Source organism: Perna viridis, chromosome 2 (genome assembly GCF_037379345.1).
Source record: "Perna viridis isolate PV_CMFRI_1.1 ecotype Kerala chromosome 2, ASM3737934v1, whole genome shotgun sequence".
Lineage (NCBI taxonomy): Eukaryota > Metazoa > Mollusca > Bivalvia > Mytilida > Mytilidae > Perna > Perna viridis.
Genome location: NC_142446.1, coordinates 56,504,986 through 56,610,335, shown reverse-complemented (window position 1 = coordinate 56,610,335; position 105,350 = coordinate 56,504,986). Strand labels below are relative to the sequence as shown.

At 33.7% G+C, this 105,350-nt stretch overlaps 4 protein-coding genes and 1 long non-coding RNA gene across 20 annotated transcripts; 3 read left to right on the top strand and 2 right to left on the bottom strand.

Annotated features, from left to right (window-relative positions):
- Positions 1–2,542: 2,542 nt before the first annotated feature.
- On the top strand, positions 2,543–19,801 carry LOC148626168 (uncharacterized). Of its 5 annotated transcripts, none has more exons than XM_088569924.1 (3): positions 2,543–2,631; positions 4,980–5,034; positions 13,687–19,801. In XM_088569924.1, exon 3 carries the CDS (start codon positions 13,698–13,700, stop codon positions 18,522–18,524), a length of 4,827 nt encoding a protein of 1,608 aa, XP_088426050.1. In that variant the 5' UTR covers positions 2,543–2,631; positions 4,980–5,034; positions 13,687–13,697; the 3' UTR covers positions 18,525–19,801. The 5 variants fall into 5 exon arrangements, with proteins under 5 accessions (XP_088426050.1, XP_088426049.1, XP_088426048.1 ...); XM_088569923.1 differs by lacking the exon at positions 4,980–5,034 and adding an exon at positions 6,970–7,024 and having other exon boundaries at positions 2,547–2,631; XM_088569922.1 differs by lacking the exons at positions 2,543–2,631; positions 4,980–5,034 and adding exons at positions 3,627–3,935; positions 6,970–7,024.
- A 1,052-nt stretch (positions 19,802–20,853) lies between these two features.
- LOC148626167 (protein ZNRD2-like) lies at positions 20,854–36,838 on the bottom strand. 2 transcript variants are annotated; one of them, XM_088569926.1, is made up of 7 exons: positions 36,735–36,827; positions 32,951–33,003; positions 30,446–30,591; positions 29,424–29,508; positions 28,501–28,634; positions 25,915–25,984; positions 20,854–21,260 (listed from the first exon to the last, which is right to left on the bottom strand). In XM_088569926.1, the coding sequence occupies exons 3-7, from the start codon at positions 30,554–30,556 to the stop codon at positions 20,989–20,991; spliced, it is 672 nt and encodes a 223-aa protein (XP_088426052.1). In that variant the 5' UTR covers positions 30,557–30,591; positions 32,951–33,003; positions 36,735–36,827; the 3' UTR covers positions 20,854–20,988. The 2 variants fall into 2 exon arrangements, with proteins under 2 accessions (XP_088426052.1, XP_088426051.1); XM_088569925.1 differs by lacking the exon at positions 32,951–33,003 and having other exon boundaries at positions 36,735–36,838.
- Positions 36,839–45,026: 8,188 nt separating this feature from the next.
- On the bottom strand, positions 45,027–51,341 carry LOC148626166 (uncharacterized). Of its 5 annotated transcripts, none has more exons than XR_015919992.1 (4): positions 51,155–51,341; positions 50,546–50,671; positions 47,553–47,650; positions 45,027–45,213 (listed from the first exon to the last, which is right to left on the bottom strand). It is a non-coding gene; the product is annotated as an uncharacterized LOC148626166 (long non-coding RNA). The 5 variants fall into 5 exon arrangements; XR_015919994.1 differs by lacking the exon at positions 51,155–51,341 and adding an exon at positions 50,893–50,998; XR_015919993.1 differs by lacking the exons at positions 50,546–50,671; positions 51,155–51,341 and adding exons at positions 49,228–49,382; positions 49,976–49,990.
- LOC148626165 (monocarboxylate transporter 3-like) lies at positions 50,113–67,566 on the top strand. 6 transcript variants are annotated; one of them, XM_088569915.1, is made up of 8 exons: positions 50,113–50,362; positions 55,311–55,374; positions 60,289–60,309; positions 61,296–61,605; positions 62,258–62,401; positions 63,870–64,733; positions 65,176–65,301; positions 67,430–67,566. In XM_088569915.1, exons 4-8 carry the CDS (start codon positions 61,347–61,349, stop codon positions 67,552–67,554), a joined length of 1,518 nt encoding a protein of 505 aa, XP_088426041.1. In that variant the 5' UTR covers positions 50,113–50,362; positions 55,311–55,374; positions 60,289–60,309; positions 61,296–61,346; the 3' UTR covers positions 67,555–67,566. The 6 variants fall into 6 exon arrangements, with proteins under 6 accessions (XP_088426041.1, XP_088426039.1, XP_088426042.1 ...); XM_088569913.1 differs by lacking the exon at positions 50,113–50,362 and adding an exon at positions 50,596–50,731; XM_088569916.1 differs by lacking the exon at positions 50,113–50,362 and adding an exon at positions 50,596–50,731 and having other exon boundaries at positions 60,248–60,309.
- Positions 67,567–68,130: 564 nt separating this feature from the next.
- LOC148626164 (monocarboxylate transporter 14-like) lies at positions 68,131–80,237 on the top strand. 2 transcript variants are annotated; one of them, XM_088569917.1, is made up of 7 exons: positions 68,131–68,237; positions 72,336–72,369; positions 72,875–73,201; positions 75,101–75,244; positions 75,736–76,596; positions 77,060–77,185; positions 78,712–80,237. In XM_088569917.1, the coding sequence occupies exons 3-7, from the start codon at positions 72,952–72,954 to the stop codon at positions 78,834–78,836; spliced, it is 1,506 nt and encodes a 501-aa protein (XP_088426043.1). In that variant the 5' UTR covers positions 68,131–68,237; positions 72,336–72,369; positions 72,875–72,951; the 3' UTR covers positions 78,837–80,237. The 2 variants fall into 2 exon arrangements, with proteins under 2 accessions (XP_088426043.1, XP_088426044.1); XM_088569918.1 differs by lacking the exons at positions 68,131–68,237; positions 72,336–72,369 and adding an exon at positions 72,529–72,626.
- Positions 80,238–105,350: the final 25,113 nt, after the last annotated feature.

The window sequence follows — 105,350 nt, the reverse complement described above, 5'->3', positions numbered from 1 at the left end:
GCTAACACATATATACTTATATCTTTAAAATATTCAATAAATCCGGACCATAATAATTTTACACATAAGCTATCATTTGTCCGAAAAAAAAATAGCCTATTTTATCTCGTCACGGATCTATGTTACAATTTTAAGATTTTCAATTTCAGTATGTTTATATTGTACTAGGTCCCTTTTTTTGTGGGCAAAAACCTCTGTATCTTTTGGTCTTTTTCACACGGAGGCTTTAATGCCAGTAGTTCCTTCAATATGTTTATATTCAACTAAGTATCATTTTCTACGTTGTTGTGATAACAAGTTTGTATGTTGTTATTATAACCAATTATCACTGTTTTATTACGAATAAGTCAAGTTGCTATAACAACTATTAAGGCACGGATTTTGGAAAAAGGGGGTTCAGGAAAGAAGGAGTTTTTTCAATTATTTTCTAATTTTCATTAAAATTTTACACAAAATTCACATTTTCAAACAGAAGCGGAGGTTCCAACTCCTGAAAATTACAGAAAAAGACAATAAAACGACACACTAACACTAGCGGGCTTCCGTAGAAACTTCACCTTTCGAACTTAATGGTGGTAACCGGAAAGACTATTATCTAGATCTGACCCATTTCTTTGTAGGGGTCATTACGAATGCTTAATCCTCTCGCCAAAGATAACGCTGTCCCTTCCTGATGTAAAGATAAGGAGGTGGCACGACTTCAGGCAGATGGAGCTTACAAATAAAGATAAAATCTCTAAATATAGCCCTTCTATTCGGTCTAAAATATTGACACTTAAGCAACCATTTGTTTTTCGGCATACTCCTCCTATCTTATCTCATGGTATTTGTTACATAAAGGCTTAAGGATGTACTAAGTACCATTTTATTTTCTTGTAAAAAATTCTCTATCTTATCATATGGCCTTTCTTACAATGAAATGCGATTATATAAAGTACTATTTTGTTTTCTGGCAAAATACCTCCCTATCTTATGACATGGCATTCCTTGCACAGAGGCTTAAGAAGTTAATACTGTATCATGTCCCATTACCTTCCTAGCAAAGCATCCCTTTCACGTGGACTTTCTTACCTAGATATGTAAGTATTTTAAGACCAGGTTATATAAAAACATAGCTTTCGCTGTTTAGATTCACCAACACATTGAAGGCCACAGATGGGACAGTGGAGCAAATATATTATATTGGCACTCTTGTAGTGCACGTTACAAAATATTTTGTAGCGTTTCCCCGTGACTGTGCTGGTGAATGATGACGAGTGGTGCATTTGGTTGCAACATTTGCACCTTTTGTCACCACAGGAGCGACTCTCGCCTGCAGTCAAGTTGGGCTTAGATATTTCAGCCCTCACAAGCAGACTACGCAAACTGTCTGGCTGTCTGAAAGCATTCGGGAAAGACTTTGGATAATGTTGAGTTTCTCTCGACAGAGGCCCAGTACTCATGAATGGTATTGTGGCTGTTTTTAAGGCAGGGGTGGTACGTTAAAACAAAAGGGGATCTTTTACATTTTTTCTTTGCCCTGTACTGTAACAGACTACTTCTTGGGATATTGTGAATTTTTGGAACCCTTCTTTGATGGTCTTGTATCTATATCCCCTTCTTCTTAAATTGTTCTTCAGTTGACCTAGACGTTTTCTAAGGATTCGTCATTTGAACCAATGCGCCTTAGCCTAAGAGCTTGACTAAATGGTATACTCTTAGTCAGGTGAGATGGATGACAGCTCTTAGGCATAATATATTGATGTTTGTCAGTTGGTTTGGAGTATAGGTCCGTGGAGAGCTCTCCCCCCGATAAGGTGCTGGAGGTATCGAGGAATGAGGTGATTAGTAGTAGTGAACTTAATTGAAAGATGTTGATTGTTGGCACGTGCGATAAAATTGTTTAGTTCTTCTTTGTCACGTGTCCACTTCATATCCATATCTGCAGTCTTGTTATTAATTAAAATTACATTCTTCATATGGTATGAAAGTGTGAATGTAGTGACTATTTAAAGTTTAAATAGAAATTTTGAATTTATCTGAAGTGAAAAATTAATTTATCAAAGGTTAAAAAAATACCGAACTCATACATGTATCCATAAGCATGAAAGGTAGATATAAAAGAGTATCAGCGAGCAAAATCAAGGATCAATCGGAAAATGAAATAAGCCGCAATGTTCCTAATTTGATGCATGCATTTCAAAGCAAAATGGTGGGTTAACCCCTTCCCCCAACTTCCATGGTGGCTGTAATAGTTCTGGTGTTAAAATTTCCGACTTGGAAGATCATAAATGCATCGTGAGAACAACTTAAACAGTGTATTATCAAAATGTGACGTGTGTCTATTCTGATCGTGCCAATTCATGGTCGGTCGTTATCAATCCCTGTTACTGAATGGCTTATAGAAAATTATCAGAAAAAATGGGCATTATAATATCTAGTATCGTTCGATGACTAATAACACGGACCCCGTTCGATAACTAATAACACGAACCCAAACTGGCCAATGGATGTTTATCAAGGGTCAAAAGACAAAATATAGTACCAATATACCTCATGAGACGACAGCGATAAGTCGCCCCATAAAAGTTCATTAGTGATACTTGGCATGTTACAGAAAATTGGTGGACACATAATGGCGAACCAGTGTTGGTAAGATAGAACAAGAATAAGACGATCGTAGTAATGTTCTTTTAAGAATACGTACATATCTGTGTAGTATTATCTTATATTCATTTTTGGGGTATTATATACACACAATGCTGTTATTGAACTGTTGACGTGGAACACATGCGGAAATCAAAGCAACATTTCGTATAAGGGAGACGAAAACTTGAGCCACTATAACCATGAAAGAACACACTGCGTTTAGCGGAGACAAAAAAAAATGAGAGCCACCATGCCAACTAAGAAATACTAGTACCGTTTAAGAAACAATCACTAAAGCATAAATTCTTACTTCGGTCGGTCGGATTACCAGCCAACTGACATTACATTTCAGTTCATTCAGCTTGATTAAATCACGTTTCTGCTGAAGACACAAGATTTGACCACAAGATTGCCATTTCCCTAAAATGTTTACTGGAAGTTTGGTTGTCTTTAGCTCAAAGTATAGCCGTTTTTAACAATAGTTAAGACAGAAAAATGAAAAATAAGTAATTTTCTATTTCTAAAACCATTCCAGGTCAAGTTTAAGAATGACCATTTATCGTTCATCGGGTCATCGGACAAGTTGACCAATTTTGTTCAGAGACTTTCAGTACAAGTCTTTGTAAGAATCAAGCAAAATGTCAAAAAAAAAATAATAATAAATAAACATGCATGCCGAAAAACCCACCGAATCTGACAATATAACTTCACTCATAGAAGCATGCACAATTTGAAATGCTTACAGTGACTACTTGATCGCTGCATTACTGGATTTGTTTGGAATATTTCATTAAAATTATACAAAATGCAGGTTATCGAATGAGTTATCTGTCCCCGAAATGTTCATTTGTTGTGCATTTCAATGAGATTATAACTGATATGGATAATATTGCCTGTAACAAGTGGTGCGTTATTTAATATCATGTTTCACTCATTGTATGATTCTTACAGAGACTGACACTTGACTATTAGTATTACCCCACTGGAAGTAATATCAGTAGAGCTATCTAAAGTACGAACTAAACGAATAGTTCATAACGCGTTAAATGATTTTTTAACCATTCGGCTTTGTATGACACATTTACTTTTTAATGAACTCAAACATTATATTCATTCTACTGGTTAGAAAGGACATGGTCAACTTTCCCGGTAAAGTACTCACGAGTTATTGCTAAATTGGACATTTAGGGGACGACAATTGGATTCTGAGGGGGTCAGAATATTTATATTTGAAATTTTGCGGGCCAGAATATTTAATTTCAACCACATTGGGACGAGATTCCACTGTATGATGTATCTGGACTGAGGTAAGAAAATTTAATGTAATTCATTTATTCACTTTCTAGGAGGCGTAGGCCAAAATTTATTTTCAAATTTTTCAACTATTTTCAAAATTTACCAGGCGCCTACCTGAGAATCATACGGTCGTCCCGTTAAATACGAATCGGTTGTATATTTGGGAAACACCGGTATACTAATAAGTGTTATGGCATGAGATTTAGAACAATACGAACTGTCCTGTGACAAAATTCGACTTATTTATCATTGAAACTGAGAAATGACATTATCAAACCAAACACACACACACGCAATAAATAAAAACTTGCCAGGTTCAGGCTCGAACTAAAACTATTATACTATCAATGAATAAATGAATAACTGTGTAGCCAGTTTGTTACGAACACTATACGAGCGTTTGTTCTTAATATGGTATTTAAGGTGTTATGTTGATGTGTTTTATTTTTTTAAATAACAAAAAAAGTTACATTTTAATGTGTTTTATTTCTTTTTTCAATAAAAGTTACATTTCCACCTAAAACACACTACCACTGAAAACTGGTAGCATGGACCAGGTGCATCGGTAGGGTAAGCCTCCTCCGCTTTTCTAGAAACAACCGTCGAGTTGCTCATAAAAATAAAGCCCAGAGTAAACGAAAGAGGAAAGGGAAACTATGACATGTTGAACAAGTCAGTTTTCATGGTGTAGATGGATACACCATAACGATCTACGAGTTCATGATGACGACCATAAAACTTCTGCAGCGATGATTTCAATCTTGTAGCAATATAACCCTGTTCCAGAAGGCTAATTGTAAGAAGTCTAGCGCAATACAGAAAGACTGAGTAGTTACGGCAAGCTCTGGCATAAAGTATGAGTTGTGATATGAAAACCCTATACACAGGCGCTGAAGGGATGTTGCCTCAGATGAAAGGAAAGTTGACAATACGGAATGAAAAGTCATCATGTTTATCGTATAGTTTGGACAATAGTTTTCCTTACATGATAAAAAGAACAAGTAAGGTAAAAATTTTTATGATGAAATATTATTTCTTCTCTTTTTCCATTTCAGAAGGACCAGCATTAGTAATAATTGTTTATAGATTCACGTAGCATTAGTGTTGCATGTAAGTATTGATCACATTGACATAATTTTACTCTGTATGATTGACAATTGCATTTTTTCGCTAAAAATGCAAACTTTTAAGTCCACTTCTGGTGATACTGTGATATTCGCTTTTTTGGCTAATTTGACTCAAATGGCCATGTGAGCTATTGTCATTGCGTGGCATCCGTCGTCGTAGTCTTCTGTTAACACTTCTTAAACATCAACAGCACTGAAGCTACTTGACTGTTTGAATATAAGTTGGCATGAATATTCCTTAGGGTTATTAGGGTATTCTGCACAAATTGGATTTTAATTCCCGAATAAATATGGCCGTCATGTCTATTGACATCTAAGATAGGAGTAAAGCAATTGGTTTATCTAAAAACTGAGAGATTGAAAAAAAAAAAAAAAAAAACTTACCATCCTTCTTCGTCTTTAAGGAGGTAGACCTAGGGTAAAGGACATAAATCTTGAAATCAGTGATATGTTTGCGTCATATTCAATTTCAGTCAAGCCTATCAAGCTTTCATTTGAAATAGAATGAAATAAATCAAAGTTACTTTGATGCTTAGATGAGATAGATGTAAAATGTTTTACACAAACGTTTAAATGATTTGTAAGAGTTATGTCCCGTACCTTAGGTCTTCCTCCTTAAGAGCTCCACAAAAGTCACCACAAAGTCAAATTTTCAGGAGGAATCATTGTTATGGTTGTTCTTGAAAGGCGAAAAATGAACTATTTTGCAGTCTTGAAAACCATAACATTTAACTTATGATAATGGCGACAAAAATCTACAAAACAATCTTTATAATGTGCAATGAGACTTCACATGTTTCAATTATGAAACAAATTACAGTGTTTTAAAAACAATTCAGTTTAACCTGACAAAGTGGTTTAATGTAGATGTTGCATATCAAAGACAATAAAAGGTGTCCTTATGTTAAACATTTTTAAATCTTGTATAGGTTAAGCACGAACTTCTTCGCCACGCAACACCGCCAACATAAAATACCGGTAGTTGAAATGCGGAATATCTCACGCATACCCCCTATTTGAAGTTAACGTGTGTAGGGAGAGACCTCGTTAGATCTCTTGTCACTGAAAAGCGGAAAATATCGTGCTTTTGAAGTTTTTATTAAGTATCTAGAAGAAAAAAAAACGTTTGCTTAATAATTGATCCATATGATAGGCTTACAGACATGTCCATTGTGTCGAAGTTAGGGGACGATTCCTTGTTGGATGAAGAAAACGGCGCAATTTGCATTTTTAGCCAATATCATGGAAAGCATAATATATAAAACTAAAAAGAGCTTTAAAAAATCATCTTGATGATAAAGCCGACAAAAGTTGCTGGGCTTCAAGGCCCGTAAAAATATTTCTGCAGTTTTCTTTTTTCAATAAAAGTTACATTTCCACCTAAAACACACTACCACTGAAAACTGGTAGCATGGACCAGGTGCATCGGTAGGGTAAGCCTCCTCCGCTTTTCTAGAAACAACCGTCGAGTTGCTCATAAAAATAAAGCCCAGAGTAAACGAAAGAGGAAAGGGAAACTATGACATGTTGAACAAGTCAGTTTTCATGGTGTAGATGGATACACCATAACGATCTACGAGTTCATGATGACGACCATAAAACTTCTGTAGCGATGATTTCAATCTTGTAGCAATATAACCCTGTTCCAGAAGGCTAATTGTAAGAAGTCTAGCGCAATACAGAAAGACTGAGTAGTTACGGCAAGCTCTGGCATAAAGTATGAGTTGTGATATGAAAACCCTATACACAGGCGCTGAAGGGATGTTGCCTCAGATGAAAGGAAAGTTGACAATACGGAATGAAAAGTCATCATGTTTATCGTATAGTTTGGACAATAGTTTTCCTTACATGATAAAAAGAACAAGTAAGGTAAAAATTTTTATGATGAAATATTATTTCTTCTCTTTTTCCATTTCAGAAGGACCAGCATTAGTAATAATTGTTTATAGATTCACGTAGCATTAGTGTTGCATGTAAGTATTGATCACATTGACATAATTTTACTCTGTATGATTGACAATTGCATTTTTTCGCTAAAAATGCAAACTTTTAAGTCCACTTCTGGTGATACTGTGATATTCGCTTTTTTGGCTAATTTGACTCAAATGGCCATGTGAGCTATTGTCATTGCGTGGCATCCGTCGTCGTAGTCTTCTGTTAACACTTCTTAAACATCAACAGCACTGAAGCTACTTGACTGTTTGAATATAAGTTGTCATGAATGTTCCTTAGGGTTATTTGGGTATTCTGCACAAATTGGATTTTAATTCCCGAAAAAATATGGCCGTCATGTCTATTTACATCTAAGATAGGAGTAAAGCAATTGGTATATCTAAAAACTGAGAGATTGAAAAAAAAAAAAAAAACTTACCATCCTTCTTCGTCTTTAAGGAGGTAGACCTAGGGTAAAGGACATAAATCTTGAAATCAGTGATATGTTTGCGTCATATTCAATTTCAGTCAAGCCTATCAAGCTTTCATTTGAAATAGAATGAAATAAATCAAAGTTACTTTGATGCTTAGATGAGATAGATGTAAAATGTTTTACACAAACGTTTAAATGATTTGTAAGAGTTATGTCCCGTACCTTAGGTCTTCCTCCTTAAGAGCTCCACAAAAGTCACCATAAAGTCAAATTTTCAGGAGGAATCATTGTTATGGTTGTTCTTGAAAGGCGAAAAATGAACTATTTTGCAGTCTTGAAAACCATAACATTTAACTTATGATAATGGCGACAAAAATCTACAAAACAATCTTTATAATGTGCAATGAGACTTCACATGTTTCAATTATGAAACAAATTACAGTGTTTTAAAAACAATTCAGTTTAACCTGACAAAGTGGTTTAATGTAGATGTTGCATATCAAAGACAATAAAAGGTGTCCTTATGTTAAACATTTTTAAATCTTGTATAGGTTAAGCACGAACTTCTTCGCCACGCAACACCGCCAACATAAAATACCGGTAGTTGAAATGCGGAATATCTCACGCATACCCCCTATTTGAAGTTAACGTGTGTAGGGAGAGACCTCGTTAGATCTCTTGTCACTGAAAAGCGGAAAATATCGTGCTTTTGAAGTTTTTATTAAGTATCTAGAAGAAAAAAAAACGTTTGCTTAATAATTGATCCATATGATAGGCTTACAGACATGTCCATTGTGTCGAAGTTAGGGGACGATTCCTTGTTGGATGAAGAAAACGGCGCAATTTGCATTTTTAGCCAATATCATGGAAAGCATAATATATAAAACTAAAAAGAGCTTTAAAAAATCATCTTGATGATAAAGCCGACAAAAGTTGCTGGGCTTCAAGGCCCGTAAAAATATTTCTGCAGTTTTCTTTTTTCAATAAAAGTTACATTTCCACCTAAAACACACTACCACTGAAAACTGGTAGCATGGACCAGGTGCATCGGTAGGGTAAGCCTCCTCCGCTTTTCTAGAAACAACCGTCGAGTTGCTCATAAAAATAAAGCCCAGAGTAAACGAAAGAGGAAAGGGAAACTATGACATGTTGAACAAGTCAGTTTTCATGGTGTAGATGGATACACCATAACGATCTACGAGTTCATGATGACGACCATAAAACTTCTGCAGCGATGATTTCAATCTTGTAGCAATATAACCCTGTTCCAGAAGGCTAATTGTAAGAAGTCTAGCGCAATACAGAAAGACTGAGTAGTTACGGCAAGCTCTGGCATAAAGTATGAGTTGTGATATGAAAACCCTATACACAGGCGCTGAAGGGATGTTGCCTCAGATGAAAGGAAAGTTGACAATACGGAATGAAAAGTCATCATGTTTATCGTATAGTTTGGACAATAGTTTTCCTTACATGATAAAAAGAACAAGTAAGGTAAAAATTTTTATGATGAAATATTATTTCTTCTCTTTTTCCATTTCAGAAGGACCAGCATTAGTAATAATTGTTTATAGATTCACGTAGCATTAGTGTTGCATGTAAGTATTGATCACATTGACATAATTTTACTCTGTATGATTGACAATTGCATTTTTTCGCTAAAAATGCAAACTTTTAAGTCCACTTCTGGTGATACTGTGATATTCGCTTTTTTGGCTAATTTGACTCAAATGGCCATGTGAGCTATTGTCATTGCGTGGCATCCGTCGTCGTAGTCTTCTGTTAACACTTCTTAAACATCAACAGCACTGAAGCTACTTGACTGTTTGAATATAAGTTGTCATGAATGTTCCTTAGGGTTATTTGGGTATTCTGCACAAATTGGATTTTAATTCCCGAAAAAATATGGCCGTCATGTCTATTTACATCTAAGATAGGAGTAAAGCAATTGGTATATCTAAAAACTGAGAGATTGAAAAAAAAAAAAAACTTACCATCCTTCTTCGTCTTTAAGGAGGTAGACCTAGGGTAAAGGACATAAATCTTGAAATCAGTGATATGTTTGCGTCATATTCAATTTCAGTCAAGCCTATCAAGCTTTCATTTGAAATAGAATGAAATAAATCAAAGTTACTTTGATGCTTAGATGAGATAGATGTAAAATGTTTTACACAAACGTTTAAATGATTTGTAAGAGTTATGTCCCGTACCTTAGGTCTTCCTCCTTAAGAGCTCCACAAAAGTCACCATAAAGTCAAATTTTCAGGAGGAATCATTGTTATGGTTGTTCTTGAAAGGCGAAAAATGAACTATTTTGCAGTCTTGAAAACCATAACATTTAACTTATGATAATGGCGACAAAAATCTACAAAACAATCTTTATAATGTGCAATGAGACTTCACATGTTTCAATTATGAAACAAATTACAGTGTTTTAAAAACAATTCAGTTTAACCTGACAAAGTGGTTTAATGTAGATGTTGCATATCAAAGACAATAAAAGGTGTCCTTATGTTAAACATTTTTAAATCTTGTATAGGTTAAGCACGAACTTCTTCGCCACGCAACACCGCCAACATAAAATACCGGTAGTTGAAATGCGGAATATCTCACGCATACCCCCTATTTGAAGTTAACGTGTGTAGGGAGAGACCTCGTTAGATCTCTTGTCACTGAAAAGCGGAAAATATCGTGCTTTTGAAGTTTTTATTAAGTATCTAGAAGAAAAAAAAACGTTTGCTTAATAATTGATCCATATGATAGGCTTACAGACATGTCCATTGTGTCGAAGTTAGGGGACGATTCCTTGTTGGATGAAGAAAACGGCGCAATTTGCATTTTTAGCCAATATCATGGAAAGCATAATATATAAAACTAAAAAGAGCTTTAAAAAATCATCTTGATGATAAAGCCGACAAAAGTTGCTGGGCTTCAAGGCCCGTAAAAATATTTCTGCAGTTTTCTTTTTTCAATAAAAGTTACATTTCCACCTAAAACACACTACCACTGAAAACTGGTAGCATGGACCAGGTGCATCGGTAGGGTAAGCCTCCTCCGCTTTTCTAGAAACAACCGTCGAGTTGCTCATAAAAATAAAGCCCAGAGTAAACGAAAGAGGAAAGGGAAACTATGACATGTTGAACAAGTCAGTTTTCATGGTGTAGATGGATACACCATAACGATCTACGAGTTCATGATGACGACCATAAAACTTCTGCAGCGATGATTTCAATCTTGTAGCAATATAACCCTGTTCCAGAAGGCTAATTGTAAGAAGTCTAGCGCAATACAGAAAGACTGAGTAGTTACGGCAAGCTCTGGCATAAAGTATGAGTTGTGATATGAAAACCCTATACACAGGCGCTGAAGGGATGTTGCCTCAGATGAAAGGAAAGTTGACAATACGGAATGAAAAGTCATCATGTTTATCGTATAGTTTGGACAATAGTTTTCCTTACATGATAAAAAGAACAAGTAAGGTAAAAATTTTTATGATGAAATATTATTTCTTCTCTTTTTCCATTTCAGAAGGACCAGCATTAGTAATAATTGTTTATAGATTCACGTAGCATTAGTGTTGCATGTAAGTATTGATCACATTGACATAATTTTACTCTGTATGATTGACAATTGCATTTTTTCGCTAAAAATGCAAACTTTTAAGTCCACTTCTGGTGATACTGTGATATTCGCTTTTTTGGCTAATTTGACTCAAATGGCCATGTGAGCTATTGTCATTGCGTGGCATCCGTCGTCGTAGTCTTCTGTTAACACTTCTTAAACATCAACAGCACTGAAGCTACTTGACTGTTTGAATATAAGTTGTCATGAATGTTCCTTAGGGTTATTTGGGTATTCTGCACAAATTGGATTTTAATTCCCGAAAAAATATGGCCGTCGTGTCTATTTACATCTAAGATAGGAGTAAAGCAATTGGTATATCTAAAAACTGAGAGATTGAAAAAAAAAAAAAAAAAACTTACCATCCTTCTTCGTCTTTAAGGAGGTAGACCTAGGGTAAAGGACATAAATCTTGAAATCAGTGATATGTTTGCGTCATATTCAATTTCAGTCAAGCCTATCAAGCTTTCATTTGAAATAGAATGAAATAAATCAAAGTTACTTTGATGCTTAGATGAGATAGATGTAAAATGTTTTACACAAACGTTTAAATGATTTGTAAGAATTATGTCCCGTACCTTAGGTCTTCCTCCTTAAGAGCTCCACAAAAGTCACCATAAAGTCAAATTTTCAGGAGGAATCATTGTTATGGTTGTTCTTGAAAGGCGAAAAATGAACTATTTTGCAGTCTTGAAAACCATAACATTTAACTTATGATAATGGCGACAAAAATCTACAAAACAATCTTTATAATGTGCAATGAGACTTCACATGTTTCAATTATGAAACAAATTACAGTGTTTTAAAAACAATTCAGTTTAACCTGACAAAGTGGTTTAATGTAGATGTTGCATATCAAAGACAATAAAAGGTGTCCTTATGTTAAACATTTTTAAATCTTGTATAGGTTAAGCACGAACTTCTTCGCCACGCAACACCGCCAACATAAAATACCGGTAGTTGAAATGCGGAATATCTCACGCATACCCCCTATTTGAAGTTAACGTGTGTAGGGAGAGACCTCGTTAGATCTCTTGTCACTGAAAAGCGGAAAATATCGTGCTTTTGAAGTTTTTATTAAGTATCTAGAAGAAAAAAAAACGTTTGCTTAATAATTGATCCATATGATAGGCTTACAGACATGTCCATTGTGTCGAAGTTAGGGGACGATTCCTTGTTGGATGAAGAAAACGGCGCAATTTGCATTTTTAGCCAATATCATGGAAAGCATAATATATAAAACTAAAAAGAGCTTTAAAAAATCATCTTGATGATAAAGCCGACAAAAGTTACTGGGCTTCAAGGCCCGTAAAAATATTTCTGCAGTTTTTTAACCAGTATCTTGAAATATCTTACTTAGGAAGAATCTTGATACTAATGACACCTTTCAGAAGATCCGTGGAAAGAAAATATTTCTATTAAGAGTTACCGCCCTTTAAATGCTAAAAGTAACTATTTTTGCAGATTTGGTTGATATTCTAACAACTATAGCAGATATAGGGAAACGTTTCAATCACTGGAACATTTTTGTTCATTCCTGACTTAAAAATAATGCTTAAAATTGCGCATCATGTGAGCCATTCAGGTCCTCAAGAGCCTCTGGTTATTTTTACCCCCGGTTGCAAAGTGGGGGTATATAGTGATATGGGATTCCGTCCGTTCGTCCGTCCTTTCATTATACAGGGGGGGGGGCACCTGCTATCCGTTACTCCTACACCACTGAATGGAATTTAATGAAACGTTCACAGAATCTTTATTACACGTTCCCATTGTGCACCTCCTATTTTAGAATTTGGGGGTTTCACATAGCAAAACATAGAATATGTCATTGTTATGTGGGCAATCTCTTATCCGCACCTCTCTTATACCACTGAACGGAATTGAATGAAACTTTCAAAGAATATTTTACATGTTCCCGTTGTGCACCTCTTTTTTTTTATAATTTTGATCCGAATTAATTTGGGGATTTAACATAGCAAAACATGGACTTCGTCAGTTGGTTGTAAGGATATGGACATGGAGACCTATCTCATATCCGTTACCTCTCTTACACCTCTGAATGGAATTGGATGAAACTTTTCACACAATCTTTATGACATATTCCCGTTGTGCTCTCCTTTTTAAGATTCTGATCCGAATAAATTTTGAGGTTTCACATATCAAAACATGGACTATGTCATTTGTGAATATCGAGACATAGGGTACCTATATCTTATCTGTTACTTCTCTGATACCACCGAATGGTATTGAATAAAACTTTCACATAATCGTTATTATATGTTCTCGTTGTAAACATTCTATTTAAAGTTTTGATCCAAATTAAAATGGAGGTTAATAAGTGCATGTTATCAAATGGGGAAGTGGAGGTACCAAGTTAGTGAGCATTGCTTACAATTGTTCTAGTTGGTCAATAATAATAAGATATATCACAAATGTATGTGTAAATGAATGAATTTAGCAAGGTATCATTTCTGACTTTTTTTATATTTGAACTTGAAAAATCTTAGAATTTGTAGTATACTATCTCGCATGAAGAAAACAAAATTATTGGCTATAAAAGTAGTAATATTGAAATATTGAAAGATAAAATCAGAAAGCATTTTATATGGTTGAAACATACATTTTACTACTTTAGGCATATGACTTTTTCAGACGCTTCCAAAATGCCGCCTTCAAGTGGAAAAGGAGACACTAACCCAATTACTTGCGTTGCGATTGGAGAGGGAAATCTGCTTCTTAGCTGCCTTAAATATCTAGCCGAGGAAAATTACGATATGATCACAGTTTTTACTAATACCCAAGCCGTCGGGAAGTACTGTGAAGAAAACAGTATTTCTCACTGGGAGAGAGGTGCAGACTTAAGTGACGTGCTTAAAAACACAGAGTTCGATTACTTTTTTAGCATTTCAAATCCACGCATAATTAAAGAAGAAATCTTGCAATTCCCGAGAGTAATGGCAATCAACTACCACGATTCCCCATTGCCAGCATATGCAGGCGTTCATTCAACCAGTTGGGCAATCATAAACGACGAAAAGAAACATGGTGTAAGTTGGCACATTATTGAACCTGGAATTGATACTGGAGACATCTTACAATTTGCCGAAGTATCAATATCGGAGAACGACTCAGCACTGACACTTAATCTTAAATGTCAAGAGGCCGCCAAACAAGCATTTAAAATTTTAATATCAAAAATTCGTAATGGTTCGGTCACACGGAGAGTTCAACCACAAATAGGGCGTTCATACTTCGGTTTACATGCAATACCACCAAATGGAGGGGTTCTGTCCTTCGAACTTCAAGCAGGTAGTATATACAACTTAGCGAGAGCACTCGAATTCGGAAACCATGACAACGCACTCGGAAGCCCAAAACTAGTTTCATCATCTGGAGAGTTTTTCCTTGTGACAAACGTTGAACCAGCAAGAAGTGACCTGTATGAAAGAAAAACCCCTGGTTCAATATTAGATATTGTAGATGACACTTTAGTAGTTAGTACCGGAAGTACACCTCTTCTTGTGTCCTTTGCAAATCTCGATGGTACACATCCGGTACAGAATACTTACAAAAATCACGGACTGTACACGGGTGGAAAACTCTCCTATGCCGAATTTAACACAGATAGTTTAACTAACGTTAGGAAAAAAGAACAATTTTGGAGAAACAAAATGGCGTCTTATGAGCCCACAATATTCTTCCGACAACGCATGAATGTCGTAGCTGGAATCATCGACGTTTCAACAGATGTAAACGTCAGCACAACAGTATTTTCATTGCCACTAATCCCTCTTCCGAAAGAATTTAATGGTATGAGAGATTTCTTATCGGCAGCATTCCTTGCGTTTATGGCGCGAATTTGTTGTGTGAAGACCATTTGCGTAGGTATATTAGCAGATACTAGTGCGATACCAAACGAAGCACTACCCTTGTACTCTGATATTTGTCCAGGATTGTTCAAAATCAACATCCGAGATGAACTTTCTTCAGTTCTAAACTTATGTTATGAATCATTGAAGAAGTATTATTCATCCCACTCCTTCCTGATCGATATGTTCTATCGGTATCCAGAACTCAGAGGCAGAAAACAAGTACCACATCACAATATCGTCCTGGGAAGTTTAAAAGATAGAGCATCAGAAAACGAATTTGGAAAAATGGTTCTTCAAGATTGCAACATTCTCCTCCTGTTTGAAAACTGTGGAAAAGAAATGCATTTGCTTTATAATGAAATACCATCTCAAGATTTTGAACACATAAAAGATGTTCTTAAACATTTTCCAACATTTCTGAAATCTATGGCAGATATTGGTTATTCCGCAAAACTTTCGTCAGTGTCAATGGTTCCACCGGAAGAACTGCAAAAACTTTATCCAGTTTCAACCAATAGCGATTTTCAGCATGATCCACTATTTACAGTATTTGAAAATCAGTGCAAGGCTACACCTAAAAACAAAGCAATCACCTCTAGTAAATGTGACATGACCTACGAAGAATGCTACGCTGCCATCAAGAGTCTTGCTCAGTCACTGAATCAGGTCAAGCAATGTAATCAGTCCGACAATAAAGTTGTTGCCCTACATTTACCCAATTCTTTGGCCTACGTGATTTCTGCACTAGCATCAATACACTCTAACAAAGCATTTTTACCACTACCATTAGACTATCCACCAGAAAGATTAGGATTCACAATGATCGATGCCGAGGTAACCATTCTTTTAACGACTGTAGAAAGATATGATATGTCAGATTTTTCAAAAATTAAAAACACTAAAACGATAATCGGTTTGGTTGGAGACGAAGAGTTGGTAATGGTTACATTCGAACTAGAAACCAGTAACCAATCACCTCGAGATACAAAAAGACGTGTTTCTATGGCGCCATTGGATGATGACATTGGTTACATCATGTATACATCAGGGTCAACAGGTAGACCAAAAGGAGTACAGGTTACAAAATCTGGCATTGTTAATCTCGCTATGGCGCAGATAGCACTTTGGAATTTAAAAGAAAATGATATCATAGCACAGTTTGCTTCCATTGGATTTGATGCAACCATATCTGAAATATTTACAGCTCTTTTGTCTGGGGCAACATTAGCTGTTCTACGTGAAAACGAGAGACTTGGCCAAGAGTTTCTAGTCTCCATGAACAAGCTCCAGGTAAACACAATTACTTTACCCCCTTCAGCACTAAACGTTTACCAACCTTCTGATCTGCCTTACTTAGAGAAAGTAATTACAGCTGGAGAGCCTTGCACGCTTAACACTGCTGTTAAATGGACGTCAACGAATAGGAAAATCATATTCTTTAATGCGTATGGCCCGACAGAAACGACGGTTTGCGCTACAAACTATGAGTTCACAAAACGCTTAGATCACGAAGATGTGAACAGAGATATTCCGATAGGAAAAGCCATACCAGGCGCACATGTATACCTATTTGACGACTTTCATCAACCGGTTCCTCCTGATGTCGTTGGTGAGATATATGTAGGAGGTTTAGGACTGTCTAAAGGTTACATCGGACATGCACGTCATTACAATGCTGAAAAATTCATTACAAATCCTTTAACTGGTGATATGCTTTTATACAAGACAGGGGACCATGCATTTCAGGACCAGGAGGGTACTTTGACATATATAGGACGATTAGATGACATGGTAAAGATACGAGGGCAAAGGGTCGACCTTAGTGAAATTGAACAAGTCCTTATTCAGCATCCTAAAATCAACATAGCTGTAGTAGTTGTACATAGATGCCAGAAGCTTAAAGAACTGAGTATCGCAGCATATGTCTCCCCTTCATTCGTTTTTACGTCCGAACTGAGAGAATATCTCACGAAAGTCCTACCAAAATACATGATACCGACATACATCAAGAAACTCGAGGTAACGGACTATCCTATGACAATCAACGGAAAAATTGACAGAAAACTACTAGAAAAAGATGAGTCGGTACATGAACAGCAGCAATACATAGGGTCTAGTCATCTCAATGAAACTCAGCTGTCGATCGCCAAGATGTGGTGCAGTCTTCTTAAATTTGAAGAATCATTTGCCTACACTCTCCACAGACAAAGCTCATTCACCGAGCTAGGAGGAAATTCGTTACAGTTAGTACTTCTTCAACGGCTCCTCGAAGAAACTTTGCATGTACAACTTTCGTTCACAGACTTGGGCACAGCAGATACGATCGAAGAGTTTGCTGAAGTCATCAAACGCAAAAAAGATGTCTTAAGAAAAATGTCTCAAGGTCCTACAAAGGAAAAACACGACCTTCGAGAATTGATTCTTAAAGATGCACAATCAGGCTCAGATTTGCATTTAAAACACGAAAAACGAAGAACAACACAATTTCATTACTTTTCTTCATGTACTGCTAAATGCAACCTTAAGTATCCAAGAAACATTTTGATATCTGGGGTCACTGGCTTCCTTGGAGCATATTTACTGTCCGAGCTACTGGAGCAAACAAATGCACATGTTTGTTGCATGGTTAGAGAGACAACAGAGGCGCGTGGTCTTGGGCGAATTATAGAAAATATGAGGCGATACAATCTATGGAAATTCAGCTATTCGACAAGAGTTGCCGTGGTCATCTCGGACTTGTCGCAGGACCGATTAGGAATAGCCCCAGACATTTATAATGCATTATGCAATGCGATAGATGTCGTATTTATGAATGCCGCAATGATGAATTTCAATACAAACTACGAAGACCATAGGATTGCAAATGTAGAAAGCACAAAAGAATTTATCAAATTTGCTATGACAGGTGTACAGAAGTACATCTTCCAAACATCATCGTTGAGTGTGTTTTTATTTCCACCGGAGCCAAAGGAAAGCGATCCTCAAAATCGAGTGTGCTTTGAAAACGAGTTTTTTGACGATCCATGTCTTGTTGAGGGTGGATATGGACAAAGTAAATGGGCAAGCGAAAAACTGGTTATGCAAGCTATAGACAATTTACCTGGCGGGGCTATATTTAGACCAGCTAGAGTGTCTGGTTGCTCAAAAACGGGTATTGGACCAAAAAATGACTTGTTTGGATCAATGCTCTTAGGAATGAGAAAGTTTGGAAGCTACCCTGACATGGATTTTCCGTTTGATCTCACACCAGTTGATTTTTGTGCGCGGGCAATGGTCGAAATAGCAATTAGACTTTGCAATGAAACCAATGGTCACCCGAAAGTGTTCCACTTATTCAATCGACAAACCTTTCCGTTCCGAGACATGTTTAAGGACACAAATTTACTCCCACTGCCCTTAAATGACTGGAGAAAGCAATTGAAATCTGCCAGTGAAGAATACAAAGAACTTATACCCTTAACCCCATTCTTCATGTCGGCATTTTGGGATCGTGCAAAGCACTGGCCTATCTTTGACACTTCCAACACAGACAGAATGATATCAAAGGAGACAAAATATCTTATGTTGCACAGTAGAGACTTACTCCTAATATACAAACAGTATTTTGGAATGACTTAATAGAAAAACTTAATAATCAATATAAAACATCTCAAGCTAAAACCCTGATTTTTATAACACCATTCAAAACCTACATAACTCAATGTTCAAACTAAACATTTTAAGCAAACCAAATTCTATATTTAAAGAAAAGTTACGCTAGGTGCAGATTGATACAACCACAGAGGTCAAACACAGAACAGTTAGGGCAAGTCAAACGGGATACAGCTTTACTGTTAATGTGGTTAAACATTTGACACAAGATAAGAATTTGAACAAAATCAAACAAGCCTATTGTTGTCCCCCAATTACTAAAATTACTACGGCCAGGTGAGCTAAAATGGCTCAAGTCACAACCCCAACAATCAAAGTCTCCTGAGGTATAACAACTTGTAATGCAACTTACAAGAAATCCATTCACTCTTACTCAAGCTATTGTCGGAAAAAGATCCATTTTTGCAATTCGAACATATTCATATGGTGGTCAGTCTTATCAAATTTCATTCAATTCCTCCGAGTGGTTTAAGAGGAGTCCTCGCGATCGGCGTAACTAAGAGGAGTTGTGCTTACGAGGTGTTATAACATGTAAAACCCTCAAGTTGGATAAACTCCCTTCGGAGTCCTTGGCGTAACTAAATTACTTCATGCACAGCAACATGTGATGCCAGCCTTCTAAAATTTCACTGAAATCCCTTTGGTGGTATATGTGGAGTTGCGCTGACGAGGTTTAAACATGTGAAACCCTCAAGTTGGATTATTTCCTTTTGGAGTCTTCCAACAGTAACTATATCCTTCATGCATATCTACATATGATGTCCAACTTTCCTATAACATTTCACACAAATCCTTAGAACGCTTGGGAGGAATTGCGCTATCAAGAAATGTGGACAGACGGATGGGTATAATGATAAAGTCGTATACTAGTATTTGCAAAACATTGAGTTTTAGCTGATAAAAAAAAAAACTGCTTGATTACATGGATTTGAAGAACTGTCCTCGTTCTGTTACCGTGGATTTTATGATTTTTGTTGTCGGGGCCTCTCAGAGCTTACTTAAAGATGTTTACACTTGTTGAAGACCTGATGATCTCTAAAAGAATATACCATTTTGTATTCTGGTTATACGCTGGTGCATTTGTTGTGTTTCACCACATTTGCCCTTTTTATTCCTATCATATGCATAAATATATCCAAATAGGGAAACTATATGCAACCCCCTGATTCATGGTAAATATTTCATGAACATTGGTTAAGAATAAGATTCAAAATTAAAATAATAATTACGATGCATCAGTAGTCAGTTCGTAACTCCTGCAGGGAACTTTTTGGGGAAATTATAATTCATCATTAATAACCTTGAATTTCGTATCAATTACATTAAAAGCAATCTAAAGATAAACACACAAGGGTTAAAAAGAGACACAGACTTAACAACACCACTTAAAAGTAAATTTGCTATGACTCAATCTTATTAAGTAGCAATCTTCATAAGCACTAAACAGAAGATGATTCATGCATGACCAAATTAAAAAAAAAAAAAAAAAAAAAAAAAAAACACACAGAGAATTCATTTTTAACTCTAATTCAGAAACAGTTACAGACCAAACAATAAGTTTGCCATTCGATTGTTGCACTTTTGAAATAAACAGTATATTACTTGGAATCAAGCTACAAGTAAATAGGGATCTGAAAACAAGTGACACAGCACTTTTCAAAATTCTTTCCTGTTCTTGATCTGGAGATTTAAATGGGAGGGTGGAGAGGAGGACGAGGATACAGGGGTTAAGGGGGTAGGAATCAATGGTCGAGGGGACGGGGTATGGGGATTGTTGAAGGTGCAGGGAACAGGGAGCAAAAACATTATGGGAAGCGGGGATTATGATTGGTATCAATAACTGGGAAGCCGGGATAATGATTGGAAACAATAATCAGTTATTAAATAAATGGTGTCAGGAAGCTGTAGACCAGAAGAGGAAAGCAGGATGAAGTATCCCTTGTCCACTGCCTCTCAGGAGAGTAGGAGGCAGCAGTCTAGGGGGACGTAAGCAGGGATGAAGTATCCCCCTCTCCATCCCCTAATAAATGTATCGTAGATCAGTAGATTGAATGACCATGCTCCTTGATGAAATGGCTATATAAGTAGGTACTGGACAATAAACTTTCTATCATTTCATAGGAGTTTGAATATAAGTTTGAAAGAAAGTTTAAATTTCTTTGTCAATTGTTTTATTCATTACTGGTACCTGTAGAAGTTCATCAGGTGATTGAAGTTAACAATATTATTTGCTATAAATGTTATTTTTTTCTGACACTTCAAAAGATACTAACATGATAAACATACACAAAAAACATCAATAAACAACTTTTATTCAAAGAAGCTTTCTCACAAATTACTCGTAAATGACGTTGTCTTGCAAGCTACTGACCTAGTTGTGGCAGGGAGAAAGGGAACTCCAACCCCTTATGTTGTAGGAGTAATTCATAATTTATCTTTGATTCAGCGTGATGGTTTGAAGAGAGGTTACAGCCTCAGCAGCAGATTTGATCAAATTACAAAGTTGAATGTTATAGTCTACACTTGGTGTTTGTTGTAACTGCTCTGTTGCCCAAAATATTTTTTGTTTAAGCACATCTAAAGTTTTGTTAAGAGTGTCAAATGACTCAACTTTCGCAGAAGCACTAGTCGATGGGCTGGTATTTTGAAGAATACTGGTGGCGGGACCTACTGATGAAGGTACTGTATCAGCATGATCTGAAACTGAGATATACATGTAATTTAAGATAATAGTTGAATGCATTGTAATTACAGTGTGTGGTATAATCAACTTCAGGGAATAGAGTTGGTTTTCTTTTACTCAAATGTCAATCACCTGATGACCTGATGTAATGCAGGGACAAGGACCAGACATGGAAAACAGACATACACAACAAAGAACATAAAGTGACTAAAATCATACATACAAAGTAACAAAAGCAAATGAGCAATTCGGACTCCACTAAAAATAGGGAGCATTGACCAAGTGCATCGGAAGGGTAAGTGTACTTTGCTTTTCTAGAAACACCAGTAACCTATAGTCAAGTGATTGTCGTATTTTTATGTTCATTGTTATTCAGTTTACATTTTTTTTCTATAAATAAGATTGATTTTTGTCTTTCATGAACAGTTCTACATCATTTATTTTGGGATTTTTACAGCTTGATTTATGGTTATGGGTTTTGTCCATCACTGAAAACCATCTCATTGGCAATCATACCGCCTCTCCTAGTTTTATATTTCTACCATTTCATTGGTATTTTGATATAAGTGTGATAGAAAGTTTAAGTACCACTCTGTGTAAGAATCAGGCAATGGGTGGCACATCATATTTCTTAATTCGGTCTTTTTCGCCTAAAATACATTCAATACGTCTAGAAAACAACAGAACAGCTACTCAAATTTATCCTGAAGCATTGGTGAAGTAGATATTTTTTTAGTGCTTATATAAAGAAAAAATTCAGGAAAATTTTCCCGCCATTTTTCCATAGTGCATTTCAACTAAATTTGACCTATCAATATCTTAAAAAGGCAAACTTTTCAAACACTTTGACAGTAATTTCTTGAGGTTATGAGGTATGAATACTTGGATTATACAATAAAATGTCTGTGTATTTTTTCTTCATGTGCCACACCTTATTCACATTTTGCCTGATTCTTAGACGGAGAAGTACTTAAATTTGTCAATTGTCCAATGAACTACCTAAGGAAGTTGCTGAGGAAGTTCATCAGGTGATTATCATTTAATCAATAGAAGACCAACTCTATTCACTGAAGTTAACTATAATACTCACTGTACAAACAGCTGAACTAGTCAAGAATAATACTATATGAACAACCCTTATTATGATATATATTGAAGTTATAGTATAAAAGACTAGTTTACAGTAAATCAATCAAATTTTCAAATATCAGTTCAATCAGTTTATCTACAGTTGAAATTTTTGTCCATAATTCACCACTTTATGTACAAACTTAAGTGTTTAAATAACAGATTAATTTACAAAGCTGAATATGATAGTTTATCAAGTGGAGAATTATAGGTGGAAAATACAAAATCTGAACATCTGAAATAGCAACTCGATAAGATAAAAAAATATGTCAAGTTCATACCATCTTTGCTACTATTTGTTATCAATACACATGCAGTAAACAACACATTTCAATTTCCCATGGAATGATTAGTTAAATTAAATTCACTTTAGTTCTAACTTTGATTACCCATTCAACTAAAAAATTCTTTAAGCAAGCTCCCCAAAAAAAAATCCCCAGCTTCAAATGGATTTTTAAAAATGTTAAATGTTATACTCCTAGTTGGATTATCTCCCTTTGTAGGCATTGGACGATATTAACAATATATGTATAGTACTTCATGCATATCTTCACATGATGCCTAATTCTCCTAAAATTTCATCAAAATCTCTTCAGTGGTTTAGGAGGAGACTTGACAAGTAAAACAGATACATTGAATTATCTCCCTCTGGAGTCCTATGCAATGTCACCAAAATTCTTTATGGTGCTTAGGAGTAGTTGTGCTCATACAAAATAATTGAACAGAAAAACAGACAGACAGATGTACAGGATGAATCCTACATACTTATGGGAGGGGTATAAAAATTAAGAAATAAATCATAGAAACTATATTTTATCATTGTTTTACCAAGGGCTGGCCATTTAACTGTATGTCACACTGTATTACCCTTAGTGATAGCAACATAAATGGCAAGCTCATGGTAAAACAATGATAAAATGGCATTTCCATGATTTTTTTTTCTACCTTAATATGAGTACTTTCTTCATATTTTTAATAGACACATCATATGCATTGCACGAAATGGTGTCTGTAAAATTGGGTAAAATTTATCTATTAGTCTAAAAAAAAAAAAAAAACAGTCCAACGTCTATGACGTTAGGCATATTTTTATCACTATTTTGTGTGTCTAAAGAGGAAATTTTCCATCTGTAAAATTGGGTAAAATTTATCTATTACCTTGCAAAAAAGATCGTCAAACGTCTATGATGTTGGTCATATGTTTATCACTTTTTTTATCTAGTAGGACCTTAATTAATTTTAATCTTCTTGGCCAAAAAAAGTCTTAATACAAATTTAATTTCCTTTTATTCATTATATAGAAAATTTTGACATGAAAACATAAATAAATAATTATTTTCATCACAGTTATCAGTCTAAAAATGTTATCCCATCTCACACATGACAATTAGTCCTAAAATAGTCTACAAATAACTCTTGATTTCAAAGGAACACATAATATTTTAACAGATCTTGTTGACCTTTCAACCAATGGAAAATTCAGTGTGACTAGAAACTCACTAAACAGCTACCCCTACTCAATTCCCACTCCCCAATTGATAACATGCACCTTTTGATCCTCAAACTGATTTGGATAAAATTCTAAAATAAACAATGGAAATACACAATAAAGATTTTTGTGAAAGTTTCATTAAATTCCATACAGTAGTGTACATTGAGTTTCCGATAAGAGATGGGTACCCCAAGTCAGGAAATCATTAAGTCCATGTTCGCTGATGTGAGACCTCAAAAAACTTCAAATCAAAATCTAAAATACATGTAGTAGGTGAATTTATTAAATACTAAATAAAGATTAAGTGAAAGTTTGAAAGTTTCATTAAATTCCATTTAGTGGTGTGGGAGGAGTAACTGATAAGAAATAGGTACTTTTATATCCCATCTTCAAAATGACAAAGTTGCCATGTGAACCCCCCCCCCCCCCCCCACATTTTTTTGGATCAAAGTCGAAAATGGAAGGTACACAATATGAATATGTAATAAAGATTCTGTGAAAGTTTCACTGAACACCATTCAGTGGAGTAGGAGTAATGAATAAGAGATGGGTCCCCCTATGTGTAATAGACAAAACAAAATTGGAAGGAAGCACAGTCAGAAGGAAGAAAGGACAGACATCCCAATTACTACATAACCTGACTTTGCAAGTGAAGGGTATAAAAGTACTATTTATAAGATTTAAAAAATGCAACTGCCAAATATTTCAATTTAATCATTGATCTGAAGCGCCAGGCAGATAATTTGATCTGAACAATACAGTGAAGGTAATAAGTAATCTTTTAGTTCCATGTCCTTCAATAAAATTCTTTGGTCTATATCTATTTAAATAGAAATCCTATTGAGTGCACTGCAAGAAACATATCTTAAATCTGGGTTCTAAAAAAATCCTAATTGATATGAAGCACTAAAAGAAATCAGAGTTAATATTAATTTTGATATTATACAAATACAGACATAACCAATTATTGCCTTATTACTTTTCTTGTAATTCATATGTAATTTTTACTAGTTAAGTACCAGTCCATATAAAATTCAGACACTGTCCATGGTACAGGTGATTCATGGTATAGAAAAACCCACAGAACAAACAATTTTTTTTTTGGTCTTCAGATGTTTTTTAGGTAACATTGGTCTTATCTGTATACATATCGGCACTTTTGAGAAAATCAAACATTCATGTCACACTCAAATCAAACAAATCAAGAAAGATAAATCTATCGATAAAGATAATTTTATCTCAGAAGCACAACACCCAAATAAAAACCAAGACTGATTATGCGGTGTCTAATTGATTCTGAATAAGAATTAAAAGTGAATTTGATGGGTTTTATTGCATACATGAATCACCTTCTGCCTGGTTTTTATAAAGACTGCTACTTCAAATTATAAAAAACAAATTTGGTAAACAGAATTACAATAGAGGTTCAAATAAGTCGTGTTTTGGGGTATGCCTGCCTCACTTTAAAATAAGTGGTGTTTTCGAGGTACGCAGCCTCACTTTCTAATAAAATAGTTCTGAATTTTGTTTACCTAGGTCCAGGCCTTGTAACCTTTTCCATTGAGACTTTATTGAGGACTTTCTATTCACTTCAATTAGACCACTGATCTGGAACTTAGAAAAGCCAAGGACCTTTCACTTATGAAAGTAAATTTGTATCTGTGGTGTTTTGAGGTATGCAAGCCTCACTTTCTAATAAAATTTCTTAATTTTGTTTACCTAGGTCCAGGCCGCCCTTGGAACCTTTTCCATTGAGATTTTATTGAGGACTTTCTATTCACTTCAACAATACCATTAATCTGAAACTTAGAAATGCCAAGGACCTTTCACTTGCGAAAGTAAATCTGTGGTACTTTGAGGAATGCCAGCCTCAATTTCTGACAAAGGAGTTCTGAATTTTGTTTACATAGTTCCTGGACCTGAAGCCTTTTCAACCCACAAATATGGAGGCTTTTTATCTGCTGATTTGAAACTTGGTAAAGTACAGGACCTTCCACTGTAAGTCTTGAAAGCAAATTTGAACCCTTGATATTGGTGAAGAAATCAATACCTACCTTTTTTAACATCAATTACTTCACAGTAGACACAAAAATCTTTCTTTGATCTGTCTTGTAACAAAATTGTCTGGAAATAAAACACATTTGACAAAGATCAATGAATACACAGTGTTTTTTAGGAATATTAATATTTTATTGACAATATATGTAGCTTGACTTGGAAATTAACAACAGGCTCCAAGTAGCCTGAATTGCTCACCTGCTTAATTTTTTGCTTCTCAAGGGCAATAACTCTAACAAGGAGTGGTCTGACAATTTTGACTCAAAGAAGAATTTGGTAGTACTTATCATAAGGATCACTTCATCAACTGAAAGTTACTTTTTATCTATTATAATTTTGAAGATATTGACTGAAAACTATTAACAACATAATATTTTTCACTTTTTAAGAGCAATAACTCTAACAAGGAGTCATCTGATAACTTTGTCCCAGTGCAGACTTTTGTAGGCCTGATAATGAGGATCATTTCAACAATTGATAGAATTCGGCTAAAAAATCCGCACATCAGTTATATACAGAACACACTAAGGAACATTCATACCAATTTTGGTTCTGATTGGTCTAGTAGTTTCAGAGAAGATCTTTGAAAGAAATAACATTAACAAGAGGCTCCCGGAGCCTGAATTGCTCATAAATTTAACAAGGAGTTGTCCAAAAATTTGGACTCAAGAAGACTTTGGTAGGACTTATCATAAGGATTATTTCAGCCATTGAAAGTTTCCTTTTATCTATCATAGTTTTCAAGATATTGGCTGAAAACTGAAAAAAACTGTCATTTTTCATCTTTCAAGGGCAATAACTCTAACAAGAAGTCCCCTGACAACTTTGATCCTGGAAGACTTTTGAAGGCCTTGTAATACGAATTATTTCAGCAATTGAAAGAGTTTGGCTAATCCAAACAGTTTTGGAGATATATGTGAAAACTACTGTCCCCTATGTTCTATTGTAAGTAACGGCTGCTATGTTTTTCAACAGATCAAAGATCCTGAAATCAATTCTATGCAGAATACCCAAAGAAATATTCAGAGAAGATTTTTGAAAGAAATAACATTAAAAATAGCAACAACAAAAAATGTCAAAAAAGGGCAGGAACTCCAACATGGCTTTACAGATTAAAATGAAAATTTGACCACAGATAGATCTCATCATGCTGAATACTTTAATCCATGTCAGAATTTGGCTAAACCTAACAGTTTTGGATATATATGCAAAAAAACTACTGTCTGAGACTTATGTTCTATTTTTAGTAATGGCAGTCATGTTTTTCGACAGCACAAAAATCCCCACATCAGTTCTATGCAGGATACCCCAAGGAACATTCAGTTTAAGTTGGGTTCCAATTGGTCCAGTAGTGTCAGAGGAAAAGAGTTCTGAAAAATTGTTTACTACAACGATAACGACGCCAAGCGATAGCAATAGCTCACATGACCTTCGGCCAAGCGAGTTCAAAAGTTATACAAATGTTACCCTAGCTCTCATTTCATTTGACAAACCAGGTTTCCTTGGTACTTATCGTGTGATCTAGGATGAAACTAGAAAGCAAGAGAAAATATGTGTTTCTGACGTTATAGCAATAAGTAGGATAAGTCTTGAGGAAACTCTAGCAATTTCTAGCAATGTTAAGGTCACAATAGTTTCATTTTCAGTCGAAATCCATTGTAGAAATATGGAGTTTTGATCTTATTAGAAGAATTGGATGGTGATACCAGTGTTTATGTATTATATTCAACTTTTGTTAAGTGATTGCAGAGCAGTAAATAGTTATATGGTCAATCATATTTGAAAAAAAAAAAAAAACTGAGTTAAAAAGAGGCACCAAAAATCTGGGGTCATCCTTTTCATGTTTATTTACTAGTCTGCATATATGGAAGTGGGAGCAAGTCCTTGTGCCATAAATCAAGACCTTAGAAATTGCTCTTACAAAGCGTCTGGGACCTTCAACTTCATTCATTTACACTTTATTTTGATTCTCCTCAAGTGGACCATTTCTCTGAAACCTGAAAGACTCCAAAAGCTTCAACTATTAAAAGTAAATTTGATCCCTTAATAAAACAGATCGAAGACAATTGTGATAATCTCTTACATTAATGTTAATTTTGTCATGGTTAAATACAGTCCACATATTAATGAAACAGTGAAAAAAATGCTTTCAGTTTGAGCTTATGAAACAAATACATTAAGTGTCAGTCCTTGTAAATATTGGGCAGTAGGTGAAACATGGTATGAAAAAAAAACATCATTTTGATAGTGTAATTTGACTATTTATACCAACAGAATCAAGGAAATAAGACAAGATTTTCTATATCATGCTGGACCATTGAGTTACAATTTCAATGAAATGCACTGAAAAAAAAACATCTCAAGGGAAGACAACTCTGTCAAAAACCTCATTTTATTAAAAAAATTTCAGCACAAAGCCAGTGATGCAGAGATCAAAAAATACTTTTTTTCAAATAGAGAAAGCATCCTTGAGTGATATTACATTGTCAGATTGGTAGGGTTTTGACATGCACGTTTCTGATTTTTCCCATTTTGCCTGATTTTTACGAACACGTACACTTAATAAACAGGTTGATACTTACATCACATTCACCACAAGTTGATCCTAACATTTTGTATCCTTTTAAAAGGTAATCTCCTAATAGTTTACTAATAGTATCCGATCTCTCTCTTCTTTCCTTATCTTGTTGCTGCTGTAAGCTGTGAGCCTGAAAAACTACAATGATGATATTTCTCTTACATACATATCATACTCATTTTTTGAAGTGTTTGTTGTTATTTTTGTTAACAGTCATGCATGTAAAGTATGGAGATTAAAGAACATGAAGTTGCATGCATTGCTTTTCTAGGTTTACACCTTCCTCAAGTACAGGAAGTTGACACTGGACTACAACCAAAATAGCTTACAACAGTGTACGTCAAGATATGAGGCTGACTTCACAGTGTCTGTAGTAACTGGAGATATATGTTTCTGATTTTTCCGATACTTACTAGGTTTAAGCCCCCCCCCAACAACAACAAAGTACAGGAATTTGGCATTGGACTACAACCAAAATAGCATATAACATATGCTTCCATTAAATTAATCCATCAATTAGGAGCCAAGACTTTTGTGACAATAATTTATATAATTATTTCATACAGTGATATATAGTAAAGTCCCATAAAACTGGAAGCTCCTAAAATTGCTTACAACATTTGCCCCATCTATATATAGCCACATGTCAAATTTGAAATCGATCTATCTGCTGACAGCAGAGATAACTGTGAGGAAAAAGGATGGACAAGGTGATTCTAATATACCACCAACTCTTTGAGAGAACAGATTGTCCATTCTTTTATCCAGGAAAGAAAGAAATATAGGACAATAACTCAATAGAATAAAAGTGGTGGATCATAAAATTATGAGAAAAAAAACAGGAGGGGTGCTGACTGGCCTGAAAAAAAAACAGGGTTGTTCCAGTGATTTCCAATTCTTTGAACTTCAATGTATATAATAATATACCTGGATTATCCTTTTCTGCATCTTCATCTAGTTCTCTACATGCAATACAATACTTCTCCCGACCTGGTGTCTCCAGTAATATTGTCTAAAACATTTAAACAAATTTAGTCCTACGAAATGTTTACCATACATGCAAAATGTATATTGCACCATACTGCAATAGCATATACTGTATACATGTAGCTGGTAATTGACATACTAATTTAGTGGTCTGCCTTAAAGCACCAAAATAAATTCTACTAAATATTTACCTTTTGGTAAAATACTAAGTGCACCACAGGTATCATCTGCCAAAATTAGAAACACCAAAATTTTTCGAAAACCTTTTTGCTTCAAAATCAACAAATTTTTAAATCTGCCGAAACAACCTGCCACACGAAAACTAGAATGATTTTACTGAGATATAGATTTCATCTTGTTGTTGACTACTCCAGCAATGCTAGAGGAATGGAATTCCAACCTCTTACCTTGTAGGAGTAGTTATTGACATGGCTTTAGGAATAGGGGTGTGTTACGTACAAATTGTGAATTATCAAACTCATAAAATCTTGTTCATTAAGCATAAGAAGTGACCAAAATTGTTTAATTTTCTCAAATGTTTTCTAATGCCTTGTTGGGGAATCTCCTAAGCCAACAATTTCAGACTGTCCTGGTGAATTCAATTTAAAAAAATCAATCATATTACTCTTCTACTTTATTTCCAAACATATATATCCTGAGGAAATACCAAGAGAGATAACTTTAACCTTTTAGCTTTCAAGCTTTCAGTCTGTCCAATACCCAAAAGTCTTGTGGGCTTATTTTGTATCTATTTCATCAAAGGGCCAATATGGATTTCCATATGGTCTGTTTATACAGATCAGGCTCATGGACTGTTTGGGTTATTTAATAAAAGTGTTACGAACTGGATAATTCTCATTGGCCCTGTATTGGTTCTCAGTCAGCTGTATAGCTAGTTAGTAACACTGTAATACATGTAATAACTAGAACATACATGTAAGACTAAACTTAGAAGTACAAACCTCACAAACGTCACAAACAGCACTTAGCATTTTGTAACCCTTTAGAAGGTATTCTCCCATAATACTGCTTATTTTGTCAGACCTCTCTCTCCTAGCCTGAATTATTTTCATTTCTGCATCAGTTGGAGGCTGCCAGTTATAACCACCTATAAAATTAAAATTTAGACTTTGTCAAAAGAAACAAGACCTTTCTTTTTGCTTTAAGCCTATAAGTGGCACAGAAAGCCCTTATCTATAAATTCATACAATGGTTTTGTACCTACCAGTATTGATTTTTTTTTCTGTCATACCTTTTAAACACATCATATGCTGATGTTTTTTTAAGAAGTAAAGATATAAGCTAATTGATATGTTTCTTGTTCTGATTCACTCTAATTCAGATTGGCTTCATTTTGATTACTTTTATGCAAATTAAGATATTTTGACATATGTTTTATTCAATAAATGTAAAATTCAAATTGCATCATATTGAAACAAGAGGCTACCAGGAGCCTGAATTGCTCACCTGGTTGAATTTTGCCTTTCAAAGGCAATAAATTTAACAAAAAGTTGTCCAACAATTTTGACTCAAGAAGTCTTTGGTAGGATTTATCATAAGGACTATTTCAGCAATTGAAAGTTTCATGTAATCTATCATAGTTTTCAAGATATTGACTGAAAACTGTAAAAAAAAAAGTCATTTTTCCCCTTTCAATGGCAATAACTCTTACAAGGAGCCCTTGGACAACTTTTATCCTTGAAGACTTTTGTAGTCCTAATAATAAGGGTGTACTATACAGTTACATTAAGTGCACTGTTTCTCACACCAAGTTACCCCCATCAAATTTTGTAAAACTTAAAATTAAAAGTTGAAATTTGGTGGATATATTGTTTAAATGTAGATAAGCATTTATACTAGACAGATGTAATATATGTTATGGTAAACAGGTGTAATTTAAATGGAAAATGGTATCCGGAACGTTTCAGTCCCCTGCCGTATTAGGTTCTTTCCTCAGCATCAGCTGGCTGATTTTCAAAATACCTAATTTTGCACAAACTTTTGGGACTAAAATTGTGAGAGAATGAATCGAAAAGGGTCAATTTATTTTTACCTTTTTTTCATCTACACCATGCATGCTTTCCTCTTTTGGTAGTGTCTAAGTGCCTGATAATTCATAAAACATAGTATTTGGCTGTTAGTTTTGGGAAGGCACCCCTGATTTGTACTAAAACTCAGTAACATTTTTTTCAGTATGTTACAATGGCTACTGGATTTTATAAGAATAATAACTAAATTACTTATAAATGACTCGAACCTCCACACACCAAGGATTTAAAAAATATGCACTTTTTTATGACAAAACACTAGAAATTTCAGTGTAGACTGCCTCAAAACAGCTTTATTTCAACAAAATGAGACCAAATTTTCAGAAATGACATAACTGTATTGTACTACCTTATGGCAAGTTTTCAGGAACCCTACATCTGAAAAAATTGGATTTTCACCATAGAAACCACAATTTCTTGTGTAGGTTAAGGTGTACTGAATAAGAAAATGTAGTTTGTGTTAAGAAATTTAATTGTTTAGTGCAAATAAGTCCTTAGCAACCAAACTTTCTGAATTTTCATCATTTCAAATGTGACGTCATAGAAGATATTCTTGTATCCGCTTGTGATATGTGCTATTCTAAACACTTTTAAGTAAAAAATGTTACTTCTTTAGCTTATAATAAATAAAATGGATAACTGAACAAACTCTTTCTGTGCAAATAAGTATTGCAATGCATAAAAGAAAGCCAAAACAAGCCTTTTAGTACCCAGTCTTATGTTTTGGGAAAACTCCATGATTTTCTATACTTTCATCCTCATATGCTATTTTTTGGGGTATGAAAACCAATGATGAGATAAAAACATCAAATAAATACTTTTTCAGTACCCATAGTGTGAAAAAAAATCTGTGTCTTAATGTGTTTTCCCATTTTTGCCATGTATACAGCCTTTTTCATTATATGAATGCATGTAGCAGAACACAAGGCAGAATTATCCCCAATCTGGGGGAGCAGACCAAGTATTAGATTTGCTCTAGAATCAATATCCTATGTTCAATTTTAATAAATCTGGTATTTTTTAATACCATACAAATAGAGCTTTCCAAAAATCACAAGATATATAAAACTTAAAAATTCCCCTTCTCCTTAAAGGTGTACTATACAGTTACATTAAGTGCACTGTTTCGCACACCAAGTTACCCCCATCAAATTTTGTAAAACTTAAAATTAAAAGTTGAAATTTGGTGGATATATTGTTTAAATGTAGATAAGCATTTATACTAGACAGATGTAATATATGTTATGGTAAACAGGTGTAATTTAAATGGAAAATGGTATCCGGAACGTTTCAGTCCCCTGCCGTATTAGGTTCTTTCCTCAGCATCAGCTGGCTGATTTTCAAAATACCTAATTTTGCACAAACTTTTGGGACTAAAATTGTGAGAGAATGAATCGAAAAGGGTCAATTTATTTTTACCTTTTTTTCATCTACACCATGCATGCTTTCATCTTTTGGTAGTGTCTAAGTGCCTGATAATTCATAAAACATAGTATTTGGCTGTTAGTTTTGGGAAGGCACCCCTGATTTGTACTAAAACTCAGTAACATTTTTTTCAGTATGTTACAATGGCTACTGGATTTTATAAGAATAATAACTAAATTACTTATAAATGACTCGAACCTCCACACACCAAGGATTTAAAAAATATGCACTTTTTTATGACAAAACACTAGAAATTTCAGTGTAGACTGCCACAAAACAGCTTTATTTCAACAAAATGAGACCAAATTTTCAGAAATGACATAACTGTATTGTACTACCTTATGGCAAGTTTTCAGGAACCCTACATCTGAAAAAATAGGATTTTCACCATAGAAACCACAATTTCTTGTGTAGGTTAAGGTGTACTGAATAAGAAAATGTAATTTGTGTTAAGAAATTTAATTGTTTAGTGCAAATAAGTCCTTAGCAACCAAACTTTCTGAATTTTCATCATTTCAAATGTGACGTCATAGAAGATATTCTTGTATCCGCTTGTGATATGTGCTATTCTAAACACTTTTAAGTAAAAAATGTTACTTCTTTAGTTTATAATAAATAAAATGGATAACTGAACAAACTCTTTCTGTGCAAATAAGTATTGCAATGCATAAAAGAAAGCCAAAACAAGCCTTCTAGTTAGTACCCAGTCTTATGTTTTGGGAAAACTCCATGATTTTCTATACTTTCATCCTCACATTCTTTTTTTTGGGGTATGAAAACCAATGATGAGATAAAAACATCAAATAAATACTTTTTCAGTGCCCATAGTGTGAAAAAAAAATACGTGTCTTAATGCGTCTTCTCATTTTTGCCATGTATATAGCCTTTTTCATTATATGAATGCATGTAGCAGAACACAAGGCAGAATTATCCCTAATCTGGGGGAGCAGACCAAGTATTAGATTTGCTCTAGAATCAATATCCTATGTTCAATTTTAATAAATCTGGTATTTTTTAATACCATACAAATAGAGCTTTCCAAAAATCACAAGATATATACAACTTAAAAATTCCCCTTCTCCTTAAAGGTGTACTATACAGTTACATTAAGTGCACTGTTTCGCACACCAAGTTACCCCCATCAAATTTTGTAAAACTTAAAATTAAAAGTTGAAATTTGGTGGATATATTGTTTAAATGTAGATAAGCATTTATACTAGACAGATGTAATATATGTTATGGTAAACAGGTGTAATTTAAATGGAAAATGGTATCCGGAACGTTTCAGTCCCCTGCCGTATTAGGTTCTTTCCTCAGCATCAGCTGGCTGATTTTCAAAATACCTAATTTTTGGGACTAAAATTGTGAGAGAATGAATCGAAAAGGGTCAATTTATTTTTACCTTTTTTTCATCTACACCATGCATGCTTTCCTCTTTTGGTAGTGTCTAAGTGCCTGATAATTCATAAAACATAGTATTTGGCTGTTAGTTTTGGGAAGGCACCCCTGATTTGTACTAAAACTCAGTAACATTTTTTTCAGTATGTTACAATGGCTACTGGATTTTATAAGAATAATAACTAAATTACTTATAAATGACTCGAACCTCCACACACCAAGGATTTAAAAAATATGCACTTTTTTATGACAAAACACTAGAAATTTCAGTGTAGACTGCCTCAAAACAGCTTTATTTCAACAAAATGAGACCAAATTTTCAGAAATGACCTAACTGTATTGTACTATCCAAGAATCATTTCATTTCAGCTATTGAAAGAATTTGGCTAAACCTAATGGTTTTGGAAATTTATGCTAAAAACTAATGTCTGACCTCTATGTTCTATTTTTAGTAAAGGCTGTCATGTTTTTTGGCAAATCAAAAATCCCCACATCAGTTCTATGCAAGATACCCAAAGAAACATTCATACCAAGTTTGGTTCCAATTAGTCAAGTAGTTTCAGAGGAGAAAAGTTTTGTATAATTGTTAATGATGATGGATGATGACGACAGACATCAAATGATGGCAATAGCTCACATGGACTTTGGCGAGGTGAGCTAAAAAAAGTACTAACAGTAAATGAATTCACAAATAAGAATACTAATGTAACTTTCCTATACCCCTCATTTGCAGAAGGTATATATAGTGATCATGGTGTCAGTATGTAGTCACCGTCCCCGGGGGTGAGGGTTGGTCCTCTACAATGTCAGTCTGTCAGTCTATAAGTATGTCTGTCCACAACTTGTTCATTATAGTTTTCTCTACAACTACTTATTTTTGATATTTTGAAGTTAGAACTCTAAGTATGAAGATACCTCTTCATATCTCTATAGTCGGCGTCACGTAAATAACATACTGTTAAAATTTGAATAAAAATATTTTCTACGACTTTATTGACACCTACCGTCGTTTAAATTGTCTTAAATGACTTGCTCATTCGTTTAGCCAAACGGCTTCTCCCTAAACATTGAATCGTTAAATTCCGGTCAGATTTTAATTCTAGGTGGCAATATTTACATTGTAAAAAGTCGGCCATGTTTACAGTGATCGGGTTGCTAGGAGATGTTGTTTACGTTTAAATGGTTTGTCCAAAAACCGAAGAACCCAGAATGCAATTCGGCGTTATTTCGGATATCTCGGATTTATTTTACGCGAACAACGTATAATACCGAGAAGTTGATCAAGCAGACGATTGTCACCGGAGTTCGACGGGAACTTACGCACTTCCGTTTGTAAACAAATCGTCCCGTAAAAACCAACATGGCGGATATTAGTATGGGATTTTCCCGTAAGGATTTGTTACGCATGATTTAAGCTAATAAGCGACTTGTTTTTGAGAAGCTGTTTGGCTAAACGAATGAGCAAGTCATTTAAGACAATTTAAACGATGGTTGGTGTCAATAAAGTCGTAGAAAATATTTTTATTCAAATTTTAACAGTATGTTATTTATGTGACGCCGAGTATAGATTCATTAACTCTAAATGTTTGTGTGTCGTTTTAATAATATTGAATAACAGGGGCTTATTAAGGGTGATTTGACAGGTATTACTACTAAAGGGCAGTTACTTTCCATCAGCATTTAAACTACTGTACCATTGTATATAAGTATAACAGAAGAGCATGATTTGACCTATGAAATTAAATGAGCTGTTTAGGGTGCCCCTTAGTCCTATAACATAAGACTTCATAGTTCACACCGTTTTTTATTTGGATCATGGATGTTTGAAACTGTGGCCAATCTTTCTATCATACACATTTGAAGTCTACTGGAATAAGAAATCTTTTGATTTACTGTACTGTGACTGTGTACATATCACTAACCCTAAAGTTGTGCAAATAATGATGCCGTTTTGGGAGGATTCGGTGCTGGAGATTTTTTTTTTGGTGGTGGTCTAATGCTAAAACTTCCTGGCACCAAGTCAGAAAATTAATCCGTTTTGGGATTCAGTGTCTGGAGCAATTTTGTGATTTTGCCTCCGACCAAATCAGAAGATAGCTTCGGACACTGAATCCCAAGAGGGATTAGTCAGAAAATAGCTTGCCAGACAACCTCTAGCACTGCTGGAGTAGTAGTAATCCCTTTAGCGATTAGGCGCTGGAGATATTTTTCGTTCTGACTACCACCGATCAAGCGCCGAATTCCTATAGGGATTAGAATAGTGGTGGTGAAAACAAAAAAAATATCTAACACCGAGGTCTAAGGAGACATTGAACATGTCATGGAACATTACAGTTTGAGCTCGATCATAGTTTTACGTTGTATTTGCACAAATCATTACCTAAGTCAAAGTCTGTCATTTTGATAGAAAAAAAAAGAAAAAGAAACTAAAACACAACGATCATGTACGGCTGGCTTTCTGGTAATTAGCCAAATCAACCTATGCTTAGACTAAGGCAAATTAATAACGACAATTTCGGATCAGACACAGAAATATCCGATACGCGAACACCCGAGCGTTTCGACTCGCTTATTATTTTTAATAGACTTACTGAATATTTATGCGCACCCCACTTTTTCGTTTATTTAGATGCAACCGGTCGCTTCCGTGTGACCGTTATGTTGTCTTTTTCAGTTTTACAAAAATCTAATCATAAAATCTTCAAAAATCATGTTTCCAAATAAGACAATTTTCAAATTATATGTGCAGTTTTTCTGTGCATACAAACTCAGGAAATATTTCCAGAAATACCTTTAAAAACTCCCATTGACTCACAATTCGTATGCACAATAAGAAGTTTACTACAGTTTAAAAGATGAATTAATTTGAAAAATATATTTTTTTCCCATTTTTTAAAAGATTTGTATAAACTATGGAGTTTATAAAGCTACTGTCTAACTCAAACGGACATTGTACCTTAAAGTTCCAGGTAGCACCTTGTCCCAGCCTTTAAATTATATATATTTATTTCAACCATGTTTACGGTAAAAATAATTGTCTTTCACATAGATCAAATCGAAATATTTATTATCATTTATTTTTATTTCATGTAAAAGTATAATAAAGTTCGGATCACAGAGATCGAAAAGGATCAAAATATTTTGTTTCCATCATTAAGTGTCAGTCTATGTAAGAATCAGGCAGTGGGTGAAATACATAGTATGACAAACCTGCTATTTCTAAAGTTCAATTTGACTATTTGCACCTTTGGAATCAAGGAAAAAAGACAAGATTTTTTATGTCATGCTGGTAAAGTGAGATATAATTTCACTGAAATGCACCGATAATGAACATTTCAAGGGCAGATAACTCTGTCAAACCTCATTTTCTAACATTCTATTGATAAAATTCTGAGCAAATCCAGTGATGCAGAGTTCAAACTATTATCATTGCAAATAGAGAAAGCATTATTGAGTGAAATTATATTGTCAGATAGATGAGGTTTTGACATGCACGTTTTCTGTCTTTTCCCCATTTCGCGCGATTCTTACAAAAACTTACACTTGATTTTCAAAATGGTCATGGTCAAAATATTTTATCTCAAAATTCTTCCACTCCCCCTCAAAACTAAATGGCCATCCCTTATAAGTAAAGAAACGGATAGACAGTGTTATCTGCCCTTGAAATGTCCATTATCGGTGCATTTCAGTGAAGTTATATCTCAATTTACCAACATGACATAGAAAATCTTGTCTTTTTTCCTTGATTCCAATAGTGCAAATAGTCAAATTGAACTTTTGAAATAGCAGGTTTGTCATACCATGTATTTCACCCACTGCCTGATTTTTACATAGACTGACACTTAATTATGGAAACAAAATATTTTGATCCTTTTCGATCTCTGTGATCCGAACTTTATTATACTTTTACATGAAATAAAAATAAATGATAATAAATATTTCGATTTGATCAAAAATCTTTATTGCGTGTATTACCATTGTTTATTTTTAGAATTTTATCCAAATCAATTTGAGGATCAAAAGGTGCATGTTATCAAATGGGGAGTCAATTTCAATTGCTAGTCACACTGAATTTTCCATCGGTTGAAAGGTCAACAAGATCTGTTAAAATATGTGTTCCTCTGACATCAAGATTGTCATGTGTGAGATGGGATAACATTTTTAGACTAATAACTGTGATGAAAATAATTATTTATTTATAGTTTTCATGTCAAATTTATTTATATAATGAATAAAAGGAAATTAAATTTGTATTTAGACTTTTTGGCCAAGAATATTAAAATTAATTAAGGTCCTACTAAATAAATTTCAAAATTGTGTTAAGGAGGTAGACCTAGGGTTAGGGACATAACTCTTGAAATCAGTGATATGTTTGTATCATATTCAATTTCATCAAAGCCTTTCAGGTTTTCATTTGAAGCAGGATGAAATCAGTCCAAGTTTCTTTGATGCTTACATAAAATTGATATAAAATGCTGGATACAAACGTTCCAATGATTTGTAGGAGTTATGTCCCTTACCCTTGGCCCTTAGTAGCATAGCAAATTAAAAGTTCTAATATGACAGGCTTCAAAGCTCTTTTGACAACAGCCGTAGAAAAAAGTGATAAACATATGACCAACATCATAGACATTTGACAATCTTTTTTGCAAGGTAATAGATAAATTTTACCCAATTTTACAGATGGAAAATTTCCTCTTTAGACCACAGCTGTACTAAAAAAGTGATAAAAATATGCCTAACGTCGTAGACGTTTGATTGTTTTTTTGTTTGTTTGTTTTATTTTTTTTTTTTGTAGACTAATAGATAAATTTTACCCAATTTTACAGACACCATTTCGTGCAATGCATATGATGTGTCTATTAAAAATATGAAGAAAGTACTCATATTAAAGTAGAAAAAAAATCATGGAAATGCCATTTTATCATCGTTTTACCATAAGCTTGCCATTTATGTTGCTATCACTAAGGGTAATACAGTGTGACATACAGTTAAATGGCCAGCCCTTGGTTAAACAATGATAAAATATAGTTTCTATGATTTATTTCTTAATTTTTATACCCCTCCCATAAGCATGTAGGATTCATCCTGTACATCTGTCTGTCTGTTTTTCTGTTTAATTATTTTGTATGAGCACAACTACTCCTAAACACAACAAAGAATTTTGGTGACATTGCATAGGACTCCAACGGGAGATAATTCAATGTATCAGTTTTACTTGTCAAGTCTCCTCCTAAACCACAGAAGAGATTTTGATGAAATTTTAGAAGAATTAGGCATCATGTGAAGGTATGAACGAAGTACTATATATATGTTGTTAATATCGTCCAATGCCTACAAAGGGAGATAATCCAACTAGGAGTATAACATTTAACATTTTTAAAAATCCATTTGAAGCTGGGGATATTTTTGGGGGAGCTTGCTCAAAGAATGTTTTAGTTGAATGGGTAATCAAAGTTAGAACTAAAGTGAATTTAATTTAACTAATCATTCCATGGGAAATTGAAATGTGTTGTTTACTGCATGTGTATTTACAACAAATAGTAGCAAAGATGGTATGAACTTGACATATTTTTTTATCTTATCTAGTTGCTATTTCAGATGTTCAGATTTTGTATTTTCCATTTATAATTCTCCACTTGGTAAACTATCATATTCAGCTTTATAAATTAATCTGTTATTTAAACACTTAAGTTCGTACATAAAGTGGTGAATTATGGACAAAAAGTTCAACTGTAGATAAACTGATTGAACTGATATTTGAAAATTTGATAGATTTACTGGTAAACTAAAAGTTCAACTGTAGATAAACTGATTGAACTGATATTTGAAAATTTGATAGATTTACTGGTAAACTAGTCTTTTATACTATAACTTCAATATATATCATAATAAGGGTTGTTCATGAAGTATTATTCTTGACTAGTTCAGCTGTTTGCACAGTGAGTATTATAGTTAACTTCGATGAATAGGGTTGGTCTTCTATTGATTAAATTATAATCACCTGATGAACTTCCTCAGCAACTTCCTCGGGTAGTAGTTGAAATGCACTATGGAAAAATGGAGGGAAGATTTTCCTGAATATTTTCCTTATATCAGCACTAAAAGAATATCTATTTCACCAATGCTTCAGGATAAATTTGAATAGCTTTTCAGCTGTTTTCTAGATGTATTGAATGTATTTGAGGCAAAAAAGACCAAATTAAGAAATATGATGTGCCACCCATTGCCTGATTCTTACACAGAATGGTACTTAAACTTTCTATCACACTTATATCAAAATACCAATGAAATGGTAGAAATATAAAACTAGGAGAGGCGGATGATTGCCAATGAGATGGTCTTCAATGATGGACAAAACCCATAACCATAAATCAAGCTGTAAAAATCCCAAAATAAATGATGTAGAACTGTTCATAAAAGACAAAAATCAATCTTATTTATAGAAAAAATGTAAACTGAATAACAATGAACATAAAAATACAACGACAACCACTTGACTACAGGTTACTGGTGTTTCTAGAAAAGCAGAGGACGCTTACCCTACCGATGCACCTGGTCAATGCTTCCAGTTTTTAGTGGAGTCCGAGTTGCTCATTTGCTTTTGTTACTTTGTATGTATGATTTTAGTCACTTTATATTCTTTGTTGTATATATCTGTTTTCCCATGTCTAGTCCTTTGCGTATGTCTGTTTTCCATGTCTGGTCCTAGTCCCTGGATTACATTCTTTTGATTGTATAACCTTGGTTCCCTTGATTACTCTTGGGACAGGCACATTAAATATATTACCCTACCCCTAACTTTGGACAGTGGTGTGGTGGGAAAATACCACAATAAATAAACTATAAAAATCTGACGAATTTGGTTTAAACTCTTTCTTGAGATTGATACAGAATACAAGCTCCAAAACAATAGAACAAAAGACAACAAACTGCACGTACCTCGAAATAGTACTCGCTATTTCAGTAAGCTAGCAGGAAGTTCATATTTTTTAATTGTCTTTTTTAAAACTACCTAAGACAAGTCGTAAGGTGATTGACATTTGAGTAAAGAAAACCAACTCTATTCCCTGAAGTTGATTATACCACACACTGTAATTACAATGCATTCAACTATTATCTTGAATTACATGTATATCTCAGTTTCAGATCACGCTGAGGCAGTATCTTCATCAGTAGGTCCCGCCACCAGTATTCTTCAAAATACCAGCCCAACAACTAGTGCATCTGCGAAAGTTGAGTCATGTAGACTATAACATTCAACATTGTAATTTGATCAAATTTGCTGCTGAGGCTGTAACCTCTCTTCAAACCATCACACTTAATCAAAGATAAATTATGAGTTACTCCTACAACATAAGGGGTTGGAGTTCCCTTTCTCCATGCCACAACTAGGTCAGTAGCGTGCAAGACAACCTCATTTACGAGTAATTTGTGAGACAGCCTCTTTGAATAAAAGTTGTTTATTGATGTTTTTTATTGTTGTTTATAATGTCAGTATCTTTTGAAGTGTCAGAAAAAAAACCATTTACAGCAAATAATATTGTTAACTTCTACAGGTACCAGTAATTAATAAGACAACTGACAAAGAGATTTAAACTTTCTATCAAACTTATATTCAAACTCCTATGAAATGATAGAAAGTTTATTGTCCAGTACCTACTTTTTTAGCCATTTCATCAAGGATCATGGCCTCAATCTACTGATCTACCATACATTTATTAGGGGATGGACAGGGGATATTTCACCCCTGCTTCCCTCCCCTAGACCGATGCCTCCTACCCTCCTGAGAGGCAGTGGACAAGGGGTACTTCATCCTGCTTCCCTCTTCCATACTACAGCCTCCCACCCTCCTGACTACAGCTTCCTGGCCCGATTTATGTAATAACTGATTATTGTTTCTAACCATTATCCCGGCTTCCCATATTAAAAACCAGTAAAAACTGGAACAATGATAACCACCCAACCTCTATTTTTGCCTGATTTTGCACACAATTATATGTACATGTAAGAATATTTCTCATCAAGAGGAAGTTTCTGTACTTCCATATGATCCATATATTTTCATGCATTTACATATTGTAACATATTGCAATTATCAAAGGCACTGTTATCATTTTTTCCTTGATTTTTTGTCAGTGGTAATCCCTTTTAAAGTTTCACTAGATCTAGCGAGAAGAAAGCAAAGGCAAAATGGACTATTTTTGTGCTGGGACACTATTTAGACATGAAACAAAGTTCATGATTCTCTAGTGCAGGCACATGTCAACATCTCTTAATAAAAACTACAAATATGAGTCTGATTTCGTATCACTTATTTGTTGGCAAAAAACATAAGAGTTACTTGTATTTTAATATGATACATACTGGTGAAACAATCATGCAGAAAAAAAATGAAAGAAATGCACATACACTATTGAAGGCAGACAGGTATAAAACACTCTGCTTAAGTGCAATAATGATTCATCATAAAAAGTGGTACTCATGGGGTATGGGTTCACTAGTAACCTTTGTTTTGGAAAGTAGAAAAGATGGATTTATATTCAAAGTGCATTTGTTATAAAGAAAGATATAATATTTCCTGTATTCACTACACCTCTTTATCCTTGACTTTCCATCTTGATTGGAATCTTAAATTGCTAAAATATATGAGGTATAAACAAAGTTTTTTTTTGTTTAAAGATCTTTAAACTGCATAGTAGTTTTGATAACAAGAGTTTGTATCCATGTTTGTATTGAAAAATTCCTCAAAAAAAAAGGTAATTACTTATTGTAAAAAAAGTGTATAGTTTAGACATTTTCAACTGAGGGCCTAATCTAGACAACAATGACAAGGACGAGCTTTAGTAAATTCTGTTTGAAAACTAACAATATTGACATATTTGTTCATTTAATCTATTACAAATCACTGTCAAAGAGAGCACAAACAAGGAGGAGGTTTTTGCTCATTTCTCCCTTTAGATTAGGTCCTTGGTCAACCTAGCTTCCCTTATCCACAGGTTTCATTTCTACTTCATGCATCTCCAACCCGAAATTTCAAAGTGTGGATTTTTTCTTACTTTGAAAATCCATCTAATATTGAAAGTCAGTGATTCACACTGGAGATCATATTTTTGAAGAAATGCTGGTTTAGGTGTAAAGTGTCAAGAAATTTGAGGACATAAACGTAGACAGCCAGAAATACCGAAAACAATAAAAGAAAAGAAGATCCAAAAATACATTAATAAACAAGCAGTATTGATATGCATTTCATTAAAACAGATGGTTCTCTTTAAAATGACTATTTTTGATCGGTTTATTTAGCTTGCAATTTAGTTACATGAATATTTATGAGGTCTTCCTTGACTCAGTGCCTCAGCACTTTGATGTCTTGCAAGACAATAAATATATTGACACTTATTTCATGTATTTAAAGCATTTTATTTGTGGATATCAAGAAAAGTACAATTTAGTAGAAATAAAAATTTTAAAAAATATAACTCAAGGAAGTATAAGTCATACAAAGTTTGTAATATGCAAGTCTCGTTCTAGCTTCATTTTCTTTACCGGAATTTCCGATGTAGAACGTATTGAAAACCGAAGACCATTTTGTATTTAATTGTTTACTTCAGGGTACTCGAAATACTGTATAACAATGCAAAATCTTCCAGTTGATGTTTTTTTCTGACTACATTTATTACGTAGAAATAATTATGTGTCATTATTATCGGGATTTTTTACACAGAAAGATTTTTGCCGTTAACACTGAACTCAAAGATCTCTAAATGACAAATCTCTGTGCTTTTGAATGGTAGACTAGGACACATTCTCGTGAAAACACGGGGTCACATAACGAGACTTACATACCCTATTGCAGTTCAATGTTACATCTAGTTGTGCTTCACCTCAAAGCTATGACATTTGATCTCTGTTAAGATTGTTCTTCTTTTCTAAAAGTTGTTTAAAACATTAACTTATTACAACAATTTAACTTTAATTTCTCGACAAGGCCACATATGCCATGTCGAAATGCTTCAAATGTCATTTGATAGTGTATAATTAGGCTTCTGGAACAGGGTTATGTTGCTGTAAGATTGAAGTCATCTCTACAGAAGTTTTATGGTTGTCATCATGAACTCGTGGACTGTTATGGTGTATCCAATTGCGCCATGAAAACTGATTTGTTCAATGTCATAGTTTCCCCTTCCTCTTTCGTCTAGCCCGGACTTGACTTTTATGAGCAACTCGACGGTGTTTCTAGAAAAGCAGAGGACGCTTACCCTACCGATGAACCTGGTCCATGCTCCCAGTTTTTAGTGGAGTCCGAATTGCTCATTTACTTTTGTTACTTTGTAATATGTTTTATTTTAAGTTACTTCATGTTCTTTGTAGTGTTTGTCTGTTTCCATATATCGTCTTTGTCCCTGGATTACATTCTTTATATTTCTGCTAGAGTCTTGGTTCTCTTGATTTCTCTTTCCTATGAAACGAAATTGATACGAAACAAACGCAACAAATTATAGTAATGCCTCCGTAATTATTTATATCATTTATTTCATCATTTTTTTTAAATTGGACAAATATACTAATAAGACCAAATATCAGGTACGATATCACTATGAATAACATCAGTATCCTTACAAAATAGCAAGTATTACTTTAAGGTTCCGCTCAAGGAAAACAAACTAAAAACTGAAAGTTCAATATTTTATTAGTGTATGCCATAATAACATCATATCATATACCAAAATGTTCCTCTCATTTAGCACAAGCTTTCTAAGTCATTTAAAAACATTTTTCCACTACTGTAATCCTTGAATCTTGCATATAAAGGTGCCAGACTGCCATTAAATACACATCTTTTATAAATCCATATTTACCTATAAAAAGTAAACAAAAATATTATCATACATGTATCTATTGCAAGTTACCCTTTTTAACAGATTCTAATATTAAAACTATACTTAATTGTAACAAGTAAATTACTCAAAATGAATTTAAATGGAAGCCATTTATACTGGGACTACTTTCAAATCTATTTATAGCTACTTTCACTTTCTCTTTAGTGAGAAAAATATGGAAGGCCATTTGGATCTAATTCAATTTGTTACGACTATATAATAGAAATTAAATTAACCAATTAAAGCAACTACTACAATGTTTTAAAAAACATGATAGAGCTTTGCAAGTTTGCTGAAATGATAATGTACATGTACATGTGTATATATGTGAAAAATAAACACATTACTTTGAACAAATTTCTTTTTGCAACCCTTAAAATAAGGACCATCTAGCTGATTTGATTAGCAGACCAAAGACTTTTCAGGGTAAATAAGGAATTAGGATTTTAGGTTAATGTTCTAAGATTTTTCATTCAATATGCCATTTTGGGAGGCAGAATAAAGGGGTCAAGTTCAAAATTTTGAAACAAACTGCTAAATTTTACACAATTGGCCCCTGAGAGATGGTTGAATCAAACAACCTTGGTGAGCATGGTAACATTTACCCCATGAGCACACATTTTCACTCTTTAGAAAAATTCAATTCCAATACCCAAAATAAAATTAACCCTCTTTTAAGCTCAACTGTAGAATCAATTCTATTAAAGTTGTATTGCTGCCAGCTACTTAACAAATTTGAAGATAAACTCAAATAAAATGCTTTACAGGGTGCAGCTTGATATGGCCGCAGAGGTTGAATCCTGAACATTTGGGGCAAGTATGGCACACCATTTAAACTTGACACAGCAAGGAATTTCGATTACGATTAGATAATGACACAGGATAAAAGTTTGACCAGAACCAATTTGGTCATTTTTTTGCTATTATTCCAAAATGGTTCCAATAAAAACCTGTAAAAATCAATCCCAAATTCCTGTGGAAAAATGGCACCTTGTGGTACAATTTCAAAGTGATCCATTTCTTTTCACTAAAGTTATTGTCCAGAAATCCAAAATTTTTTTTTCATGGCCCATTTGTGACCCCTTATTCTTATTTGGCTCAAGTCACAACCACAAAAATCAATCACAGTCTTTTTTTCGTGGTACATGTATGGCAACTTGTAGTAAAACTTATATGAGATCAGTTCACTTTTATTCAAGCTACTATTAAGACATAAGGAAAATGCTTGTTTCAGGCCCCTACAAGATTCAAGTCTAAACCCCAAAAATCAATCCCACTCTTCCTTTGGTGGTACATTGTACATGTATATCACCTTGAAATACAATTTCAAAGAGATTCATTCCCTAATAGTGAAGATATTGTTTGGACATCAAGAAAATGCATGTTTCTGGCCCCTAATTTCTGAAAATTTCAAATCTTTATCCCCAAAATCAACCCAAGTCTGACCATTGTATAGAATATTAAGGAACAATATCATAAGACATTCCTATGCTTGTACTGGAGTTCTGAAGTTGAATTCTATCAAATGCTTTTTTATGCTGTTAGGGCCCTTATTCGAAAACGGTTGGGCTATAACACCAATATCAATACTAACCTCCCTTTTTGAGTTTGTAACAACAGCAGCCCCATACCAATATATGACCGCAAATAAGAAGTAGCCCTCCTGCCTTCACTGATTTCTTTGAAAAATTTTTAATTAATCTTATTCAAGCTTTTTTTGCTACTTGTCATTTACCAAAGAAATCAATCCAAAATATAGAGGCCCCATCCAGGCGACAAGCCTAAATTGTTAATTTTTAAAAACTGAAGTCCCCCTCCCAAAAGTTAACCCCTTAGACTGTTTTTTAGGAAACTCCATCCTATCTAAGATTAATTGATACTTACAAATCATTAAAGTTTTAAAACAATAGGTTAGAAATATGGTGCTATCACAGTGACTTTTGACACAACCTGATTTTCTAAGCTGATTTCTGTAATGATGCAGCTCTGTAGATGAATATGGAGTTCGTACAAAATTAATAATTAACATTAACACCCCAAAGAACTGCAAAAAATACAATTAAGAAAATAAGGAATAATTCAAAATAACTGCATGTACTACATATTGAAAAAAATCCATAAAAAATTAGAAAAAATCAATTTGGCAAGGGACTTACTTCCATCTGTTAAATGTCACCTGATTATCATCCATCAATTACGTGTATATAGTGAGTATTATCTGACACTTCCATATTATTTACTCAAAAAGTAATTTCCATATACATGTACATGTACATGTCAATTTAACTTACACTCTGTAACTATAAGATGTATAATACCTAAAATAAGGTCTAAATCTTAATCTCTCTCCATCTACAGGTCTTGGTAATAATTTTTTTGTATTTGTATGGATCTGTCACTTTTTCCATACAACAACCTAAAAAAAGAAAGTATACATATTTTTTTTCAAATTGACTATGTTCATATACATATACTTGTCAGAAGGGTCTTTTAATCCAGGGACAGCTGGACAAACATTATATTTATCAAATGTTGCAGACCCAGAGATTTTGAAAAGAGAGGGTTACAGTGGTGTTAAAAAGTGGTTTCTACGCTGTTATTTACTAATTTTACAGTACATTAAGCACAAATGCAACAAAGTTTTCCAATGAAAAGGAGTTTCCAACACCAGAACCCTCTCCTGGACGCCCCCACTAGTTCATCTATTTTCTTCTTGTTTGCCATTTTACAGGTTGGGAAGAAGACCTGAAATAAGGGTTAACCTCCCATTTGGGGTACTATCCCTAATGTGGTGGTTTTTTTTTTTATCTATTATATAAATAAAAAATTGGAAAATTATGATTTTCAATTTAAAAATGGGAATATTTACTAGTTCTTTAACGGCTTTAGCAATCCGTCTGTCTGTCCATCCAGAAAAAATTTTAGTTTTCCACATTTTTTTCTAAACACTTGCAGATATTGAGCTGTGTTTTAGTATGCGAGTCAACCTTGAAAAGTTAAAGATCTAATTAACATTTCATTCCACTTGGCTGATTTTTTTCAGAGTTATGACCCTTAAATTTACCGAAATTTAAATTTTCCACACTTTTTTTTTCTAAACACTTGCAGATATTGAGCTGATTTTTGGTAAGTGAGTCTATCTTGATAAGTTAAAGATCGAGTGTACATTTTGTTCTGCTTTGCTGATTTTTCCAAAGTTACCAACTTTCAGTATTACTCATTATACCAAAATTTAAGTTTTACATGCTCTTTTCTAAAGAAAACCTGTTAATATTATCTTAATGTGACAAAATGGCCGTTTCAACTTCTAGTGTATTGTCGCTTACACGAAATTTAGTTATCATTTGTCTGTTTTTAAAATTTGGCTCTTTTATCAGATATTCTTCACTTTCTACTTCTGATTTAAGTTTACTGTATAAAAATAATTTTGAGCTATCATTGATAGGTGAAAGTTTATTTACAATTTTTTCTTTGTATATCAACAAAAATGTAAACTACATATTTTAGAATAAATTTTCAGCTGTCAAAAACATGATTTGACATCTGAAATTCATATAGTTCTGTTCCTAAATGAATAATGCAGTGCAAGCTAGCTATTATTTGTGACAAATTACTGAATCTGAACGAAAACTTTAATATTTCATCTTTATTTGTGTTGTTATTTAGCTGTATCATGGTATGAAATATCTTAATTCACCTAAATTTAAAGAAATTGCAATTTTTTCAAGAAAATTGTTCTTGAAATCCATTTAATATAAGATCATTATGAGAATCGTAGTACAGAACGACATGAATAAAATGGCAAGTTTTTGAAAGGAACCGTCGAGTAATTACAAAAATAAACGCAAAAAACCGCAAACAATCTGAGGTGACTAGGAGTATATTTCAAACTATATAATATGGGCAAAATAATAAATTATACTCGGCATCACATAAATAACATACTGTTAAAATTTGAATAAAAATATTTTCTACGACTTTATTGACACCTACCGTAGTTTAAATTGTCTTAAATGACTTGCTCATTCGTTTAGCCAAACGGCTTCTCCCTAAACATTGAATCGTTAAATTCCGGTCAGATTTTAATTCTCAGTGCCAATATTTACATTGCCAGCACTCCACAGTTTAGTTTAGTTCTGCACTTTTGGCTAGGATGAAAAATGACATAAATGGAAACCGGTGGTTGCTATAGTGATTAAAAATGAAGAATCTATTGTTGATAAAACATTTTCTGAAAAAAAAGGGGACTTTTAAAAGTATTTTGCAATGTTTTATATATTTTCAATGTTAAAGGGGCTTTTTTTCAATGACAATTTGACTTCATTGTGAAAGTGAAAGTAAGTAAATTTTTTACCATGCTAAATTTAACAAGTGGATTACAAAGTGAAATAGCTCAAAATCTAACAGGCGATGCCCATATGAGGAAGGGGTTTTTGAAGGGAAAAGTTTGAACAGTTTCAGGGATTGAAATAAAAATTTCTGATATTTTACGGGAAATTTGATATTTTTAAACCTGATTTTATGAACTTTTTTGCAAATTTTCGCATACTTTTGCATGGTTTCTATGGTAACCCTATATGCTGTGGGTAATTTTTTTCCAGAAAATTTTTACTGCATCCTGAAAGCCTTGGCTTGAGCTATTTCTAGTTATATAGATTTACAGATGCTTGACAATTTTTTAAAGTGATAAATGTTACAAAGCATCAGATTACAAGACCAAAATTAGGCAGTTCTACAATACTGTGGAGTGCTGGCATTGTAAAAAGTCGGCCATGTTTACAGTGATCGAGTTGCTAGGAGATGTTGTTAACGTTTAAATGGTTTGTCAAAAAACGGAAGAACCCAGAATGCATTTCGGCGTTATTTCGGATATCTCGGATTTATTTTACGCGAACAACGTACAATACCGAGAAGTTGATCAAGCAGACGATTGTCACCGGAGTTCGACGGGAACTTACGAACTTCGTTTGTAAACAAATCGTCCCGTAGAAACCAACATGGCGGATATTAGTATGGGATTTTCCCGTAAGGATTTGTTACGCATGATTTAAGCTAATAAGCGACTTGTTTATGGAGAAGCCATTTGGCTAAACGAATGAGCAAGTCATTTAAGATAATTTAAACGACGGTAGGTGTCAATAAAGTCGTAGAAAATATTTTTATTCAAATTTTAACAGTATGTTATTTATGTGACGCCGAGTATAGTAAATGCAAAAAATGAAAATAATATAATCAAGTTCGTTACATTTACTTTAAAAAAATTCATGTCGTTCTGTACTACAACTTTCATACAATTATTTCTCGTTCTTACCTCCGAGATCGAAATATTTCCATATTTATTTTTTCTACGAGAATTTTGCACTGAACGTACTGTTTATCCGCCATCTTGTTTCTATGGATATTTTGAAATGTTCCCTATTACCTCACAATTGAAGAGCTGAAATACAATGATTTCCCGCTATATTACTGGTTCCCTGCCAATTTAATACTATGTGTGGTAAGTCTCGTATTAGGTACCAGTTGTAACATTTTCATTGGGAACTTTAGGTTTTTTCTTTCACTAAAGGTAAAGAGCAGAAATATGACCGGAAATCAGGGAAATTATGTAAACGTATAGAAAGGTCTGAAAAATTCCAAATGATGTTAGAACTGTCGTACCGCTGTGAGATCTATGGCAACACCGCCTGCACTGTCCAGCGCCCTAGATCACTCGGCCAGCTAGGACTAGGCTAGGCTATATAAAAATATAGCTTCGCTGGCCGGGTCATTCCTCCTCGTAGGATTAATCTAGGGCTGTAACATATATACGTTTTTGAGTTAGTTTATACGCTTCCGAAGGGAGCGTTTATGGTTGTATTGTATTATCAACTTGGTTCTGTATACTAATGGCAAGTTAAAAACATCAATATCCAGTTTGTACCTGTATTTTCAGTAGCTGAAAAACAGCATAATGGCAGCTTCATTTGCGTATACTTGTATGTGTGCGACTGAGAACCAAACCGGTCTCGGAAGATATTTGCTAGTTTTGATAATTAAATACAAATCGTATCATAGCTTTTCCCAGATAGGGTTGGCCTTATAGTCTGCAGTATGGCGCCCAGATGTTTAATCAATATTACCCATAATTCTCGGGTCACGAAAATGAACCAAACCGAAATTAAAATAATCGATAAAAGAAAGAATTGAAACGAATCAATTAAATAAAATTAATCAAATCGTTATAGAAACATAATTTAACTGTAATAATGAAACAGAATGAAGCGAAACTAAATGCAATAAAAGAAATGTTTTAAGACAAATTTAAGAACCATAATGTTAACCAGTACTGGACGATTCGACCAAATGACATTTCGGACCATGACAACCAAGAATTCCTTATGAATGCCAGACATTTCGGCCAATAGACATATCAGACCATGACAATTAGCATAATCCTTTAGGACAAATATATATCATTACAAAATTTACCATACTTGAAGGTTATAAGTATATTATATCAAATCAGAGCATGAGGAATGAAGCAAGCAATCTTAATCAACATTTGTTTCTTCACCACTCGACAGATAACCAAAACTGTCCGCACTGTAGGGACCACATTGAAGATAATCATCATTTCTTGTTATCTTGCAATTACTATGCTCAGCACAGGAGGTCAATGCAGTCTGCTTAGACCTTAACATTATATTGCTGACAGACATTCATCAGCATTATAAATGATATATTTTTCATGCACTTTAATTTAATTATTGCTAGATATTAAAATCATTTCAAATCAATTTCATCTTCTTTAATGAAGGGATCGGTGCATGATGTCTAGAAAACATGAAATATGCAGAAAATACCTCTTTTTCAAGATCGAGTTAATAATTTTCAATCGTTGAACTTTATCCATCAATGTTTACAAAAAATGTATATTGATAATATTCTAAAGTAAAAAAAAAATAAAAGAAGAGTTTGATTTGAAGATAATGGAAAAGTTATGCATTGTAATTTAAATTACACAGAGAATTACTATTAAAATTTTTTTTAGAGTAAAATGTTAATTTAAATACATAAGTGCTTGCATATAATCATTATCAATCAATGTACTCGTGTGTGTGTGTGTGTGTGTGTGTGTGTGTGTTTTCAAGTCATGTGAATATCTTCTATCTGCATGTTGTATTTGTTGCCTTGTATGGAGAGGATATATATAGGCCTTGCCAATCCTATTCAATTTATTTATTGAATAAAATATGTTTAAATAATCAAATCAGAGCTGACAAAAATATCAAACTAAGTTGTTTTTTTATTAATGTTTCTTCGGGAGCGTTAAAAGGTTTCACCTTCGTCATATTAATGTAGGGTGTCAAATCTTGTTGAACGTCTTATATTTTTTTGTAATTTAAACTCATCCGCTGACCTTGCAAGAGAGGTGATAGGAAGTTAAGTATGACAGTATCCCCTTCACATCTTTATGATTAAATGTAAGCAAGATTTTTAAAATACGTTCTTAAAATTGATGAATTAATTGTTTTACTAAAATTGTGTTTTGCTGCAATGCAGGCGACTGGAGGGAAAATAGTAGTATTTATTTCCCTGCATTAGGTTGACCAATCGTGTATCCTATTCAGATGAAAGGAAGTAGAACTTTGAAAGGACAGATTGGTGTACTGACAAAGTTTGTAATGATGATTTTTCTCTCTCAGATTCTTAAAGAATTAAAGTTTAAAAAAATTAAGTTTATTTTTTTATCCTTGAAAATGCATTGTTTATGAAATTTTAAAAAGACTGCATATTACAAATGAGTGCGGAACCAAAAAAAAATGCAAAACTTCTGGTACCTTCAAACTTTTCATGGTGGTTGAAAAAAAGATTTTCAACCTCTATTCCCATGGTGATTTTTTAATCTCTGGATGAAAGTATTACAACAAAAAATGATTTTTGAGTCCTAGTTTTAATTAGAAATTACTGGAAAAACTTGAAAAGGTTAGTATTGTCGGTTATAGAGAAATAAATACTACCGTTTTCCCCGGAAATTGTATGTAATGTATAAAAGAAAAACAATGCCGGACGAAATCCGCATGGGGGTTAAGGCTAAAAACCACTAATTCCACTTCCCATAGGCTTCTATGCTAATTTCACAATATTCAATGGCTTCTCTGGACTTTACCTTAACTTTAACCTGCAGATGACTATATATCAGCATGATTTTACATATGTCAGCTCACAATCCTCAGAATGGCATGTGGGGTTAGCAGACTTGCAGTGCAGTACTGGTCACCGGAAGTGAAGGGTCTATAAATAGCATGGGAAATCCCAGTGTTTTCACAAGATAGGGGTATATTTAAAAATCATTATGGAGATTAGGCTTCACATCGCAAGAAGCAAAATGCACCTATAAAATGTACAGAAATGTTTTTCCTTTCAGAAACTGTTTAAATTTTTTAAATAAGATGAGAACTTTTTTCACAGCACTATGAGGAACAGGGGTAATTTCTGCGTAGGACTATTTTTGCATACGTTCCAAATGCTCATTGGTTGAATTGGTGGTCTGTAACCTTAAATCCGCATCAGGCGCGTAGTTGGGGCCAAATTGAAGTGTAGGCAAAATTACGACAGGGGGTCAGGGGGCCGCTTAAGGCCCCCAGCAGGTCCAGGGGGACCAAGCCCCCCCCCCCCGAAGCTCCGCGGAGATAGCGTTTTAGAGCATCATTTATGCCTCTCCTGGATGTATTTTATCTCAAAAAAAAAAAAAAAAAATTGGCAAAATTAAGTGCATTAGTAAGTCATTTTACCGACATGACCGAGCTTAGTTAACACATCATTTGTCGTTTGACATGAATTACAATAAAAGCATGTGCAGTGAGTAACAGTTCAAGCACTTATGGGCCAACTCAATTAAAATCTTGACTTTAATAGTCAGAATCTGAATTGCGAGTTAAATAGTGCTTATTGGTTTTCAAGGGGGGGGGGAGTTCGTCCGAACCTCTCGTACCCCCTGGTTACGGGTATGTAATATGTATAATGACAATGTGAAAAAAGTCTACTGATTTATGAACTTTGCCCAGTCGCAAGTTTATGATGCTTGCTTATACTTCAGTAGTTAGAAAGTTGTTCTCTGATTTACGTTGGAACAAACATAATACTTCCCATGCTGTCATTTTTTAACAACCATCTTGCAGTTTTGTAACAAGGCATACACTTTTAGATATTCTGATGTTTATAGGATGATTTTCATTCTAACCATAAAGCTCAAAACCAACAGTTCAGCAAACTAATAAGCTTTAAAGCAAATCTTTTTCTTGGTTAACAAACCTATATGTTTACAACCTTTAATGCCAATTCTGTGCTCCAGATTAGCAATACTTTATATATCACGAATTATGAAAGAAGTTACTCCAAAATAGATGTTTAAAATAAAAGAAATATCATGGAATGTGATAAAGTTGTCCCTAGTTATAAACTTCTCACTCTTCAACAAATGATATTAGGACTTGTCTGTTTTTTTCTTCGTTTTTAAATTTGTGTAAAATTATTAAAATCAAACGGAACATATTAAAGTTATTATATGCACTACTACAATGACTGTTTGTTTGCTTGTTGTTGATATTCAGATATGACAACCCCTTGTATACAATTGCCTTTTGGATTTAGATCTTCCAAAATGTTTCGTTCTAATGCTACTAATGAGATGTTACACCTTGCGTCACGTGCACAACATAGGGGAATTTGAAATATTAATAAGATTGGTATTTTTTGGGGTATTTAATTAACCTGTTAATAAAGTGATAAATCGTGAAAATGTGAAATATCACATATCAATATAATAATCCAATTTCCCATTATTCCTTTTACGTATATGTTCTTATTATCTGACAGGGCAAAGGTCTCTGATCGGATAATTTAATGAACTGAAGAGTGCTTAGTTCGGTTCAACTTTAGGTTCCGCACAATGAATTCATTGACCTTGAAGTTGAAAATATACCGTTTGGAAAAGCTCTTACTTTATGTTTGTATTGGATCTATTTATCTGTTAAGTAATTTCTATCAGTTCTTAGTTGCTATTGGTTTATGTTTTTTTTTTATTCTCGTATCAGTTGGTAATATTTTCTATAAACGAAAGATTGCAAAGGGACACGGAACATCGCACACAGAATCAGTGTAAGTTTAACATTTATCAATATAATATTATCTTTTAAAATTCGAAAATAAAGTCAATTGTAAGAAAGCATAAAAACAAATCTAGGTTTGATTAGTAATAACACACATTTATAACAAAACTGGCTTGAATGTAGTCCATCATTTCATTAGGAAATGCCTGTACCAAGTCATGGCCATTGCAGTGGTTTCCAACTTGCCAGTTTTTTAGCTTACCTGGTCAAAAGTCAAGTGAGCTTATGCCATCACTTGGCGTCCGCCGTCGTCGTCGTCGTCGTGGACACATTTTAAAAACTCTTCTCTGAAACTACTGGACTGACAGGTTTTAAACTTGGCATGATTGCTCCTTAGGGTGTTCTGCACAAAATGAACGTTGAGATTTTTGATCCATGAAAAAAAACATGGCAGCTGTCCATGAAAAAAACATGGCAGCTGTTACTAAAAATAGAACCTAGGGGTCAGATTGCAGTTTTTTGCAAATAACTCAAAAACCGTTGCCTTCAGCAAATTTCTGGCATAGGGTAAAATTGTTCAGCATCATGAGATGGACCTATGCTTAAATTTTCAAAACGATTGGTCGACCGATGTAGGAGTTAACGGCCCCTGAAACAGTTTTTTTTTGTATTTTCGCATGTGCAACTTTGAAAATCTTCTCAAAATCCATTGCACAGAATTCAATAAAAGTTAGAATATAGGTTCCTTAGGGTATCCGAAACAAATTGATCGTTGGGATTGTTAATTCATGAAAAAAACATGGCCGCCATTACTAAAATAGAACATAGGGGTCAGATGGCAGTTTTTTTGCAAATTACTCAAAAACCGTCGCCTTTACCAAATTTCTGGCATTGGGTAAAATTGTTCAGCATCATGAAAAGGACCTATGCCGAAATTTTCAAAACCATTCATTGACTAATGTAGGAGTTACGACATCTGAAACAAATGGAACTTAGGGGTAATAAGACAGGTTTTTGAAAAAAAATTCAAAAATTGTTGCCTTTAGCAAAATTCTGGTTCAGGTCATGAAAATGCTATGAAAAGCATTTCCTGCATTTGACAATTTAGTTGATTTTAACTTAGCCTGTCTCATTCCTCACGTTTTTCAAATAAGCAAATGGCTAACCAGGTGAGCGATTCAGGCTCTCTTGAGCCTCTAGTTTCATGATATTGTCAGTCTTTTGTTATACCTTTAGCTATTTCTCTTGAACTCCTAATTTTTTTCATTTGAATTTGTCAGTTCGGTAATTTAGTTATTACCCTTCATTTAATTGTAAGTATAACAGTCGGACACGTGTGGTATTTAAGAGCAGACGATGTTATCTTCATCACAATACTTCATGCACAAACTCACGTTTTTTTTAAACGTTACAATAACTAAAAGGTCGCTTTTACGAAGGATACATAAGCCGAGTTCCATTTTGGGTATTAGAAACAGGCATAACTGAATGCCTAATCATAGCCAACTTTTCCTAAAAGCTATATTTGTGAATATCTACCTAAGTATAGGTATATAAGTAAGGCTTTCGATCCACGAAATTGTTTACTAGCAACAGAATAAAAGGGTGTGATGAGATGCGATTAATTTGCTGGATGCAAAGATATGGCTGACTATTTTTTTTTAAATTCTTCTATACTTCTTCTTTCATACAGCCTTCTTTTGTGACTTATCATCTCTACAATAGTAGTAGAATATAACAAAATTTTAAGCTTTCATTTGCACTTTTATTTTGGAATACAGTTTATATGAGGCCTGTTGAAGGATTTCCAATACAAACATATTTGGGATTAAGAAATGCATGAATCATTAAGTATAAGCTTCTGCCTAGTTTTTAGCTGCACTTAATAGGCAAGAAGTACATTTGAAACGATGAAACGAAAGGACACGAGAAAGAGTAACAAACAAAAACAAAACAAAAAACAAGTTGCATTTTCCGACTACTCCTCCATTTTATGGAGGCACTGATAGAACGCGCACTTTGGTAAGTTATGTCAGGTTTTGTCTTTTAAGACAATGAATTCTAAGTTGCAAATCAAAATATTGCAACATTGTAAGGATGGTAAAAACCCACGAAAGAAGGTCATTAGGGTTTTTTTTTCATAGAATCAGGTCTGTTATGGGACACTCAAGTGATAGTTTGACCCACAACTATGCTAGGATAGCATATATTGGCAAATTGGACAAAGAAGGATTGCATTATGCCAAGGCGAATATGGCACCGTCTTTTTCTTTGGCTTCAGTTACAATATCAGTATACGTCTTGAGACTCATCGAGAGTAAAGTTATGTTTTTTATGGGTTTGTTTTATTTAAACCATCAAAGTGAATTTGGGACGTACTGATATACTTTGCAAGAATATGACACCAATCACCTCTGGGAGCAAAATCAGATTTGTAGATCTTAAAGTTGAAATGTAAGATTTTAAAGATGAAATTTAAGTTCCTAAAGTTGAAATTGAAGAATAAAGAGGACTTTCAGTCAGCGAATTCCAAATCATCTTTACCTTAAATTGTGCATTTATACAAGAGACGTTGAACAAGAAAAAAATGTTGAATATTGGTTTCGAAATGAGTTCTTAAATGGTACAGTATTTAACAATGTTAAATCCTAGAGACAAAATAAATTCTTTCTAAATTTCTATGGACAACTGAGTCATGTATACGACGAACAACCTCGCCTACACTTCTGAAGGGATATGCGATTTTTTTTCGTATTAAACATCCACCACACAACTCATAACTTCCATAAGGCTCTGATGCGCTGAGCCATTAGTTGATATTTATAGGTCATATATATTACAAAGTTAATGTTTCAACTGATCATATTGAAATCAGAAACAAGTTTTGTGAGGCTTAAATAAACAAATAATTACTAAAATACAAAGTTTTAATTTCAAATTTCCAAAGTTCATAGATTACAGGTTTTATCATATTTTATCTGACTTCTGTACACAGAATACATTTCAACAAATGGTTTTGTAAAAGGTTTAAATGATAATATAATATTAACACTAAATAGAAATCAGCCATATCCAAGAGTAATCAAGGGAACCGAGGTTATAGAGGTAATCAAAAGAATGTAATCCAGGGACAAAGACCAGACATGGAAAACAGACATACACAACAAAGAACATAAAGTAACTAAAATCATACATACAAAGTAACAAAAGCAAATGAGCAACTCGGACTCCACTAAAACTGGGAGCATGGACCAGTTGCACCGGTAGGGTAAGCGTCCTCTGCTTTTCTAGAAACACCCACCGAGTTGCTCATAAAAAATCAAGTCCGGGGTAGACAAACGAGGAAAGGAAAACTATGACCCGTTGAATAAATCAGTTTTCATGGTGCAGATGGGTACACCATAACGATCCACGAGTTCATAATGACAACCATAAAACTTCTGTAGTGATGACTTCAATCTTGTAGCAACTTAACCCTGTTCCAGAAGCCTATTTGTTAGAGTTCTAGCGCGATACAAAAAGTCTGCGTAGTTTCAGCAAGCTTTGGCATAACGTATTAGTTGTGATATGAACACTACATACGCAGGTGCTGAAGGGATGTTGCCACAGATGAAAGGGAAGTTGACAATTCTGAATAAAAAGTCATCACGTTTGTCGTAAAGTTTGGTCAATAGTTTTCCTTTACCATCGATTTCTAAGTGTAGGTCAAGATATGAGGCTGACTTCAAAGTGCCTGTAGTATCCTTTATCTCAGTTCTTTGGGGTAGATACGATGTATCAAATTCCCGAAATTAGGATTGTTTAAAGATGATGCGTCATCTATATAACGGAAACTGAGATCAAAGGATCAAGCCAAACTATATTCTTTCTTTCGGATCAGATTAGCTATAAAGTCAGCCTCATTAGAGTGGAGGAATAGGTCAGCTAGTAAAGGAGCACAATTTGTTCCCATTGGAATGCCGACCGTTTGATGAAAAACACGTCCACCACACTGGACAAATATGTTGTCGATTAAAAATTCCAGCATTTTGTAAACATCTTCCTCTATATTTGGAGGATGATTTGGAATTATTTCTTACAAAGTATGAGGAATCTCTACCAAGAACTATATATTTTTATCTAGGTCTACCGTCTTTTTTGGAAAAAACAACGATATATAATGTTTTTAAGTCGGGATTTTAACTGAGTATGGGGATAACAGTATACAGTGTTGAAAAATCATAGGTTGTAATGCTATTATATTCAGATAATAGTCTTGAATTGATAATCTCCAAAATATCTTTCGAATTTTCAGGATCCACATTGAATTAATACCACGACGGGAGTAACAGGTGTTGTGGTAGGACTGCAGACCCTCTTTGACAGTTGTGAGTATAGAAGTTAAAAGTTTTGAAAGAGGTTTGGTGGTACATTTTGCAGATCTAGCTATGAAACGTTGTTTGTATGAATTCTTGTGGAGTTTAGGAATCCAGTACACAGACGGTAAACCACAATCATCGTCCTTGGTAGAAACCAAAAGAGGATAGCACAGATTAATGGTTTTCCACAATCTCTTCTTTGGAGAGTGTGGTAGCAGTATAGGTCTTATCACTGCTATTATTTTCTACGTCTACCTCTGATAATAAACATTGGATGTAAAACGTTTTGCAGACAAAAACAATGCCTTGGCACTCATTGACCCACGTAAAACTTTCATTCGTTTCAAAATAAAAGACCTACGAAGTGTATAACAAAATTATGATGCATTGTAATAATATCAATTGTAGTGTGAAAGAGCCCTTTGTATGTGTTAATAAGTTTAGTACATCCTTCTTTTAAATATTATTTATAATCAAATCCGGTGCAGTGACTTACATTTAAAGAATTTAAATCTCCTATCGTATATACATTTGTTTATTATATATATAAAATTACAATCATAGTTTCCATATTTGAGTTGGACCTTTCTTGTTTCTATTCTAAGGTACCAATAAAGAATTTTCAAGTAAGTAAAATTTAAAACTAAGTTAGTTAATTATACAAGGGTACTTTTGCAGCAGGTATTATTTTGAAAGTTCAAGTGAGCAAAAGAAAGAAGGGTAGCAGTAAAACGCTATATTATACAACATCACTGGCAACTGCCAAGTCTTTATTTCATCCATCGTGTAAATAATAATGTCATACATTTTGTTTTTTATGTCCGGAGGAAGATATTTCTGTTAATGTCATTTCAACATGTCAAATTAATCACAACTAATAGACCTAATCGACAATATCCCCCAAAACATTATAAAATAGCTTACAAGTGCAATAGATTAATATCTGTCTGGTGGTATTTAAGCTCTTTTAAAACACTTGGTTGTGTTTCGTTTTCTTCGTTTCTTTCTCATATCACAACTAATACGTTATGCTAGAGCTTGCCGAAACTACGCAGACTTTTTGTATCGCGCTAGAACTCTAACAAATAGGCTTCTGGAAAAGGGTTATGTTGCTACAAGATTGAAGTCATCATTACAGAAGTTTTATGGTCGTCATCATGGACTCGTGGATCGTTATGGTGTATCCATCAGCACCATGAAAACTGATTTATTCAACGGGTCATAGTTTTCCTTTCCTCGTTTGTCTACCCCGGACTTGACTTTTTATGAGCAACTCGGCGGGTGTTTCTAGAATAGCAGAGGACGCTTACCCTACCGGTGCACCTGGTCCATGCTCCCAGTTTTTAGTGGAGTCCGAGTTGCTCATTTGCTTTTGTTACTTTGTATGTATGATTTTAGTTACTTTATGTTCTTTGTTGTGCATGTCTGTTTTCCATGTCTGGTCTTTGTCCCTTTATTTACATTCTTTTGATTACCGCTATAACCTTGGTTCCTTTGATTACTCCTTCAAATCATGGTTTAAACGTACATTAATTTTTTTCTCTTTAAATTTAATACTTTAAACTGCCGTCTCCTGCTTTTCTTTCCAATTAAGTTATAAACTACATTTTAGTGTGACAGATCCTGAGTCGTTTGCCTTAGTTACACGTGTAAGTACACCAGAATGAAACTTCAAAACTCTGTAAAGGAAGGTAGAGACTCCCCAAATTCAGCGAAATCAATACAACTGAAACAAGTCGTCCCCCTTGACGGTGGCTATGGCTGGGTTATTGTGTTTGCTTCATTTATGGCTCACTTTATTCTGTTTGGAATATGGAACATGTCAGGAATCATTTTTATACAGCTTTTAGAAGATCTGAACACAGGAAAAGCTGAAACTGCATTAATCAGCTCAATTTCAATTGGAACAATGATGGTGACGGGTGAGTGAACGACATAAGAATTTATGATTTCTCAGCTGGCTTGCCATTGACCAAAATGAGTCAATGTATGGATAATTTTACAAAGATAAATGTTCATTAAAATCGAGAAAAAACTAGCAATTGCAAATCGTATGTATCCGTTTAACATGTAACATAATGCATACCATATTCTCAATGCCTAATACATTATCCTTCCCAAAATATGTTTGAGATATTCATTCAATATCAAATACTCAATTACATTTACTACCCTACCAATACATGTTAATGAAATTCAAGTTATGTTTTCCGCTCCAAATACCAAGATGTACTGGATTTAAAATAAGAAGCTTCGTTTGATGTAATAAAATTTTTATGTTTCATTTTGTAATACACTTTTAAAAAAAACGAATAACCACTAGCACGTAATCACATATTTATGCAAATAACAATTATATAATGCAGGTTCTATCTTTAGATCATCCATTGTTCTAGTCTGACTAATGACGGACTTTGTAACGTGCAAAGTCTTTACAAGCTACCCATTTTTATTACAATTGAGTTCCGAGTCGTCCATCAATTAACACTATTTTTTCTTCAATCTCATGATCTCATGTATCCTTCCGTAGACACTTGGTAAAGACTTTCATTAGAAATATATATATATTTGTAGGTCCTCTATCTAGTGTATTGTGTAACCGGTTTGGACCACGTGTCACTAGTATATGTGGTTCTATAATTGCTTCCAGTGGTTACATTGCCAGTTTTTTTGCAGTTGACATCCTCTTCCTCTACATATCAATGGGTGTGGTTGTTGGTAAGTCTTGTATAATCTGTTAAAATCAGTATCTAATGTTTGACGTTATATGACAAACTTTATAATCGAGGTTAAGTGATTGATAAGGTTCCTACATTACACCTTATATAGCAATTAGACTATTTAAAATAATTTCTTTTGAACTTGTTTTTGGTAAGGGTAGTTAAGGCAACCAAGATCCTAGCGGAAACCAAAAGAATGTAATCCAGGGACAAAGACCAGACATGGAAAACAGACAGTCACAACAAAGAACATAAAGTAACCAAAACAACATATACAAAGTAACAAAAGTAAATGAGCAACTCGGACTCCACTAAAAACTAGGAGCATGGACCAGGTTCACCGTTACGGTAAGCGTTCTCTGCTTTTTTATAAACATCCGCAGAATGTTCATAAAAAATCAAATCCGGGGTAGACGAAGGAAGAAAAGAAAACTATGACAAATCAGTTTTCATGGTGCAGATGGATACACCGTTATGACCAACGAGTTCATGGTGACGACCATAAAACTGCTGTAGTGATGATTTCAATCATTGTCTTTAGTAGAGAGACCAAAAGAGGATAGCACAGATTTATAGTTTTCCACTATCTCTTCTTTGGAGAGTGTAGTGGCAGTATAGGTCTTATCACTGCTATTGTTTTCTACGTCTGAATCTTATAATAAAGATGGGATCTAATACGTTTTGCAGACAAAAACAATGTTGTTTTGGTCTTTGTATGTTGGTACGACAACACTACACTCCTGGCCCGGCGCCACAAAACTTTAAAAACACTCCAGTCTGCGAATATTTTTAATTTCTGTGGTAACTCAATCAAGGTATTTGAAACTGATAACGTCTTAAACATTTAGGTATTTTCTCACTTGCTACAAGATTGTAGTCAGCACTACAGAAGTTTTATGGTCGTCATCATAAACTCGTGGATACTTACGGTGTGTCCATCTGCACCATGAAAACAGATTTGTTCAACATGAAAGTTTTCCTTCCCTCTTTTGCCTGTTCTGGATTTTTCTATGAACAACTCGGTGGGTATTACTAGAAAAGCAGATGATGCTTACCCTATTAGTGCACCTGGTCGATGCTTCCATTTATTGGAGTCCGAGTTGCTTATTTATTTTGTTTCTTTGTGTGTACTATTTTTGATATTTTATGTTATTTGTTGTGTGTGTCTGATTTCCCTGTCTGGCCTTTGTTCCTGGATTGCATTCTTTTGATTTCCGCTAGAATCTTGGTTCCATTGATTTCCTTTCTCTCAGACTGAAGTAATCGTTTAAGTGTGGTGTTGGGACCTGGTAGCCGTTTTTATGATAAATCCAAGTGGTTGTATCTTTTAAGAATAGGGTCAAAATATACAAAGTTCTGCTTAAATAAGACATACTTTTTGTAGATATAAATTCAATTATAAATCAATTTGTCTTATTAAAAAACATTAACACAGATATGTAATAAATTTGTGTGCTTATTTTTAGGGTTAGGTTTTGGCATTGCATTTCTTCCCTTCATTGAAAGTATTGGTTTTTACTTCGACAGTAAAAAGTCGCTGGCAGTAGGAATATCAGTGTGTGGACAAGGAGTCGGTACTATGGTGATGGCTCCCATCATGGAATGTTTATTAGAGAATTATGGATGGAGAGGGACTATGTTAATTGTTGGAGGGATAATATTGAATATAGCTGTAATCGGTTCCTTGCTCAGGCCATTTAAGGCATATGTGGATGTAGAAATGTCTGTGCAAACAGATCTTGTCAGAAACATTGAAAATGGATATAGAGATCATACGAAAAATGGACACGCTATAAATAAGCCGAGACCAGAACAATATGAACTTTATTTGCATGGAAATGCCGAAGAGGATGTTCCAAATCGAGTGGAATATGAACAATTATTGTTTCAAAACAAAGCATTATCATCAAATGACGAAAAACATACTAAAAATACAACAATAAGAAAGAAAGTCACTTTAAATCCATGTTTAAAGGTTTTCTCGAAGTACTATGATTTTTCAATATTCAAAAACGCATCTTTTGTATTATTCTTGCTGTCAAACTTCCTTGTAATGCTTGGCATAATGTGTCCATACATATACTTACCTGATCGTGCCGTTGAGGGAGGTCGCACACATTCTGAGAGTGCACTTTTCATTTCTGTGATAGGCTTCGCCAATATTCTTGGACGAGTTGTAGTAGCGATCATAGCAGATTGTTCCAATATTAACCGCCAATTATTGTATACTGTAGCACTTATGATATGTGGTTCTGCTACAATAGCTTCTCCATTTAACAATACTGTAATCTACTTGGGTACCTATTCAGCTATTTTTGGCTTTTCTATGGGTAAGTTTGTTAGTGTCATATCGAAACGCTTGAATTTTTTCTCTCTGTTTAAGAACCATTTTATAAAAAAATAGGCAATTAATTATTGCCATATGCATTACTGAAACATATCATATTTGTACTTTTATTCGGAGGTTTATATAGTTCACAATACCAGTCTCCTTTCTATACATAATATTTTGTTGTAAGCTGATTTGCTGATTTAAATTATAAAGAATACTCATGAAAAAAATCCTGTCTATAGATTAATACAAATGATCAAATGTATTACATTTTACTGGAAAATTTTTGTGTACAAAGCGATTTATATGGTGTTATTACAAATCTGCATCAAGTGTTTTCACTATATATGTAGCACACTTAAAACTTCCTTTGCTTGAAATTTATTCAGATCATTACTTAAATATTTCATTATTTTTCAATTAATTGATATTAATTTTAGGCGTTTTCTTCTGTCTATTTATTGTTGTGCTGATGGACTTGGTTGAACCAAAGTTATTAGGAAATGCTACAGGAGTAGCCCTGTTAATTCATGGTATTGCACTTTTCATAGGACCACCATTTGTAGGTAAGATTACTTTAGCATAAAGCCAAAGTAAAAAAAAAATAACAACGATTCTGTTATAATAAAAAATAAAAAAAGCAAGAAAAGAAAAACATAACCATAGGTATACATTAACCATAAATATGTAAACATGGGAAGAACTGACTGATATTACATACGGTAAGGGCATAACTTTTTTTAGGTTTAACTGGTCAGGAGCTGGTTGTCGGTTAACTGCTAGTATTCCTTTGTTTGTGCATCTCTGAAACGTATACCGTAATCGGTTTCTTAATTCTGATTAACAAGGCATTCAGTCCTTTTGCACTGACTTTTAGGTGTGTTTAATTGTGTTATTTTTTTCCACAGTGATCAAATATAAAAGGGGGAGGGTTGTGATCACGCAAAAGTACTTAAACCCGTCCGCATTCTTTGCACCTGTCCCAAGTCAGAAGTTTCTGTCACATCATCTTTTGTAAATTGGGGCAACTTTTTTGGCTGTACCTGTGTATGATATTGTTTTGGGACCAGATGCAGTCCTTGCTGTGGTATGAGGACTTCATCGTCATTCATGGAAGAACCATGGGTCTTCTCTATATTAATATACCCGAAACCCGTACTATATCGCATAGAACAAATAACTCAACTACGAACTTGAGTTTGATGACTAGCTCGGTGTACGTATCTTTTCTGAGATGCCGCTTTAAATTAAAAATTACAAAGCAAATTTATAACATATAATTATGTACAAAACATTCTCTATAACAAAAAAAAAAAAAAAACCATACAAAGCCATGTTTCGTGGCCGACCAGGAAAAACCGGTTATTATTTTTTTTTCTGGAAACTGTGTCCTTTTGTCAATGCCAAGCGAAACTTAAGTGTAGGACCTCACTTGAGCATATAAAAATGCTCAATCTAACACACAAATTTTAAGACGACTGAGAAAGTTTAGTTCGAAGACTACGCCTATAAAATAAATATATAAAAAAATCCAAATACGGTTACGTTTATGTATAGCCATGCCATAAAATATGTATAAAGACCAGAAATCCAGCTAAAATGAGCATTCTTATGTCAATGAAAAATTAGATGTACACAGTACAAAAACGAGTCTAGAATTAGTCATATAGCCCCTTTATAATTACCACTACAATTTTTGCCGCCAAAAATTCATACGCCTAGGACATTCTATATACCGATAAGACAATAAATTCCCGCTATACTGCGTACCGCGGGAATTATTTAGTTGCCTTGACCTGACATTTTCCATCCCAGTGGGATTGTTGTCCCTGACATATTCACCATACCCATTCTCATTAATATAAAGTAATCTTTTTTTCACAGTCGAGTTGCTCTAGTTACAATTATAGCATATCGCGTTCGTGGTAGCGATTTAATAAACGATGAAATCCTTGAAACAAAGAATGGTTTGATTAGTTAATTAAGGACGAACTCACGGACGTAGTACATATAAATGAAGTTAGAATTAATATGTTTTCTAATAATTCAGTCGTAGAAATTTCAGAGGAGTATGTATATTAAAATTCTGAAGAGAGTCAGGAGCGGATCCATGCATATATAAAGGGGTTGGTTTCTTTGTTACAATTTGCTTATTTTTGCCCCCATTTTTCGCGAATTTATCAAAACTTTTTAATGTAGGGGTATCCAACGCCCGAAAGCCTCTCAAGCACGGGATCTGCCACAGTGCTTACACTAAATATCGGCCAAATAAATACCGAAGCGCTTGCAGTGGGGTGATTAAATAAGTCAAAATAAGTCAAAAGCATGGCATAAACGTGAACACATGAAACAGATACGATCTATATACACAATGTATCGAATTGAATTAAAATATTACACTTAAAAACTTAAAATATTGAAAACAAACGCCACGTGAAAAACAAAAGCACTAACAATATGAAAGGCTACACAAAACCAGGAATGATATCAAGTGAAGTGTATATATAAATCGTTAAAATTATCAGCACTTCAATGATTAGCTACTAAGTCAATATTTTATGACATTTCAACGGGAAGTGACATCAGGTGAAATGTACATATACATCGTTAACATTATCAGCACTTCCTAGTTACTAATTCATTAGTTTGACATTTTATGGAATACATTATCATACGCTATATTTACGTTTTCAGGATGGATCTACAGTCTTTCTAAAAATTATGATTGTCCTTTCTACGCTTCTGGAAGTTTTATCATAATCGGTGGGCTGACAATGTGTTTCGCTTCAAGAGAAAAGCAGCATTCATCATCCAAATAAAATAAAGATTTGAAAAGATTATACAGATTCCAGTGTAACCCGTCTTCGCAACTAAAATAAATTACATTTTTTCCTAAAAAGATGATTTCACTCGTGTACAAATCCGTGTTGTACTCTAGTGATGTTTATAATTTCATTCATGTGCGCTGTCAGAGTTGCACGCTTGTAATGTTCAAATTTAATATAGATATGACAAATTAATATTATACAAAGGAAAACTCTTGAAATAGGAGGCATAGACTGCATACTGCATTTATTACCTACAAAACCACTGAGATAAAACGGGGTTAATATTGTGCTTAATAAAGCGAAATCATTAATCGATATACCTGAACTTCGTGTTTTTCCGACGCAGTCGGTATAGTTTTGCTTTTTACACTTTGACCTTAAGGACGCTCTTCTATGGAAACGCAAGTCACCTGATCGCAATTCTGTTTCCCGATTGGCCAAATACTGATAACTTAGTGGCGTTCGAACGTATCGAACATTTGTAATTGCGTGCCATGTGTTATTTTTTTGAAAGAAATGTAGATATATAGAAATTAAAAAAAACGAAAATTTTACCGTGTCGGCTATCTTTTTTTAAAGATAGTACTTGTTAACTTTTAACGACGAAACCGGCCACACGGAGTACCTTCGAAACCTTGTTTGTTTGGATTATGACAAAGAACTTCAAAATTGATGTAAACCTTTAGCTATATTTTTACTAATATGCATATTTTTAGAAATTCTTTCAAACATGTCACCTGCTATGGCATTTGATTTGTTGCAAAGGTCATTTTTGTCCTCCGTCCGCTAGGAGGAAGGGTATATAGAAATATCGATGCCCGTCCGTACGTCCCGTCACACATGTGAACGCAACTCCTCGGAAACCGCTTGCCGAATTTTGTTTAATTTCGTAGAATTTTAAGTCACCATTTGTAGTTGATCATATTCACTGTTATTCTGATTTGACAAATTTTACAGGAGTTATGGTACTTTTGAATTTAAACATTTTTGCGCAATCGGGGAACTTATGGCTATGAGTTGCTTGTTTGTTAATTTATGCTTTTAAGTTAAATTCCAACATTTAACATTTTACCGTTTATTTGCAAGATTAGTTTCTTTCTTAATATGCAATTTCGTTTTTCATTAAAATGCAAGGCTTTTTTATATTGAAATGCAAGATTTTTGATAGATATGCAATATATATTTTTACATACAAGTTTTTGTTATCAATATGCAAGATTTTTACATCATAGTGCATGATTTTTATTTTTAATCAAAATGCAAGATTTGTTCATTTGTATTCACATTTTTTATGCATGATCATTATTACGTTCTTCTTACTGATACATTGGACATTTTTAAGAGTAATCAAGGCAACCAAGATTATAGCGGTAATCAAAAGAATGCAATCCAGGGACAAAGACCAGACATGGAAAACAGACATACACAACAAAGAACATAAAGTAACTAAAATTATTCATACGTAACAAAGTAGCAAAAGCAAATGAGCAACTCGGACTCCACTAAAAACTGGGAGCATGGACCAGGTGCACCGGTAGGATAAGCGTCCTCTGCTTTTCTAGAAACACTCGCCGAGTTGCTCATAAAAAGTCAAGTCCGGGGTAGATAAACGAGGAAAGAAAAACTATGACCCGTTGAATAATGTTTTCATGGTGCTGATGAACACACCATAACGATCCACGAGTTCATGATGACGACCATAAAACTTCTGTAGTGATGACTTCAATCTTGTAGCAACATAACCCTGTTCCAGAAGCCTATTTGTTAGAATTCTAGCGCGATACAAAAAGTCTGCGTAGTTTCGGCAGGCTCTGACATAACGTATGAGTTGTGATATGAACACTCCATACGCAGGAGCCGAAGCGATGGTGCCACAGATGAAAGGAAAGTTGACCATTCTGAATGAAAAGTCATCACGTTTGTCGTAAAGTTTGGTCAATAGTTTTCCTTTACCATCGATTTCTAAGTGTATGTCAAAATATGAAGCTGACTTCACAGTGTCTGTAGTATCCTTTATCTCAAGTTCTTTTGGGTAGATGCGATGTATCAAATCCCCGAAATTAGGATTGTTTAAAGATAATACGTCATCTATATAGTATACAGCGAAAACTGAGATTGAAGGATCTAGCCAAACGATATTCTTTCTTTCTGATCAGATCAGCTATAAAGTCAGCCTCATAAGAGTGAAGAAATAGGTCAGCTAGTAAAGGAGCACAATTTGTTCCCATTGGAATGCCGACCGTTTGTTGAAAAACACGTCCACTACATTGGACAAATATGTTGTCGATTAAAAATTCCAGCATTTTGTAAATATCTTCCTCTGTATATTTGGAAGATGATTTGAAATTATTTCTTACAAAGTATGAGGAATCTCTACCAAGAACTATATATTTGTATCTAGGTGTACCGTCTAAGTCGGGATTTTAACTGAGTATGGGGATAACAGTATACAGTGTTGAAAAATCATAGGTTGTAATGCTATTATATTCAGATAATAGTCTTGAATTGATAATCTCCAAAATATCTTTCGAATTTTCAGGATCCACATTGAATTAATACCACGACGGGAGTAACAGGTGTTGTGGTAGGACTGCAGACCCTCTTTGACAGTTGTGAGTATAGAAGTTAAAAGTTTTGGAAAAACAACGATGTATAATGTTTTTAAGTCGGGATTTTAACTGAGTATGGGGAATAGAAGTATACAGTGTTGAAAAGTCATAGGTTTTAAAGCTATTATATTCAGATAATAGTCTTGAACTGATTGTCCCCAAAAAATCTTTTGAACTTTTCAGGATCCACATTGAATTAATACCACTACGGGAGTAACAAGTGTTGTGGTAGCACTGCAGACCCTCTTTGACAGTTGTGAGTATAGAAGTTAAAAGTTTTGAAAGAGGTTTTGTGGTACATTTTGCAGATCCAGCTATGAAACGTTGTTTGTGTGGATTCTTGTGAAGTTTAGAAATCCAGTACATAGACGGTAAATCACAATCATCGTCCTTGGCAGAGAGACCAAAAGAGGATAGCACAGATTTATGGTTTTCCACAATCTCTTCTTTGGAGAGAGTGGTAGCAGTGTAGGTCTTATCACTGCTATTATTTTCTACGTCTACCTCTGATAATATAAACATTGGATATAAAACGTTTTGCAGACAAAAAACAATGTTGTTTTGGGCTTTGTCTGCTGGTACGACAACATATTTGTCATGTATAGTAGACAACTTATGTAATGTTTTTGCTACATCGGGGTCTTTGAAAACTGATGTAGCCTTGGCACTCATTGACCTACTTAAAACTTTCATTCGTTTCAAAATTAAAGACCTCACGGCCTTTAACCACTCTGACAGAGAATCAATGTCTTCTTGTTCTAGTTTTATCCATTTTCTTGCATAGTCCTCGACGGCATCCATAAGAACTTTTAAAGTTTTAAATTCCAATTTATGGAGCGTGGATCACGGTACTTGGGATCTTTAGAAAGGATATTACGCAGAGATTCGTTTTCGATAATGGTTAAATCTCCCGTAACAACGTGACCAGAAGGACCATATTTGAATGGAGAGGTTTTGCCAATTATTTCATATTCCTATACTTCACCCATCGCATCCAAAATTTTCAATTATAAAAGGCTATTGCAGAACCTCGAGATTAAGGACTTCAAGGCTAAACCACCTGACTGTTCTTGCAAAACCTCTCCATTCAAAAATGGTCCTTCTGGTCACGTCGTTACGGGAGATTTAACCATTATCGAAAACGAATCTCTGTGTAATATCCTTTCTAAAGGTATCGCTCTAACAAATACGCTTCATAAACAGGATTATGTTGCTACATGATTGAAGTCATCATGACTACAGAAGTTTTATGGTCGTCATCATCCATCTGCGCTATGAAAACGGGTTTATTCAACGTATCATAGTTTTCCTTTCCTCAATTGTCTTGACTTGACTTTTATGAGCAATTGGCGGGTGTTTCTAAAAAAGCAGAGGACGCTTACACTACCGGTGCACCTGGTCCATGCTCCCAGTTTTTAGTGGAGTCCGAGTTGCTCGTTTGCAATTGTTACTTTGTATGCTTGATTTTAGTAACTTCATGTTCTTTGTTGTGTATGTATGTTTGCCATGTCTGGTCTTTGTCCCTGGATTACATTCTTTTAATTGCCGCTATAACCTTGGTTCCCTTGATTATTCTTTAACACTTTATATGACTTTTTAAAATTTGTTTCACACAGGGCTCTGAAAGCTCAGCTATTACTCGATATTTTTGGCCGCATGATAATCTTGATTTTTCAACTGATCAAATTGAAAACAAACCAAAAAAAACTGTGAAGCTTAAATAAAAAAATGGCAAAAATACAAGAGTTTCAATTTCCAATTTCAAATGTTTATAGATTACATATTTCGTCATATCTTACTGACTACTGCACACAGATTATACTTTGTCCTACATTTCAGCAAATGGTGCTTGTTAAAAGTTTCAATGACAATATATTAATAACACTAAACAGAAATCGACCATATTTAAAAAGTGTAGTGTATAACAAAACCATGATACTATGCTACTTTATCAATTGAAGTGTGAAAAAGAATTATTTTGAATATATTAATAGGTATATTACATAACTTTTTTTTCAAATGTATATGATATGTAAATCTTGAGCAGTGATTTACATTTAAAGCGTCTTAAATCTCCTATCTGATATGCATACTTTCTCCATAAATATATAATAACAATAAAAGTTTCGATATTTGTGTTTGACATTTTTTTTCTGTTTTTAGGTAAATATATGCAGAACCTGCAAACAACAATCAAGTAAGTAAACTCTTTAATTAGTTTTTTTTATACATGGGTACTTTTGTAGCAGGTATTATTTTGACAGTTCTACTGCTCAAGAGATAGCAAGATAGCAATAAAACGCTATTAGCTACAGTCATAGCATTACTGGCATTTTAGCAAGAACTACATTGAATACCACATGTAAAAGCGTGACAAGTCTGTATTAATTAATCGTGTATAAACAATGACATACATCTTAATAATTATATTGGGAGAAAGGAATTTCTGTTTAGGTCAGCTCAACATTATTTCATATTTATATAAATTGATAGAGCTAATTGACAATATGCAATTTGATATATCCTCCAAAATATTATGAAATATCCTACTTCCAGGTACACTAGATTAATCTCTTTCTGGTTGTATGTAAACTCCATGGATTATTTTTCGTTACTTCAAATCAAGGTTTAAACGTACATTACATATTTTTCTTACATTTAAATACTTTAAACCAACATCTGATATTTTCTTTCTAATTCAGGTATAACTACATTTTTAGTGTGACAGAACCCGAGTTGTTTTCCTCAATTTCACAATAAAGGACAACAAAACCGCACAATGAAACATCAGAATTCTTTAAAAATAGGAAGAGATTCATCGAATTCAAGACGACTTAATAAAGTTGTTCTCCTTGACGGTGGATATGGATGGGTTGTTGTGTTTGCCTCATTTATGGCTCACGTTATTGTGTTTGGAATATGGAACATGTCAGGGATCATATTTGTACAACTTTTAGAAGATCTGAACACAGGAAAGGCTGAGACTGCATTGATCAGCTCAATTTCAGTAGGAACAATGATGGTGACAGGTGAGTGTTTTGTGATGTAAGCAGTGTCAAATTTTATTGACCGACATTAGAAGTTATGAATGCCGGAAATTCAATATGAAATGTTTAAGAGCTTCCAAATACGACATGTAGCATTTATTTATCACTTTACAACCAGTCGTTTGCTTGTTACGATTAATTCTGGGACTATGATGAACATTGTGATCGTATGAGGTCTTTTTTGGAAGGAATGGTCAATAGGCATATAAGACTGGTTATCAAGTTAACTTATAAATCTACAAGCCTTTTTGTAATTGCTTACTTACCGATTCTCGGTTGACTTGGCCAATAAATGAGTTAATGTATTGTATACTATCATAAGTAGGTATTGTCAATTATACTGTGAAAGTACTATTGTTGATGGAGTACCAATTTTCGTGGTTTTCGTGGATAGGCCAAACCACGAAAATTGATTCCCAACGAAAATGAGATTCTCTTTGATCTTTGTACCGAAAATCTCAAAACTACAAAGTCAAGAATTCACGAATTTGTGTTTCTTTCCTTATCCACGAAAATTGGTTTCCACGAATTAAGGTACTTTCACAGTAACGGGAATAGATATGGTAAATATTTCAAATGGACAACAACCTCACCAGGATGAAATTATTAGCCAAAGGCCACCCATTGGTCTTCAATGAACGACGAGGAAATTCTCACACCATAGTGCAGGCTGTAACTGCCCCCAAAATATTATTACACATAGGTACAGCGAAAGAGTTGACCCATATACTAAAATAACAAAAACGAACAAAAGTTGAAAACGAAACTGGAAATACAGAGGCCAGAAATAAATGACTTCAAACGGCCGCAAAAAAATGGCGGGATTAAAGTACATTGGCGTAATCACACCCGCTTTAAAATCTGGCCAATGTGGTAAAAATATTACACAATTAAACGCACATAAAAATCAGTTCAAATAGGTCTGACTCCTTTGTTAAAGCGGAGATAAAGAAACTGAATTTAAATTACACGAACGTACAAACTAGAGACTACTAGCCATAAACTAATATGCCAGCTCCAGACTAGTTTAAACCTACAAAAACTTATCTTCCCATCGTTTGTAAAATAAATCCCCAATTCTTCCCATGCGGGATTGAGAACCACGGTACACCATAAAGCATACAATAAGGACACAACCCATGTCATGCCGAAAAAACTGCTTTGAAGTACCATTCTTTCTAACAATCAGACTGAAGGTGATTCATGCATGCTAAAAATCCACCAAAATCAGTCTTTTTTCTTGTTCAGAAACAGTATACACAAGATATATGTTAATAAAGTCGAGAAAAATCTTGCAATTGCTTATCAAATGTATCCGTTTAATTCTCGTTACATGTCTTTTATAATATTAGTTGTGCATTTATATAATTAGAAAAGCAGAGGACGCTTACCCTACCGGAGCACCTTCTCCATGCTCCCAATTTTTTGTCGAGTCTGAGTTGCCCAGTTACTTTCATTACTTTGTATGTATTATTTTTGTTACTTTATATTCTTTGTTGTGTTTGTCTGTTTTCCTTGATTCCTCTTAATGTATGCCATATTCCGAATGCCGAATACATCATCCTTTCCAATATATGTTTTAGATATTTTGTAACAGTTTTTAAAAGCACACATAACCTCTAGCACATAAGTACATGTTTATGCAAAAAAAAATCGTGTAATGCAGCTTCTATCCTTAGATCATTTTTTGTACTAGTCTGATATTATTCATGACGTGTAAAGCCTTCACAAGCTACCCGATTAAATGCTCTTTTATTATTAAAATTTAGTTCCGGATTCATCAATTCATACTTTTTTCTTCAAACTCCTGTACCCTTTCGTATGTATACACTTGTTAAAAACTTTTTCAGAATTATATATATATATATATATTGTTTGTAGGTCCTCTATCAAGTGTACTGTGTAACCGGTTTGGACCGCGTGTTACTAGTATATGTGGGTCTATAATTGCTTCCAGTGGTTACATTGTCAGCTTTTTTGCAGTTGACATCTTCTTCCTCTACATATCAATGGGATTGGTTGCTGGTAAGTCTTATTTAATTTGAATGTATGTCAATAGATTACACACTTTTGAATCAAGGATAAGTGATTGAAAATGTTCCTATATTACAACCCATTTGATCAGCAATCTTCTTATTAGACTATGTGACATAATTTCCTTATGAAAAAAATAATTTCTAAATAATGGTTAGTCTAACACTCCTGGCCTTTGCGCCACAAAACTTAAAAAATACTTAAGTCTGAAAATATTTTTAATTCCATGGTAACTCGAATCAAAGTCCTTAAAAGAATTTTCTCAAACTTAATTATGTGGGTTTTTTTCAATTTGTGTGGCCCTGAGACCTGGTAGCACTCTTATGATAAATGCAAGTGGTTGTATCCTTTATGAGCGGAGTCAAAATATACTAAAATCCGCTCTAACTAGATTTAGTTTTTAGATATTAATTAAATGGTCATTTTATCAGGTTAAAAAATGAAAACACAATTGTAAAAGAAATGTGTTTGCTTATTTTTAGGGTTAGGTTTCGGCATTGCATTTCTTCCCTTCATTGAAAGTATTGGTTTTTACTTCGACAGTAAAAAGTCGCTGGCAGTAGGAATATCAGTGTGTGGACAAGGAGTCGGTACTATGGTGTTGGCTCCCGTCATGGAATGTTTATTAGAGAATTATGGATGGAGAGGGACTATGTTAATTGTTGGAGGGATAATATTGAATATAGCTGTAATCGGTTCCTTGCTCAGACCATTTAGGACATATGTAGATGAAGAAATATCTGTGCAAACAGATTCTGTCAGACTCATTGAACATGGATATAGAGATCATATGAAAGACGGAAATACTATAAAAAAGTTGAGAACAGAAAAATATGAACTTTATTTGCATGAAAATGAGGAAGGTGTTCCAAATCGAGTGGGATGTGAAAATTTATTGTTTCAAAACGAAGCCTTACCATCGAATGACAATAAACCTTCCAAAAATGCAACAAGGGGAAGGAAAGTCACTTTAAATCCATGTTTAAAGGTTTTTTCAAAGTACTATGATTTTTCAATATTGAAAAATGCATCTTTTGTATTATTCTTGCTGTCAAACTTCCTTGTGATGCTTGGCATGGTATGTCCATACATATACTTACCTGATCGTGCCGTTGAGGGAGGTCGCACACATTCTGAGAGTGCTCTTTTCATTTCTGTGATAGGCTTCGCAAATATTCTTGGACGAGTAGTAATAGCAATCATAGCAAATTATGCCAATATTAACCGCCAATTATTGTATACTGTAGCACTTATGATATGTGGTTCTGTAACAATAGCTTCTCCTTTTAACAATACTGTAATCTACTTGGCTACCTATTCAGCTATTTTTGGCTTTTCTATGGGTAAGTTTTAACGTCATATTGAAATACCTGAAATATTTTCTTTCTTATGGAAGAACCATTCTATAAAAAAATGGCAATTAATTATCACCATATTCGTTACTGAAACACACCATGTTTATTTTTTTAGTCGGAAGTTTACATAGTTCACAACATCAGTCTGTTTTTGTATATAACATTTTGCAGTAAACTGTATTTCTGATATAAACTACAAATAATACACAGGAAAACTTAGGAGGTAGACCTAGGGTAAGGGACATAACTCATGAAATCAGTGATATGTTTGTATCATATTCAATTTCACCAAAGCATTTCCAGGCTTTCATTTGAAACAAAATGAAACAAATACCAGTTACTTTGATGCTTATATGAGATAAATGTCAAATGCTGAATACAAACGTTCCAATGATTTGCAAGAGTTGTGTCCCTTACCTTAGGTCTACATCCTTAATATGATTTATTTTAGGTGTATACTTCTGTCTATTTATTGTTGTGCTGATGGACTTGGTTGAACCAAAGTTATTAGGAAATGCTACAGGAATAGCTTTATTAATTCATGGTATTGCACTTTTCATAGGACCACCATTTGTAGGTAAGATTACATTAGCATAAAGGCGATGTAAGATTAGTAATGATTCAATTATATCAAAAATAAAATAGACAAGAAAAATACAAAACAGTTAAACAAACATGAAGCGATCCTGTTTTAAGAAACGTTACAATCATGGTCGTGAAATCGATTTTATGAAAGTTATCAAGGGAACCAGATTCAAGCGGAAATCCAAATAATGCAATCCACGGATAAAAACCAGACATAAAAAACAGACAATCACAACAAAGAACAAAATAACCAAAACAACACGTGCAAAGCAACAAAAGTAAATGAGCAACTCTGATTTCACTAACATTGGGAGCATTCATCAGGTGCATAGGTATTGTAAGCATCCTATGTTTTCTAGAAACACCCACCCAGCTGCTCATAAAAAGTTAGACGAACTGGGAAAGGTAAACTATGAACCCACAAACAGCAACCTATAAAATCCCCAGATATCATGTTGAGTAGATTAATTAAAGACGAACAGTATATAAGTGAAGTTTGAATTAAAATATTCCCATAAATCAGTCATAGAAAATTCAGAGGAGTATATATGTATATTTGTCAAAATAAAAGTCAACAATCAGTCTTACGGGGTGATGGATCGTTAAAAACGATGCGAAACATAACAATAAATTAAATAAACGTCTAAATATGTTTAACATCACCAGAAAATGCGAGTTTTATACTCATAAAGTTTTATGAGTTTTATGCTGAATACGATATCAGTTATCCGAAATATTCAATCTATATTTTACCATCTTCTGGTATATATAGGTCTGAAAAATTCCCAACGATGTTAGAACTGGCCGAATGGTCTAGGGCGCTGGACTTTGTGTAGGCGGTGTTGCCATAGATGTCACAGCGGTACGAATTCGAATCCCGCGGAGGGAACGACCAAAAATTTGCATCGCAAATTTGACAGTTCTAACATCGGTGGGAATTTTTCAGACCTTTCTATACGTTTACATATCTTCCCTGTATCAATTTGATCCGATGGAGCAGTGTAGTGAATAGAGTCGTCACATTCTGAGACGTTTAAATATATATATATGTCAAAAACAGCAACAACAAATTCCAAATTCTGAACGTATCCAGCTATATAAAAGGGGGTTTCTGTGCTTCATTTTGCTTCAAGTTTTCAAAGAAGGGACATCTAGGCCCGAAAACCTTCCATGTACTGGATCTGACACTGGTTTCACACATAATATCGGAAGAAAATACCGAAACGTCAGAGGTGGACTATTCAAATACGTCAATATCCCAAAACATGTCATAAACCTGCACACATGAAACAGAGACGATCTATACAGGCACTGAAGCGAACTGAATATAAAAGATTCTACATAAAAAGTGAAGACAAGGGAAACAAAACTAAAGCACTAGATTTATGAAAAAACGGGAAGTGACATCAGGTGAAATGTACATATACATCGTTAACATTATCAGCACTTTCTAGTTTCTAATTCATTAGTTTGACATTTTATGGAATACATTATCATACGCTATATTTACGTTTTCAGGATGGATGTACAATCTTTCTAAAAATTATGATTATCCATTCTACGGATCTGGAGGTGTTATCATTATCGGTGGTCTGACAATGTGTTTTGCTCCAAAAGAACAGCAGCATTCGTCATCCAATTAAAATAAAGATTTGCAAAAGATTATACAGATTCCAGTGTAACCCGTCTTCGCAACAAAAATAAATTCCATTTTTTACTAAATGAGGATTGCATTCATGTACAAATACGTGTTGCACTCCTGTGGTGTTCATAATTTCATTCATTTGCTCTGTCAGAGTAATGTTTGGATTTGGTGTACCAGATAGCAAATCAGGTTGTTACAAGAGACAACTTTTGAAATCGGAAATATAGACTACATCACCTACAAAATCACTGAGATAAAGCGAAGTTCTTAAGGTGCTAGATTAATCGAAATTATTAATCGACAAACCTGAACTTCCTGTTATTTGTTTAACTTTTAACGACAAAACAGGCCTCACGGAGTACCTATCCTTGGAAACCGCTTGACGGATTTTGTTAAAATTTTGTGGGAAATTTCGTCACTGTTTCTAGTAATCATATTGCGTCCCAATATTTGTTATTAAATTATGCTTTAGAAATAAATTTCCATCCATCATTAAAAAAATTAATACGCCACATTTCATCATTATATGCAAGATTACTTTTATTAATTTGCAAGATTTTTTTAATTGAAATGTATTTTTTCTGTTTTATATATGCAAAATATATTTATCGATTTTCAAGATTTTTTTTTTTTGTCAAAATGTAAGATTTTTGCATCAATATGCAAGATGTTTCATTTTTAAAGGTTTTTCTTATTGATATGCTAGATGTTTTTACATGCTCTTTGTTACGTTCTTCTAAGGATATGTGCTGTTATGTGTAAGAATAATTACGAATTCAAAGGGTTTGAAATATTTCTAGATCTTTAATGCTAGAACAATAAAAGTAGAATAAAATAAAGGGCCAGTGTGTTCTATTTTGAGACATAAGTATTTGAAATTATGACGGTTTTCCACAGGTTTGTCTTAGTAGATTTTATCTATAAAAAGAAATAACAATTTCATTGAAATTTCTCAAATAGCATTTCAATGAAATTATGAAGAGAAAAGTTGTGGTCAATCTACAAAAATATTAATGCTATAATATGGATAAAACCAGAGAAAATCTGACAAAACTGGTTGAACATGAGCAACGAACATCCTTCTGGTACTGCAGGTCAGTAAATAATACATAATCAGGAGGAAATTAATGTGATTTTTATTAAAATGTTTGATTATGTTGTTAGTTGGTGTTGATCATGTTAGTTGTAGGTGTTAACCAAAGTGTAAAATGAGCAAAACACCATCTCCCAAGTTGCGTTGGCCTACAATATGTATTTCCAGAACACAAAATCAGAAACAGAAACAAATTGCACTAAAGGTGGCTTGACTGAAGAATTTATATATTTTGCTAATGTGTGGTGTTCCATTAGTAATACAGTTTGAAAGCAAGACTTCTATAATAAATGTTGAAAATGGCAATTAATTTTGTGTTTTTGTATACCATTGAACCATTTACACTTTTGTAGAATGATAATAAGATTTGTGGATCAGTGCATCAATTAAAGGTTTCATTCTGACTAATGACAGATTTTCTTTAAGGAACAAACAATGAATCTTAGGTCAAAATGTCTGTCTCTTCTAAACGTAGCGGCATAAATATAAATTTTGAGACTTTCATTCAACGCAATATTTCTTATTTACAAACAAAAATACGGGAGCCACAGTTAAATGCATATGTCAAGCTACGAGGGAAGATAACTCTTAGTCCAACAAGTATACATGCGATGAAATCATTACTATGTTGATTTTTTTTTATGGCTATCAAATTTGTTTTCTTTCTTTTTTTTTTTTTTTTTTTTTTTTTTTTTGGTTACTCCAACAATAGAAATGCAAATTGGCACAGCCCTTTAATTTCTACTTTCGTTATATACAATGTTTTTTTTTCACTGGTTTATCTAAGATTTGGCGACTTTCTTAATTTAATTTTACGAAAACAGTTCAAGGTATAGGACACTAAAGACATATTGAAGTCTACCTCTTATCTTGACCTTCATCTCGAAATTGAGAAAAAAAGGAAATATTTTCAACTAAATTCCATGACAAACACAACAACTTTTATATCTCATTTCTCAAATAGCCATTCCTTTGTACTAAATTCCGGCGCCCGTAGTATTGAGTTTTTGCCACTCAACTCGTACACTTTTCTAGGAATTTCGACCTTAACGCCAGTTTTTTGGTGTGTGTAAGGCAACCTACCAGGACATATTTACAGATTAAACTCGTCATTTCAAAATTAATCGATCCGGTCTTAGTGCCCACCTGTATTCAACAATAACCTGTCTTAAAAGACTACGAATAAAATATCCATACGGTGTGCAATCTATATAAAATTAACCTTGTATAAATACCATCTGTCTTGTGTGACTATGATTTTGCTCCTCATTGGAAGTTCACTGCAGATAGGTCTCATTGTATTAAGTAATGTATGTTCCCGGTGTTGTTTTGTCAAAGTGCTGCCTCATCCCTCACCTTCAATGTTACTACTCATTCAATATTTAAGAAAGATTAAACCTATAAATGATCATTTTTTGTGTCAAAAGCAGTAACTCTAATAAGTTGTCATACCTTTTGACCTAGTAGTAGATGCTTTTGTATGACTGATTAAGAGCCATTTTGTTATTTAAAATTTTCTTTATGTTGGTTATACTCGTGGATCGTTACGGTGTATCCATCTGCAACATGAGAACTGATTAGTTACAAATCTTTCAAATATACGGAAACGTGTCATAGTTTTCCCTTCCTATCATATGCCAAGATATAACGAGCATTTCATTAATTGAAAATAATTTATTTAACGAGTTTCAATGTATAAGCTTGAAACTGCAAAAGGTGTCATTTTTTTATCTCTAGTTGATTAAGTGGTAACAGACGATGAGCATGTGTGAGACGTACTTCCAGGAGATAGGGCTTCGGGAAGAACAAAAGAGTTTTTCCTCGCTTCCGAGGAGTGCTTATTTTTTTGTTTTACATAGTGTATATTGAGCATGCTCATCGACCACCCAATATCTTACGCAAAAGGGTCTATATGAAGATCTTGAAAGACAATATACTATCTAGAATCCATGTAAACATATGAAGGTTACTGGCTTTCATGAAATGCATCCCATCCAAACGGTTTAAAATCGTGCAGTACATTTTTAAAATAGCTCAAATTAATACATGTAGACGCAATTTAAAATTTTGTTTAACTTTAGTTTAGGAGACTTCGAGGTTCGTAGAACTATGCCAATCTGTCGTTATGATATATATATTATGTATTATGGATTTATTTTGTTTCGGGGAATTTCTCTAATTAAGTCGTTTTAAACAAAGAGTGAAAGTACAAAAAAAGCACAATAAATCGTATTTAATTAAGATGTTATTAATTTGGGAGTCTTCACATCTTTCTACATAATAATATGCAAGATAATTTTGATATGGTATCAAAAATTTTCTATGTAAAAATCAAGGCTCCCAGGGGCTTTGTGTCAATTTCACAAAGAGTAATCAAGGGAACCAAGGTTATAGCGGTAATCAAAAGAATGTAATCCAGGGACAAAGACCAGACATGGAAAACAGACATTCACAACAAAGAACATAAAGTAACTAAAATCATACATACAAAGTAACAAAAGTAAATGAGCAACTCGGACTCCACTAAAAACTGGGAGCATGGACCAGGTGCACCGGTAGGGTAAGCGTTCTCTGCTTTTCTAGAAACACCCACCGAGTTGCTCATAAAAAGTCAAGTCCGGGGTAGAAAAACGAGGAAAGGTAAAATATGACCCGTTGAATACATCAGTTTTCATGGTGCTGATGGATACACCATAACGATCCACGAGTTCATGATGACGACCATAAAACTTCTGTAGTGACGTCAAAAAGCCGTAAGTGTTAAGTAGATCGTAAGTAAACACGACACAACCTATAATAGCTTTGTGACGTCATAACTTACGATCAATTTCACACTTACGACTTTTTGTGAAATTGACACCAGAACCACTCATCTGCTTTACATTTTGTATAAAGTTATGAACATAATAATCTGATTTTCTTTTTAATGAATTGTGTATACAAGTTCTATTAGTTCTAGTTCTGATCTGGCATGCCTGAAAATTTGCTCTATTCCAGGGGCTTTTAATACATCCCACTCCTTATGAGATTTCAGTAGTTTTAAATTTGCGCCAGGATTGTATGTTGAAATATTCAATTGATGAATGTCGTATATCCATGATCCAATGGCTAAATTGCAAAACTGTTTGTCATAAGGGAAGTCTCTGGCGTTCATAAGACACGATACTTCTAAAGTAGTGGGGTAATTGTATTCAATAGAACCATCGCTGTATACTGTTCCTGTATAGTCTTGGATACCCCATAACCTTACTGAAATGTTACATGAGACATAAGACAAAATATAAGAATTCATCGCCGTTAATGGAATCAAAATAACCGGTCAAAGAGAATATTAAACAAGTCATATATTAGTTGAAGTTTTTAATTAAATTAGTTTTATTTCTTGGTAAGTTTTTTTTTAATTAAATTAGTTTTAGTCATCTGCTTTATATTTTTGGCTGTTAATGGCAAAAGTCTAACAATGAAAGGTCCTACAAATTCAAACCGTGGACACTGTCGTAGGCTTAATCATAAAGATAATTTAATCGATTTAAAGTTTCTCACGATATATTATAGTTCTTCAGATACTGGCTAAAAACTGCGCCAAAAAGAAAATATCATTTCTAGACTTTTGTGGTCAATAACTCGAACAGTGGAACATCCTACAACTTCATGCCAATAACGACTTTTCTAGCCCTAAGCATAAAGTTAATTTCATCAATAGATAAAATTGGAATGTGATAATCGCTTTAGGAAGAAAAAAAATCTGAAAATAAGATAAACGAGATTCTTATATGACGCGCTTCAAATGTCTTTAGACCAATTTGATAAACATATGACCAACGTCCTTGATGTGTGTCTGTCCTATTTCCGGTGTCATAGATTACTTTTACCCAATTTTACCGATTTGCTCTAACGGTAGCTATTTTGTTCAACACAGAGTTTGCGTCTTTGTGAAAATATGGAGAAACTAGTACTATTAGAATTTAAATAAATCATTGAAACCCCATTTTATCCTTGTTTTACCATGGGTTGGCCGTTTAAAATGATAAAATGGAGCTTCTGTGATTTATTTCTTAAAAAGACAAACAGGCAATCAGGGTTGAATTCACATGATCCTATGTGTAATACACAAGGTCCGCTCAGCAGTAACACAGACAGATAGTACATATCTGCATCCAGGATCAAAGTTATTACGGAAGTTGCAAATAAAAGTACAAACTACCACTCATTGTACCAACCAAGTAGACAATCAAACCGATTTTATCTATACATCTCGCTAAAATTCGCCACTTTATGTCATCTTCTTTGTCATACAAAAGTTGTTCGGTGTCCTTCAACGAAAAAAAGCAGAGGATGTACGATTTTTTTACAGTTCTAATTAAAATCAACTGTTTACGTATCCTCTATAAATGGAATTCATTGGAAAGATATAGAAGATTTACTTTAAGATTTTTAAAAATGAGATACACATGATTTGAGAAAAATGTGTTTGAGGATTGATTTAGGGTTTTCGATACATTTTCGAATAACGAAGCGTCCATACTTCTTTTTTTGCTGCTTAAAGATGGCACAAAGCCCAAGTTATCGTTTCAAAGGGAACATGTCAAATTTTTGATATTCTTAATTTTGCTTTTTGTTTTTTGTTTTTTTGTTTTGTTTTCTTTTTTAATCTTCGGGATAGACAAAAGCTCACATCAAAAGATGTATTCATCAATATGTGTTTTAATCTTACCTCATTTCTACAAAAACATTCGATTAACATTATTGGTCTCAATAAATAATCTTCTGTCCATTCCGGCATTTCTTTATCCCCGCGATTGTAAATGCACACAGCAAGAACTTGCCAAAATGTAGAGATAACAATTGCCAAGAAGGCAAAGTTCAAGAAAGATCCTGCAAAAGATTGACGAAAATTAACTTTCTCGGTACAAAACCTACATTTTATTCCGAATTGAAAGGAAAGAAGTTTTTTTTCAAAAGAAGTGTCAATTTACATTTGTAATCATACACAACAAGCTAGACAAACACACCTTCAACAAAAATGCACACAGCCTACTATGAAACTCCTCTCTAAAGGTCAGAGGAGGACTAGACTACAAAAGCAAACCCTCTTTTCAATGTGTTCGATGTGTCATAGATTTCCTTTCCTCTCTCGTCTACCCCGGACCTGACTTTTTATGAGCATCTCGTTGGGCGTTTTTAGAAAAGCAGAGGACGCTTTCCCTATCGATGCACCTGGTCCATACTCCTAGTTTTAGTCCGAGTTGCTCATTTTTCTTTTGTTGCTTTTTATGTAATATTTTCGTTATTTTATGTTCTTCGGAGTGTGTGTGTGTGTGTTTTCCATATCTGGTTCATTGTTTCTCATTATGTATTGTTTTGGATTTTATTTTGTTGTTGTTGTGTGTGTTTGTTTTCCCTGTCAGGTTTTTTGTCCCTTGATTATGTTCTTTCGCTTTCCGCTAGAATCGGAGTTCCCTTGATTAATTATTCTTTCGTAGGTTTGAACGTTACACCACTTTGCCGCTAAACCCTCTTTCTGATAAAGACCTAGATCTGACACCACCAAATGCTGTTTTCTTGACAAATAAGAAAAAATATATTAAAAAATTAGTTATCTTTAGTTTTCAAATACCACATCAGAGATCAATATGTTGAATGGATTAAGAAATACGTTTTCTTACGACAGTTGTGTGTTATATTACCCCGTTAATTACGACGTTAAAAATTAAATGGAACGTTACACGGAACTATTATTTATCTAAGAATTTTATTTTTTAATTTCTGACCAAGTTTGGTAAAGTAAAAATTACTTGGCAAAATATAGAAAATAATGCTTATAATTAAATTTTTAACCAATTCTTTTCATTATTGAAGTTTTATATTTAATCATGTACTTAAATTGGCATTGCAAATTTTAGAAACGCAGAATGCGGACCAATTGAAGTGATGTCGTCACAGGACCAACAAAGTTTAAACAAAATTACCAATGTAGCCAAATAAAGAGTCAACCATTCTTACAGATCAAAATAAATGACTTATAACTAATGAATACAACTTCTCGTAAATAATGGTAACCTTAAAGTGCATATAGACAGACATTAACTTAAGTGATAGCTAGAGTTTGCGATAAAATAAAATTAACACTTTCTTTTCGCGTATAACATTTCGTATTTCTGTATGCGTTATGATACTTTACCTATAATTGGTTTGTTTTCTGGGTCCGCTGGTAACTCATCAGCCGCTAGTAGTTTTAACCACACAAATGAATCTAAAACTGTTAATTCGAAGGTTATCTTTTCACCCGATTCAAAAGGTAATAAATGTCCAATAGAAGCGACCATCAACAGGATAACTGCAGGTTGTATAAAGTTATGAACATAATAATCTGGTTTTCTTTTTAAATGAATTGTGTATACAAGTTCTATTAGTTCTAGTTCTGATCTGGCATGCCTGAAAATTTGCTCTATTCCAGGGGCTTTTAATACATCCCACTCCTTATGAGATTTCAGTAGTTTTAAATTTGCGCCAGGATTGTATGTTGAAATATTCAATTGATGAATGTCGTATATCCATGATCCAATGGTTAAATTGCAAAACTGTTTGTCATAAGGGAAGTCTCTGGCGTCCATAAGACACGGTACTTCTAAAGTAGTGGGAAAATTGTATTCAATAGAACCATCGCTGTATACTGTTCCTGTATAGTCTTGAATACCCCATAACCTTACTGAAATGCTACATGAGACATAAGACAAAATATAAGAATTCATCGCCGTTAATGGAATCAAAATAACCGGTCAAAGAGAATATTACACAAGTCATATATTAGCTGAAGTTTTTAATTAAATTAGTTTTATTTCTTGGTAACATTAAGATCCTTTCGTGTTAACAGTGGAATAGTTCTACTTCTGCGAGGATAATTATATTGTTTTACTCAAGCCCTTTCTTGCAGAAGTAAACGTCTTGCATATTCATCGACAAAAACGAAAGGTAGAATTTAAACCGTGTTCGCAATCAACACAGTTCGGTACACAGTTGTTACCAGTTAATTGTCCGACGATTCTTGTTTTTTTTTTTAAATATTTTATGTTATTTTTGTGTAATACTAATTAAGTAATCTGAATTTATTACAGAGGAGGATCCAAAGATTTAAAAGATAAGAATCCAGAATTTGAGTCAAACTGAGGCAAGATATTAACAAAAGTTATTTCTACCTCTGGGACCCTCCTGGATCCGCCACTGTATTATTCAATCTTCTCGGAGTTAATACGGTGAATAACAACAATAACAATTTTCATCCAAGTTTTTTTTCTCCGATGAATACAAATTTTGTCGTTTATATTATTGTACAAAAACAATCGTTTTAAAATTTCATCTGTTAGGGTTTGTGCGAAAAGTTAGAAAATATAGATTCTCCTTCAGTCTCGAGGAGATTACAGATTTCTCCACTCGAGATAGTTAAAATCTAATATTGGACTATCATGACTATTTAATCCCCAAGAGAAATGAGAGAGAATCTGTTTCTCTCATGAATAAAACCATAAAGAATAAATTTAACAACACCCTAAATCTTCAAACATCAACCACGTCATCAAGGACCTCCCCACCAGTCATCAAGTCATTTCATCATCGATATCACTGCCATTATAATTAGTTGATACACTACCAACTAATCTTTAAAATTATGAATAACATTCGTAAATCAACAAGTATTCAATTGATCAACAATAAGAATAACAACGGTAAACATTATAAGCATGGTAAGCGTGGGAGTCTTCACGCGACATTTTAATTTACCGGCACGGGGCGGGAAATTACAAATTTTAATCACTCCCTCGTGCGGTGTGAATGAAGCCTATGAATGGGAGAAAGTATTTTAAACTTCATACTAACAGTATTACATTATATAATCTCACAGTTATTTTCCTTAACCTATATATATATTGCACTTGTGTTATATCTTTTTTCATCAGAAGGTTGTAACTTCTCTGTTCCATGAGAACCAGAGTAGGGTCAAAAACCCTGTCACGGATAAACATTACGAACTCATCAAACAGTACCAAATTACCAGTCATTGAGCTTCATTTTGATCGATTATTTTTTTTCGTTCCCATTTGGAATATTTCTTTCTCAGAATTAAAAAAACACTTTACTTAAATTTCTGTTCCATCTAGTGGCAGTACTATTTAATTGAGATGACAACCTTGATATGATGGGTGTCTTCCTCGAATGCCAACATTTTATATAAAGTTGGAGTAAAGTAATAGTTAATTTGTTAGTTATATATGTTTATCACGACTGTGTATCTAAAAAACATAATAAAGCAATTTTCTGAAGTGCTAGTCGTTTGCTTATATTCAATTTCCTTTAAAATCGCATCGGAACAAATGAAACTTAGCTAAAATTAATCTTAATAGTTGTATCTCTATATGTAGATTTGCGAAAACAATTATTATATTACTCCAGCAATGCTAGAGATTGTCTGGCAAGCTATTTTCTGACTTGGTGCCATCCTAACCTCTATCATCTGACATGTTGAAAGCCACCGCAAATGTTAATTAGCTAAACATTTGTTTTAAAATACTTGTGTCTTTTATTTACATAAAAAGAAGTTTAAAGCTGCATTAGGTGCCAAATTTGTTCAGTTTTGGTTCTACTGAATTTTGCTGATTCAATGAAATAAGTTTGTAGTAATGCAACTGAAACAATAAATGTCGATAATACCTACAGAATATTGTGAAAACAACGGTTTTTTTTAATCAGAGAAGATCGATAGGTCTGATCTAATTATTTTTCGCCATTACTTCCGAAGATTGCTGACAGGACATTCACCTGGATTAAAAATACTTTAACCTTGATGAAAAAAATAACAATAACGGATACGCAGGTAAGCACGTGTCTTGTTTTCATTTCAATTCATCTATTTCTTGATTAGTTTTCAAATAAATAATGATCATATCTGAGCCGCATTATATCACAATACGTAAATTTCAAAAGGATCCTTGCATTATAATCGAACTTTTTTCTTTCAAGGCTCGAGTCCGTCGGTCTTCCTTGTCGTTGAATAACCACTTTCACTTTGCAATCAGGTTTGTTATTAAAAAAGCGATCATTATGGCACCTGCGCGGATACAGTTCAACAGAAGTCTCATGCATACGAACTGATCTAGCAAGTCTTGCAAGACAATAAATATATAGACACCTATTTCATGTATTTAAAGCATTTTATTTGTGGATTTCAAATGAAATTATATAAGAAAAGCACAATTTAGTAGAAATCATTCGAAGTTAAGGCATACTTCAACAGAAACAAAAATTAAGAAAATGACAACTAATGCAGCTTTAACCTACCGGAAATCGAACGATAAAAATCCTATATATTTGTTAAATAACTAGAAAACATTGGTAATGAAGACAGTTGTCAAAATGACCAGCAATTTTGAATTAGGTCACTAATTTTACGGAATACAATATATTTTTGACAAAACGAACTTGAAGTTAGTGATGGCAATTGGTTAATTTGATATGTTCGTTTCGCAAATTTTGAAATCTGCAATTTTATCAACCGGAATTACACACTCAAAAAGCTAAAAACCAAATATGAAGTTCATTTTAACTGCTTTTACAAAAGATTTCCAGGATTGCTGGATTTTCTCATCAGGTAGGTCATTGTTTTTCTTTAGTTTAGTCACTTTCTCTCATGTAATGGTAAAGAAACTGTATAAAACATTTCAAATGGGAAATAGTTTACTATAATTCTGCCGATTTCAAGGAACGGCGGAACGAGCGTTATGCAATATGGCGCTCGGAAGTAAGAGGTTGGGGTATGGAGGAACGGAATTCCAACCTCTTACGTTGTAGGAGTATTATTATATGAAGTCAAAGGTGTTAATAGAGAGTTTGATATTTTATCTGATGATGATAAATTTGTTTTTATGTTTCAAGGTGTTGAATGCTTTGATGTAGTTGCCAAAACCTGCTTTAATATTTTAAATAGAGGAAATAGTTTTTTTTTTGTATTCATGATAACATTTTATCATTGAAGCTTAGTTACTTTTCACAAGTGAGATCTTATTCAGCTAATTTATGTTATATAGCCGTTCATAATTCTGTATAGAATTGCACATGTACTTTTAATTGCACATGTACTTTTAATATAGCCCCGTGCAGGTCCGGGTGTTAAAAGAATAGGCCTACAGCAGTGCTAAGCTTGTCGTATAAGGCGACTAAATAGTGCTCAGTAACCTAGCCGGGGCTAGGCCCCCGGCCCCAGAGCAACTGGGATGTGTGCCCCAGGTGGTGGAATGGGGTACCCCTGGCGTGTTACATGCTGGGGTTGTCAGGCTATAATACGGAAAACCTGACCGCAAACCATAGTGGTGCACCGTGTTGGGAAAGATGCCACGTTCCTCGCACGTTAAAGAACCCTGCTGTGGTATTCGATAGGAGTAAGAACATTTGTGCTCCGCCACAGGAGGCTAAATTGCCCGACGTTACCCATCCCCCCTTTTTCCAGTGGCAATCAAAATTTGTCGACCCTATTATCCTTGTGACCCATCCTTTTTTTTTCATTTCATGTTCATTTTATCATCCATTTCATGTTCATTGTCTGAATATAGCTGAAATATTGCTGCTCGGACGTTAAACCCTAACAAACAAACTTTTAATATATGATAATCTTTAATTATTTTATATACTATGTTTTATTATAATGTTGACAAGTCTTATGTTGTACAAGTGGTGAAACTTTGATAAAATATTGAATCTGACTCTGAATCTTAATAATTGATCATATCTTCTGAACTCCTTAGACTACTGATTTTACCGATTTTTCACTGGTAGCAATTGTATGTTGTATTACATAGAAATAAACCATAAGTAATGAACCGTAACAGAAGCAGAAGTTAAGCGCGTAATGAAATCTCGTTTAACCCATCTTTCATTGTAAAATGCCTGCACACATTTAGGATCATTGCAGTCCCGGTTTCCAACTTTCCGGGTTTTTTTTCTGCCATTTGTATACAGACTTCCTTTTTGACTATTCCTTTTTTACTACTGCCTTGACTTTATCAGTTCATTATTTTTGTTATTACCCTTTATCATGGCATATCAAGCATGACAGTAATTATTTGTGAATTTATATTGTCAAATATAAGGAACTGTACTTCGTGCACATCTTGAAAAATAACATTCAAAACAATCCTTTTTTTTAATTGTGTATGTTATGTTGTTTCTGTAGAGCAAAAAAGGTGCCTGCCTGTCTGTGAAAAATTTGTTTGTGACAAAAATGTAAAATTAACAAGCAAATATATATAAACTTGCCGTCAGTGCCAATGACATTTTAAAGAAGGAACCTAGCATATTAATTTAATTATGGTAGCATTTAGAATCTTAATGTACAAATCAATTCATACTGATTTGACATTGTCCTAAGTCATTCGTATTCTTTTATTATTTATTTATGGAATGACAACTGTATCCACTGTGATGCTACAGCGGAGTTTAGAATCAATTAAATATTCTTACCTGTCTTTAAAAGAAACGTCAGGTATCCAAATTCTTTCATAAGGTAAGACAACGCTTGAAATATTATAGTGGTCAGATGGATTCCATGATATTCCACAATCTTTCCATCTCTGTAAAGTTATTGTAAAATTGGTAGGAAATGTGACTCGGACGAGATGCAATGTGTTGTTTGAAAAAAAGAAAATAATTCAGAAAAGGTGTACAGCAAATAAAAAACGCTGGTATAAGATATGAACCTGGATAATTTGGTAATAGCTTATTTCGATAATTTACGATGACTTCATACTGACAAAGAAAATAATATTAAATGAAATTCATCACAAATACCGTTTCCACATAAGGTACAAACTCTGTTTTGTTCTGGAATATATATTCAACTTCCTATTTCTATAAGTATTCGTAAATTAGAAACTCTAAATTTGGTTAACCCAATCTTATTATTAAAATTTAATCGTAGTAAGTATTTTTTTCACACCAAATTCCTTTTTAAATGTTTCATAAAATTGTCCCCTAGAGGAATCTATGGCAAGCCAAAGTGGACAAAAATCTTTTTTTTTGTAATATTAGAAAATGAATTTGTAATATTACAAAATCATTTTTTAATATTAAAAAGGTTTTTTAATATTAGAAATTCATTTTGTAATATTAAAAATTCATTTTCTAATATTACAAATTCCTGATTTATTAATATTGTAAAACATCACACATTTTGTAACATTACAAATGTAATATGTAATATTAGAAAATGAATTTATGATATTAGAAAATGAATTTGTAATATTAAAAAATGAATTTATAATATTTGAAAATGAATTTGTGATATTAGAAAATGAAATTGAAATATTAGAAAATCACTTTGCAATATTGCAAAATCAGTCACATGTTTTAATATTGCAAAATGATTTTCTAATATTAAAAGGAATAGGAATCAGAGATAGAGCTGTTCCAATTTGAAATAAACTGACATGATAAACCCTGTATCAAATACGCGTTTCTATGATTCGTCTTTGTTTGGTTCAAAAATATGTACCCAAAACCAGTATTGTTCAATAAAGATTTTATAATGTTGAACCATTTCATATAAACATAATTCCATACAATAAGCTCCTGAGTTTTGTATCATCATTCAAGATTCTGACACTTATGGTGACGTCATAGACGAACGATTGGTATAATTTCCGCCATGACAGATGCCGAAAATATTCCAAATGAATCATGGAGAAAAAAGGTTTAATAACCATTGTCTTAAAAAAATAATATACCTTTATATTTTATCATTATAATGACATGAGTTTTCAGTCGCAAGTAAGATATTTCTATATAAGTGGAAGGGAACATAAATCGATATTTGGTGTTCATGACCTTTTAGGTGCATGAAGTTCCAAAATCTACCAACTTGCTTTTTAAATCAATATAAAATTAAAATTTATGTTTCCACGAAACGTGTAGAAGTCGCCTCCCGTTTCCAGATCTCTCTTTAGAGAAACTTATTGTTAATGGAACTGCTTATGGATTGGCAGCGTAAAGAACCTGGATATCAAATTTCATCGAAATCGAACAACTTTGAATTTTATATCGCGGTGGCGGCCATATTGAAAATGGCTGTCGATATGTGTTTCAAATTACCGATTGAGCCGCAGATTCTTAATCAGACCGTCTTAAAGAACCTAGATATCAATTTTCATCAAAATCGGACAACTTTGAATTTTCGAGCCCAGTGGCAGCCATTTTGAAAATACCGGTCGACACGTGCTCAAACTGCCATTTTATTAATCGGGACGGCTCGAAGAACCTAGATATTAATTCTCATCAAAATCGGACAACTTTGAATATTCAACCGGAATGGCGGCCATTTTGAAAATGACGGCCAATACGTACCTCAAATTGCCGATAGAACTGCAGCAATTAATCGGAACGGCTCAAAGAGCCTAGATATCAATTTTCATCGAAATCAGACCAATTTGAATTTTCGTCCGCGTTGGCGGCCATTTTGAAAATGACAGTCGAGACGCACGCGATTTTTTTTTCGGGATTTTGTTTGGTCCATTGAGCTTAATATATATACCTTTGATAAAAAGGGTGGGCACTTTCAACAATTTTTATGACAGGAGAATTAAAATAATAATAATAAAAATAATAATAATAATAATAATAAGAAGAAGAAGAAGAAGAAGCAGCATAGTAAAACAATAAGTCACCGCCACTTTGTGGTCGGCTACTTAATGAAAACGGACAAACATTACATTGTCAATGTACAAAATAAGTCTGCCAAAATTAGTTTCTGTAGCATACATAAAATGCAGTCCATAAACTCAAATTAATTTTCAAGGTATCAAGATGGAAAAAAAATAATACTTATGGCAAAGACAAATCAAGGGTACCAGAATTCGAACAGTAATCAGAAGAAAATAATCCAAGGATAACGACTAGACCAAGAATGTAAATACGTACAACAAAGAATATGAAATAATCCACAACAACACGTTAAAAAAAAACAAAGAAAATAAGGAAGCCAGACTCCACTTGAACTGGGAGCGTGAGCCAGGTGCCCTGGTAAGGTAAGCGTCCTCTGCTTTTCAAGAAACACCCACAGAATTGTTCATAACAAATTTGACAAATATTATTGTCCATTAAGTTTTATTCTGTTATTTTCATTTTCACGAACTTAACCATAGATACCGCCATCTGTTGCCCGTCGTTGCTGTTTCCCTCATAAACATACTTTCCTGTTATGATAAGATATTTATGGACAAATGAGAATTCAAAAAACGGAAAATGCCATTTAAAAATACAAAAACACTCACCATCCCGATCCAAACATTTACTTTTACAAGTTGTTGTTTTTGATCCTGTAAAATATGCATGAAAAGAAGACTTTTTATAAAGTTCACGACTAAATGGTCTAATATACATAAAATGATTTTGGTCAGTGGCTAAAGACAAGTACTATAAACAAATACATTTTATGGAACCAAATAAGGTACAATATGATCCAAGAAATTAACACCTTATTAAACCAACAGATTTTCGCGTTTTATAATATTAATTCAAATTCACTACTATTCGTTTTAGCAACTTTTATTCAGTCTATCACCTAATTCACAGTAAATACGAAAATAAGCCGTTTGCGAAAATGAGCTGGTTTACAAGATTTTAAAGAAGCACTTAGCACAAATATGTTTTTCCAATCTTTATTTTATAAATTTTATAAATTCCGTTTGAAATTTGAACTGCATCAATTTTCTTTCAAATAGGACTAATCATTTGACACGTTTTACATGACGACATTTCCTAATTAACACGTTAACGGCAATGAAACAACGCGCAGCATTCAAAAACTGAATCAAAGATCTTGCCACATTCGAAATCTGAATCAAAGCTCTTACCGCATTCGAAATCTAAATCAAAGATTTTACCACATTCGAAATCTGAATCAAAGTTCTCTCCACATTCAAAATCTGAATAAAAGCTCTCACCACATTCAAAATTTGAATCAAAGATCTTAACACATCCGAAATCTGAATCAAAGCTTTCACCACATTCGAAATCTAAATAAAAAATCTTACCACATTCAAAATCTGAATCAAAGATCTTGCCACATTTGAAATCTGAATCAAAGCTCTCACCACATTCGAAATCTGAATCAAAAGATCTTACCACATTCAAAATTTGAATCAAGGCGATTGTCAGTTTCACATTAACCTGTTCCTTATTCGGACATCGTGGAATAACCGCTGGGTTGTAACCATCAAATACCTTCTTCACCAAGGTAGTGGACTTTGAACTCATGCTGTGTGACAACCCTTCAAAATAACAATAACTATATTTAGTATATGACCACGGGGAACTAATATCTGCTTTAACTTGACATCTTTGCTTCGTTTTTGATAATTTATTTAATTTTTACAACATGTGTTCTATGTTATTTACTATACGCCATCTCCTTTCTCATTACCATTACAAAGATCAGATAATGTCAATGGTAGAGGTGATACATTTTTTTTGTCTTCCAATGCTATATTTTTTACCTTTCTGTAAACAGATCTCTACTTTTTCTTATAGAAAATCATTCATTCATGTCAACTATATCAATAAAGATAACTCTTGCAAAGTGCCGATTCCATATACACAGTTTATGTTTTTTATTTAAAAAGTGCAACATCCGAATGGCAAGTTAGAACTGACTGTGTTCCATGTAACTGAGTCTGAATAAAAATTAAAATAATTTTCATTGACTTTTTACATACAGGACATGCATGGATCACCTAAGCCTCCTGACTGATATTTATAATCGTATTACGTTTATACTTTATGCTACTTAATTTAAATGTACATGTATTTATGTTAGTGCTATATTAAGATTTGCTGTAAATTTTTCAATTGTTTGAAGGAGTGATCAAGGGAACCAAGGTTCTAGCGAAAATCAAAAGAAAGTAATCCAGGGACAAAAAACCAAACATGGAAAACAGACATACACAACAAAGAACATTAAGTAACTAAAATAGTACATACAAAGTAAAAAAAAAAGCAAATTAGCAATTCGGACTCCACTAAAAACTGGGAGCGTGGACCAGGTGTACTGGTAGGGTAAGCGTCCTCTGCTTTTCTAGAAACACCCGCCGATTTCCTAAAAAAAAAGTCAAGTCCGAGGTTCTGAATTAACATCGACTTGAGAAATATTCATTGTGGCCATATGCGTTCATAATTGAATGAAAGAACAAGTACAACTAATTTAAGAAGTAGACAACCATGTTAAGCGAATTCTGTTATGAACTGTATCATGTATTTTTGCTAATAAATTTTTCTTATGTGTAACTTACCGAAACATATGACTAAAATTGTCAAATGAAGTTTCATTTTAAAGTATGTCCAGAAAAATATCTATAAAAAATTAATGTCACGGATGTAAACACATAAATTACAAATATATAATTGCTTTCCGTTTGCCAACAATCCAGTTTAGTAAACTTGTTATACAAGAGGTTATACAAGAAGACCATGTGAATGAATCTTTACAATAGCAATATGGATATAAGTGGATTTTTTCCTTGTATTTAGCAATCCCTGAATTGTTGCCGCTGCTGGTGGACCAAAGGTTCATAAGGTTATTCAACAATTCAATGGCCAGACTTGTCTGCTGGCTTCATTTATGCCATGAATTGTTTACCGAAATTTGCAGTTTTACCAAATTCAAAAGCCCTACAACTCTGAGGCTTCACTCCTCGTAAATTGTACTTTATGGGAAATATCGGTACCGGTGGCGTCCTTTTTTTTTTTTTTATATTTGTAAGATTCTAGCAAAAGAATGTAATCCAGGGAGAAAAAAAACATACATGGAAAACCGATTTACACAACAAAGAACATAAAATAACCAAAATAATATATGCAAAGTAACAAATGTAAATGAGCAACTCGGACTCCACTAATAACTTGGAGAATTGACCAGGTGCACCGGTTGGGTAAGCTACAAAGTTTGCAGTAGAGAGACTACTGACACTAGTGAAATTGCAGGCACACTGAAAGTTTCCCATCATTACATATATTTATAGAACATGTATAGGGAAAATTATCCATTACAATGAAACCTGCCTTCACCGAACCCTGAATAATCCAAAAACCTGTGTTAACCTGACCATTTTTTAAAGTCTCTGTATATCAATTTAAATGTATTTTACATCTTGGTCAACCGAACACCTGTCTTAACCATACAAATTTTAAAGTCCAAAAGGGGTTCGGTTTAGAGAGGTTTCGCAATATATGGTATGGGGAGAGTGGGGATGAGGAATCCATATAAACCTTAATTTACGGCTGTACCCGAACATACGTTTCTTGGAATCAATCGAAACAATTTGTTGAGACTATGACAGATTGATTGCAGCGGACGAGTTCTAATTTTGTATTTTCCATCCTCTCGTCGATATTCTTAAACGCCAACTGGATTGATTTTTATCATTTTATGACAAGTTTGTATTGTTAAGAAATTCATTACTTTTTTAGACTTGAAAAGAAGACGTGATAAAAATATAGCAGCATATCTGTATGATCTATTTTTGTTCAGGAACTCAAATTTGCTTTCTATATTTCATCATTTTATTATTCTTTTAGGTATTTTTCTGCTCAAAGTACACTTTTGTATGCATGAGAATAAAATGTAAAAATTATGAACCTTAGAAATTATATTATAGCTTTGTAATAGGTTTGCATTCCGTTTAGTAACTTAAAGAATCTCCTTTTAAATTTGATTCGCCGTCAGAAAAAAAAATATTGATATATTTTTAAAGGTGCAAGCGTTTTACTGACATAAGAGCATTACTTGATCTTTTGGATGGGCACATTAACTATTTTTTTTCTTCTAAGGAGGTAGACCTAGGTTAAGGGATACAACTCTTACCAATCATTTGAACGTTTGTATTCAGCATTTTACATCAATCCCATGTAAGCATCAAAGTAACTTGGACTGATTTTATTCTGTTTCGAATGAATGCTTGATAGGCTTTGGGGAAATTGAATATGATACAAACATACCACTGATTTCAAGAGTTATGTCCCTTACCCTAAGTTAATCTCCTTAAAGTGCGAATTAACATGTTATATGCTCAAGACTATCAATATCTATCGTGCAGTTATTAACCTTACGCAGATGGCCTGTGTATAATTTATGCTTGCTTCCAGACCTTTATTACTAATAAATAAATATTTATTTTTATGTTATTGCCAAATAAAGTATGCTTAAATTAAATATATTATAACTTAATTTTTGGTAGAATGATTAAAGATTCTGCCTTCTCCCGTTCGATTTGTATATACTACTCTATACAGTGAAGCTTGTCTTAACTCAACCATGAATGAAGCGAAAATTTTTCCAAACCAGACACTTTCCTATGTCTTTTTATCAGTTTAAGTGTATTTTCAACCTGAGTAAACTGAATAACAGCTTAACCGGTGAAATTTCACGACCATAACGAGTATGGAATAGACAGGCTTCACTACAGTTTTAACTAGGCGGTCGCGATCGGCAAACCTCGGGTGCGTCCGCTACTCTACGAGGAGGGTACGGGTTCGGTCGAAGTTGGAGGACTGTAGGCTAAAAACCACTAATTCCACTTCCCATAGGCTTCTATGCTAATTTCACAATATTCAATGGCTTCTCTGGACTTTACCTTAACTTTAACCTGCAGATGACTATATATCAGCATGATTCTACATATGTCAGCTCACAATCCTCAGAATGGCATGTGGGGTTAGCAGACTTGCAGTGCAGTACTGGTCACCGGAAGTGAAGGGTCTATAAATAGCATGGGAAATCCCAGTGTTTTCACAAGATAGGGGTATATTTAAAAATCATTATGGAGATTAGGCTTCACATCACAAGAAGCAAAATGCACCTATAAAATGTACAGAAATGTTTTTCCTTTCAGAAACTGTTTAAATTTTTTAAATAAGATGAGAACTTTTTTCACAGCACTATGAGGAACAGGGGTAATTTCTGCGTAGGACTATTTTTGCGTACGTTCCGAATGCTCATTGGTTGAATTGGTGGTCTGTAACCTGTAGGTGACAGAAAAAAATACATATACAAACATAAACTACTGAGTCACTAGACACTCTGTGGTCGCTGACTTTATAAGTCTTCTAAGCTCCATTTTGGTGACTTTAAATGATAAGATTAGTTTAACGGAAATGATTTTCTATTTGTTTCTTGATTTAATCAACATCCGTGACTTTCAATTTCTTAAAAAGCTTTCCTTATTCTGTGGTTACAACTTTTTCGCAATGAACCTTTATGTGACTAGTTTTATTTTATTTTTTGGTAAGTAAAACTAATATTTTTAACACTCAAGTGAGGATCAACTAATATTATTTCGTTTACAATTCAACCATCTAATAATCTCTATTTTCGGTATCAATGAAATTATCTGGATTATGACAATCCAATAATCTTTGTTTCTTAAGTCAAGAAAAATGGAGTGCCAGCATCTAGATATAACCGGATACCAGCACCAAATATATCCATTAAAGCTTTTATTTACAGAATGTACAACTCATGGCATGCACGATGCCTGCATTCACACTAAGGACTTGCTTAAAGAGTTGTTTTGAAGGTAAACCGCTTATAATCATACCGGCATCTGTTCCTTAATCAATTGTTGTATTTTTAACGTAAAAATACATAAGTACCATTCATATTAAAATTTCAAATTTGGTATGCTGTACACAAGTTTTAAAAAGTAATCTCTCATCGGCAGCATCAGTTCTAATACAAGGGATGGATCTTCAGTGTTTTGGGGCTTTTGAATTTTATAATACTACAAATTAGAGAATAATCATATTACGTATATTGGGTCAGGAACTAGTCTGATCACTAGGCTGGTGAATATCCTCGGGGACCTTGCAGTGGCATCGACCAAGTGGTTGCAGAATAACATTCATATTAAAATTGCAAATTTCAGTATGCTGTACACAAATTTCAAGAAGTAACCTCCCTTCAGCAGCTGATTCGTGAATTAGTATCCACTGGTAGTGTAATGCTTATACCAAAATTCATAGAATATTTAAAAACAAGGATACAATATGTGCAGGGTATTCTGAAACACAAGAAAACACAATAATATTGGGATCAATGGAGTGATTGATTCAAATCATCGGGAAATGTGCTAAAAACATGTAGACACTGAATTCAATCTTTAAGTAACATTCATAATTTACATATAATCACATTGTAGACATTAAATTTACATTAAAATGAAAACAAACCACTGACTAATCGATTAACAAACTATTGCGTGATATAGTCATCTGTAATATATCAATGCTTTACCATTGCGCCATTGCAACCTTTCCCCAAAAAAAACATTAAATACATTTGCGCACAAAACAAATTACATTTGCACAAAAATGAATACTGTTTCTGCCCCAACTAAAAGTAAGTAAAACAAAAGAAATTGTGATTCTTAAAATATATAGCAATGACATTTACAAACAGAAAATATAATTATACATAAAGATACACATAAAACACAATTATTCTAACTTAAATAAAAAACAGGGTCAGAAAAAACTTGAAAAACTCTAATAATGTACTTATATACATGAAGACAATCAATGACTACTAAAAAATTTAAATAGACTTTCAGCAGTAAGAAACGCTCGTATCTATTTGTTATCAGTTACAATACCAAGTTCTTTGGTGTATTGCTGAGTCCGTTTTAGTTTAATTAATCTTCGAAAATAAATTGTTATATAATCATTCTTTTTTTTCAAAATTATTTTTCAATTGCAGTTGTTTGTCTATAGTGCATACGGACTCTCGGAAATATTTTTTGAATTTTATCTCACCAAACCTATGAAATTCCCATTAAGCTTAATGCAATCAAGTTTTGTAAAAATTTATTTAATTCTGTCTGTTTGAATGTCGGAGCACCTGTTTTGCATACTTGATGTAAATATAAACAAAAATCCATGGTGTCAGGCTACATTACAAACCTAGCTTACTTCAAGTAGTTTTATAAAACTCAGACAGAATTATTACCAGTATAATGGCACCAACGAAAGACAACCTGGTGCAGGTACAAGTTTTGGGGGAAATAGCGTAAATGGAAAGCCGTGCACACTAACGATACGACAAAACAATTACTCACGTGATTATAACATGACATTGTGTAGTGCTAGTATTAAAGCTTTATAAGAAAAAAAATCCTTTACAATTGCATTATTACCCCAAACCTTGATACATTTTTGTAAATTGTATAAAAATAGGAGATGTGGTATGATTGCCAGTGAGATATTCATTGTGTATTTGATAATGTCTATAATGGAACCACAAATTAATACATTTTTGTAAAATATTAATGCAAGACGTAAAAATAAGTAATAAGCCAACAAACTATTCAAATAAACTTCTGTAGAAACCACTTTAAACTAAAAGTGGTGACAATTAGTTTTTTTTTCTTTCGTTTGTTTATGTACTTTTAGTAGTGAAACCTTTTCAAACCAAGTCATCAATAAATTAAAAATCTGTCAAAACCAACACTTTTTCGGATTAATCAGGGTTCGGTTTAGACTAGTTTTACTGTATTTTTTTCCAACAGTTAGAATAACTATGATTACTTATATTGTACGGTGTTTTCAAAATATGAAACCCTTGAATATTTTGACAATTTCTAAGGATTAAATGTTTTTCTTCTATTAAAGATTTATGCTCGGCTTCAGAATCATCACTGCTATATAATCTGACACGAAAAATATTTACCGACTACAATCCTGCTGTGCTTCCAGAATGCCCCAACAGGACACGAGTTAACTTAGTGTTGACAATTACCTTATTACAAGTTTTGAAAGTGGTAAGACATGAACATTACATTATAATTGTCATTAAATTATACTACATAAAGTGAACAATGAAACTTATCTTAACTTTTGGATTTTAGAATTGGTTTAGACAGGTCTTCGAGTTTAAAAATACGCTATAATCGATTCAATAGGGTATGTAAGTCTCGTCACGTGACTCCGTGATTTCATAAGAATGGGTTCTCATCTCCCATTCCAATGCATAGAGATTTGTCATTAACATAGCATTGAGTTCAATATTAAAAGCAAAATATATTTTTGTGAAAAAAAATACTGATAAAAAATTAAAAATATCTAGTTCTACTGAATAAAAATGTCAAGAAAGCATAGACATGGAAGATTTTGCATAGTGATACATTTCCCGGAAGTGAACAATAAAATGCAGACCGGCCTTCGGATTTCAATACGTTCTGCATCTAAAATTCCGGATGGAAAACTGAAACTAGAACGAGACTTACAAACCCTACGGAAAGGTGTGTGGTTTAGACAGGTTTACGGATTATTCAGGTTTCTGTTTAGACAAGTTTCACAGTATAACGATTTTTCTTCGAAAGTTTCTTTTTTTAATATTTTAAAACAAAAACATACTCCAGAATGTAATATTAATTATGAACACTGTTTATGAACCAAAAGACAAAGGAACAAATCATATATGAATATTATATTGACGAAATTCGCTATGTTATGTCCTACATACGGGTTTAAAAGAGTAACCTCTCGTCGGCAGCATTAAAACCAAATACTTGAGAAGTTCGAGATTCAAAGGTAAATTGTATACATGAAGTATTTAAAACCAAAAGATCTACACTTGTGAGTGATTAATAATTTAATTTGGCATTCCACTTGTCTTTATCTCTTTGCCATGACAAACTATATTGTAGTATTAAAGCCTTTTAGGATATCTCAAAAGAGTCAAATAAAATGTCAGTAGCTTCAACGGGTAGAACATGTATCTAAGCCCCATCTCTCCAGCAACGAACTTTAACAAATTTCAGTGGCGAATTCAGAGATTTTGTTCAGGCTTTTATTCACTAATTTTTGCACAAATTTTGTACAAATTGAGCGAAATTTTACAACAACAGAGGGTATTCCATCCCACAGAGCCTTCTCCGTGGATCTGCCAAGAAATTCTATCAACCTATTATAATTCTTGATGATTCACATTATTTACTTTCTTTCACAGGATGAAAGACAACAGCTCGTTAAACTCAATTTATGGGTTGGTATGGTAAGTATTTAAGAATATTAAAATCTTGATATCAATAGAAAGTATTCAGGGAAGTCAAGGGAAACAGGATTCAAAAGCAATATAAATGAACATGATTGAAGGAATGAAAGTGATTTGTTTTGTTTTGTTTTGTTTGTTTACTTTTGTTTGTTTTTTTGTTTTTGTTTTTTTTTGTTTGTTTTTGTTTTTGTTTTTTTTTTTGGTCTATGAAGAAATAACTTCAATAACCTGCGTAGCAGATTATTTTTAAATATGCACCACGGGCATTGAAGTTATTTCAAATAGACCGAAGAAGTATAACAGCCTTTCCTAATAATTTAATTTTAGTATCAAAATTTAACGAATAATGCATTAAAATGGTTGATGACGTCAGAGCGACATTTCAAAATTTGGTCTATGAGATGACACACAAAATATTTTATCCAATCAGAAAGCATGTTACTTCTGAAATTAAATTATCAGGGAAAAGTACTAGAAAAAGACAATAGACACACACATCAAAGAACATACAAAAATCAAAATAACACGTGCATAGAAACAAAAGTAAAAAATAAAAAGCAAAATATTTTGTATGCGTTTTTCTATTCGAATTTGTCTTACTATTTATTATGAAGGTTACGATACTTTTTTTTTAAATTTCAGAGATGGAAGGATTGTGCATTATCATGGAATCCTTCGGACTATGATAATATTACTACACTCGTTCTTCCTGTGAATCGGTTCTGGATACCTGATGTTTCTTTTAAAGACAGGTTAGAAATTGCATCAATGCGGTTTGCTAGTACCTAATTATGTCTGTTTTGGACTTTTTGTGTTATTACTAGTCCATACCAATTGCAGGCACTGCCTATGGGAGAGGTGATACATGATATAGAAAAAAAAACACCCAATCAACGAACTTTGCCTTTTCAATCTACGAACATTAAATTTGTACATATCTATAGTTTTTTTTCTGTATACACACATTAGAAACAAATCACTTTTACTACCTCTTCTAATCTGTAAAATACTAGTAATAATAAAAAATTGTAGCTCTCTGTTCGGTTCAAAATTTAAAATAAATGTATTTGCAAATAAAAACATAATTGAAAACACAATATGGCACACAAATGGTCTAATATAGTATCTTTGAAAACCCACTCCAACAACAATTACCCTGCGATACAGAAGTAACTTTGCAAAATTCGCTTACATCGGTATATTGTTTGGTATAATCCAATATAAACTCAATCAAAGTTTTGGAGACTTTGTTGTAATTACCTTTTGTGTCTACGGAAGCCTATTCGAGCCTCTTGTTCTTTAATAGTTTATTTTTTATTGCGTTAAAATGCAAAACTTTGCAATTAAACGCAGTATCTATTGCGTTTAAATGCAAAACATTGCAAATAAACGAAATAGTTTTGCGTATAAACGCAAAACATTCCGAATAAACGCCATAACTTTTTGCAAAGTTTTGCTTTAAGATTTAAACGCAATTTAAACAAAATTAAGAACAGGTGGCCCGAATAAGCTTCCGTAAGTATCTATTAAAGCGATAATTTAGTTTTTGAACCGTTAGGTAATGAATCGCGGATCATGCAAACAATTATTTTCTTATACCTTATAGAAGATATATGGTACTTTATATTAAATATTCTTCTCCTGTTACTTTGAAAAATTGAAAACACGAAAGAAAAGGAAATACCATTCATACTGATATTTGTTGTATGTAGCTTGTCAACTGAATTATGGGGAATTACAGACTACACAGGAACGATATACCATTATGGTCTTGTTGAATACAGTTTCCCCACAGTTCTAGAAGTTCCATGTCCTATTGACGCCAGAAATTTTCCCTTTGATGAACAAGTCTGTGATGTTACAGTTGGACCATGGATGTACGACTTGCAGCATCTGGACATTTCAACATTCAGTAAGGGGTCAAATTTAGCTTTGCTTAAATCTAACAAGGAGTGGGATGTGCTCAAAATCCCGGGTATAAAGAGGAACTTTAGTCATACCGGGTCTGAAATGGAATTTGCGGAACTCGTATACTCAATTCATCTAAAGAGAAAACCAAATGCTTATGTTCATAACCTCATAGAACCTTCAATGATTGTTTTAATGGTTGGTTCTGTTGGTCATCTTATACCAATTGATTCGGGAGGAAAGATATCATTTGAATTAACCATACTGGACTCTTTTGTGTGGTTCAAACTACTTACCGTTGAGCAGTTGCCAGTAACTACAGAAAATAGACCAATTTTAGGTATGTTTCAAAACCCGGTGCGACTGCCCCTGCCGCGATCCCGCCCGTTTTTCGTTAAAAAAATGGTTGAACTGTAAATCACGAAAAT

Coding starts and splice junctions, on each gene's coding strand:
- LOC148626168 (XM_088569924.1), top strand. CDS start 13,698: ATGCCGCCTTCAAGTGGAAAAGGAGACACTAACCCAATTACTTGCGTT.
- LOC148626167 (XM_088569925.1), bottom strand. Junction 25,985..28,500: donor CAACTTGTGGTGAATGTGAT/GTAAGTATCAAC, acceptor TTTTATTTCCAG/ACAATTTTGTTACAAGACAG. Junction 21,261..25,914: donor AGTAATTGATGTTAAAAAAG/GTAGGTATTGAT, acceptor TGTATATCTCAG/TTTCAGATCATGCTGATACA.
- LOC148626165 (XM_088569915.1), top strand. CDS start 61,347: ATGAAACTTCAAAACTCTGTAAAGGAAGGTAGAGACTCCCCAAATTCA. Junction 61,606..62,257: donor TGGAACAATGATGGTGACGG/GTGAGTGAACGA, acceptor ATATATTTGTAG/GTCCTCTATCTAGTGTATTG. Junction 64,734..65,175: donor TATTTTTGGCTTTTCTATGG/GTAAGTTTGTTA, acceptor TATTAATTTTAG/GCGTTTTCTTCTGTCTATTT.
- LOC148626164 (XM_088569917.1), top strand. CDS start 72,952: ATGAAACATCAGAATTCTTTAAAAATAGGAAGAGATTCATCGAATTCA. Junction 75,245..75,735: donor ATCAATGGGATTGGTTGCTG/GTAAGTCTTATT, acceptor GCTTATTTTTAG/GGTTAGGTTTCGGCATTGCA. Junction 76,597..77,059: donor TATTTTTGGCTTTTCTATGG/GTAAGTTTTAAC, acceptor GATTTATTTTAG/GTGTATACTTCTGTCTATTT.